We start from the raw sequence: 144,179 nt of genomic DNA on the forward strand, positions 1-144,179 counted from the left end.
ATACGCTTTAAATTTAAATGCATCAATTTCCACTGGGAGACGTAAATGAAAAATATAAAAAATTTAAATCCCCAAATGCTCGACTATCACTAAACAAGTGCTCTATATGACTTAAATGGTCTTATCACTGCTATATATGGTTAAAACTTTTTTAACAAGGCAGTCTAAAAGACTGCTAAATCCCCAGTCACTGTTAACGATAGTGAAAGTGTAAACCTTTGACCTTGAGCTGTGACACTGACCTTGAACTGACATGACTGACTCATGAATTCTACACATCATCTTGATGAGGTGATCATTTGACCAAAGTTTCATGAAAATCCTTCAAGGGGTTTAAGAGATACAGAGTGGACACAAAATGGAAGGCTCAAACGTTTGTGACATTGACCTTGAGCCGGAATGCTATATCCAAAAATGCAGGAAAAGTATTAAAAAATTTAAGGATCCTCTTATATTATATTAGCATTAACAATATGTTAATTCTAATTTCTTACACTGGATATGATTGATATGCACTTTATGTTTCTAAAACTAGTAATATTTATTCCCAGCCTTAAATAAAACTATCTGTGTACTGTATTCATACATAAAAACAGCCAGACAGTGCCGATGATCTCCAACAGAAAAAGAACATAACTGCAAAAACTGAGAAATAATAATGCCATATAAAACTGATTTGGTTCTGTTGTATTACTGTTTTTTTATGACAATTTTTTTTCGGCAATTCAAACTCTTTTCCAAAGCTTGGACGACTGTACGAACACATTCTGCGGATGTCTCTAAATTGTTTTTTGTACTTGTAGCATGTGTAAATGTTGAGTTCTGCTTAACTCAGGGCTAGCGGGCATGGACGGTAGCATCCATTTCCACTACCATCCATGAACAGGCTCAATCAAACCAAGCCTGCAACATTGTCATTTTTGTCATGTTGAGCGACCTGGAGAGTTTCCAATTTTTCGGTTTGGTCAACAGCATTACTCAACAGTCATATCTCATTTGTAAGTAGAATAGATGAAAAAGATTGTTTGTGGGTTAATTAATTGTAACTCTTTACATATAAATCATGTGTTTCTATGATGGTTGCAACAAAACCTTATTTTCTTTTCGGAAATGATCAATTATGTTTTTTTATGTCAATGGCCTACAGGTGTTCTACCTTGGTAATGTAATCAAATGGAATTTTTTTAATTAAAAGAAATTCGACCATGATGAAAAACTGATCATAGTCTTGTTAGTTAATACTTGTTCTGACAGCTGACCTCCTAATAACGTGTGTGCTTTTCAAATGCCACAAAATGCCTTATACCCACAGATAGAAACATTGTAATCCGTATCAATCCGTACCTCAAAGTAGCCATCCGTATCAATCTGTACCAACACTTGGTCAAAACGTATTCAAGACTTATCCCAAACTTGCAAGTTTCTCCAACTTTTGAACATGCACAAAAGTTTGAGCGATCCGTAGCCATTTGAGCGTGGCTTTAGTCCAACTTTGTTGAAACTTATTCATCTGTAGTTAAACGTACTTAAACATAGTTATCTGTACAGAAACGCACCTTGCCGTATTGATCCGTAGCTGAATGTAGTTATCCCAGGCTGCACTTACTTAATTCTAGTTCAATGTAGTTCACCGCAGACCTGTCCACGCGCAGGGCAAGTTGCTAGGCGCAGTAAAACATAGTACAACGTAGTAGTTATTTGCGTCCTGTATTTTTTGTTCCCAGTTTCTCACCATTTTTCCGGTACTAAGAATTACTGGTCCGTATTTATCCATGTCAGCCCCCACCGCAGACCAATCCCATCTGCACCATACCTCAACGCACGGACATATCTGTATGTGTGACTGTAGCTTTATGCAGACTATGTAATGTTCAGAAAAAAATCAATACGTAAGAACATTGAGCATTTCCAATGTTAGTTCAGTTCAATTCCCCAGCAAACATGGTAGTCTGAAAGACAGCTAAATCCCCTGCTACTATTATGGTTAGTGACCTTGAGCTGTGACCTTGACCTTAAACTGACATGGCTGACTTATGGATTCTGCATATCATCTTGATGAGGTGAACATTTGACCGAAGTTTCAAGAAAATCCTTTTAAGGGGTTTAGGAGATACAGAGCTCAAAAATGTGACCTCGGGTTGTGGCCATGACCTTGAGTTCACATGGCTTAATCACGAATTCTTCATGAGGTGATCATTCGACCAAAGTTTGATGAAAATCCTTCAAGGGGTTTAGGTGATAGAGTGGACATAAAATAGAATGCTCAAACCTTTGATCCTAAGTTGTGACCTTGACCTTGAGCCGGCATGGCTGATTCATAAGTTCATAAGCAAATTGTCTTGATGAGGTGATCATTTGACCCCAGTTTTATAAAATTCCATCAAGGAGTTTAGGAGATACAGCATGGATACGAAATGGAAGGCTAAAACCTTTGACCTTGACCTTGATCCGTCATGGCTGACTCATGAGTTCTGCATATCATCTTGATGAGGTGATCATTTGACCCAAGTTTCATGAAAATCCTTCAAGGGGTTTAGGAGATATGGAGCAGACACAAGTGTTTGAACAGACAGACGGGGACCATTCTTATAACCTCCTATCATTCATGGCGGGGGATTAAAATGCAATTGTCACTGTAGCTTACAAATGTAAATATAATTTACGTCAAACAACATTTTAAACCATACTTTTTCTAGTCCTTAAAGTTTGTATTCACATTCTAATAAGCTTGCCTCTGTCAAAACACTCTTATGCTGGAATGACGTCAATATTAACGCGAGATGACGTCAACATTTCTGTTGCGACCAAGAAAGAGCGCTTCTATATTTTATCTACTGTTTTATATTCAGCGCCCTCATGAAATTATTACCCCGACGTATAACCACCCATCGTGCTTCAAAAGCGCACTGTTCTTCTATAAGTTATTTCTTAATTATGACTATCTACTTTGCAGAATGCAATTAAGACAATTTTGTGGCATTTTTCAATATGAAAAGATGTGATATTTTGATACACGAGTTATTTGGTACACAGTATAGCTGGATAGACTGAATTCACACAAAGAATCTTGATATAGCCCATACATATAAAGCCAACATGCCCAAGATGACAGGACTTAATGCTCCTACTTTGAACTTAATACATTACAAGTACAAGTATAATTTGAGTACTCAACTCCTGCATGTATGTAAAAATATGTTTTTAGAGATGCTTTACAGTTTACTTTTTATTCTTACGTGATCCGATTCATTTTCCTATTAAACAAAGAAGGCAGAAAACAGTGAATTATTATACAACAAATCATTGTTATGACGTCACAATTATTACGTAGACATCACCAACAAGTGGAAAATTTCAGACTGTCAGAAAGTTTCCTATGCTTTTTATCTTTGCTGTTAGTCCTTTTTTTTTTACTTTATTATTTTATCAAACATTTTCAGCATGCAGGTGTCATACAGTGCTGACACATTCATTCTTGTTTATAAACATACTGAACGGAATCAAACATTTTTCCTATCATTCATGTTCAAAATTGAATCAATGAATAAAAAAATGTGAATTAAAAGCATGCAAGTACTTTCTTAAACAAACAATTTAAATTAAATGTAAGTTTAAGAACTTTAAAACAGATTGGAAAAAAAATTGCTATACCGTGTACCAAAATGCAAGATCAGATGGAAAAGAGCATTGGGTGCAAGTCACTCCTCAGTATTGCAGTCACAGTCATCAGATTCCTGATCATCGGAAAGAGGAATCTCCGCAGCATCTAAAAGAGCATCCGAGGCAACCTGAGGCCCAAGGTCCGGAGTGCTACTGTGCCTGTCAATACCAAGGAACCATAAGACACTGGCTACATGGGCACAGCATCCTACAGTGCGGGCACCCACCTTGCATCCACAATACCAGCCACTAATAGGTGGCTGGTCCGAACCAGTGTTGTATTCTATCCATAGCGTGTGTTGATGTGACGATATGTGTCGTGACTGCATCTGAATTTTAATCAAATATGGATTCTCTTTATGGAAGAAGAGTTCATAATCACCTTCACTGGTTCGGTGCTCTTGAGTGTAGCTCGGTGCTTGCTCTATCTGGTAGACGCCCATAGTGATATCTCGCAAGTTGTCTGGAGTTAACTTGGGAAACTCACTTAGAAAGGAAAGAGAAGAGGCGTCTACTTTTGCAAAGCAACTACGCTTGTTAAGCAGATTGTTACTTTGCAAGTACTGCAATACACGATTGCTTTGCTGTGATCTTTCGAGCATCTGGCGAGCAAGCTCTTCTGTGTTTCTCGAGAACGATGCTAGGGGACAATAATACTTATTCATTATTGCACACACTATTCGAGTAAAGTCACCAATGCGCAAAAGAAGCACATTGGGAACAACTTTATCGAAAAAGCGCCATTGTTTAATACGGCCATTTGCGCTTTCAACGACCCATCGGACCTTGGTAACGAGTCTACTGAGGTTGGCCTCCTCAGTTGTGTGCTGTTTTGCCCCCTTAGCGAGATAGAACGGCATCTTTACAGAGTAGCCATTGTCCTCGAGAAATGAAACACAATCTCGGAAGCCCCTATCAACGATAAAGACATCCCCGGTTTTCAGCCATTGGTTAATGGACTCGAGGTTTGTCCGCATAAGATGCTCAGTTATGCTTGCATCGTTGTTTCGGCCGTTGGCATAGTAGGGACCGAGTACACTTAAAAAATATCCATCTGTTCCTACAACAACCATAGGTTTCACAAGACAACGTGACTTGTGCATGCTGTAGGACTTGCGTTGAAATTCATACGACTGGCTTTTCTGAATGTAGATATAAGTCCCATCAAGCACCAGGACAGCTTGACTGGGATCAGAGGTAAAGATTTCCTTAGCCAAAGGAGTTGTGTGGCGTTCAACAAAGTCAGAATGGGAAATATGGTTGAAGCCAAGATTAACAGGAACAAAGTACCTCAAAAGGGAATCAGCAGCAGCATTGATGATTCCCTGAACCTGAGCCCTTGACAGATTAAAAAGCGAGGCCAAAACCCGATTAGAAACGCCAGTCCGAAGTTTCATAAGAAAAACAGCCAAACATGTTCTTGCAGAACGTACCTCTGTGTTATAAAGATTAATTGAAAGAAGGAGATCCTGAAAGTCATTCTTATTGAGTCCTGTGAGTGCAAAGTATGAATCATCAGTCATAGAGCTAGGAATATCAAAGTTTACCTTAGAAGAACTTATAAACAGATTACGTGAATTTTGAAGGAGGTCAGCTATGTCTGTCCTTGAAAACATACTGAATGACTTTGTTGCAACCAGCATAGTGAGTGCTTCTGCAGTGAAAAAATTGTGTGTGTCAAGGTGTAATGGACAACACCTGGACGTGTCAGGTATATGTAAATCCCTCTGCACAAATGCCTGAGTGATTGCCTTACTCTTTAAAACAACCAACCGATTTCTCTCATCGCCCTTCTTCTTACAAACAACACAAACCTTGTGCGAGTACGAGGTTGACGGAATATCTAACCTAACTAACTTTGGAGATTTAACAGATATACTTTCGGCAGGATTGTAATTGGTGGTAGTTAAACTGCGTCTGCATCTGTCACATAAAAAGGACTTTTCTGTTACATTTTCATTCTTTGTCAATGCTTTAATTGTTTTCAGAGAGTTTCCTGCACCAATGACTCTCCTTGGCTGCTTAGACTTTTTACTGGGATATTTGTTGCAATAGCAACACTTTTGTAGTGGCATGTCTAAAAATACAAATGATCTGGTTGCTAATATGTAAGAACTGTTTTAAGTTTGAATAAAACCAATTTACTAGCAACAGAGGTTGGGCGAAATTGCACCAAAAATTTAAACTGTAATTCTAAGTAAGAAAGGGGTATAACTCATGAAATACTGCGGAGAGTTATTGACCTTGTGTCACATGACATGGATTGTTGATGAGAAATGACTGTTTCAAGTCTGAAACAAAGGCATCAAGCAGTAACAGAGATAAGGTGATAGGGGATCAAAACTTTAACCAAGGTTATACCAAATCCACTGATGGATTAAAAGAGAATTGTTGCAATACTAAATGTTATTCACGGAAAAAGGATGATCACAATTGCTCAACCGTGAGCTCTTTGCCTTCAGGTTAAGCTGAACAAAAATCACTATAACATCTTTGCTTTCACATTAAGCTAAACAAAAATTGCTATAACAACAGATAGCAGCATGCATTTTGCCAACAGATCTGTTTTTTCTGTATTTAACATGTATCTCGCCAACAGACCTGGTTTTTTTTCTGTATTATATGTCTGTCTTTAAATACAAAACTAACCCAAATGAAATATTGTTATAACATTGTTGTAAAATCTCTCTCTCTCTCTCTCTCTCTCTCTCTATATATATATATATCTTATACATTATACAACGGAACTGTCCAAATTCTCCTGTGTTAACACTTGACAAACAAATCATCCTTTACATCATCTGGAAACTTCACTGTCCCATGTTCTTCCTCGACATTTTAGCAGAAGCCATGTTATGGTGAGCTAAAATAGGACAAGAAATGTAACATATAATGACAAACAAATTCAGTGTGTGAAAATATATGTCCAAACTTATGTCTCACAACACAACCTCCCCCCCACCCCCCAAGTACTATATTCAGCTCTGCCAGCAATTTTGTGCAGCGAAGTGGAACGTGCCGGCGATATCCTCCACTAGACCCGCCCTCCAATCCCCACCCTATGTACTATCTTTAACTTTGCCAGCAATTTTGTGCAGTGAAGTGGAACGTGCCGGCGATATCCACAACTACACTTGGTACTGAGAACTCCAGTGAAGTTTCGTCTAAATCAGGCCTGCAGTTTGATCTGTCAAAGCCAGACAAGCTTAATGAGGAGAGATTAACGGACAGAGAAGGCAAAATCAATGTGTCTCCATAACGTATGGGGGAGACCAGGGATCATTCTACAAGGCGATTTCAGCAATCGTCGCTTTAAAGTCGGCCACTTCGCCTAATTATCGCCTCTTGGCGAAATCCGAATCGCCGAGTTTTTCAACGAGTTATCAGTTGTAAAACTTGATGCATATTCTAGATTAAATTATCGATAAATCCATAATCAACCCCGCCTACTCGTCTGTCAAACTTCAGCCAATCGTAGCGTTAATATCCCACAGTGTCAATCAATAATATTGTAAGCTGCCGCCATTTACAAAATTTTCAATTGGCGTGTATAAAGCCGATAAACTTAACGAGACCATGATCTTATGCAACAATTGTATACTATTATTTCATTTTATTAAAGATTATTTCAATTACCATGATTATGGCCAATTTCTGTAAATGAATTGATCGGGTACTGTGGATAAAACATGATTTTCGCGGACGTCAGAACTGCTGTACAAAATATTGTTTAAGATCGCCATTATCTACGAGTTTGGTATTATTTTCGAAAAAATTAACAAATAAATAAATTAAATGTATAAATCTGAACAAGCTGATGCAAAAATCAGGCATTATAAAAGCACGAGAATCGAAACATGAATGAACATTTTCACGGCGTTTTGATTGTGCACCTGATAAATTTACGTGTTTCGGATAAAAATTTAAAGGCGACTTTTCAATAGCTAAGTTTATACTTTATTTAGAAATTCATAACAATGATAATGCAAGAATCAATTTCCTTAAATAATTACTGTTTATAAGTTACAGCTAGACCCATAGAAAGTGGATATATATATAGGCAGCAAACTGAATGCTATGCCGATTCTTCTCCTTAATTTCCTCAACTTCTCCCTAAATTCTGTGGGGTCACTTCTCCTTAAAATTTTGACCTAGGATGATCCCTGGGAGACATAATTATTTTAACATTTAATGGGATATAATATCAATCACAAACTAGAGTTGTCACAGGAGTGAAGAATTATACCCCCACAATATGGACTTGTCACAGAATTAAGCCAATGTCAAAGCCGAACTTGCTTGACCTTTGACCTACTGACCACAAAATCAATAGAGGTCATCTGCTAGTCATGATCAACCTCCCTATGAAGTTTCATGATCCTCCGCCCAAGCGTTCTCAAGTTTTGTTCGTAAAAGGTTTAAATGACCTTTGACCTTTGGAACTCAAAATCAATACAGTCACCTGCTTGACATGCCCAACCTCTTGATTAAATTTCCTGATCCTAGTCCCAAGCATTCTCAAGTTATTGTCCAAAAACTGTTTAAATGTTCCGGGTGACTGTGACCTTGACCTGTGACCTAAAAATCATTAGGGGTCATCTGCTAGTCATAACCAACCTCCCTATCAATTTTCATGATCCTAGGCCTAAGTGTTCTAACTATTCCAAGTCACTGTGACCTTGACCTTTGAGCTACTGAGCTACTGACCTCAAAGTAGAGCTTGACCTGTATTTGATGATGTTACACCTGTGTACCAAAATTTATGATCCTAGGTCCAAGCATTCTCAAGTTATCATCAAGAAACCGTACAACTGTTCCAAGTCACTGTGACCTTGACCTTTGACCTACAGACCTCAAAGTCAAACTTGACCTGCATTTCATGATGTTACACCTGTGTATCAAACTTTATGATCCTAAGCCCAAGGGTTATCCATTTAACTGTTCAGGGTCACTGTGACCTTGACCTTTGACCTACTGACTCCAAATTCGAACTTGACCTGTATTTTCTGATGTTACACCTGTGTACCAAAAATTATTCAAATCGGTTAAGCCTTTCATGAGTTATCATCCGGAAACCATGCAAAACCAACGGACCAACCAACCGACCGACCAACCACCAAGCTCACTCCTATATACACCCCCCCCCCCCCAACCAACTTAAACACTAGCCAATCCAGGGTTGGAGGTTAAGCATTTGTGTGTTTATATGGTGCTTGTTTCATTACAGGTCTTAATGAGTATCTGCTGAAAATAATTTAATACTTACAGATATGCAATATCTTTACTGGCAACCACTGTCTATGCGAACATTCCTATCACTTATTGGTAGGTCAAAAAATGAAACAGCACTACAGCATATGATCTTTGTTCCTTCTAAAATCACACCATTTCATGGTAGATATGAAAGTGTATCAAAACTTTAACCTGAAATTGTAAGTAAAAAGGGGGGATAATTCATGATATATTGGTTGCAAAAGTTATTTCCCTTGTCTTATATGATATGGGTGACGATGTTGTACAACTATTTTAAGTGAAAATGCATCAAAATTAACCTTAAATTCTAAATAAAAGTGGGCATAATTCATGAAAAATTGGTGCCAGAGTTGTGCACCTTGTGTCACATAATGTGGGTGTAAGGTGGAACAACTAAGTTTGAAACAAATCCATTTTAGTAATAACCGAGATAGAGTTAAAGTGTTTAAACAAGAGGGTCATGATGACCCTGGTCCGCTCACCTGAGTAATATGAGCTACATGTTTTAAATATCAAACTGATGCTAAAATATAAAGAAAGTAGGTCAGTAGGTCACATTCATGGTCACTGGAAGTCAGTTTTAGGATTAGTGTGCAAAACTGTATTTGCCTCTTTTCTCCCTAGGGGCATAATTTGAAGATTCTTGTTAGAGAACCACTAGGCAAAGCTACATACCAAGTATCAATGGCCTAGGCCTTGAACTTTCAGACAAGAAGATTTTTTTTTCAAATCCTATAAGTCTATAGATCATAAGTCTATGTAAAATCTGAGCCCCAGGGGTGGGGCCACTTTTCAACCGAGGGTTTTAATTTGAACAATCTTGGCAGAGGACCATAAGGCAATACTACATGTACATACCAAATATCAAAGGCCTAGGTCTTGTGGTTTCAGACAATAAGATTTTTAAAGTTTTTTCCTATACGAGTCTATGTTTACTTGGGACCCCTGGGGCTGGTCCCCTTTTCACCCAAAGGGCATAATTTGAATAATCTTGCTAGAGGGCCACTAAATGCTGTCACAGACCAAATATCAAAGCCCTAGGCCCTGTGGTTTTTGACAAGAAGATTTTCAAAGTTTTTCCCTATAGAAGTCTATGTAAACCATGTGACCCCCAGGGCAGGACCATATTTCACCCTAGGGGGATAATTTGAACACTCTTGCTAGAGGACCACTAGATGATGCTACACATCAAATATCAAAGCCCTAGGACCTGTGGTTTTTGACAAGAAGATTTTCAATGTTTTTCCCTACAGAAGTCTATGTAAACCATGTGACCCCCAGGGCGGGGCCATATTTGACCCCAGGGGGATAATTTGAACAATCACTAGATGACGCTACATACCAAATATAAAAGCCCTATAAACTGTGGTTTTGGACAAGAAGATTTTTTTAAGTTTTTCCTTCATGTTGCCATTGCAACCAGAGTTCTGCTTGGAATTCAATTCTTTGAACAATTTTGAAAGGGGGCGACTCAAGGTTCATTCCTGTTAAGTTTAGTGTAATTCTACCCAGTGGTTTTTAAGAAGAAGATTTTTTTAGAAAATGTTGACGGACACACGACAGGCATTGAGTGGTCACAAAAGCTCACCATGCGCCTTTGGCTCAGGTGAGCTAAACTAGATGCAAATATATCTGGTGAATATCACTGATAAGAGTTATTCTAATCTCTTATAATAACCTGAGTTATCAGCTTTTATTAACAAATGTAATATATAAGTTTATTCAACAGAGGAAATACTGTAATTCAATCTAAACAATAATCTGTTTATGTTAAATGTAGGTTCTTTGTATTTTATTATGTTTACTGAATGAGAAGTTACAATTCTGGTAAGAAGTTAAGAACAGTTAGTCGAACGACAGTATATTGGTATATTATCTGCTAAGACAGAGTGGCCCTGTAGCAAAAGATGGTAAAACAGTGCATTCTGTTCTTGGCGCTTCTCTTCACATAGCCCTATATCCTGTTAGACAAAGGTATTTACAGAAACTGCGTTCTATCCATCAGCTTATCAAACAACCTATCCATTTTCACAATGATAAAGAGTTTTCCATCTGTGGCAAGAGAAGGCATACATTCCACAAAAGAGTATGCAGTAGATGAATAAGTTATTATTTCTGGATATTTATCAACGCCTGAATTTGGCTATAATTATTGTATGTAATATAGCGTTGATTAATGGTCGGACAATTTAACCACAATTGATGGTAAACATCGCTAAAATAACAACTTTTACGGTACTTGACGAAGAAGTTGCATTTTTACCATATGACGTTATAATACAAGGGTGTGAGGGTTTTTTCTCTGGTTGTAGGTAATAATGGGAATATCCAGCCTCTAAGGTAACTGTCTAAGGCGGTAACGAGGCTATGCCGAGTTACCGCCTAAACAGTTACCCGAGAGCCGGGTATTCCCATCTGCACCTACAGTCAGTGATAGGATCTTTTTCTTGCATACCTTAACCAAATCAAGAAATAGTAAAAATAAAATCCAACAAACGTCTTTCTTTCTTAAACAAAGCGCTTGGAATAAACGCCCGTAAACAGGAAAGACATCATGACGTTTCAAAGACAAATTTAGTTCCGGTTTTGCTTTCAAGTTGTCACTTGCAGCGTATTTTTGATAAACTAACATTATTTTGAATCAATAAAATAGTATAAGGAACAAGGAGGAACTATCAAGGTATTGGATTTTTATTCGGTTTTATGAAATAAACTATAAATTACTAAATAAATCTGCTACATATATGTAGTTCGTAATACGTCATTAACGGCACGGGAGTCATCTTACACCTAAGGATTTTCCAGTCCCGGTGAAAATACCGGAAATCCCCGTCTGGTATGTAAGAATTCAATACCGCTCATGAACGGATTGAAGTCAAACAGATTCTGCTATCATGATTGTACTTGGTTCCATTCTATGTTTCCAAAGATTCCTCTTAAAGTTTGTTATTATGATTTTTTGTGTTTGCAAGTTAAATAAGCAATTTAATAGTGTTGGTCATTTACGAGACACAAATGTAAATGTTTCTTTCATGAAAATGATCACGATTGAAAGGACAACTTAGATCATAAGGAAATTGTCAGAAACATTGTCCTTAACTTTCTGCTCTCTCATCAAAACATATAAAATATACTTTACTGTAGCAGTGATTGATGCTTCCCTTGAATACATATTTACATATCTGTTGCTAAAAATCATGATCGTTTTTATCAAAAACATGGCAATATTGACGTCACATCATATATGATGCAGCGCAATACAGACATCGAAAAATATTGCTACCATAAATCTTCTTTTATCTAATCAAAATTATAGAAGAGATCGGTTGAGAACGGCGTCACGTGCGTTACACTTGAACCGCACACACTGGATCGTTTATTATTCGTGCAAAACAATTTATTTGACATGTTTAATATGTCAAAATGCGGTAACGTTAGCTTCACGTTGTTCTACATTTGGTGCCATACCTATGAGAATCTATAGTGCTTTCCTATTTCATACAGTCATTTACATAAAGACCTATAAGGATCGAAATAACACATAACAGTACCATGTTTTCGTATATCTCAACGCTTTCGTACAATTATTTCACAGTCTTATAGCATCATCGTAGAATTTAAATATAACAAAACATGGTTCTGCAATATATTATTTCTTGAATATTGTTCGTAAACTCATTTGCAAATAGAAGCAATGTTGAAGCTATTTTCAAAAAAGAATAGAGAGCGAATTATTACAAATGTTATAATAAGCTTAAATCTCCGAAAATGCAGAATATTCAAACTTAAGTGGACTTGTCACATGAATACATTTTGTTCAGAAACAAAGAAGTTATTGCCATTTTTCCTATCAAATATTAAAATCGCGGTGTTAAATTTAGCTGATTGCGCTTATTATAAACGCTTGTTAAATTCATCATTTCTGTTTAAATGCGATATTAATTTCCAATGAGATTTGTTCATTGTGAACACAAAATGCATTATCAGAAGATATGAAAATTGGTCACATGTTTACCAGACAATTTGAACACGAGGACGAACGTTTTGAATACTCTCTTCTTACTATCAATGAATAGCTGCTTTAAACATTCTCTGGCGACAAGGGTTTCGGAACTATGGGGAATATGAGTAAATGAGCAGCGGAATTTCTCGTTGGAACTATATTTGATCATTATCATGATCAATCAAACACGTATCTAAAAATTCATTGCAAAATACTAAGTTCATAACATTTTTTTTTCTACTGAGATCATTACTCACCCTTTGCTTTAAAGCGAGCTTGTTTAAGCATTTTCATTCTCTGAACGTATCTTTTTATTTTAATTTTCAGTTATTCACAGTATTTTCGTGTTGTTTATATGTTTCTTCTGTTTATCAGTTACATAATTTACATGCCGAGAAGCTGTTTAGCACCGTTTTCATCGTTCTTTGTAAATCTTATAGATACAGGTGTAAATATGTAGTAACTTTGATTTGAAACCCGGCGGGGTTTACCATCTATATCAGAGCCCTTAGTTAAAGAAAAACGTTTTGAATACTAAACTTTGTCAATAAAGTAATATATAGAATCGTTAATTCATAAGTATAATATATAGGAAGGTTTGTGCCTTTAGTTCTGAAAAAAAAAAACGTCTTTCATTCCTCCAGTTTCTTTTTTAGATTGCCTTGTAGTAGCGCAGATAAATCATTTATATCTTTAGATTAGTATCACAGTGGTAATATGAACTAACATCTATCGTATCAAGCCCATCTGCTGTTAAACTGTTGCAATAAAGTGCACGTGTTAGCTTTGATGCACTAGTAATCTCTGCGAAAAAGAGTTTGTGATCTGATATTATTTGTACAATTCATCTGTAAAAGAGATGAAAAAGCAATTTCTGAAAAAAGTGGATAATCATATTGACGTAGATCGAAAAATATTGTGATATAGTCATAGGTTTTGCAAATTAAGTCGGATATAATATACTTAACTTTCTAAAAACTTGCAAACTTACACAACGTTACTGTAAAAGTTTTTTACCGGATACGTAATATTTCATATCGAATGGTAATTCCACACGAATTTAGGTAGCGATATAACAGTTTGCAGAGTTAAGAATCGGCATGAGTTTCTACTTACGTGAACGCAATTTCACAACAAAAAACAACAACAAAGATTCAAAGGGTTATGTAAGGGTAATGGTATATTTTTCAGTACGACATGTTTCCGCCTAACTGTAAGCCATATATATAGCACCATTCATGTAACATATACTCTAATAAAATCTTGCTAAATCATTTTAGTCAGTTCAATATTTCACACACACACACACACACACACACACACACACACACACACAAACACACACACACACACACACGCAGCCTCTTTATTGATAACAAAAGTTTTCGATATTTAGGTATCTTGTGCATTTCGACATTGTGATTTCAACGCCGAAATATAACGGCATATTGTTTAATGCGAAGACGCAAACGATGAACTCAACGTGTTTACATTATAAAGAGACTTAAGTTTTCGTGCGTGGTTTATTCAAATTTTCAGGAAACGTTGTCTGTAAGTATAAATATATACAGTCAAACTTGCCACTTGTGACTTTCCAAGGGACCATCCATAAAAGGTCACATATGACAGGGAGTCTTTTTATTCAGGTTCACTAAAAAGCAGGGTCAATTGTTTAATATAACTGCATGTATGCAAGTTTGTGGATTCTGTTATCTTTATAATTATATGTTTAAGGCTTAAGATACTATGATTTTAATTAAATATTATGTTTAAAAAATACTATGACAAAAATATGTTGTGTTTGTACTAAATGACTATGTACAAGTAATGTATTGAAATCATGATTAAAACTCTAAATACGTTGTACAGTCGAAGAGCCTGACTCAATTCAACAGACTGGGTACAAACACCCAACAAGAATCCTGGCAATGTCCACATCATCAGTTAAAAATAAACTGTCAAATGAAGTCCTACAGTATTTACTTTCATTAACTTCATTGCCTACAGAAGAAGTAAAATACTTTGTTGTTTTGGCACTGCAATATCAGGTATTTTTTGATGATCAATCGTCAGCACATCACGGGTGACTTCCGCTGCAATTAACTCTTGGGGTGTCATAAAATATTTGAAAGCCGTGGTCCTTCTGTTTTGGTTAACACTTCCCATTATATAAGGCCATAAGTTACAAGCCATCGTATACACAAATTGCTGTTTAGGGGAAATCCGCATAATCACATGTGACCTTCATCACCGTACACATTTAAAAATGTTTAGGTGTGTATGTCTATATACTAGGGTACGCTGGCCTCAATTAAGACAAGCATTGCCTTAACATGCCCTTTACTATCGAAATAATTATTAACAGCAAATTGTTTCGACATTCAGACACATGAAATTAAGGATAGTAAATGAATACAGACAAAAATCAATCATTTTAATCGGCCAGCTGAACAAATTCAGCTGTTTCGGAAAGGACGATAATGAGAGTTGTCAGAACGAAACCTTAAATATCTAAATCATAAACACCAGAAATAATGTGTTTTATCTGGAATATATTAAAAGCGAATGTCAAGTAGAAAGTAGACCATGTCTTAGTTGCTGTATGTCTTAAATATTGTTAAATTTTAAGAACATGAAAATAACAAATGCAACAACAGCAACTATTGCGTGTCAAGAGTCTGGAAACTATATGGCACGAGTAAGTCATATATCTTCCCAAATAAGATGATAAAAATAAGAAGCGCTGTTTTCGTTGTGTTAACAACCCTGCTTTCTACGGATATAATATAGAATTTTAAATGTTTGAAATAAATTAAGTAACTGCTAATGACATTAATGGACAATCCTTGGGGTGAATGCAGAAGAAATGTCATTATCGTCTTATATACAAATTATAGACGGCTGTGTAAATCTCCTTTTATTCGCGCTGAGTTGCATATGCTAAGACAGGTGGATTCCCCGAAGTGCTTTACAGACTGTGTGATAATTTGGTGTATTCAGACAATACATGCTATTTATCGTTTAGATCTTAGCATATATCTTTGTTTGCGCTGTGTCGTTTCACAAAATAAATAAATAGTTGTGGTGGTGCCATACCCAGTTACTACATGCCGATCAAAGACTTATCGAATATATTTTTCTATACACATTTTGTATTGTTTTTTCATGTAGTATTCTAATTTTCTATTGATGTAAAAAATGTACCTGTACCTGTACTTTGATTATTACATCTATAATAGTACCATTTACTACCTTGTCAATTCTACAGTGAACTGATGTGTTATATGTGGAGCTGGTAAAGTATCTCAAATAATGGACAGATGTTAAATGGACATATATCGTTTTTCTCATTATGGTCTACTATCTAAACATTTCTGTGAGAATGAAATATTACAAAGAATACATTTTCTTCAGTTTCCTATCAATAATAACGATTCTCTTAAAAAGCCAACAGGGACAACATTTGAGAATTCGCATCAGCCAATTGCCAAACAAAACAAACTATTTCAGACAAAGAGTTGATCCACAGTTGTAATTTTGTATTGAAGCCAACATGTCAGAAAAGTATGGATGGTTAGGCATCATCAAGAAAGACAGTAATGTGCAACTAATATAAAGTCAAATCTCGATCCTGTCTAATATGTGGTAATTTCGGTTTTAATTCGACGCAATATCTTCTCCATAAACTCCCTTTGTAGTTCGAGCTTGTAACTGTACACAAAGATGAGAAGTTTTGACGCTCTGATGAGCAAAAGGTAGCACAGAAACGATGGAAATGAGAATGAATATATAATGAAAATAAATACTCAAACAAAAAATAAATTTAACCATAAATGTACAAGATAAAAATGTTTAGACACTACTATGAATAAAATCGATTTCATAGCTTGTATTGTTTTGGGCAAATGTTTACTTGACTTTCTGACATGTAGTTATACACAATGCATTGACGAACAAGAAGCATATCAATAATACGTCAAACTTAAAATTTCGATTTCCAAAAGGTTTGACGACAGGATTTGTTCAAAAGTTGTTTCTTATCCTGATATTTCTGAAACATTCTTATAACATCTCTTACCAAGGTACTTCAGACATGTATGAATATTTGAGTTCAAAACTTTATATTTACACGAAAAAATTGTTACTCGTTATAGGACTGTACTTACAAGTTAAATGTGTTGAAAGTGAAAGTACATTTACAACAATTTTTCATAAACCATGTTAATTACCCTGAAATAGTATGGCTATACATTGGTTATTCTGACATTATATTACCGTCGAATAATAGTATTACAATATCTTAATTGCAGGTTGCTCCTTTAGGCATAGCAAAGTACTTATCAGAGTTTATTGTGTGTGTACGATCCGTCAGTCCGGAGCAAGGATTTTGCATTCTCATCCATCAAAGGTACGAACCTCTGATGGTATACAGACACAAAAAAAAAGGAAATGGCCTTAGCTGTTCTTGCCCTGTAGAGCTATTTTCATTATTTTCTTTGAAATCACATGGCAAATCTATGCTTGACATGTAGGTAGCATTTTCGAAATGAAATAATAACATGTCAAAATGTGTCATTGAAGCTTGTATCATACACGACCACTACAATTTGGGGTGTCATGTGTTATCTGATTTTGCAGTTTGTGTGTTTGACTGAAAATATTTTCCTTGCATCAAAGATGACCTCCATTTTTCTTTTTTATTTTATTCATCACTGACAATATTCTTCAAGAAAATGTAAATTACAGATATATAAAATGGGTCCTGATGTGTGCTGCAACCATTGGAAATATGTCAATTTTATATAGGATAGAGAAAAACAGATATTTAGTGAATTGTAACCTGATTTATTTCTATCATTTATTTTTTGAGCATGCGCACTTGTAATTACTACCGGGAGTGGTTTCAGTCAATAAATGTTTCCCATTATTTGGCACGCCGAATTGAAACTTCAAACAACATGTAAGCAAGACACTTGCTAACGATGGATAAAGGCAATAGTCCTTGATTGTGATTAATAAAGAATTATTCGAAGTTAAGAAATTTACCTCAAGAAATGATATTATTGCTCGTAATTCGGCATCGATATTGGAACCGACGCGGTAACCCTTGTCACGGACGATTTTGATTGGTTCGCTACGATCTGTCGCGAAACGTTATTGATTGGCTGAAACGTTTTAACTGTAATGTAACCGAACCACAAATATCGGTGAAATATGCCAGAACCATGGTAGACCTCTGGTATGCGAGAATGGGTTTTGGATGAATTGCGGTTATATTTTGCAATACCCGGTATAAACTATGCAGTATTCTAACTGGAGGTATTTATTTCTTTTGTTTTTCATTTTCAAAATGCCTTTAACAATATCAGTTCCGTAGCCAAATGTGTATATTCCCCATTTTAATACCGGTAGAAATCACAACATTGAATTTTTTTAGATAATTAAAATAATGTGCATGAATATATCCATTCAAAATGAAAGAGTCAAGTTAGAGTTTGAAAAAATGCTGTAAAAATGGCTAAATTTTACAACGGAAAATACACCACCAATATCGCTTTTGACGGTAAATTTAATCAAGAAAGTTTGAAAATATAAAAAGGTCCTCTTGTGCACACGAGTATAAACAACACTGGGACTTGCGCTAAATTCTTATGTCGCGCTAACGATAGTCGGTTGATTAATTCATTGCTCCTTTGAAATAATTATTTAAGTTTAATAAAGACCAAATCAAGTATAAAACAAGCAAAATGTACATAATATCAGGAATGTAACGTTAAGAAACAAATAAATAAATATTTACGTATAATAAGTAAAAGTTTTAACTTATTTAGTGTTTCTGTTTGTCGAGATTTTTCATACTGTATGCGATATTATTGATAACACGAGCATCCTCTTAAAAACAATAAACATCAAGCATGTCAACAAGCCTTTTATACCGGATTTGATTCTCCTACTTCAATGATGTTGCTCACGTAAGCAAAATGTATCTTGAAGGAAAAAGGATGTGTTTCAAAACAGCTTTTGTTTTCTGACTTAATCACTTTAAAAGAAGCGAGAAAATTCTCAGCTTTCTTGCAATAATTTTATTTTGATTGAAAATATAGCATGCAAGATGTCATAAAACAAGATCTTGAAGGAATTTCTAGCTGTAAGTAGGTTTAATGAAGAAATTGTTTCTAAAATCTTACAACTATTAAAGAAGATACGACAGTTTGAAAGCACGAAAAACACTGGCCGAATGACACTTTAGAGGTCATATGGTATTTCTGTAACAATCAATCAAGCAGTTTTGGGAAGGTTTTAAAGATGTTTTTGAAGAAATAAATCAACAACGGAAAAAACAACAGTCAACAACATTTAGTATTTGCGCCAGGAAAGGAATTAGTTTGGAGAAGCATTCAGTAATTGATTCAGAAATTATTTTAACGAAGTTTTGAGTTTGGTTTAATATGCATCTATAACTTTTTTCAAAACGTTTTCATGACTTTCCACTCTGAACTAAATAAAACACCAACGAGTGACGAAAACTTTAATTTAGAAAATGATGCAATTTGTATCTATTGTATATTAGCGTAACTTTTCTTCTTCTTAAAGGTTATATATCGTAATATCATACTATCTTAACTAGATAAAAGCTACAAGTTATTGAATATTAATATAAAATTATATCAGTTTTATCAGTTAGTCGCACAACAGAAGCTATTTCTGTAACGTTTATTACAACGATCGATTACAGAACATTTTTTGCTTTGGTGGTTTCTCCCCAGTGGTGTTTTTGCCACTGACCGTTCCAAGGCGGTGCTCCACTGTGTTCCTTTGTTTGTTCGTTTTGTCCTTGTGTGTTGACTTCGTGTTCGCGCGTGTGTGTATGCTTATTATTCGTCTTGTCCTTATGTGTTGGCTTTGAGTGTGTGTGTGTGTGTGTGTGTGTTGTTCGTTTTGTCCTGATGTGTAAGCTTTGAGTGTTTGTGTGTGGTGTACGCGTTTGCGTGCTGGGGGGTTCGTTTTGAGGAGGCTGCGCTTTTGGTGCGTGGCATTCCCTGTTTGATATTTTTCTTTGTTTTTTTTTTTTTACATGTTGAGCTTCTGTCATTAAATACGGCAACACAAAATACTACTGTAACGGCATAAAGACGTGCTTGCCTTACTGTAGTACTACATAAATATAAATTACGACAATGACTGTTTCGTTTTTTGTTTTGTTTTTTCTTTGTGATAAACGCATTAAAACTATACCTCACCTTTCTACAGAGATGATGTAGACTCGTGAATACTATATAAAGTTTAGAAAGATGTTCAGTTCAAGTGTCCAATTACGACATTGATAGATAGTCCATAGGGTGAATGCAGGAGAATTTTCATTAATTTGATATATCAAAACTATCAGCAACTACACTCAGGGATATTAAATACGCTTGTTCCATATAGTGCAATTATTTCAGTTCAAATATTTTGATATTAACTTGTTATTATTCATTAAATTTTACTCAATATGGTGGTTTTGTTTATGAAACACCACCCTTGTCGCATGTGCACGTGTAGCTTGTGCTTTAATTTAAGTCATACAAAATCCACCATGCACATTGTAACCACTTGTAGAAGTCGAAAACAAATTCATCTACAACCACGATTTTAGATAATTTCCCGATTTTTATTTAATTGAAGGTATATTCATTTTTTTCGTTATTGACAAACATTTATACATCTCAAGGTAACGTTTCTCACAATCTTGTATTAAATCATTATAACTTTGCTATATTAAAATCATCCGATTATTTCGATATGGGAAAGTCACCGAAATTATACTTTACGGAGTGAGACTGTAAAGTTTTACCTTTGACAAAGCCATGCGAACGTTATAACTTTCGTCAATGTCTACTGTGTTGTCATTTTGTTATAAAAAAATTAAACTGGTCAGTTTATCTTTAAACGGTATAAAAATTAAACGGATATCCGAGTAAAATTAATCCAAATGTGAGCTTTACGAGTGATTGTCAAGCCTTTTTAGTACAGAAAAATGTACGAACATCTTTTTGGATTAAATTATCCAAATGCATAGATGGTACGTTTTTAAAGTCATTGAGTGTATGTTTATCCACCACTATACTCCTTGAGTTTCACATACTAAAAGGCTTGTGAAAAATTGATATATGTAAAAACAAATCTCACGGGATGTCTTACAGACATTCTTTAATTTAATATCTTTCACAGTCGTGGCAATGCATAAAAGATATTTAATCCGAACCGAAGTTATAAGAGTTCTGTGAGTAATTGACCTGAATGCAAAAGTGGTCAAATAAAAACAAATGACTACCGTTAGTTGGAAATTACATATCCTATTCAACAGCCACTTTCTGCGTCGAAAGAAAGAAATATTCGAGCTTTCAAGAGGACATTGAACAATGTATTTAGGGATCACTGATAATCCTTTCGACGTTCAGAAAGCGCAGACTTTTCACAGTCAAACAGTTACAATGTCAGATAGGAACAAAACAAGTTTATTTAAGCCATTCAAAAGGTCATAATATAGGAAGAGATTGTTTGTCTCGTAAAACGCATGTCTCCTACCAATTTACACGCAGACATCGTGGAATGCCACAAATTAATGGACATAGCTCCAACGGAAATCACTGAACCATTACATTCTTACGATATACACAAAAAGGCTTGGCACTGATCACTTCTGCGGAGTGGTGTGGAGTTTCAAACCAGTTGTACAGTAGAAATAACACAGACACAACTGAATTTGACAAATGCACTGAGAAGCATTAAACCGCAACATGCCATTATAAGTACATTTACTTTTCATACTGACCGGTTGAGAGGTTCGGTGAAATTCAGCCAAATTGTATAGTATACGGAAATATAGTGTAAACGCTGTAAAATACAACAAGTTAAGGGCCATAACTCCTCTAAAAATCATTGAATTGAAACATGCCGATAATATGCATAACACGCCTTGGCACTGATAACTCTTGAATGTGTTGTGGCTATCTTCCTAACAGTGCAAGAGAAGTCGCAAAAACAGCATACAATTTGACCGTTAAAGGGCCATAAATCTATTGAAAACCTTTGAACCGGAATATATCTAAGAAATGCATAAATTAATATAGCAGTGATCACTTTGATGAAGTTTGGTGTTATTCCTCCTGATTGTATCGGAGTAGTGGCGGACAAGGAAAACTACGATAAATTAAGAAATAATTAAATTAAATTAAAATGATTTCATAAAAACACCAATGGGGAGCTTAAACCGGTTTTTTGTGCACAACTTACCTTACTCTTACAAGACTTAAATTACTTGTTCTATTATCTGAGCTTGCTTACAAAAGTCAGTAGTCAAATATTTCTCACTCCTTTTAACAAATTATATCTGACGCGAAAGGGTGTAATTTCTAGTTATAAACACATACATGGCTGCACAGATAGTAACTCAAGACAACATTAAATAATACAGACTCACAATCAACGTCATTAATTTTCAATATATGTGTTTAGTCGTGAAATATATGACAAATGTAAATAGCTGTAACTCAATACATAATTCATTTCTTACTTATTATTCGGTGATTTAGTAAATTTGTCAAGACTGCTGATATTGTAATATGTTTATGGTAGATTTTAGAGATTCTTTGTAAATAAACGTTCAACTTGAATAATTGGAAAGTAACTCAGCCACTGTTAAACGATACTTAGTGCAAGCATCGCAGCAAAAAGATAGTATTGAATATAATCAGGGAGTTCTGAAAACGTCCAGATATCAGACAAGAAACCGTCCTTAATCATTGATAAGAATTTTTGACTTAGGTAGTATGAATATGGTAATTTTTCCTGAATATAGATTTGACAAAATATTCCTTTCGGAGATAAAATGTTAACATTTTATGGCTGACGTTTTTATGTACCACCTAAATATTAAGGAAATAGAAATGGTACAAAGAATATATATTCTGCTACATTTAAATTGCATAAATGGATAGCTACACTATGACTGTTCAAATTGTATTTTTTTTTATTTTATTACATAAATGGTATGTAAAATAAACCTCCAAGATCAGTCGGAAATATAAATTGCAAACAAACCAATTTCAGTCTCGGTAAATAAGTAAAGATGTAATGAAACATTTAGTACAATCTGTGCAATCTTAATACTGGTTTGAGCGCAATATTATTATAAAAGAGTATTGAATGGACTCCAAAGTACCAGAAATAACGTCAATATTGAGCCGAAGCACGATGAGACGTTATTCGGCCGTCACATAGTGACATACTGATTACAGATTTTCTATCTAGTTTTTATAGTGAATGCTATAAAAATCTTTATTGAATTATATCATTATCTCGCCATTTAAAGGCTATATTACAGATGGAATAGACTGATTGATGACGCAAACGCATGTGGTGGAATATAATATGCAAATTCTAGCAGACTCTAGTAAATATATTCTGTAATTCCACTTCTTATAGTATTACAAGCACTATATGCATTTTGTATACTTTCATGAAGATTGAACTATATATGGTATATTGTAGGAAACTTTCTTAAAAGTAATTAAACCAATTACAACAAATAAATCCTTATCGTTAATGTAACATTGCGTACTAAATTTAATAGGGAGAAAAACTAACAACTGTAAAAGTATACAATATTTCAACATTAAAAGGAGATACTGAAGTGAGTAGACATATCTAATTAGATGACAAAAAATGTTAAATAAAAAGGTCGCTGAACACGACATAAAAGTAAACATTGCAGGCTCGGTTTGATTGAGCTTGTTCGTGGACGATAGTGAACAAGCAACCTACCGTTCACGCCTAGATATAATTTAGAGACACCCGCAGATAAATTCGTAGGGTTGTGCATATGGAGCCTTCAATGAAACACACATGACAACTGAATAAATAGCGGTGTATGGTCACCAGTTTAAGTAACAATGGGAAACTAAACAGGTTGTGAAGAGAGTCGTAAGACACGTTACAATGCACATGCTATAGCTTTATATAAATAAAACCACACAAAGTACAAACACGACAAGTTTCGACATCAATCAAATGTATGAATGTATCATGTACATGCACTATATGGCTATTTTAGCCTATTTAATTCTAGGCCGGAACGAGGATGCAAACTGATTATGTAATAACTAAAAATGGAGTAAGCGCATTTTCTACACCTTCCAAAATATGTTTTTGTATTATGGGACAGGTCCAGTAAAATTAAAAAGTCTTCCTGATACAGCTAACTTACTTCTTTACGGTCGTGTCCATCACTTTGCTGCATTTATGCCTTTGCTGCATTTATGCAGCAATTTCGTACTTGTAGTAATATATCTGGTGAATATCACCGAGAAGAGTAATAATTATAATCACACTTATACTATCATACAGGCATTGGAATTAAAATCAAACGTCAAGTAGGCACTATCTATTTTAGATATATGTGTAACTAACTGTATTAAAGTACCGAGTCTGAAAAAATATCTAAAAAATATCATTTTCTGAAAAGGAGTTATGATCCTGGGTAAAATAGTTGGAAAAATGGAGACAACTCCGCTAAAATTTTATTGTAGGCTTAGGTGATTATGTACATAATATCGCATGCAAACCATGCACATTTTACCTATATGCATGAAAATGCATAATTACGGCAATAGTCAGCAATTTGAAAAGACAAATGTGTAAATATTAAATATTTTAATGCCCTGGGGGAAAGAGTGACATTTTTGTGTTGAAATTTGCCACAAACAGAAGACGACTTTTCAAAAAGAATTAAAACCAACAGAATTTAACAAAGCAAAATATGTTGAAAAGCTGTTGCTCTGCTACCCATATATATATGCGTCAAAGTTTTGGAAAAATATCTAGAAATATGAGAAAGCAATTTCAGGACTGTTAGTTGCATGACTGTGTTATCTTGTATAGCAGGTAATATAGATACTTTTCCATTGCATTGATGTAACATGAACAGGATTATGATTGACAAGTTTCAGCAAATTCTACTTATGTCCATATTGTCAATTTATCCACAATTTTCATCAATACTTATTTGCACTGCTTCTGCCTTGTTCTTTACATGCTTTTTGAAATAAACAACAAAATAGGTCAATGTTTAGATGTTTTACATTGCTTTGTTAACTACTCCATGAAGCGATGGGATCTACATCAGAATTGAAATACATTGTATTATTATATAACATGCAAGAATCATGCAAAATAAAAACCATTCTACAAAGTGCAAACTCTTTCGGCTTAAAACATACACTAACAAAACCGACCACCAGCCTCACGTTGACCTACTATTTGGTGCCACCTATGAAAATCTATAGTGCTTTCCTATTCCAGTCAGTTGTTTAACATAAAAGACATATTAGGACCGAAATAAAACACAGTTGTATTAACCATGTTTCAATGCATTTAAATGCTTCCGTGAAATTATTCCACAGCTTATAACATCTTATCGTATTTAAATATAACACAATACGGTTATGCAATATCTTATTTCTTAAATATCATTCGTAAAATCACTTGCAAATAGAGACAAGTTAATTTAAAAGCTATTTTGAAATAAAATAGAGAGCGAATACTAGTAATTACAAAATTAATGTTATAACATGCATAAAACTCATAAAATGCTCAAACTGAAAAAAAATGGACCTGTCGCATGAATACGTTTAGGAAGTTATTGCCATTTTTCCATTTAAAATAAGAATCGCGGTGTCAAATTTAGCTGATAGTGCTTATCATAAACGCTTGTTAAATCCATCATTTCTGTTGAAATGTGATAAAACTTTCTAATGAGAGTTATTGACTGAAGTCTTAATGCGTTGTCAAAAGATTTTAAAATGGGTCACACGTTTACCACGGTGACCACTTAAACGGAACACGAGGAAAAACGTTTTGAATAATTGAATGGTTCTGCCCGCTTCTTACTGTCAACGAACAGCTACCTTGAACGATCCTCTTGCAACAACCGTTTCGGAACATGGTGGAATACGAGCAAAAGAGCTTCGGACTACCTCGCTCCAGTAATCATAATATTCTCATGAAAACAGTAACATAAATATCTTCAACGAAATACTGTATTTCATAATATGATTTTGTTCCATGGTCTTCAATAAACCTTGGATATAAAGCGGACTTCTTTATGCCTTTTCGTTTTCTGATTGGAAGATGAATGTCTTCTGCTCATCTTTATCTTTAGTTATTGACAGTACCTTCGCGTTATTTTGTCTAATGTTTCTTCTGTTTTACATAACTTTACACAGTTTTCAAAGAAGTTGTAAGCAGTGTTTTCATCGGTCTGTGTAAATATAGATGCAGGTGGAAATAAGTAGTAATGTCAATTTAAAACTCAGCCGGGTTAACGTTTATATTAGAGCCCTTAGAATATTTAAAGAAGAATGTTTTGAATACTAAAATTTGTTCAGCTTTGATTGTGTTGTAATCTTACTGAAAAATAGACTCTAACTATTTTGTTAAAAAAAAATGAAAAAGCAATTTCAGAAAAAATGGATAATCAGATAGAAGTTTGTATCGGTATTTTTATCTTTTTCCACAAGAAAAAACAAAGATTAAAAAGATTATTTACGTTTGAGAGTTTAATTTTCAACACGACATGTTTGTGCCTAAATGTAAAACCATACATATAGTATTCATAAAAAGTACCTCATGTAACGTAACGTCTAATAAAAATTTGATAAATCATTTTTGGTCAGTTCAATACTTGACCATTCGCACACATTGCATCTCTGTTGATAATAAAGTTCTCGATATTTAAGTATGATGTGTTCTTGTAAATACTGTTGAAAAACGGCGTTAAACCCAAAACAAACAAACAAACATTGTAATTTCAACGCAGAAAAATAACGGCATACAGTTTAAATGTGAAGACGCAAAAGATGAACTCAATGTGTTTATATTATAAAGAGACATATTATGTGCAGTTTAATCAAATGTTCAGAAAACGTTGTACATACCCATATACCAAAGCACATTGGTAAATCAGCATTTTCAGTCGGACACATACAATCACGGACAAGGATCGTCAGAACTAAAGCATAAATATTTAATTCGTAAACACTAGAAAAAATGTGTTGATGCGGAAATTACGAGAAACGAATGTCAAGTAGAAAGTAGATTATGTCTTAACCGCTGTAAGGCAGCTTATGTATATGTCATTTTATATTGTTAAAATTGCAAGAAATTTACATAAAACAAGAATTTGTAACAGAGTTACCAACGTTCCCCGCCTTAGGACATTTTTCACAAAACATACTACATGCCAATACAGCATCTTGACATGAACAACAAATAACAAGAGTGCCAGGATGTCACAATATATGCCCGTAATGTAGATGTTGCAGTAAAACATATTCTATATAGGTGTGGTAGACAGTGGGCCAAAACAATGACATATCCAATTCTAACAACTTCAAGAATAAGCTATTTATAGTAGCAACAAAGGGAAGTAAGTTTTTTTTTCTAAGTCCACAAAAAACTCCTTACCAGGAAGAGATACCTAAAATGCACCTAAAATTTGAATGTAACATTTATGTTGACCACAGAAAAGTATCTTGATTTTTCCCTACAGTCAATTATAAAAAATGTTACAATATATATAGATATATTATTCATAACAACAACAAAGGGAAAATAATCTTAAAAAAGAAATTCTAAGTCCATACAAAAAGCCTTACTAGGTAGCGATAGGTCAAAATACATCTAAAAATTGGATGTAACAAGCATGTTGTACTACAGAAAAGTGGTCTCGATTTGACAATATAAGCTATTTATAGTAACAACAAAGGAAAGAGGAACCTGGTTCTTGCGCATGACACTCCGTTTCATGATGGTGAACAATTGCGCCATGTAACATCAAAATACCTCTATGCATGAAGAAGAAATGCTCCGGCAAAGTCATTCCTGTATCCGAAATGTGGCCTCTAAGTGTGACCTTGACCTTAGAGCTAGGGGTCTAGGTCTTGTGCATAACACGTCATCTCATAATTGTGAACATTTATGCCAAGTTATTTTAAAATCCCTTCGTGTATGGCAGAGTTATGGACCGGACACGAAACAGACCATGTTAACATTTGACCTCTAAGTGTGACCTTGACCTTGGAGCTGAGGGTCTGGGTCTTGCGCATGACACGTCGTCTTATTATGGTGAACGTTTATGCCATGCTATTTGAAAATCCCTTCACGGATGGCAGAGTTATGGACCGAACACGAAGTGTGACGGACGGAAGGACGGACGGACGGAAGAACGGAAGGACGCAGCCGATTTCTATGTCCCCCTTTTTTCTTCGAAAAAGTCGGGGGACAATTAAGAAGTACGGCAACTACAACTTTTACGTGATAAGGGTCTAGATACTATTTGACATAAGTAAGTCATTTTTCTTCTAAAGTAAGATAATAAATACAAAAAGGCTGTTTTCGTTGTGTTAACAACCCTGCCTTCGACGGAGATAGTAAAGAACTGTAAATGATAAAATGAGTTTAAACAAAATATCCGGTGAAAATGATAGACAGTTCTTTGGATGAACACAATAGAAATTTCATTAACGTCTTATGTAACTCCATAGGCGGCTTTGTAAATCCCCTTTATACGCTGCTAAAACATATGAAAATATCTTATATTATATAAATGCAAATTCCCCAGGGTGCCTTAGATACAGTCTGATCATTTGATTATTTAGAAAATTCCAGCCTTTTATTGCTTAGATCTTAGCATACATTTTCTGTTTGCACTGCGTCATTTAACATAATAACTTCATAAATGTGTGTGTCCCATTACTACATATCGATCACAGAATGTTTTTTTCCATTCCCTTTAGTTACATTTTTCTTGCACCGTTTTAATGTTATACACTTTTACTTTTTTAATGTAATATCTTACTTTTCTATTGATGTCAGTGTTATAAAGTGTACGTGTACATTGTTTCTTGGAACTTAAATGGTATCATTTACTTTGTCGATTCTACGTTTAACAGATTTGTCGTATGTGGATCTGGTTAAATATCCCAAATGGACAGATGTTAATAGGTTTCTCAGATAATAGATAATACACATTAGTTTTTCTCATAATGGATTGCTATCCATTTCTCTGAGAACTAAATATTACAAAAAAATACATTTTCTTTTGTTTCCCATATATAATGACGATACTCTTAAAAAGTCAAAATCTACACAACATTGATCAGCCGATCAATAATTCGGGCACTGCAAAACAAACTATTTCAGACAAAGAGTTGATTCACATTTATAGTTTTGTCGAAATGCCAACATATCAGAAAAAAATATAGAAGGTGAAGCATCATCAAGACACACAGCACAGTGCTCACAACGGTATTTTCGCACTGTTTTAAACTAAATAAAAAGTCAAATATCTCGATCATGTATCATTTATGGTAAGGACCTCGGACATTTTCCTATTCAGATTGCCTATCCGATTAAGGAAAAAGTGACATAGGGATAGACTTCTGAAATTGCATAGTTATGATAGTTGAAGATCATTTCTTGATAAAAGCGACTTCATTTTACAAGTTTATGAACAAAAAAGAAGACTTTGTAGACATTTCTCATTCTCTTTTCTATTAAAATATGAACATAAATCATTTTTACGTTTTAAACATCTTTCCCACAAGTGACGCAACAAAATAGTTCACATGCCTTTGTAAATAATTACTATATACGTATGCTGCAAAAATGGCACTTGGTCACAGGTGGGAAAGTGTTTAAAATTGAAAAAAACTATGTACAGGGTGTTAGCAAATAAATTTTTACATAACTATTTGACACTTATTGCATGTGTTTCTTAAACCTTACATATATACAGCTTTATTCATTTTTGTAAATATTTTAAGCACAGAAAACACTAAACTAAATAAATAGGGGACATAGAAAGTCGTAAGTCAAGAACCAAGCAAGTGGCTTCGACATATTACATATGTGTCTTCAACTTAAACATAACAAAGAAATACAAACGAACTTCTATGGGAATAGTGCCACTTAGGTGCAATTTTTGTACCTTTTGCAGGACACAGTTGAAGCGAGCCTAGAATGCATTTTAAGAGCAACATTTGCTTTTATTCGATCCAGCATACTATACCCTAACAGAACTACACCAGACACTATCTCATTAACTAACCTAGTTGCTTCTAGAACTTACACTGACACCCATAGAACTAATACTGACTCGCCCATAACTAACACTGACACTCCCAGAATTAACATCAATTCGCTCACACGTCTGAAACTTATTTCGAAGCCAACCGAAATACTAGTAAGGACCTCAAAGAACTAACACAGACACCCCAAGAATATCTGTATAAATGCTGATACTAGCTAGTGAAGTTCTGTTCCACTGATATAAAATGCTAAAAGTAAGGCATCCCTGAACCCGCAGTGAAATAGGCAGTCTCCTGCACCCCTCCGTCTCAACTTAAAAAGGCCAACTACGCCAATGTATGGCCAGCTACACCACTGCATGTATTCAATAATAATCCTCCACATAATGCCCGGTCAGTATTGTACATGTGTATAAATACAGTATAGCAATAGATGTATAGAAAACAAACAATAGAATATGATCAATGCATCAGTGTTATCATGGGCATTCGGGTGGAAATAACTGAAGTACAGTTAGGGATCAGATGTTTTGTTCTACTTTTATTTTTTCCGTTTCGTTTATTTTCAAAAATGTCAATAAAACTGATAATCTGCATGGTATCAGTTTCTTTATTGTGTTTAAATATTTCATAGTAGACATACCTTAAATACCAATGCTTATTTTAACTAAAAATACACATTTTAAATAATTCAAAAATATGACCCTTAGTTACAAACTGTTCGAATTTCAAGAAAACGAATATGAAATAAAACTAATTTTTGTGACAATTTGATAGGAATATAACTTATTTATCAGTATTTGAAGCTGTTATATAAAACTATCAGCTACTGAAGTCAAAACATAGCATTGAACTTAGGGCAAAATCCCTCGCATAATGTCCGATGTCCTTTCAGTAGCTTCTAGTTGGAGCATGTAACAACAAAGACGAGAAGTTTTGGCGCTGCAACCAACTTGGTGCAAAAGGTTGCACAGAAAGGATGAAAATGCGACAGAAATATATAATGGAAAAATCAAACATGATATGAGTTTAATTTTAATTCTACAATCTTGAAATGTTAAGACATTTAACAAAAGTATGAAAGAACTCGAATTTTTAACTTGTAAAGTTTTTGAAAATATTTACTTGACTTTTTTACATGTATACACTACTCACTGGCAAACAAGAAGCATATCAGCAATCCGTATAATTTAATAATGTAATTTTCCGAAGGTTTGAAGGTAATATTTGTTTAAATGAACCCTGTTGAGTCTTATTATGATATTTTGAACCCTTTCTTAAAATATCTCGTACCAAGGTACTTCAGATATGTATAACTATGTGAGCCCAGAACTTTACATTTACATGTATTTTTCAAATGTTCAGTAATATTATTGCTGAATATTGTTATCCATTTAATAAATATTTATAGCTAATAGTTTACATGTTGACTTGCAACACGTGACTTAGCAATGATACTAGAAAGAATAAGATTGTTCTATATTAGGCACGAATCCCCCTGTTTGATATAGTAAAACTCCCTTGACGGATTGATGTATATGCATAGAAACTCCTATAGCCCTGCTGTATACGTTTAGAATATTATTTATTACAAAGTGCGGAACAAAGATAGATCCAAAATAAATAGCCGCGATACAACAGCACAGCTTTTTTACACCAAAATACGAAAGCCCTGTGGTGACTTCACATTTCTCATTATATGTATGATAACAGGTAGGAAATATGATACATGAATTTTATATTGTTACTATATACATATTGTATAACAGAAAAGGAAAAACAAGAAATATAAAATGTAAAATTCACATTTCTCACTTCCCACGTCTCGATCGTCTCGATTTTTGTATCAAAAGCGTAAAGTGAGAACTGTGAAATGTGAAATTCATATTTCTCACTTCCCATTTCGTAGTTTCTATATGTGTCATAGCATATAATGAGAAATGAGAAATAGGAAATGGGAATAGTGAAACGTGAAGCCACCACCGGGCTTTCGTGCCAAAACTTTACAGTAGTGCATATATGGTTGTGTTGTGTACTTCACGCATATAGAAATCATTGAAATGTTTATGTTTATGCATGAATCATTTTGAATAGAACGTTAGTCAATTATTAGGTTGCACATTGTTTTATTAAGTGAAGTAAACACATTTGGTAAGAACTGGATGTTATTGTTTAAAGAAAATATAATTGCTAAAACGTAAAAAAGGCATAGTTTGCTTGACACAAAAAACTCAGACAACAAAAAGCATTACACAATAACGTTTGCTAAAGCCAGTAAATGTCAAAAGTTGCTGGCATATATGAAATGAACACCAAAACTGTAACTGCAAACAGAATTTATCTCTGTTGTTACATTGTCAGTAATGCTTATTAACAAAAACTAAAACACTATCTCAATTGTATGTTTACATGGGAAATTATAACATAAAAGTCTGAGAAAAATTGAGTTTATTGTGAACAGTTACCGTGTATCTGCTAGATTTATGTGGTTTAATCAGATTACTGGTTTTTACTGGCAGTATAACGGCAAGAAAAGACATCTAATGGTTCGTCAGCAATCTTAATCAGACTTGCATGTTGTTGACATTTAGGACACTATACACTATTCAATTTAACAGGACGCCCGACATGACAGCATTATTTGATATAAATGTCCTGATGTGTGTTTTTTTTGCTACATTGGATGGCTAAATCAGAATACTTTTCATGCAATTGTACATTTCTGCATTTTTCGAATTTAGACATAACATTCTGTTTAGCGTGTTCATTCACTACTTTATTCATTTAACACGTCATGTCTGGGACATTATTTAGAGCGTCGAAGTCATTTAAATAACAGCTTAATATAAATAAATATATATTGATACAAGACGACAAAATATTAGGTTTGAAAACCTTTCTAAGCGATGTGCTCATGCACAAGCTTAACCACCGAGTGGAAAATTGCGCCCGCGCAAAGGCAAGCTTTCGTCGGACCCCGTTCAAAGGTTGCAAAGGGTAAGATTTGCGCCCTGCATGATCGTATAAAAATCACGTTTGCTCCTAATACATCGACATAAATTATATAAAAAAATACCCTTAGGCTACGTAAATTGATTTAACAATAATTTTCTAGTGCATTTAATTTTAAACTGAACATTGTGTGACAGAAAAAAGTTAGATTTGAAATTGTAACATAATTTGTTGCATAAGTGTTCATTGTTGAAAATACTGTTGTTTTATTTTTGATGGTAATGCTTTGCATACTAAAGTTCTAGTACTTTTCAAAGCGCATTTGTCCGAAGAAGATTCATTAATTAAACCCGTACTTAGTCCAAGAAATCGTATTCTTCTGTTAAATGTGAAACCAAAAACAAAGTTTAAAAGTAGGATGTCATAAAAATAAATAATACAATAAATTAAACAGGATAATTAAATCTCCAGACAAGACAAGATAGTTTCTTTTCAAATGTTTCTTTAGCATCACATTAATTATTGTTACTTGCTTCATTTTTGTATAAGCGCGAAAAGGTAATTATTAAAATAGTCTGCTAAACATGTTAAAATTAATGCAAACATCCCGCGGAATGATGTGACCAGTCCATAGCCTTATTAATTCGTCGGATGCGGCATCTTTCATAAACATCTTAAGTGTTGTGTTTATTTTAAGAAAAAAAAACGTCCCTGCTATCTATTATATCAGATCCAGTTAAACTAATATGTAAAATATAGGCATTACTTCTTGTCGCTACAAGTAGGATGTCAAGATGTCACTATTTACGAAACAATGACTTGATTTCTTGTTTCAGAATATTTCTTAAACAAGTGCTTGTAGAACACGAAATCCCACCCCACCCCCTTGATGCATTCAGTAATTGCACAAGGAACAAAAATTATTTGGTCACTATACACAAACGTTCTACTGTTCTGGGACAATGTGACCTTAGCCTTATACCTTTTGACATCAAAATCAAAAGGGGTCGTCTGCTGGTCATGATCAACCTCACTATTAAGTTTCGTGGTCATAGGCCTAAGCGTTCTCAAATTATCGTCCGAAAACCTATTAACTATTCCGGATCACTGTGACCTTCACCTTTTGCCTACTTAGCTCAAAATAAATAGAGGTCTTCTACTGATTATGATCAACTTCCCTATCAACTTTCATGATCCTAGGCCTAAGCGTTCTTAAGTTATCATTCAGAAACTGATTGGTCTACATACTGACCGACAGACCAACAGACCGACCGACATCTGCGAAACAATATACCCCGGGAGCATAATAAGTAAGACTAACTTTACGTACTAACTTTGTTAGGCTTAGAGTCATATCAACACATGGTGAGTTATTGAAATGTCGCATAAATTTATGATAATATATCTGGTGAATATAACTGATTAGTTATTCTAATCACACTTTTACTCTTATAGTGACCTGAGTTATCAGCTTTTATTAACAAATGTAATATATAAGTTTATTCATCAGAGGAAATACTGTAATTCAATCTAAGCAATAACCTGTTTATGTTAAATGGAGGTTCTCTGTACTTTATTATGTTTACTGCATACAGAACATATTAATAGATATTAAAATTTAAGAGAAGTTACAATTCCATTAAGAACAGTTAGTTGAACGACCGTATATTGATATATTATCTGCTAAGACGGAGTCACCTGCAGCAAAAGATGATAAAACAGTGCATTCTGATATTTGCTCTTCTCTTGACACAGCCCTATATCCTGTTAGACAAGGTATTTACCGAAACTGCGTTCAACCCATCAGTTTATTAAATAACCTACCCGTTTTCACCAGGGAATCCATCTTTGGCAAGAGAAGGCATAAATTCCGCAAAAGAGTGTGCAGTAGATGAATAAGTTATTATTTCTGGATATTTATCATGGCCTGACTTTGGCTACAATTATTGTATGTAAAATAGCGTTGATTAGTGGTCGGAAAATTTAACCATAATAGGTGGTAAACATCGTTATAATAACAACTTTTACGGTACTTGACAAAGTAGTTGCATTTTTACAATATGACGTTATAATACAAGGGTGTGATGGGTGTGGCACATTATAAGATTCTTTCACTGGTTTAAGGTGCAGATCGGAATATCCGGCCTCGAAGGTAACTGTTTAAGGCGGTAACGAGGCTATGCCGATTTACCACGTTAACAGTTACCCGAGAGCCGGGTATTCCCATCTGCACCTACAGTCAATGATAGGATCTTTATCGTGCATAACTTAATCAAGAAATAATAGTAAAAATAAAATCAAACAAACGACTTATTTTCTTGACATATTTTTTTTTTACTTCAGCGTACTTAAACAAAGCTAGAAATAAACGTCCGTAAACAGGAAAGACGTCATGACGTTTCAAAGACAAATTTAGTTCAGGTTTTGCTTTGTCACTTGCAGCGTCAAGTTATGTATTTTTGATAAACTAACGTTTTTTGAATCGAGAAAAATAGTATACGGAACAAGGAGAAACTATCAAGGTATTGGATTTTTATTCCGTTTTATGAAATAAACTATAAATTAAAGACATTCATCTGCTACGTATGTAGTTCGTAATACGGCATTTACTTCACGGAAGTCGTCTTGCACCTAAGGGTTTTCCAGCCTCGGTGAAAATACCGGAATGCAAGAAATGAACGGACTGAAGTCAAACAGATTCTGCTATCATTATTGTACTTGGTTCCGTTCTATGTTTCCAAAGATTCCTGTAAAAGTTTGTTATTATTTTTTTTTGTGTTTGCGAGTTAAATAAGCAATTCAGTAGTGTTAGTCATTTACGAGACGCGAATATAAATGTTTCTTTCATGAAAATGAACACGATTGAAAGGACAACGTAGAACATAAGGGAATAAACAAGAAACATTGTCCTTAACTTTCTGCACTCTCATTAAAACACATAAAATGTATTTTCTGTAGCAGTGGTTGATGCTTCCTAAGGTTTTACCTGGTTTGCTAAAAATCATGTTTGTTTTTATCAAAACATGGCATTACTGACGTCACATCATATATTATGTAGCGCAATACAGGCATCGAGAAGTTACCATAAATCTTCTTTTATCTAATCAAAACTATATAAGAGAACGGCGTTATGTGCGTTACACTTGAACCGCACACTATATGTGCAAAACAATTTATTTGACATGTTTAATATGTCAAAATACGGTCGCATTAGCTTCATGTTGCACTACTATTTGGTGGCATACCTATGACAATCTATAGTGTTTTCCTATTTCATACAGTCATTTACATAAAAGACCTATGTGGATCGATATAATACATAGCAGTACCATGTTTTCGTATATTTCAGCGCTATCGTACAATTATTTCACAGTCTTATAGCATCATTGACGTATTTAAATATAACAAAACGTTCTTCTACAACAGATAATTTCTTGAATATCGTTCGTAAAATCACTTGCAAACAGAAGCAAAGTTGAAGCTATTTAAAAAAAAGAAAAAAAAAAAGAATAGAGAGCGAATGATAACAATTGTTATAACATGCTTAAAACTGGGAAAATGCAGAAAATATTCAAACAAAAACATGAACTTGTCACGTGAATAGTTTTTGCTCAGAAACAAATATAAAAATCTCAGTGTCAAATTTAGCTGATTGCGCTTATTATAAACGATTGTTAAATCCATCACTTCTGTTAAAATGTGATACAAATCTAAAGAGAGTTGTTGACACTAAACGCGTTGTCAGAAGAATTGAAAATGGGTCAAATGTTTACTACCACTTAGACTGAACACGAGGACGAACGTTTTAAATAATTGAATGCTGCTGCTCTCTTCTCGCTGTCAACGAATAGCTGCTTAAACGATCATCTGGCTACAACCGTTACGGAACTTTGGGGAATGTGACTTCCTCGCTGGGACTGTATTTACTCATTAATCACTATATTCACATCAAAGCAATCAAATACATATCTTAAAATCAATTCATTGCGAAATACTGAAGTTCATAACAATTGTTATTGTCCTGTGATCATTATCATCTTTTGCTAAAACATGGGCTTGTTTAAGCCTTTTAAATCTCTGAATGCTATCTTTGCATCTTAATTGTCAGTTATTGACAGTACTGTCGTGTTGATGTTTCTTCTCTTTATCAGTTACATAATTTACATGCAGAGATATAAATTCCATAGATACAGTTGGAAACAAATAGTAACATTGATTTGAAACTAAGCTGAGTTTACCTTTTATGTTAGAGTCCTTAGTAAAAGAAGAACGCTTTGAATACTAAATGTTGTCAGTAAATATATAGAATTGTTAATTCATAAACATAACGTATAAAAAGATTTTGGCCTTTAGTTTTAGAAAAAAAATAATAATCTTTAATTCCCCCAGTTTCTATTTTAACTGCTTTGTATTAGAACAGACAAATTCATTTCTATCTGTAGATTAATGTCACAGTAATAATATGAACTGAATAAACCAACATCTATCGTATCAAGCCCATCTGCTGTTAAGCTGTTTCAATAAAGTATCCGCTTTGATGTCCTTGCTATCTCTCTGGAAAGAATTTGTGATTTGATTTGATTTGTACAATTCATCTGTAAAACGATAAAAAAGCAATTTCTGAAAAGGTGGATAATTAGCTAGATGCAGATCGAAAAATATTGTGATGGTCTAACAAGTTTTCGTGGTACTTACGAAACTGATAGAAAATTGGTCATCAAATATCATAAAATATTAAAACTTAAAATATAAAACATGTGAAATTAATTATAATCTACTTACCTATACCATTTTAACTGCCTCTTTGCTTCTATTTATTACAAAATAAGCGTTGTTTTAATCTGGGTCACCGGTACAATAGTAGATTGATAACAAACAAGTTTTCGGGGGTCGACTCAAAACATACATTGTGTTAAAATTCTGGCATTTATGTCATTTTCATAATAAAGTTTTTTTTTCAACAGTAAATTAAATTGTCCAACAAGATTTTTCAACAGTGAATTAAACTGTCCAACATGGCAACAATAAACAAATATTTACATTTTTATCATAGTTTATTAATTATTGTTTATACTACTGTGGCATGGGCAGAAGAACTTGTCATTTCTTCTAAGCACTCTGTTTGGTGTGCAATATTTTAGGTGATCACAGTGACCACATTCATTCACATCACACTGGGCCCAATTTACAAGACTAATAAAATAGAGAAAAGTATAAACTTCACAGGTCGCTCAACACGACTAAAACGAAAATGTTGCAGGCTCGGTTTGATTGAGCCTGTTCATGGACGGTAGTGGAAAAACATGCTACCGTCCACGCCCTCTAGCCCCGGGTTGAGCAGAACTCAACATTCACACATGCTAAAAGTACAAAAAGCAATTTAGAGACATCCGCAGATGTATTCAAACGGCGGTGAACATGGAACCTTCAATGATACACGTGTTGAGGCGTGTAATTCCATGAAGAGCGTCGTTTGGTCCCCAGATAAAGTAAAGGGTTTGCCCCAAACGAGAAAACAATGGGCAGAACTGAACAAACTGGAATTTAGGAAGGGAATCTGAGGTTATGAAGCCTGCGTATCACAGGAACTGTCAAAAAAAAACAAAGAAAAATATCAAACAGGGAATGCCACGCACCAAAAACGTAGCCTCCTCAAAGCGAAACCCCCAGCACGCAGACGCGTGCACCACACACACACACACACACACACACACCCAAAGCCAACACATAAGGACAAAACGAACAACACACGCACACAAAGCCAACACATAAGACGAAACGAACAAACAAAGGAACACAGTGGGGCACCGCCTTGGAACGGTCAGTGGCAAAAACACCACTGGGGAGCTTAAACCGGTTTATGGTGCACCTAACCTCACTCTTACCCCCACCATGTTCCAAAGACATGGGACAGTGTAAATAAAAGTAATCCCTAATCCCCTCCAGGTGAATCTCTTACACACGTAATGGAAACAAATAGGCATGACATGTAAAACACAAAAATGCTCGTGTATAAATATATAAAAAACAAACCTTAAGAACCAAAAACGTATGTACTCAATGCCTTTTCAGAAGACAGAGCAACAAGAGAAACACCCTTAAGGGCCCGACGAAACAGGCCAGAAGACAAATATCAAAACAGTTCAGTCCTGGTAGGATTTAAAAACTGCTTTTCATAGAGTCCTCCCCCTCTTCCGTCAGACGCAATCAAAGAGGGAAGCGTAGTGTCCAACTGTAAACGGGTTGAACACTAAACATGCGGTATGTCTCAAAAGACAACATTAAAAAGCAGGCACCATATCCAAGGGGCGATTAAACAATACCCAAGGCTATGAAAGCGGGAGTATTGGAACCACCCTGGCCAAAATGGTCATGTTGAGAAATTAAACAGTACCATTAACACGACATAAAACTCGTGCTGAACGATCTGAGAAGATCGAAATATAACAGCCCTGATTGAATGTACGGGGTGGGGGGTGGATATTTACGGTCGCCAAACAGCACAAACAACGCTGCTGTGATAATAAAATAGAAAAAGTGAAAACTTCACAGGTCGCTCAACACGACAAAAATGAAAATGTTGCAGGCTCGGTTTGATTGAAAAAAAAAAACAAAGAAAAATATCAAACAGGGAATGCCACGCACCAAAAACGCAGCCTGTTCATGGACGGTAGTGGAAATGCATGGTATCTTTGCATGCATGGAAATGCATGGAATCAACTTTGGTATCTTTTTCTTCAGAAAGTTTGATACAGAATCGGGTGCTTCAGGTGTGTCCTTTTCAGACATATTTGCTTGAAAGGTACAGCCAGGTTGTGTATCACATGTGATTTCATTGGGTAAAAATTTCTCAGCAGACAGGACTTGACTGTTAAATGGTACAATACCCGTTTTCATGAAAGCATTCATAACGGTGGCAGGGGTTAGAGCCTTTGTATAATCCTTACAAGCTAAGTCACAAATATCATATCTGTTTATTTGTCGACCAACATTAACCTTGAAGAATTCTTGGCAGGCTCTGTTATATGCAGATTTGAAAGGCTTTTCAGACTTTTATGTCGTGTTACTGGTACTGTTTAGTTTCTCACCTTGAACATATCGGCCTGGGTGGTTCCAATACTCCCGCTTTCATAGCTTTGGGTATTGTATAATCACCCCTTGGATATGGTGCCTGCTTTTTAATTTTGTCTTTTGGCAGCTCCTGTGGTATGCAGGCTCCATAACCTCAGATTCCCTTTCTAAATTCCAGTTTGTTTAGTTCTATCCATTGTTTTCTCTTTTAGGGCAAACCCATTATTTTAACTGGGGACCATACGCCGCTTTTCATGGAATTACACACTAGTGTAGCATTGAAGGTTCCATGTGCACCGCCGAATGAACACATCTGTGGATGTCTTTAAATTGTTTTTTTTTGTACTTTTAGCATGTGTGAATGTTGAGTTCTGCTCAACCCGGGGCTAGAGGGCGTGGACGGTAGCATGCATTTCCACTACCGTCCATGAACAGGCTCAATCAAACGAGCCTGCAACATTTTTGTTTTTGTTGTGTTGAGCGACCTGTGGAGTTTCCATTTTTTCTGTTTGAATACACCCACATCAAGTGGTTGTAAAAAATGGGAACAGTGAGCAGGCAAGACCATCCGAACTACTTTATTTTCTAAGGCCCAGTTTATCAATAATGGGGAGGAAGCACCATCATATAAAATTAGGGTAAAGTCACTCCCCAGACCCCAAGGTATGAAGCTTGAAAGATGTTCCATTATGTACTGATTGAAAATGAAACTGTTACACCAACCCTTATCAGACATACATGCACCAGTGCCAGGTAAAGCTCCCTTTATTAATTCTTCACTGAAGCGTTTACCTTTGAACACAAAATAGGGTGGCACAGGCTGACCTGTTGCACTACAACAAGCATTTACTGTGGTTGTTCCAGAGTGATCAGAGAAGATAGCTGGTATTGTCATACCCTTGGGACCAACAACATTTGGTGGTGTATGTTCAGGTGTAATACCAGTTTCGTCAATGTTGAATATTCTGTGAGGTTTTGTCAGAAGGTAATATTTTTCCAGAACCTGCTTAAGGAGGTAGGATACCTTGTTACCAGGGTAAATTCAGATTAGTTGAACCGCAGCAATTTTTTTCTATTTCGCGTAATTTAATGTTTTAACTGCTACAATCTCAATTTCGTTTTTCTCTGTCCCTTCTAGTACAATTTTTATTGAGGTTTGAAGTACATGACCCTCCAAAGGTATTTTATATTGAAAGAAGAAGGAAAAATACGGATATTTAACACTTTTCAGTGTATTTCAGTTTCATTGTTATCCGTAGAAGTCTGCATAATTGATGATTTTACTAGTATGCGCGTTAGCTTTCAAATATAAGCCAAAAATGTATATGTCGCGGGGCTCGTGTTTCCATGGTTACATATTTTCCCCCATTTTTTAAACAATTTTGCATGAAAACGGGTTTTTCGACGGATTCAGTGCCATTCTGTTAATGACCAACATGGAATACTTGGGTAATATTATTAGCAAAATACCAATCACTTTACATGGTACCCTATTTTTCTTAAATATTAAAGTAACCATGGCAAAAGAGATGTTTAAAATAGCTTATATCTTGCTTTTTATCCTAATTTCTTATAAAAATATTAAACAAAGTTATTTTTCTTGTTAATGTAGCTTTAAAACATCTTATTTCTAACGTAAGTAATATTTTCGTGTTATTTGCATTGATTTAAACACATTTCACTGCTTAAAATGCTTACAGCAGTACCCCTCACGTCACATTTTTTTTTGGAAAAATCGTTCTGCATGCTGCTATTAGCCTCATGGATATTGTTGAAATGTAAATAAAAAGCTGAAGCTTTGTTCCTTAAACAGACCAGTGTCAACGCTTTTGAATTTTACATTTAGATATATAGGTCACGTGCTTCGTTTCCATGGTAACATCAATTTAATTCAAGAAACCACAGTTTTCTACTGAAATTTGAACAATTTCAGAGCTGAGTTTTAGTATATAAGAAGCAAATTATCAACGGAAACTGAAAATAGGTATTACAAATCAAACAGCCCGATTCTTATTTGAAAATGGCCATAATAAGTAACCTTTCATCCAACTATATTCCCAATAACATCAGTTACCATCATCCATTTTCTTACATTCCGCATAACATTTCAATATAACTACATAAAAGAAGCAAAATATCGATCATTATTCAAAGCGAAAGATTCATAAATAATATTTCAGCAAATAATGGCTGTTTCAAAATAGTTCAAATAAAGAAAATGCACAGAATTGCGTACTTTCAAAATAAAAGCTATTAATTTTGCGCGGTAACTGACACGTAGCGCCATGACGTCAATGACGTCATTTCAAGTCAACAATGTTTTGAACGTTTCTGCGGCAATTTATTAATTATTTCTGCATTATTAAGTATAGCATAATTAAGTATAAGCATCAGATCGGAGACAGGTTCATGATTATTTTTCAGAAGAATGGATATACAAACACATTTAGTTTGTCGTAAACGTCGTCGTAAATCGTCACGTTAGCTTCCGATTGGGCATGCGCACATACAAATACCAAGGTAACCTACCTCCTTAAGTTAAGTATAGTATGCTGCCACAGTTTCAGCACTGACAGCCTTGGCACATACAAGAGAAAGTGAACGCTGTTTTCGACCCTTCAAATCTGGATGTCTCTTCAAAAATCTGACCAACAACATCTCACTCATAAGCTTGCTGTTTTAAGGAAGCTTTCCAGAAAACACTGCTGTATCAGTAGCCAGAACTCTGAGCTCCATGTAGGAATAGCCATACCCAAAAAGTACAATTTTCTTTACATGGTCACAGATAGTCTGCTCTTCTTCAGCTGACAACAAAGTTGCAGGGCCTGATTTGGTAACTTCTGGTTTAATTAATCCATTTGCCCTATCTCTCAATGTTTGTTCTGGAATTCCATATAATTTAGCTGCCTTATAAACACTGAGTTTACCATCTTGTCATTCCTTAAATGCCTTCTGCAATGCTTCAGAATTATAATTCCCGTACTTCGACCTTTTACTTGGATGTGACTGAAAAGTTAATATGATAAAAACAATCCGTATTTTATTTTGGCTGTGACTAAATACAGAGTGTGTGCGCCCGTGATATATTACAGACTCCGGTATTTACCGGATTAACTAAATTTGAACAAAAATACCATAAATGTATATATTTTGTAACCATGGTGATTCTAACCCTAACCTTTAGTCAGTATATTATGCACATTATGTTTACACTTAATGCGTGCGGACATGCAAAAAAATGAGTATTTTTGCCGTGCGTTCCATTTGATAATAATTCCGCGCATGCGCAGAACGGCTGCACCAACTCTGCAATGAGAATCATTCTTTTATTTTATGCTAAAAAAGAAAAGAAAACCAGTCCATGTTTTATGCTATCAATAAATACCAGTTCGTGTTTTATTTTATGCTATCTAAAATGACCCCTGTATGTTGATAGTTACCTCCCCAAGAATAATGATTCATGAGATATCGACGATTTCCTTAAGGATAAAATGAAGAAAAACAGTTAATATACCATGTATATTTAAGTTTTATGCAAACTTCTTGGTAAGATGTCATGTTTTTTACACAAATATATCCTTTTCTGTTAAGTATACCTATTTAGTACGCATTTTTTTCTCCATAAAGTGACTAGGTCAAAATTCACGTGTCGTCTGTTTACAAACAAGAGGCAATCTCACGCATGCTCAGTCGCAAACGGTGTAAATGTAAACTACCAAGAAAATTTGTTATACCACGAAAACCTGTTAGACATAGTCATAGGTTTCGTAAATTAATTTCGGTTATAATATACTTAACTTTCTAAAAACGGGTCAAATTACACATTACCGTACAAGGTATTTTGCTCATACGTAATACTTCATATCGAATGATGAATCTACACGAATTCACGAATTAAGGTAGCGATAAAACAGTTCAAAGAGTTAAAAATCCGCACGAAAACACGTACGTTAGTAAACGTTTGTATAAATGATAACACAGATCTACAAGTTGCCTGTTTGTGTCGTCATTTATATTTTTCACACAAAAACAAAACAACAACAAAAAAAACAACAAAAACAACAGCTTCAAAAGGTTATTTAAGGTGAAGGGTTTATGTTTCAGTACGATATATTCGTACCTAACTGTAAAACCATACATATAGCACCATTCGTGTAACATGTCGTCTAATAAAATCTTGCTAAATTATTTTTGGTCAGTTCAATATTTCACCATTCACACACAAAGCCTCTTTATTGATAATACCGTTTTCGATATTTCAGTATCATGCGCTATTTCAACGCAGACAAATAACGGCATATAGTTTAAATGTGAAGACGCAAACGACGAACTCTGCGTGTTTAGTTATAAAGAGACATTATTTTACGTGCGTAGTTTATTCGAATTTTCAGAAAACGTTGTCTGTAAGTGTAAATATAATATGCCTATGCACTGAGGCACGTTGGCCTCAATTTAGATAAGCATTGCCTTAACGTGTCGTTTACTATTTTCGAAATTCAGACATATGCAATTATGGACAGTAATTGGATACAGACAAAATTCAATCAGCTGAACAAAGTCAGCTGTTTCGGAAAGGCTGATTTTAAGAATCGTCAATACGAAACCTTAAATATCTAATTCGTAAATACCAAAAATAATGTGTTTTATCTTGAATGTTTTAGAAGTGAATGTCAAGTAGAAAGTAGACCATGTAATAGCTGCTGTAAGGCAACTCATGTATATGTCTTAAATATTGTTAGATTTTAAGAAACGAACATGAAAATAAGAAATGCGGCAACAACAACAATTACGTGATAAGAGTCTGGAAACTACATGACACGAGTAAGTCATATAGCTTCAAACTAAGATGATAAAAACAAGAAGGGCTGTTTTCGTTGTGTTGTCAACCCTGCTTTCTACAGAGATGATATAGAATGATACAAGAGTTGAAATAAATTAAGTAATTGCTAATGACAACAATAGACAATCCTTGGTGGGTGCATTCAGAAGAAATGTCATTACCGTCTTATCTACAAACTGTAGACGACTACTGTACTGCTGCTTAAATTTCTCATTATGCTCTCTGAGATGCATATGCTGAGACAGGTGAAAGAAACTGATAATGTAAATACAAATTCCCCGAAGTACCTTTCAGACAGAGAGGGTAATTTGATATATTCAGGCAATTCCTGCCTTTTATTGTTTAGATCTTAACATATATCTTTTTGTTTGCACTGTATCGTTTCACATAATAAATAAATTCAAATATAGTTGTGCTGGTGGTATACCCCATTACTACATGTCGATCAAAGATTTATCGAATAGATTTTTTTCGTACCGTTCTAATGTAAACAGTTATACACTTTTCGTATTGTTTTGTCATGTAATATCCTAATTTTCTATTGATGTACATGTTATGAAAATGCATCTGTACTTTGATTATTGCAGCTATAATGGTTTCATTTACTACATCGTCAATTCTACAGTGAACTGATTTGTTCTATGTGGAACTGATAAAGTATCTCAAATGGAGAGATGTTAATAGGTTTCTCAGATAATGGACATATATACAAATGTTTTTTTCTCATAATGGACTGCTCTCTAAACATTTCTCTGAGAATGAAATATTACAAAGAATACATTTTCTTCAGTTTCCCATTAACGATTCTCTTAAAAAGTCAACAGGGACAATATTTGAGAAGATGTTTGCATCAGCCGACCAATAATTCGGGGATTGCCAGACAAAACAAACTATTTCAGACAAAGAGCTGATTCACAGTTATAATTTTGTATTAAAGCCAACATGAGAGAAAAGTATAGATGGTTAGGCATCATCAAGACAGACAGTAAAGTGCTCACAACAGTACTGAACTAACAAAAAGTCAAATATCGATCATGCCTCATTTGTGGTATTTGATGCAAATCTGCTCTGTAGTTATGTACTATAAAATCCCAAGTTCGTAGTTCGAGCTTGTAACAACAAAGATGAGAAGTTTTGACGCTGCTGCCTCTAAGGAGCAAAAGGTAGCAAAGAAACGATGGAAATGAAAAATAAATATATAATGAAAATAAACACTCAAACATAAAATGAATGTAATTATAAATGTACAGAATTGAAATGTTTGAACAAAAGTATGAATTAAATCGATTTCATAGCTTGTATTATGTTTTGCAAATATTTACTTGACTTCCTTACATGCAGTTAAACACAATGCATTGACGAACAATAAGCATATCAATAATACGTCGAACTTAACAATTTGATTTCCAGAAGGTTTGACGACAGAATTGATTTGTTCAAACGCTGATTCTTATCCTGATATTTTAAACTCTTTCTTAAAATATCTCTCACCAAGTATTTCAGACATGCATGAATATGTGAGTCCAAAACTTTACATTTACACGCAAATATTGTTACTCGTTATAGGACAGTATCTACAAGTTAAATGTGACCAACAATCAGTCTCTCATAAACCATGTTAATTACTCTGAACTTGTATCGCTATACGTTAGTGATATTGATATTACATTACAGTTGAATAATATTATTACAATATCTAAATTGCAGATTGCTCCTATAGGCATAGTACTAAATTATAAGACTAAAATGTGTATGATCCGCTTAGTCCATAGCAAGTTTTTGCATTCTCACCATCAAGTTTGATCAGTCACGAACAACTCTCTGATGGACAGATACTAAAAGGATAAATTGCGCGAAAAGTGGTAGTTGCAAATGGCGACTCAAATGGCCAATTTTACTTGCTTTGTAACTATTTCCTTCGTTATTCTTTGAATCACATGTCAGATTATGCTTAATTTAGTAATTTCAAATGAAATAATTACTGACAGATTTGTAATGAAACTTTCATCAACACATACAATATGGAGTGTCATCTGATTTTACAGCTGTGTGACTGAAAATATTTTTCTTGCATCAAATGTGACCTCCAATTTCTTTTCGATATTTATTCAGCACTGACATTATTCTTCTCAACAATATAACTTACAGGCATTTAAATGGATCCTGATGTGTGCTGCAGCCATTGGAAATATGTCAGTTTTATACAGAATGAAGAACAACAGATATTTAGTGTGTTGTAACCTGATTTATTACTATCGTTTATTCCTTGATTGCTATTGATAAAGAATTATTCCTCTAATTCGATGTTAAAAAATTTGCCTCGAGAAATGATATTATTCCTCGTAAGTCGGCATCGATATTGGTAATGACGCAGTAACACTTGTAACGGACGATTTTGATTGGTTCACTACGATTTGTCGCGAAACGTCGCTGATTGCCTGAAACTTTTTAACTATAATGTAACCAAACCACAAATATCGGCGAAATGTGCCAGAACCATGGGTACGAGAATGGGTTTTGGATGAATTGCGGTTATATTTTGCAATATTCCGGTATAAACTATACAGTATTTTAAAGAGTGGTATTAATTTCTTTTTCCATTTTCAAACGCCTTTAACAATATCAATTCCTTGGCCAAAAGTGTTTATTCCACATTTTAAAGCCGGTAGAAATCACAAGTTGAATCTTTTTAGACACTTTAAAAATTTTGATGGATGTACTGATCCATTCAAAATTAAAGTCAAGTTAGAGTTTAAAAATGCTGTAAAAATGGCTAAATTTACAATGGAAAATACACCACCAGTATCGCTTTTGACGATAAATTAAAATTTATTCAAGATATTTTGAATATGTAAAGGGTTCCTTCTTGTGCATACGAATGTAATCAACATTGGGACTTCCGGCAAATTCTTAAGTCGCGCTAACAATACTTGGTTGATTATTTCATCGCTCCTTTGAAATCTTTTTTCATGTTTAATAAAGAGCAAATAAAGTACTAAACAAGCAATTAACATAGGATGAGATTACCCACAGGAATACAACGTTAACAAATAGATAAATAAATATTTACGTATAAAATGTGAAAGTTTTCACTGATTTAGCCTTTCTGTTTGCCAATATTTTTCATACTGTAGGCGATATTATTGAAAACACAACCATCCTTTCAAAACAATAAACATCAAGCATGTCACCAAACCTTTTATACAGGATTCTCCTACTTCAATAATGTTGCTCATGTAAGCAAAATATATCTTGAAGGAAAAAGGGTGTGTTTCAAAACAGGTTTTGTTTTCTGACTTTATTATTCACTTCAGTAAAAGCGAGAAATTCTCAGCTTCCTTGCAATAATTTTATAGTGTATGAAAATATTGCAGATTCATGCAAGTTGTCATTAAACAGCCAATATGTTTGTACGATCGTGATGGAATATCTTCACGTAAGTAGGTTCACTGATACAACTGACAAACACGATCCAGAAGTTGAAACGCTGAAATTGTGTCTAAAATCTTACAACTATTGAAAAAGATACGGCAGTTTGAAAGCACACGTTTGGTATTACGAAAAACACTGACACTTTAGAGGTTGTATGATATTTCAGTAGCAATTAATCAAGCAGTTTTTGGAAGGTTTTAAAGATGTTTTGGAAGAAATAGATCAACAACACCCAAAAACAAATAGTCAACAACATTAAGATTTTGCTACAGGAATTATTTGGAGAAGCATTCAGTAACTGATTCAAAAAATATTTTGAAGAAGTCTTGAGTTTGGTTTAATATGCATTCATAACTTATTTCAAAACGTTTTCATAAAATTCCACTCTGGAAAATATAAAACATCACCGAGTGACGAAAACTTTAGTGATATGATGCAATTTGTATCTATTGTATATTATCGTACCTTTTTTCTTCTTAAAGGTATTATATCATAATATCATCATACTAAATATTAGTTTCTCCTTTAGATAAAAGCTGCAAGTTATTGAATATTGATATAAAATTATGTCAGTTTTATCAGTAGGTCGCATATAAATTGCGACAATGGCTGTTTTGTTGCTTTTTTTTTGTATTTTTGATAAACGCATTAAAATCATATGACTGTCTCATTTCTACGGAGATGATGTAGATTAGTGAATAATATAAAGTTTATAAAAAACCTATGTTCAGTTCAAGTGTCCTATTATGACATTGATAGATAGTCTGTAGCGTGAATGCAGGAGAATTTTCATTAATTTGATATGTCAAAACTATCAACAGTTACACTCAGTAATATTAAATACGCTACTTCCATAGAGTGCAACTATTTCAGTTCAAATATTTTGATATTAACTTGTTATTGTTCATTGAATTTGACCCAATATCTTGGTTTTGTTTATAACAGTTGAAACACCATCCTTGTCACCTGTGCACGTGTGGCGTGTGCTTCGATTTAAATCATACAAAATCTTCCTTCCGCATTTTCATTTATGTTACTACATGTCGAAGTCGAAAACAAACTCATTTACAACCGTGATGTTAGATAATTTTCCGATTTTGATTTTGATTTAATTGAAGGTACATTCATTATTTTTATTCGTTATTGACATTGATATATCTCAACGTAGACGTTTCTCACAATCTTGTATTAAATCATTATAACTTTGCTATATTAAAAACCATCCAGTTATTTCGATATGGAAGAGTCACCGAAATTATATTTTACGGAATGAGACTGACTGTAGGGTTTTACATTTGATAAAGCCATGCGTACGTTATAACTTACGTCAACGTCTACTTTGTTTGCGTTTTGTTATCAAAATTGAAAGTAGTCAGATTATCTTTAAACGGTATAAAACATTAAACGGATATCCAAATAAAATTAATACGAATGTGAGCTTTACGAGTGGTTGTCTAGCTTCTTTAGTCGGAACAATGTATTACTGATAAATATATGTATTACGAACATCTTTTTGGATTTCACATAAAGATTGATATATGTAAAAACAAATCTCTCGGCATGTCTTACAGACATTCTTTGATTTGATATCTTTCACGGTCGTGGCAATGCATCAAAGGCATATAATCTGAACCGAAGTTATAATTTTTCTATAAGTAATTGACCTGATTGCAAAAGTCGTCAGATAAAAGCATATGGCTCCCGTTAGTAGGAAATTATATATCCTATTCAACAGCCACGTTCTGTGTCAAAAGAAAACAATATTTGAGCTTTCGCGAGGATATTAAGGACGCTCGCTACAGTTTAGTATTTTTTTTTCTCAATAATAGATTTTGATGAAATGTTTTGTATTAAAAGATCATGTTATGAGGTATTGAAAAATGAAATAAAAATACTAGGTCACCAGCTTTGTTTCAATTTAATTTGCCCCTAGATATGGTGCTATTTTAAACATTTTTCAAAATTTCTGTAAACCTAAAATATCTTTCAGTAAAGTACAATAATCAGCATAGATTTGATTATCTAAGTATTTTTATAACGGAAAACAATATATCTATTTGAAACATGCTCAGAGAAATCAAAACAACATGATTTTGTAAAGAAAGAAATACTTTTTCAGCAGACCCAAGGGCTATTTTTGCATATTTTTGTCAGTTTAAAGTTGGTACCTCTGCTATTTTATCGAGTTTCACATAATAGAATTTAATCAAACTCTGCACATAACTTTGGTTATGTCTACCTAATCGAAAACAAAAAGAAAATTGATAGGTCACCATATTAGATTTCGCTTAAATCATATTACAACGAAGTGGGGTGTGGCGGGCATTTATACAAAGCAGGTTGGTACGAAATTCTATTTCAGTGTTTGAGCAAATGACTTAGAAATATATATATAAAATTATCAAACGGCAGTTTTCTTAATAAGCTGATTTTAAGGTGTTTCTGAAGCATTTTGATGGCATAGAACGATGAGAGTTTCTGCCTTTTTTTTAACAAAACCTATAGTTTACGAATGTACGGTACGGGTACGGTGCGGGATTAGAAATAGCTATGACTCAATGCAGAGTTTGATCGCTGGTATAAATAACAGACTACAGTATATGTCGGATTGAAGCAATTTGAACTAAGAGAACTTTAAATGTATATATTTTGTAACCATGGTGATACTTACCCAAACCTTTAGTCAGTATATTATACATTGTGTACATTAAATGCATGCGAACATACAACAATTTGCGAATTTTTGCCGTACGCGACATTAGATAATCACTTCCGGGCATGCGCAGAAGTCCAACCACCAGGTCTGCAGTGAGATACATCGATCCAAATTGGCACAGTGTTGGGGTAAATATCGACCCGTACGGAAAAACTGTACCGAGTGCCTTTAAACAAAAGTATTTTAGGGACCACTGATAATCTTTTCGAAGTTCGGAAAGACACTGATATTATGTCTATCGGTCGTAAGCACAGACTTTTCACAAACATTTACAATGTCAGATAGGAACAAAACAAGTTTATTAAACCCTTCAAAAGTCTACTCCACTTATACGTAAAATTACAGACCGATTTAACTTTGCAAAAAGATCAATCCAAAGCTAAATGTAGATGCTTGAATATAAAATAGATATAGATGGTTGCGTATCGTAGAAGGTTGTAATAAACAGTGATTTTTTTTTCTCGAAAAACGTATGTCTCCTATCAGTTTACACACAGACATCGTGCAATGCCACAAATTAATGGCAATAGCTCCAACGGAAATCACTGAACCGTTACATTCTTACGATATACACAAGAAGGCTTGGCACTGATCACTTTTGTGGAGTAGCGTGGAGTTTCAAACCAGTTGTATAGTAGAAGTAACACAGACACAACTGAATTTGACAAATACACTGAGAAGCATTAAACCGCAACATGCCAATTACAAGCACATTTACCCTTCATACTGACCGGTTGAGAGGTTTGTGAAATTCCGCCAAATGGTATAGTATACGGAAAGTAGTGTGAACACTGTAAAATACGACAAATTAAGGTCCATAACTCCTCTGAAAATAATTGAACTGAAACATGGTGATAATATGCATACCACGGCTTGGCACTGATAACTCCTGAAATTGTTGGTGGATATCTTCCAAACAGTGTAAGAGAAGTCACAAAAACAGCATAAAATTTGACGGTTAAAGGGCCATAAATCTACTGAAAACCACTGAACCGGAATATGTCCAAGAAATCCATAAATTAATATAGCAGTGATAACTTTAATGGAATTTGGTGTTATTCCCCCTGGATGTATCGGAGTTGATGCGGACAAGGCAAAATACGACAAATCAAGTGTCATAACTCAACTGACAAGAGCGCCGCCAAGCGGGGCAATATACGCCCGAAGGGTTACATCAGAGGATGGGAGCAAAATTTAAAGAACTTGACTGTTGAAGCCCAAAGGACAGGAACAACAAAAAAGAAGAAATTCCAAAAAAAAAATTCTAAGTCCACAAAAAGATTCTTACCAGGTAAAGTTATGTCAAAATACATCTACAAATTGGATATACCATCCATGTTGTACCATAGAAAAGTGGTCTCGGTTTTTCCCTATGGCCAATAATAGTAACAAACAAGGGAAGTAATTAAAAAAATTATTGTAAGAGAACAAAAAGGGATCTGCCAAATAAAAACAAGAGCACTGCAATGCAGAGCAATATACACAAAACAAAGTCATATATGACATTTGACCCCTAAGTGTGACCTTGACCTTGAAGCAAGTCATCCAAAACATGCGCTCTGCCCGTCGCCTCTGTGTGGTGAACATTTGTGCCAAGTTTCTTTGAAATCATTCGAGCAGTTCAAGAGTTACAGCGCGGACACGAAACACACTCATATGACCTTTCACTCCAGTGTGACCTTGACCTTGAAGCTAGTCATCCGAAACAAGCGCTCTGCACGTCGTCTCAGTGGGATGAACACTTGTGCAAAGTTTCTTTGAAATCCTTCAAGCAATTCAAGAGTTACAGAGCGGACACGAAACACACTCATATGACCTTTGACCCCTAAGTGTGACCTTGACCTTGAAATGACACATAGAAAAAAGCCGCTCTGCACGTCGTATTGGTGTAGTGAACATTTGTGTCAAGTTTCATTGAAATCCTTCAAGGGGTTCAAGAGTTACAGAGCGGACAAGAAATTGCTAACGGACGGACGGACACCGGGACCAAAACATAATACGTCCCTTCGGGCGTATAATAATGACTGAAGCAAAACATGCCGACAATATGCACAATAAGACGTATCACTGATCAATCATGTATGGTGTGGTGGAAATTTTCAGAATAATATCAGGGAAGTGGCCAAAGCATCATAGCATGCCCTCAATATGCACTACTAGGCTTAGCAATTATGACTATTGTGAAGTCTGGTATAATCCCGTTTTGTGGAACGACAAAGTCTGTAGCATACAGAAAGACAGCCTGACGGACAAACGCCCAGTTCTAAATCAAATTTGGGAGAAATAATATTATTTGTTTGATTGATTAGGTCATAACTGATCTTCCGCCTATCACCTGACAAATTTTATCATTAGTTTTCACGTTTCGTCATTTTTTTCTCCGTTCTTGATATAGATTGTTTAGTAAGTATCTTGGCAGGACATCGAAGTGTGAACCATTAATATAAGTTCAATCTTGAAATTGTTTTGTTGAGATCACTGAAGTCACGTAATAATTTCTATTCTTTTAGTTACCTGTTAGTGATAAGGGTTTCAACATAAGAATGGTTCCTATCTGATAGTTAAAGAAAACAAATAAATTGAATCAGTTTCTTCTCTTTTTTTGTTATTCTTTGGAAATTCAAAAGGTGGAACCACTTCAACTGTTCATTAGATAAGTGTCATTGATTTATTTGCGAAATGTAAGGTATTAGTAAATTGTGGTGTTTGAAAAAACCAACAAAGAAAATTTATTCTACTGCGTTTCCGTGATGATATTAATTTCAGAATTGCGTCGAAAACAAATTAAGAAATACAAATATTTTCTCTGCTTGACAGTGATGGTAAGGAGTCCAAGACAAGGTGTTTTCTATCTAAAAGTTTTATTGAATACGTTATGCATTCGCTTAATTAAAGATCACAACTTTTTCCTACAGTGCAATATACTGCTGTGGCTATACTGAGTCTAAGCAAAAAAAGCTGAAAGGATTTAGCAGATAAAAGTTTTCAAATCACAGTGACTCAAACATGACCTTAAATTACCCGCCTTCCGTATTTTCGTATAGCTATATTATAACGTTATCATTTGTCGAATGATTGATTTCCAAGTTAAAGTGGGAAGAAAGTAGGTCCTTAGTTTGTTGTAGGTACTCCTTTACTTAAAGTCTGCACAGTGGTATAAAACTGGCGGACGGACGAAGATCAGTTATTGGTATCCGATAATTATTATCTCATAATAATTAATAATAATAACTTCTATAGACAACAACGTTAAGTTTTAATTAGTTTTACCACGCTCTACTTGGTAAATTAATGTAAATAACTATTTTTATGCAATTTCTAATTTCTTTAATGTTTGCTTCTAGTAACCTAAGAAAATATTTTTCTATCTCCTATTTCAACAAAAGGCGGTTTTGACAGATCCGTTTGTGCATCAGCATTTGTTAACTGTTCAATTTGACCAAAAAAACAACAACAAAAAACACACACACTCAAAGAAACCTCAAACAATTAAATAAATAATAAATACAGAATACAGTCAGTCGGTAGTTAAAAGCTTTGAAGCTGTTTGAAGCTTTTGATACCTTGTTTTATATTGGATAAACACGACAGATGTAATTGCACTAAACTATTTTCTAGATAATGTTGTTAATGCTTGTCAATGACATTAATGTGGAAACTCCACAAGTCGCCAAATACGATAAAATAGAAATGTTCCAGGCCCGGAGTCTGTTCGTGGACGGCAGTGAAAATACATGCTACATTCCACGTCATCTTATGTACTCAACAATTTCACATGTTATCATTACTTAAATACAATTTAGAGACGTCCACAAAAATGTTCAAGACTTTAAGTAATAGTTATATTATCTGGGCTTGCTTACATAACTCAATAGTCATATAATTCTCACTCCTTTAAACAAATGATGTTTGGCACAAAAGGATGTAATTTCTAAATATAAACATATAAATGGCTGCTAAGATCGTAACTCAAGACATCATGAAATCATTCAGACTCACCATCATCGCCATTAATTTTCAATATATGTGTTCAATCGTGAATTATGACAATTGTAAATAACAGTAACTCAATACATAATTTATTTCTTAATTATTATTTGGTCGCGGAATCCATTGATTTAGTAAATTTATCAAAACTGCTGATCTCTTTATACGTGTATGGTAGAATTTTAGAAATGATTTATAAATGCTTTACAGTCAAAACATTGAATAATTGGAAAGGAACTCAGCCACTGTTCAACGACACTTCATGTAAGCATTTCAGCATAACAACAATATTGACAATAATCAGGGAGTCCGACTACATCCAGATATCACATAACAAACGGTCCCTAAACATTGATAAGAATTTGTGACTTTGGTAGTATGAATATGGTAATTTTTCCTGATTATAGATTTTTGACAAAATATTCCTTTCGGGAATAAAATGTTAACATTTTATAGCAAACGTGCTTTCATGTATCACCTGGCACAAACAGTATATATTTTGCTAAAGTTAAACTGCATTAATGGATATTTACAGTATGTTCAAAATGTGCCTTTTCTTGATTTTATTGCATTAATAATATGTAAAATAAACTTCCATGATCAGCCGGAAGAATAAATTGCAAACAAACCAATTTCAGGCTCGGTACATAAGTAAAGATGTAATGAAAAATTTAGTTCCCTCTGTGCAATCTTAACACTGGTTTGAGCGCAATATTATTATGAAAGAGTATTGAATGGACTCCAAAGTACCAGAAATAACGCCAATACTGAGCCAAAGCACGGGGAGACATTATTCGGCCTTCACGTAGTGATATACTGATTACAGATTTTCTGTCTAGGCCTTAAAAATTTATCATTGAATTACAACATTATATCTCACCATTAAACAGCTATGTTACAAATGGAATAGACTGATTGATGATGCAAACGCATGTGGTGGAATATAATATACAAATTCTAGCAGACTCTAGCAAATATAGTCTGTAATGCCACTTCTTTATAGAATTCCACGCAATATATGTATTTTGTATCAATATATAGTTTATCGTGAAGACTGAACTATATATGGTAGAAATCCTTCTTAAAAGTAGCAACAAATAAATATTTACCGTTGATGTGACATTGCATACTGAATTTAATAGATATTAACTACATTATTACAGAGGGAAAAAACTTAACATCCTTAAAACTATAAAATATTTCAATATTAAAAGAAGATACTGCTGTAAGTATGCGTATGTAATAAGATGATAAAATAAAAGGTTTGAAAACCACAAGTCGCCGAACATGACTTAGAAGAGTGAGGTTGGGTGCGCACCATAAACCGGTTTAAGCTCCACAGTGGTGTTTTTGCCACTGACCGTTCCAAGGCGGTGCCCCACTGTGTTCCTTTGTTTGTTCGTTTTGTCCTCTTGTGTATGCTTTGTGTGTGTGCGTGTGTATGTGTGTGTGTTCCTTTGTTTGTTCGTTTTGTCCTCGTGTGTTGGCTTTGTGTGTGTTTGTGGTGTGCACGTCTGCGTGCTGTAGGTTTCGTTTTGGGGAGGCTGCGATTTTGGTACGTGGCATTCCCTGTTTGATATTTGTCTTTGTTTTTTTTTTTAAGAAGAAAATATTGCAGGCTTGGTCGACTGAGCTTTATCATGGACGGTAGTGACAAACGCATTCTAGCCGCGGGATGAGCAGATCTCGACATTCACACACGTTACAAACACCACAAGATAATTTAGAGACCCCCACCCCCACCCACACCCAAAGAGGAATTCATGGAACCTTCAATGAAACACAGAGGACAATTTAATTAACAGCGGCGTATGGCCACCAGCTTAAATGGGTTTGCTCTAATAGAGGGCAGGCTGCTTATTGAAGGTCGATGGTTTATCAAGGTTCAACCCGGTGCCTGATAAAATGCACGTAGGGGCAACTGGATTTTTCTTCAAAAGCTTTTCCGTAATAAATTTCTTTATTTTTTATAATTTATATGTATAACTTTAAATATCAAAATGTCATCAGTATTGTGGCGCATTTCATACTGTAAAAGACATAGTTTCTACTAAATCATTAATTCATATGCAATAACTTTAGTTGCTGAGTTAGGACATTTCGTAATGACGCGTTGGTTTATGTTTGTGTTGTTCTGACATTCTTTGAAAGTTTTGAGTGTCGTTTTGGCGCACGCGCTCACGCGGCAAAACGAAACTTACACCGCGACATTACGAAACATTTTAATTCGTGTTGGCTCGCGCACCATGAACAAAAATGTTTTGTGTGTTAGCACACATGCCAGAACAAAATGAAATGTTTCGTTGTTTTACGTTGATGTGCACGCCAACACGACATAACGAAACATTTTATTTCGATTTGGGGCTTTTGCCAACAAGCGATATGTAGGGTGCGCACGCAAACGCGAAATAAAATAAATACCCAGAAATCTAAAAATATATAGGGGGAATCTTTAACTCCTCAAAAATCTGACAATATCTATTAAGTTATTGAAGTAATCTGCAATATTTGCACTTTCTTTCAATACAATATTTAATGAAATAAGATATGATATTCCTGCTTCCCTAAGCGTTTGAAATAAGTAACTAGTTTTGATACCGAGTTCCAATGATTTCTGTAGAAAATAACAGATTTAAAGCTTTACGTGGTCCTTTTAAATGATATATTATCATATTTATACTCATCTCACAACATTTATTAAGTTATTGAGTTAATGGTCTGTTTCTAGGTTATTTTTATGTCTTCTTGCTTCCCTGAGCGTTTGAATATCATTAATTTTATTGATTCCGAAATTTTGGCCCGTCTAGGTACTCGTGTACTGGTGACACCGGGTAAATATAATATGTTATATAGTGGACACAACTTGACCCCGATGGTTGACCTTTGTATTATAATACATAATGAGGCACAATCTATTTTTGAAAAGTGAGTGTACGTAACACTAGAGATGCACGAGAAAAAGAAAATGTAAACTTGTGTAAATATAAATTAGTGTATTGGAAAGTTTTCACTGATCAAATGTAAGTATATATACTTTGAAACTGCATTATACACAAACTAATTCCATATAAATATATACGGCTACCCTAAGCACCCTTGATTTCTATAATGAAATATTCGATATGAATAATCAGCCTAAGGTCAACCATCGCGGTCAAGTTGCAACTACTTTAACATTATATTATAATAACAGGTACCGTTATAGGTCAGGTGCCGTTGTAGGTTTTTGAATTAGATAGACATGTGTGTCGATCTAATTCCGTGTTTAATGTCATTTCTTTGTCATATTAAATAAAATGTTATTTTAAATTACATGTTTGAATAAAAGTAGTTCTTCTTTTTTAAATTCATTTACTAATTCTCATTTCTAAAATTATTTATTGCATTAGAACATAACATAACACAATATAAAGTTGATTAACATATCGAAACATAATTAAAATTGAGCATGAACCTTCGTGAGTGGGCATCTAATAATAGAGAACTGGAAGAAACTTTTTCAGATGAAGACAGAGCTAAAGAAAATGTGATGAAAGTGTAAGGTCTCGAATGGAACAGAGAAACAGATACATTGGCGATACAAAAAGTGCATTTATCAAGTGCTCAAAGTGTTACAAAACGTTTTATTCTGAGCAAAATTGCATCTGTGTTTGACCCTCTAGGTATATTTGCACCTGTTACGCTTAGAGGAAAACCAATCATTCAAACTCTGTGGGAGAAAAAGATTGGATGGGACCAAAAAGTTGACGGTCAAGATCTCATTATGTGGCACGAAATACAAAGAGATCTCTAAATCAGTGGACATAAAATACCACGATGTATTGTAAGTGGAGGTGATAACAGGAATATTCTTTTGTGTTTCTGTGATGCTTCTACCAAAGCATATGCCACAATTGTGTATATGATGCAAAAAGGTGACTTGGAGCAACACATAGAATTGATGTTTTCAAAGGCTCGACTTGCTCCAACTACTAACATTAGTATTCCACGACTTGAACTAATGGCTGTACTGATAGGAGTACGATGTTTAACCTTTGTACAAGATCAAATGAAAATGCAAATTGATGAAGTTCATCTGTTCACAGATTCTCAGTGTGCATTAAAATGGATTATGTCAACAAAACAGCTTCCAGGGTTTGTTAAAAATAGGGTCAAAGAAATAAAGGAACACAAGAATATCATCTTCCATTTTGTGAAATCTAATGACAATCCTGCTGATATAGCCAGTCGAGGTTGTTCAACAGAAGATCTTGTGAAAAGTTATTCATGGTGGCATGGTCCCGAGTGGCTTTTGCATGACATTTCCAAATGGCCAGTATTAGACCAGTTGTCTAATACTGAAGATGATGAGACTAACAAACCAAAGACCATCGAAAACGATGAGAAAGAAAACAACATCAGTGAAAATTTGAGTTTTTCAGCGTTTGGAGCAATTAACGACTATTTTCCAACATCTGTCCCATTTGGGATAAATCCAATGAAATATTCTTCAGTGACGAAATTGTTAAGTGTCACAGCATATGTGAGAAGATTCATAGGTAAAATGAAAAAAGAAAAATACAGTTCACGAAGTCTCACTTCAAAAGAAATTCAAGAAGCTGAAGATATGTGGATTAAACATGTGCAACATACGAATTTTTCTGAAGTGTATGAATCCCTCATCGGAAAGAAAAAATGCAATCTGCAATTGCAACTTGGTGTGTTCATCGATAAGAATGGTCTTTTAAGATGTAAAGGCCGTTTAGAGAATGCCAGTTTAACGGAGTCTGCAAGAAATCCGTTACTACTACCACGCGATGACTCTTTCACAGTGTTAATCGTAGAAAGAGAACATAAACGTTTGTTTCATTCAGGTGTCTCTCAAACTCTAAGTCAACTTAGACATCGTTATTGGATCCCTAGTTGAAGGGCTACAGTGCGGAAAGTTCTTCGTCAGTGTTTAGTGCGTCGTCGAGTTGAAGGAGGGGCGTACAAAATGCCTCCTATGGCTCCTTTACCTCGTTCAAGAGTTACCGAATCCACACCATTCAGTCATATTGGATTGGACTATCTTGGACCATTATATATAAAGGACAATCAAACCACGTGCAGTTCACCTTGAAATGGTAAAAAAATATGTCAACAGAGGCATTCTTAAACAGTTTTCGGAGATTCATAGCTTGCAGAGGAAAACCACGCGAAGTCATCAGTGATAATGCTTTACATTTCAAATTGGCTAAACATACAATTGAGTTTGTATGGAGCTCAGTTTTGAAAAGTGAGGATGTGCAGAGCTATTGTTCAAGTGAGTGTATTAGTTGGAGGTTTATTGTGGAAATCGCACCCTGGATGGGTGGTTTCTATGAGAGACTAGTTGGAATAACAAAACGATCTCTTCGCAAATCTATCGGAAGAAAGCTTCTAAGCAGCGATCAACTTATTACTGTAATAAAAGAAGTTGAAGCAATTGTAAACTGTCGTCCATTAGTGTATGTTGGCGAAGATATAAATTCTAATATCACACTGACACCTCACTTCACGTGTTTGAACCCAAATATTGGGATTCCCGAGTGTGAAATATCTTCTGAGGACCCCGATTTTAAAGTAATAGAGAGCTCAGCTGATAAGTTGTTAGCAATATGGAAAAGCGGACAAAAACTTTTGGATACCTTCTGGAAAATTTGGAAAGAAGAATATTTGTGTAGTCTAAGGGAAGAACACAAACAAATCTGAAGCAGGGAAAGCCCAAAGTAACGTTCAATCCAAGAGTAGGTGATGTAGTACTAATCAAAGATAACACAACTAGAGGTAGTTGGAGACTAGGAAAAGTCATCAAACTATCAGTAAGCTCTGATGGATTTGTTCGTTCGGCAGAAGTAAAAACTGCATCAAAAAAGTTGCTTAAAAGACCTTTAAGTTTATTATACCCGATTGAAACTTCAAAACTCCTTATCCCAGACACTAAGTCTATAAAACCAATAGAAAAAGAAGAAACTAGAATACGCACTGAGAGAAAAGCCGCAAAACACGCGAAACAACGTTTGAAAAACTGCTTCAATGATAAACTGTCAATAGATGTTTAAAACAATCGATTTGTGTTGTGGTTGGAAATCCGCATACGCGTGCATAAACCATTAAATTATAAATGAAAATACAGTACGAATAATTTGTGAACGAATCAACACTGAATTATCACGTGGTTTTTAGGCGCGAATAATTTGGAGCAAAGATTTAATAAAGGTGTAATTTGGAGCAATACAGCGGTAGTAAATACATGCCGCAAAAATCCCGTGCTTTCCGTGCGACTTACCATGTTCGACATAATTGAATATATATTCATTCATGTAGGTTCTCGATTGCCGGTAGTGAAGACAAAACTATTAGAATTAAATTTAATTGTGAAATAATATAACTATAATAACAGGATAATAATGAATAGGGATTTTAAGAGACACGCTTGTGACTTTTGCAACAAAGATTATAAGCAGAAGAGAAACTTGGTACGACATGTTATGGAAAAACACCATAATTCTTTAGGGAGCTTCCAATGCCCTATAGAAGGTTGTAGCGGAAAAAGTATAAGGAGGGATTACTTGAAACAACACCTAATAAGAATTCATGGAATGGACAAAGAAAGTGCACGAAATAACTTTTATCTGTCAAAACGAACTGGAGATATTGGACTCTTCGCAAAGAAAAACATTGACAAAGATGGTACCGATGAAGGGGATTTGTTTCAAAGACATATTAAAATCAATGTTGCAAAGCCTTACAGTGATGTGGAGGATATAAGCAGTGATGATCTCGTTGTTGATGAAAGTGATAACGATTTAACTGCATTAAAAGACATAACAGAAGAGGAATTACAAGATACTTTAAATTCTGATGATGAAAATAATAATTCAGAGAGAAAAGTGATTATTTCTGATGATGAAAATAATAATTCAGAGAGAAAAATGATGATTGTGGATTTTGAAACTAGTATGCAAAGCATAATTGATGACGATGAGATACCCTTTGATCAAGAAGAAATTGTTTGTAGTTCAAATGAAGATGAAACTGAGAAAGAAAATTCTCACAGTGAAGAAAATGGCGATATATCCTCCAGTGAACAATTTTCTGATATATCTGATGACGTGGAAGATTGCGTGCGTAGTGGAGAAAAGGTGAATAGTGAAAGTGCTCTGAGTGAAGATTGTATGTGTATTGCAGAAAAGATGAGTAGTGAAAACAGTGACGAGTTCTGTGAAATCAATGAAGAAAATTTGTCATGTGAAAATTATGTTTTAATTGCTGATGATGTCTCTAGTGCAGATAGTGATGAAAGTAAAAATAAAAGTGAAGAAAATGGCGATATATCCTCCAGTGAACAATTTTCTGATATATCTGATGACGTGGAAAGTTTAGGTGATAGGATAAGAGGAGTTGATGATTTAAGTATGGAAAGTGACGATGTAGATATTGAGATAGTTGAGATTTCTGATGACGATCATGGACAAGAATTAGAAACACGCACGCTGCGCACGGAAGTTGAGATATGGTCCAGGACAGGATATCGCTACACCTCATTTAGAGGAGATGAACCTGTGTTCTCTAGTGTTGTATATGAGGACGATTACCATTGTTATACAATGAGAAATTAAGATATAATGTGTTGACAAACTGATTTTGATTTTCCTCAAATTTGCAAAAACAAAATATGTTACTTTTTTGTTATTCTTTGTCAAAGACATGTTTTACTAAAAACCTGGAGTTAGTAGATCTATCTTTTGTATATTATATGTAACACATACTCTTTCTTGCTTTGAAGAGATTTTGTTCGTAGAGTGTACGATCATTTATTGAAGAATACTGATTTACTTTTTTGTCGGCCGGAGTGTCGTGAATTACACGATGTTTGCTTTTTATACAAAAATAAAACCGGTCTAAATATGTTATGCTCCTTACATTATGTAATTAGCTGATTATGTAAATATGTAATTTGCTCCATATAATTTGGCGGGAATTGATTCACTTTTATATTACTCCGAATCATGTGATTTATGATTTTTCCATGATATTCAAGACTTTTAGATTTGGCGGGAAAAATTGATATATAAAGAGAATGTAATGTCTCAGTGCTGACATGAAATTCGATATAACAATTAGTTGATAGATGTTAAAATTACAGTGAAAAATAAATTGAATTTAAAAGTGTCTTTCTTGTTTTCAATGTAGAAAAAGTTTAAAAAGGAAAAAAGGGAAAGTTAAAAAATCTATTACATTGAAATTGGCGCTCTCTATTATTAGATGCCCACTCACGAAGGTTCATGCTTGCATCTTCGAAAATTCCTTTGGACATAGTATACAAATCTTTCGCAGCGTCAATGGTGTCTGTTCCCGTTACAACATTGTCCATATAAATATCCTGTTTCAGTTGTTTAGCGACATCATTGTTGTAACTGTCCAAGTGATAATCAATTGTTGCTCCTAATAAGAATGGGCTTGACACAACTCCAAAGGGCACGCGACAGAAGCGGTAAACTTGTCTTTGATTTTGTGTTACTTCTGGGTTTTCTAAATCCTTTAGCCATAAGAATCGCGTGACATCTCTTTGATCTTTCTGTAAGCTGATTTGGAGGAAAGCTTTTTCTATGTCTGACACAATACCGATCGTATGTACTCGAAATCTAAAAAGAATTCCACACAGATCGTTTAGCAGCACGGGTCCTCTGTAGAGAAAGTCGTTCAAACTGCTATTCTCAATCTTTGTTTTTGCTGATGCGTCATACACTATTCTCAACTTTGTTGTTGACTTGCCAGGTTTGATCACTGCATGATGAGGTAAATAATGGGTCAGGCCATTCTTTTTAGAGGTCGGAACTTTTTCTATGATTCCCTTTTCAAGTTGATCTTGTATAACAGAATCATACTTCTGCAACACATCTGGTTTATCTTTGAACCTCGATACTAATGACTTTAATCGTCCAAAGGCAAGAGGACGATTTTCCGGAACTTCTTGATGGTCGATTTTCCAAGGCCATGTAACATGATATCTATTATCCTTGAACACAAGGTTTTCCTTGAAGTCTTCCATCGCTTGATCATCTTCAGATCTTACGTTGGTGGTATCTTTTAATCCTATTGTTTCTATATTCCAAAAGTCCTCGATGTCAGGTGTTTTTGGAACACATTTGTCAACGTTCGTAAACACTTGCGTCTTTGTAATGTTATTGCCATATGATAATATTAACAAGTTTGTATCACTCACATTATCATCTATCTCATTTGTTCTTCCAGAAAGAATCCAACCTAGTTTTGACGACAAGAGATAAAGTCCTGGCTGAATCTCTATTTTATGTCCTAATACTATATCCAGGTAATAATCATTTCCCAACAATAATTCAATTGAGTCTGTGTATTCTTCAGTAGGTATATCGTCCGCTAGACTAAGGTTCTTTATCAACGACCTGAAGTTGTCTCTATCCGATATACGTACTGGTTTCCTTTGAATGCTTCCTGTAATTGCTGGAACTATATTTGCTGTTATTGTGTAATCGTGTCCATCCTTCAACCGAACATTTAACTTTGTAGACATTGTCTTTATCACCTTCGATTTGTCGCTACCAAACGTAACCAGACGAATCTCTTGTTCTTTTGTCCTCTTTAGATTCAGGGATGTTGCCAGTCGCTCAGTAATGTACGTTCTTTGCGATCCGGAATCTAAAAGTATTCTTACATTTTCTTTATTAAGACCTTCTGTGTCCCAAATTTCAGTGCGCGATGTTTGCATCATCACTATTTCATTGGATGATAATAATGCACTTTCATTACAAACACCACCATCTGTTGAATTAATGGGAATTTCTCTTGTTTCTACACTTTCTTCAGACGCGCATGCTCCTTCTTCTAATAAATTAACACTTTCATGAATAGGTGCCTTTCTAAATTTCACTGGGCACAAACTTCTGTGATGTACATCTGATTTATTGCAATGGACACACATTCGTTTGCTTTTACAGTCAGGAGACATGTGTCCTTCTTTTAAGCATTTGTAGCAACATCCCTTGATTTTTGCTTTTCTTTCGTCGATTGTCTTGTACCGTTGACATTCGTCACTCCAATGATTCTTACTACAGAATCTACAGGTTTTCTTCTGATGTTGTTGGGGAGAAGTAGATTCTTTCTTTTCATATGCAGTCAAAGCTCCAGCAGTGGTATTTGCTGTTTGGGGTCCCCTGATGCCTTTAAAGGTATTTGTTGATTTCTGAAATTGTGGTCTCACTCTTCGACTAGGTATAAAATTAGCGTTGACTGGTTTGGGTTTGTCCGACTTTTCTTTTGACACAATATACTGTCGGAGCAATTCACAAAGCTTAGTTAATGTCCACTTGTTGTCTGAGCCTTTCTGTATTTCAAGATGCATAAAAACTTCACTTGGCAGTTTGCTCCGAATGATTGACACGAAAACTTGTTGCTCCAAATTATCATGCATAACCACCAAACTTCTCAAGTGTTTTTGTATTTTGTCGTAGAAAAGTCGCAAACTTTCAGTCGTATCCCTTGGGGACGCAACATTCACCAGTCCCTTATAATGCAAATCTATAATGTCTTGCTGATCTCCAAATCTTTCCTTGAGAATTTGGATAGCAATGTCGTAGTTTTCATTCGACATAACCAATCCAGCGATAGCACTTCGGGCTTCACCATAGAGCTTTTCCTTTAGATAGTTGAACTTGTCAACTGATGACAGCTTGTCGTTTTCATGTACAGCACTGGAGAATGAGTCCCAGAATTCAGTCCATTTGAGTTTATCTCCGTTAAAGGAAATCATGTCTAACTTAGGTAACTTGACTGTATTCTCACTTTTAACTTTCAGGCTATGCTGTTTGTCAAAGAAGCTCTGTTGCATTTTCATTTGCGCTTCTGCTCGTTCTTGTTGTTGTTCGAAGAACGCTGTTTGTAATTTCATCTGAACTTCACACATTTTTTTCACAGCTGAACCCTCTTCGTCTGACACATCCTTAACGATATCCTCTTTTATCTTCCGTTTTAGATCGGTCTGTTTATGTTCCAGTTTATAGACCATACTCCAAGCCCTGTCAAGCAATATCGAATCATTTTCTAGCAATGTTTGAATGAATTCACTATCGGAATCACCAATAACGCTAGCAACTTTTTCTGACTGAACATTAAGCTTATCGATATAATTATTAATCTTAAGTCTAGTTTCATTCACAGTATGTTCAAATTCTTTGCACTCCTCTGGATTCATGCTCTCTATTTCCGTGTCTAACAACATATTTCCAGTTTGTAACTCTTTCTCAATATAATTGAAATAACGTGTGCGCACGCCTTTCAAATATGATAATTCACCCATTTTGACTTTGCAATTATAATTTCAATGTTAACACAATTTCACCCTTTTTTCAATATATTTGGTTTCACTATATATATAAATTTACCTTGAATTTATTCCACATTTTGACTTTATTACTTTTATCACTTGTTATGAGAGACACTATACACTAAATGCCTCGTCACTTTAATTTCTGCTTTTATTTTCACACAAATTTCAGGACACCGAACACATAACTCCTTCTTGTATGAATCGAGAATCTGTTTAAGTCAACTGCAAGATTTTATTTTTTTTTTCTTACAGAAAACTTTCTTTTAAAGAATTTTTATCGAACAGCAATTTTTGACTCTCGATTCCCGGGTTCCGGCGCCAATTTCAATGTAATAGATTTTTTAACTTTCCCTTTTTTCCTTTTTAAACTTTTTCTACATTGAAAACAAGAAAGACACTTTTAAATCCAATTTATTTTTCACTGTAATTTTAACATCTATCAGCTAATTGTTATATCGAATTTCATGTCAGCACTGAGACATTACATTCTCTTTATATATCAATTTTTCCCGCCAAATCTAAAAGTCTTGAATATCATGGAAAAATCATAAATCACATGATTCGGAGTAATATAAAAGTGAATCAATTCCCGCCAAATTATATGGAGCAAATTACATATTTACATAATCAGCTAATTACATAATGTAAGGAGCATAACATATTTAGACCGGTTTTATTTTTGTATAAAAAGCAAACATCGTGTAATTCACGACAAATTCCGTGTTTAATGTCATTTCTTTGTCATATTAAATAAAATGTTATTTTAAATTACATGTTTGAATAAAAGTAGTTCTTCTTTTTTAAATTCATTTACTAATTCTCATTTCTAAAATTATTTATTGCATTAGAACATAACATAACACAATATAAAGTTGATTAACATATCGAAATACATGTTCACAGTTAAGGCCTATGCCATTTTGACAATGTAAAATTCCTATGTAAAACTGATATCGACGAAATAATACGAAAAATGCACGGGGATCAAAAAGAAACTAATAATGTTTAAAAGATGTCTCTCTAAGTAAATTATAAAGTATCATTGACACTCAAATGCGTGTCCCAGCAGTGTACTAGAAGAAAATGCATAGACATTTTGGTACAAATATATGGTACCGTACGTCGCTCATATTTGTACGAAAAACATATTCATCAATCAATGATATGTCAGTGCAAATGAGCTGAGCGTTTGTTTTCTAAGAAAACGTCGTTAAACCGTGTAACACGCGCACCAATTCGTTTTTTTTTTACAAAAATATGTCCGCAATGTTTTCTTCAGTCAACGAAATAAAAGGAGTATCCTTATTGTATAATACGATTAACTTTCTAATCTAAATAAAGCTTCACTTTTTTATATTTTGTATCGATTCGCCGTAAAACCCAACTCACTCACTCACTCACTCACTGTTTTATAACTTCCCAATGTCCGATCTTTCTGATCAATTAACGATCTCTCACAATTACAATTACCGTTTCCGGTAAAGTTGCATGGTTTTGGATGTTCGGACAATCGCCTCGTTTATTTATAACGCTAGATCAAAACTAGTCCAAATTATAGGACGCATGTTTCGGGACAGCGTGATAACTTTTGACTGTCACAGTCCCGTCACGTCCAAGCTTATTCTGCGTATTTCTGTAAGGAAACCCCCAATGAGGTCTGTTTGGAACGTTTCATTGTAATGTACATATGAATGTATTTCTAAAGGTTACTGATCTGATAATGAATTCTTGTTGACATTAAAGAATAAAATTGTCTCGCTGACATTTTTAACGTATGTTTTGTGTTTTGTTTCAAACATTTTAGTGTCATCGGCAGTTCGAAGCGTACTGAAACCGGTGTATCTCGTCGCATATGTTCACATCATATTTCCGAAGATTTATGTCTCTTATTTAAAATTATGAGTTATATTTAACTCATTTGACGTTTCTTTATGGATATTTATGTTTACTTTATTAGAGTCTTACCAGACTTCTATGACTTTTTTTTATATTTAACGGTTCTATTTTGGCATGAATATCACAAACCAGCATCATAAAACGGCAATATTTCAAAATAAAATTGTGAAAAATCTAATTCGGTGACCACCCATTTTCTGTCTACATTTTTAAAGTAAACTTTGTATTCTGCTATTCTTTCCTTTATGTAGATTTGGAAATATGAACTGCTGAAGAAAATATACATTATTTTATAATTGTGATGCTTTTTTTACTTCAAAAACAACAACAAACAAGTGGCATGCAACTATTTCTTGAACCACATTAAAATTTCTTTTTGTTTAGAAGGGAAATAATCATGTCTTATGAGATTTGACGATCAATTATACTTTATGAATCATTTATTTGATTCCTTGATGTTATATGCTATGGCAGACACGCTCTAGATTTCAGGAAACACTTTTTCCCTTGTCATGCATTATAACCTGAAATAAAATGGAAACGAAGTAGGTGACCCCCATATTTCTTTTTATTTAAAGGTTATTTATAGAATGAACTTACAATATATGAAATATGAACAAATCTGTTATTGGGAAAAATGGTGAAATTCTACTAAGTATACGCCTTTAATAACATCAAATTACGCTAAGAAAAAGTAAGTGTCTAGGGTTCGTTCTTATACTATTTTCACTGTTTTATCACCAAAAGAGACTTTGATGGATTTTTATCTGTATATGGGTGGCTTTGCATATATATAAACATATAAACACGGAAACATTTTTTTATAACCAAAATAGCAAAAAACCTGATAAAGACGAAAACATTTAACCCAAATTGCAAAAATAAAATGCTGACCAGACCTGGGATCAATTATTTTCAAAAGTAATCAATTAATTCCAATTAAAATAGAAATAGAAATTAGAATTGTAATTACTTGCTTTTTACAGAAGTAATTAATTAATTACAATTATTTTAAGGAAAATAATTAATTATTTTTTAATTATTTGGCTATATATTCACAAAAAGAAACATGATGTTACTATCAAAGACATATTAATAATGCAGCTTTATAAGTCCTCATTGAATTTCGAAAACATGAACACTTTAAAGTTTACTACTCTGTCAGTGAACACCATTCACAGATTTATAATGCAGTAGCTTGTTTATAAGTCCTTATTGCATTTCAAAAATATTAATGCTTCAAAGTTACTGTCTGTAGTTAATGCAATTCAGTGGCTTAATATTCATCAATGGTCTAGCAACAGTTTCAGGTTCATATCCAGATTACAGACAGACAGACATTCTTTATTTTCCATATCAGGTTATACATATGGCATTACAATTACATGGTGTAACAACATGATCAAAATAAAAGTACAAGAATACATCATATATTATATATACATTAATATCTCTTTTAGATGACCAGCATTAGTGTGAAATTTATACCCCCAGGTGACAACAATCTGTATTTTTGCCAATATTTAATTGCCAATGGTTGTGACAGTTTGTTACATGTAACTGAAGAGTAATTGAACTTAACTGACAATTATTTTGCATTTGTTTGGATTTTAATTAATTAATTACAATTAAAATAATTGATTTTTGTCTCAATTATTAATTACTTTCAATTAATTGAAAAACTGTAATTAATCATAATTAATTAAATTAAACTTGTAATTGGACCCAGGTCTGATGCTGATGACAGTGTAAGTTATCTTTATCTGTTGGTGTGCAGTGATTAAACGTTTTATTTGTGTACTTTGTTTAGAATATTTCCTCTCTAAATGATGCTGTCAACATTCATTGTACACATAAATAAATTGGCTAAAACTCAGGACTTCCCAATTAAGTACGTACATGATTTTTTTTACAGGAAACTAACACACGAAATCATTTTCTTTTCTGCTTATGAATAGAATTGCTCTTACCGATATGATGTTGTTGTTTTTTGTCAACGGACATTTCTTTCTTCCTTCAGAAAAGTCCTGTTTGTTCAATATCGGTTTTTCTTGTAACAAAGATTGACATATAAAAGGACTTGCACGGCTCCTGCCCACTGTCAGATAAAATCCGCTCCGTTTTAATGTGTCAGTGTGCGTATATATTTTTCGACTTTATCAATTTAGTCTTGGAAATAAGTAAATTTTGGAAAATTGTTTCTTGGTAAGATTAAATGTTTTATTTATAAATCTTATTGCATGGTTTTTAAACAAATATTTTATCAAGGTTAGATAGTATACGTGAAACAAAGCCGGGACATGAAGCTCAAATGTAACATGACAAAGACAAATGAAATAAACATATTAATTAAATTTATCAAAGGAACAGAAGCGTTTTGACATACAATAATAAAGACAAAATGCTTTGATTTAAAGATTTGTGTGAAGCTTACCTACAGGACTGAAGTAGTTTAATAAAACAGTTTTGTACAAATATTTAAACAACGAATTTTCAAAAATAGATAAAACATTATATGAAAAGTCGCATTTCCGGACACTTCTAATTTTTTCAAGAAATTTTTGCTCGTGTTTTATTTATTTCGTCCATGAATGGACAGGAAATCAACCAGACACTGAAATAGACAAATATCGTTACGGTAATGCGTATAAACCAACGTTTGTCTACCTTAAATAATATATGTGAAAAATAATGACTCCTTTTTTAGTAATTAATTTAAATTAATTTCTCGCGTTTTAGTCACTATTCATCCTAGATTGGTAATATATTTATTCCAACGTCTCAAAAGCATTCATCATATATAGAATGGAAAGAATTTTATCGCTGTATTTCATATCATAAACTTTACAATACCAGCAGCTTATTTTATATTCGTTTATCATCTGCGATATTAAATGTCCTTTGTCTTTAATGTCGGATTAAAATAAAGTCATCTGGATCTAGACTAGTATACCTTTTCAATAGGTACTAATGTGACCTTATACCGCCATAGTTTTATTTAAAATACACAGAACATATTCAACGCTCCGCCTTCTTTCAGAAATATGGTTTAAATTAAATAAAACATCCCGCATAATAATTTCAAAAGAACAACTGATTTATAGCTTTAGGTGTAAACCGATTTAAAATGATTTAGTAATTATTTGCTTAAGATTATGTCGATTCTAATAAATCTTCGTATACAATAATAAAAAAACTGATGATACAGTACATTCAGCAATACTATTCGTAGTCGCTGCAAAATGCACAAGCGTCGCCACCAATGGCATGTTACCAAACAGTTATAACCAGTCTGTTACATCGTAATGAAAAAGCGTTGGCTGAAATACAAACTTTATTACGTAGTCTTTATTTATCTGAAAAAAATGTTAATTTTGCAGTCATAGGGTTTGTCTTGATTTGAAATTTCAGGAAATATTGTTTCTCACGAAATGTAAGTATCTGTAAGCAGGCTCCAGATCACTGGCACCAGATCAGAAAGAAAATTCCTCCGTACGTGTTATACCCTACCCCTAGGTATTCTATAAGAGCCATGGTCGTGAACGGGAAAATATACTAACCCGTTTCAATCGCGCATTTCATACCTAAAACACGCAGTGCGGTAAATGTGTACTATGGATATCAAACAAGTGGTAATTTATCTTCCATTGTGTACCGGTCACATTTTTTCAATACATCTTATCTTAGAAAAACAACGCGTAGTTTATAGTAATTTCAACATTACACAAAAAACTTGCTTGAACTTCCCTGGTGAAGTTCCGTTCTAGATTACAAAACCAATCTGATTGGCTGTTGTGAAAATGTATGTCAATCGTCATTTTACTACACGTGTTCGCTAAAATGTGAAAATGCAGCAAAATGTGCAAAATGAATAAAATATACAGAACAGATGCAGACCAAAGTACGATTTCAAATTAAAGATCATATACAAGATGAATTTCATTCATCATTTCGAGTTTTAGTGTAAAATTGTGATTTTTTAAAAATCTGTTTTTGTTTGTTTACGTTTCGCCAAACATGTGCGCACTGCCGTGACCTCTAGACCGGATGTTCATTAGGGAAGTTCAAGCAAGTTTTTTCTGTAACGTTGACGAAAGCAAAAAATATGTTGATAATCTCAGAAATATGGAATATTGAGACAATGTGACTGGTGCACGATGGAAGATAAATTATCGCTTGTTCAATATACTAGGTACCTATGCACCGAACTGCGCGTTTAAGTTGAGAAATGTACGATTGAAACGGGTTAGTGCACTTTCCCGTTCATGACCATGGTTCTTATAGAATACCTAGGGGTAGGGTATAACACGTACGGAGGCATTTTCTTTATGATCTGGTGCCAGTGCTCCAGATAAGACGCGTATTAGCGTAAATTACGCTCTGAAATAATGCATATACGCATGTCTGATGATTTTTAGCGAAATTACTAAATTTTACTAGCATATACAAAATCTGAATCGTCTGGATGCTTTACGTAACTGAGCACGGTCCACATTGAATGCACACCAGCATTGAATGGTACTTATCAGGGATGTGGAATTCTTATGACCGACTTGTCCGACATGGTTTTTTTTTGCCGACGAACAAGTAGTTTATTTGTTTTCATTCCCTTTGTCCGTGGACAAGTGAAAATTTGTGGCAAAAATAAAAATATTTTCAAGTATCTCAATATTATTCTAGAAAAAGCTTTTCTGTCAATTATTCCAGTAAGCATGGTCGAAGATTAACAATGGAATGTCTGGCTGTACTTGAGGCATACAACTCGCAGTTCGCGATAGTTTTCACAAAGTTTGCTTTTTTTCTTGCGTCTGAATCAAAATTTAAATAGTGTTGAGTTGTGTCCCTTCGAGTCTTAAAATGCTGACGTATACTGGACTACTTATTGGATAAAATACATCATGGAGAAGTTGGGGTCATTGTGTTTTTTAACTTCTACAAGACATACACGATAAAACAGCTAATTTGCAATTCAGTTAATTTACCATATATAGCTGTTTTGCTCAATACAGGTTTACTACTCATTTGTATATGTTATCTTCTAAAGTTACAAGGATACTAAAATAGTTAGTACGTTTCAAATTACAAAGGATTTCCTTTGGTATTTATTTCACAATAAGCAAGTCCTTGAAGATTACCTTAATTTACCACCTATATATATTATTAAGAATGCACATGAATTATAAAATTGGTATATTTTTATAAAATTCTGAGATATTTTCCAAATAAAAAGAACTGCACTCCATGTATCATTGAAGGTTCCATAAATACATCTGCGGGTGTCCCTAAATTATATTCCAATTCTTGTAATATGTGCAGATGTTTAGTTCTGCTCAGCCCGGAGCTAGAGGGCCTGCAATATTTTTGTTTATGTAGTGCTGTGCGACCTGTGGATGCCACTTTCTCTATTTCTTGTCTAGATTTTCTGCCTTGCTAATTTTCTAAGAACCACATCTTTTCAACTGAATATGTTGAAAAGAACTTAATTTTTATACATTGCAAAAACGTGCCAAAATGTTTTGTAGCACTTTTTTTCTAATTTATCCTGTGCAAAATGACTACTTTATCTAGCTGATATTTCATGCTTTTTTTACCAATGAAGAAACAATCTAAATGGGACTGGCAAGAATTAAAACATTACCTTAAGGTACAATAATGCATGTGTTTGAAAGTCAACATACACTGTTAGGACGGCTTTAAATCAGATATACAGATGCCCATTGCCTTAGTATGTCGTACATTATCAGGGGTGAGCTCTTCGGCAAATGAAAATTCAGTTGTCAAGAATTGTAAGGGAAGAAAGTTAGAAAGACTATTATTGTAACCATTCAGTCGCATCAAATCATTTCGTTCGGAAAGATTAATCATAGACCTTGTCAGAACTTCTGTATCTCCCATATTTTATTCACGATTGACAGATCTGGATTTAAATTCTGAACCGATGAGAGATAAACGTCAAGTAGAAAGTTGAAATCATAACTCAGGCAACATCGGTAAAAGCCTTTGATAAAAAAATATCGTTTTCGAATTTTTCCTCAAACCGAAATGAGTCTATCATTTCGAAATTAGGGTGAAATATCCTGTTTAATGATGAAGGCAAAATTACCAAAAGACAACATATGTACTCATTATTTTGCCAACAAAAGAAATCATGTGTAACAGCCTGTTGGCCGCCGACTTGTAATAATAGACAATGCACTGGCTGAATAACGTATTTGAGACTTATCAATGGCTAATAAGAAGATCTGAAAGATGTTACGCAAGAAATATATCTAAAGGTAGACAGTCTGTCCTCACTTAAAAATCACCTAGAAAAGAAAACTTAATTTAATACAAAATGCCATTACAAAACGTATCTATCATAAATGATCGTGTTGTTTCTTCTTCCTTCCAAAACGGCTAATATCAATGAATCAAATTCAAAAATGTACACTTTTTGAAATTAAGCAAAAGCTATCACGATAAATTGATATCAGATTTACTAGTAGGTCGAACAAAACATTTTTTTTTTCTGTCATAGATTGATAACAATGTGTGTTAGAACTACTACTTCTTGAATATACTTGTCATTGGCTGTAGAATTTTCGAGCTTCTGCTTAATAGCTATAAATAACTTAGACGTTGCAGTTAAGCTGTTGTGCAACAACGCTTGTTAAGTGCTTGTTGATTGTTTTCGTGACCATTCATTACTGTTATTTTGCAAGAGATGTTATTTCGACTTTGATGATAAAAACTTTAATGCTAGACGTCTGTTTCCTGTGGAAATGATGCGGACTGGAAAATGATATACTGTGTTGACATATATCCACGTTCAGTTCAAGTGTCTTAAAATAACAATGATAGATAGTGGCATAATGTCGATAACGTAGAATAAAGCCGAAAATATAAATCGTTTTATGAGTTAATGACAACCAATGCATCAATTTATTAAAACGGAAATGTAACTGTATTTCCAAAGATAGAATACAATATTAAAATTTTTGAAATATTAATTTAAAACAATAACAAATATTATCTATAAATCAGAGTGTAAACGGGGATCTGCGTAAATATGAGCAAATATATCAGAAGCATGCATATGGACCTATACAGATTTCGAGAAGTTTCATTAAAACTGTTCGTGAAAATGTTATCAATATTTTGATTTTCCCACAGTGGGAACAATGTTATTAATAGGTAAAAATTATGATCTTTTGACGATCAAGGGACTTTTTGTTAATATCCCAAACTTCATTTCTGCATAACGTCACATATCTCTAATCTTGTTTTCGGCGAACGCCGTCTAAATTCGTTTTCGTTTCCTATGCCACGTGACTTCAGTTTGCAAATCAAACTACTTGATAACGCATTATAGATAATTTATCAAAATGGAAGATTTATGTAACACTCTGCCTGATTGGACGAGAGTGTCAATTTCTTTCACTCTGTTGATTGTGCTACGCTGAGTGAAATGTAGACAAAGCGTTTATCCTAAACGACGCTGTTCACAGTTTTAAAGCTAACTTTGGCTCAGTATATTTAGCAAGAATATTGATATATCTCAAAATGATAAGTAAGTTTAATAAATATGATAAAAACCTGTTCAAATACCAACATATGTCAAATTAAAGAAAGAGCTGAATACGGTCTGCGTATCACATGAATAAGGGTGTGATAAGAGTCTTTTATGTAGAGAAGTGCTTTTTAAAAGATTTTCCTTGTTACAATTGTCGTCTGTATATGAAAAGGTTTCTTGCTTTTGTGACTTATTCAGATTGCATATTAAAATGAGTACTTGTTTGCTTTGATATATTTGTTATAAATTATTTAACTGATTTATTATATATGAATATTTTTCTTTAGTATTGTATGCAAATATTGAACTCAGTTGAAATCTGTTTTATTATATATATGCTATATAATGACTGAATCTCATTACACTGAAATGAAGGTACGCTGCATACAGTTTATCTATGTGATATGACTATGGTCAAACTTTCCTTATGAAACAAAAATATTGAAATAATTACAATTGTATGTTTTGCTTGACCTTCACTTTTTTTATAGGTGTGACGTCATTGTCCAAAGATTCGTGAATAGCGAATATGCTTTTGTTAAAGCGGGATCAGTTGGCTTATGTTAGAAATAAATATAAATAACAAATAAAAAAATCCTTTATTTGATTTTTTTCTAATGTATTCTAATCAAACTTGATTTGTAGCCAAATTTGTTCAGCTGGGACATTTGACCCCTTTTAGGGGCTGCTAGAGCTAAAACTAGAAATGCCTTTATACAGCGTCTCATGAACAGCTTGGTGGATCTTTGTCATACTTGGTCTGGAGCATCATTATAAGGTCTTCTTCCAAATTTATTTATATAGGAACTTGGGCCCTATTAGGGACCACTATAGCTAAAAGTAGATATGCCTTTCTTCGCATTTACCACTAAAATGTAATGGATTTTTATCAAACTCGATGTGTAACAATATCGTAAGGTCTCCTGCTATTTTGTTACAAATGGGGATAGGGACCAATTTAGCTAAAAATATAAACACGTTTAATGACCTCGCTTCATGAATCTTCATCAAACTACTGCTGTAATTATTCGCCTAAGGATAAACGAAACAAAATTGCAACCCTACGAAACCTTTGCGAAAAATTAAAATAGAACCATTTAAATTGTTAAAGTGCGGTGTTTAGATTTGCAATTTGAAAAATGTTAGATGAAAGATGAATGTTAGATGAAAAATTCATAAACTTCTATCCTTATTACAATTCGCCGACCATCATTTTTAAAGATATTTCTTGCTATTATTATTTTATGAATATATGCGGTAGAGACAGTGATTTCATTGCAAATCACGTTTGATAAATTAGAACTTTTTCATATCATTTTTTTTCATGATGTATCTCTATGGCAACATTTAGTGCCTATGAATAATCTATTGTCTGGTCAGGAAGTCCATTTATATATAAATTGTTTGTATTTCAATAATCACACCGCATTAAATCACATTATGCAATGAATGATTTATTCAAAGTGTTCAACGTTAATGTTTAGAGTTTTATGTTTTCACATTTTGCTGCATGAATTAACATAATATAGAAAACTTGGTGAAGAACTAAATAAAGTAAATATGTTTGTGTGCATAGGACAAAACCAACAAATAACTTAAGCTTTTCACTCGGCTACTAAATACATTTTTAACAATGACATGCCGCTGGGACATTGGTCAAAAGCTGCACATGTATTCAAGCAGCTATTATTTCCACGAAGTGTACTGATAAGACGTTTTGTGGAAGCAATATATTGTGCTTGTATTAAACAGATTTCTGCTATGAACTGACATTTTGGAAATTGCTTCGAGAAATGGATATGTGAATGATATATATGATTAATATCAAACTCCACAGATTGCCCAAAACGACAAAAATGAATATGTGACAGGCTCGAATTGAAAGAGCATGTTATGAACGGTAGTGAAAATTGGTACCGTCTACGCCCTCTAGCCCTGGGTTGAGTATAACTGAACATTTGCATATGTTACAAGTGCTAAAATAAAAAATAGAGATATCCACGCAAATGTTCAAACGGCAGTGTACATGGAACCCTCAATGATACATTACAATAAAATGCCGTGAAAGGTGGCATATGTTCCCCAGTTAATAGAATCATTGTAAGAACCATTCTGCCATTTATCCAAATATTACTTAAGAGAGATACCTTAAGTGGTCTAATTTTCTAATGTTTTATTCCGAAGTAATAGAAATACAATCCTGCTTTTCTGTACTTACCAACTTGAAGATAAAAGCTGTGCAACTTTAAGAGAGATGTTAGCGCGTTTTGATAATAGTTATCTGTTTACTTGTACGTGTGTGTTGAATGATGACGAGTGTTTTGCATGTCTTTTATTTTTGCAAGATGATTTACAACATAGAATCCCACTTAAGTACTTCGAAATATCCTATAGCAACAGCTCTCTTTATACTTGTGCAGTTGTCATTAGTGATGACCTTTCTAGTTTTATTGGATTATTCTTTTATTAATGTACCGCAAAGTCATCAGTACTTATTCTCCCTACTATAGTAGCAAAGATAAATATTTTTAATCTGCCATATGCCGTGTAAAATATAAAACATAACATATAGATTATATGTAATATTTGTTTCGTGTTTCGCAGACACATAGCAGCCATATTGATTATTGTTTTTCGTAGTAATATGTTTCAGTGATATGTTAAAATGCGTTTGTTGTCTTGTTCCAGACGAATCCGCCAGGCCCCGAATGCTGGAATGACGCCAGGCCCCGAATGCTGGGATGACGCCAGGCCCCGAATGCTGGAATGACAGTGCTTTTTGATACGTAAACTACAAAATTATATATTGCTTCTTTTTTCTAGAGTGTCGGCCTGGAACATCCGAAAATATCTTACTGAACTTTTGTGATTACATTCATCATGGAGTAAACAGGTATGCCCCTGTTTGTATATGTACATAAACCAGTGTCAAAGTAGTAGGTCTTTCCAAATGATAGAGAAAACATTCATTTTACTTTAAGACAAAACAAGTAAATGATTCTGGCATTTCATAATGTAACACGCAAATGTTCTGTAATTACAAACACAAAGGAATGCATGATAAAATGTTAAAGTTCAATGTCACAGTAAAAGGATAAATGGGCGACTTAATCAAGTATGTTTCTTAAGAGTTGTATGACATTATATTTCAAACAGTTTGCTCTTTGTGTAGAATATTGAATTTGGCAAAAATACTTATATTCAATTAATAAGCAGTCTTGATTTTGAAAATGTTAATGCATTTGATTATTGTAACTGGTCAATGACGTATTTTTTTCAGGACATTTTTACAGCTGCACACGTTTCATACGCCGGATATGCGTATTAATGCAACAGTCAGAAAGCTAATTATACGCACTGTATCGACCTCGAGTTTATCTTAACAGTAATTAGACAGTGAAGAGGAAATTGCTTCTGATTATATATTATTTTAGGAAGCAATAATGGAAAGACGTAATATCACCTTCAATTACCTTGAGCTGTTGGAACAAATTGAACGCCAAATTAAAAACTATTCTATAAACGACACTAGCTCTGATGACACGGCAATTTTCCATGTTCCGATTGCAATTGTTGTAGTCCTAGCTATTCTATATGGATCAATTTCAATAATCGCAATAATTGGAAATGGCTTGGTTATTCTCGTCATAGCAAAAGATAAACGAATGCAAACGGTTACGAACATTTTCATCGGGAATTTAGCAGTTGCAGATGTTATCATTGGATTATTCACAACGCCGTTTCAATTTCAACCGGCACTGCTCCAGCGATGGGATTTTCCAGATTTCCTTTGCAGTATAGCCCCATCGTTTAAAATTTTGTCAGTTAGTGTGAGCGTGTTTACTTTAACAATAATATCATTGGACAGATATGTGGCAGTCATATATCCTTTGAAAGCAGGGTTTTCAAAGTCACTGGCATTTATATGTCTTGCTTTGATATGGATCTTGAGTATTGGCAGCAGTTTCCCTGAAGGTTATTTTCATTCAGTTCGGCCAGTGTATGATATGGACACGTATGAGAGTAAGCCCTTTTGCCTACCGCAATGGCCTACAGAAGATTTCGGAAAATATTACCACCTCTATTTGGTATCGGTTCAGTACTTCTTTCCCTTATTAGTGATTAATTTCTCGTACACAAGGATTGCTTGTCGCATCTGGGGAACAAAAGTACCAGGCAACGCCATAGACAGAGATAACGTACGGCAAAGAACCAGGCAAAAGGTATAATAGCGTAGAGATAGACCTTTTAAAGATAAAGATGATATAAAGCGTGTGAATTGATTTTTAATTCTTTCAAGTAAATGAATTAATACTATTTTACAAGGATTTTTACTTGTATTTTTTATCTCAATAATTAACGTTTGAGATATTTACTATACATGTGTTCACAATAAATGTCAACTCTTGCTTAAGATAGATATTTAGATAGACAGATATATATATATATATATATATATAAGCTTAGTTTCCTTGCACATGGTCATTACTGTGCGGAAAACGAAAACGGCATAAGACATTAAAATAATATTTGTTTTCACATCAAAGACAAATACCATAAACTTATACTTGTATGTTATTATTTGCTGCACTTTAGTATGAGTTTTATAAGCTTAATTACTTATTAAGAAATAAACAGTAAACAATCGAATAATAAAATTCATTCGATATTTTTGTAGTGAAGATGTTACAGTGTTTCTTGTAGCAAAATGTTACATTGATGAACAGGTGTTGTAGTACATTAAAGGTAGGGACTAATTAAGGCGGTATTAAATCATTGCCTTTCTACTGGACATATATTGCTACTTGGAAAAAATTAAAGGAATTCGTAGAAACTGAATTTAATTAGATGTTCATTACTTGCTTATCTATGTAAAATAAGTATAAAATTGATACCCTTGCCTTTGTTTGAAGCTTGGAACAACAACGCTTATATTTTTAATGTTAACATTTTAAGCTTGTGCAAGGTACAAGCTTCAAATAGGATGATAAGACATAAAATATAAATATGTATTTCCAAACATCTGTTGCCTTTAAATACTAGGCAAATCATCGTTTGCTTACTTTTTCTAACACGTTCAGCAAAATTTAATGCGAAACTTCAGTTATATTGAAAGAATGCACAGTTTTATATATTTATTTAGTCAAAATGCACTGTGAAGTTCATGAATACTATTTCGTTTTATTGCAAATAGTCTGTCATTTGTTTGACTTTAATATTAAATCGTTTTGCAAATCATAATGATGAAATTGCATGTTCTTCAATAATACCTGCGATTTATTCAGTTCTTTGCAAAGCAGAATGTATGTGTTATATTGAATAAAGAAGTTGTAAATGGAATGCAATAAACAATCCACAGAAGTATGATAATAAAGCAATAAAGTAACGTACACCCATAGGATTGGTAAAAACACTGTAATGCCTTTCAGTATTGAGTATTACCTTTGAGTCGTGATTATTTCATATCGCATTCCCTTAACTGATATAATTTTCTTTAATGTCATTTTAAAAACGGTTATTCATCACAATTTGGCTGTTGCTATTCGTAGACATGCAACACTATTGGAAGAAGGAGAAGACACGGTTTTAAGGAGTGTTCTTCAGAGATAATAAAATGCGTAATCACTCACGCGCTCTAATGCCGACTTAAGGTTATAACAGAATAACATTGAATGGGCCCAGTTTCTTACATTTAAATACAATACACTTACACAAGCTTAAACAGTTATAAAGTTCAAACACTTGATAAAAGCGCTGCAAGGAACTCTCAATTGCTTAATATTGAAATGCAGGAAGTATGAGTGAGTGATTGAGTTGGGTTTTACTACGAAGCGACACAAAATGATCGCCGAGAAGAAGTCATTTTGCAAACGCCAACTGTAAAGCATAAATATTTATGTAAAAATGTAAAACATACCTAAAAACATCCATGATGTAAAAATGTAAAGCACACCATGCATAATGTAAAGCATATCTAAAATCCTCCATGTAAAAATGTAAAGCATATTTAAAATCAGTTAGGTAAAAATGTATATACTTATGTGTTAAAATATCAGCTGCAAACATAATAATATTGCAAAAGATGTAAATAAAAATATGAAATGATAGTTTTTTTGATAAATTCCTATCTGCTTTAAAAACGATATAATATTTCCGATTGAAACGCAGGAAGTATGAAATGATGCTCAATTTAACGAACCAAAATTATGGAACTAGTAATTTCATTGAGCTAAAATGGCGTGTTACAATATCTGGTGGTTACTTGACATGCAAAGCAGGCTTCTTGACAAAGAGCACCATTGCAAACAGTCATTCATAGAATGTTCCCTTTTTTAAAAAAATACGCCTTGAATAATTACCATAATGATATTTTGGTAAGTATGGCACGTTACCTTTGGAAATCAGGCACGATACGTTATTATAGACTTAAGTAAACATATGTCACATTTTTAAAAAGTTATCTTGTTAATAATAAGATGGTTAAAGTACAGAAACAAAATTCTTTGGGCGAGAGTAGGTTGACGACCGGGCTTGGCATTAAGGAATATTCTTTTCGTATAATAAAAGGAAATGTGCTTTAGATAATTGCCTGTCCAGTAAAGAGTTTGCGCTGACAAAATAACAAGGGATATTCGATCAATATTCTGCGCCACTGCAGGAGTGGTATTGTTGTTATTGAAATCAAGCAGCGATAAATGGAATAGATAAAAATAATTGCACAAAAAGCAGCTCCTGGAAAAAGCATTTAACTTCGAGTTATACACTTACTGAATGATTTGTCGTCAATAGTCAAACTGTTTTGTGAAAATTTGCCTTCTTCATACAACTTTGTTTGACAGGGGGTAATACAAATATGTTGCAAAGTATATGGTAACACAGGAAGAGATGATATGCAAAGAGAGTTATAAGAACAATCCATATGGATATTTGTCATAAATATGCGGAGGTTGTTTGTTTGGTAACCCAGGTTGCATCGCACAAACAATAACTGAAGATCTGATTTAAAATGTTTCACGTAAAATTAGTTTGAGAGGTAATGATTGTTCATTTTCAACAATTGAACTTATCTGAATTTAATGTATTTCCACCAAAAAGAAATTCTGAAATTTACAAATGTCTGTAGCAACAACTTGTTGTATGAAATATGACTGAAAAAAAAAACTATGCAAATCCTAGTTTTCATGGTTTACTATGTTCATGTACTTTCTAACTAGAAAGAAAATTTGCACACTCTTTAATTCTCTTTTAACCATCACGTAATAAAACTTTAGACACATTTCACGAGGAGAGTTCTATCTGCCTATTCAAAAATAAATATATCAGTTGAATTTTCATTGGCCAGTAAGCTTCAATTAAATGCACTGCACTAAAGCACAAAATATTAATGAAAAAATATGGTTACGAAATAAACGCATAGCAATGTGTAAATATATGTGCGCTGTTCATAATCTGTTTCGAAACTATTTTTACTACGTATTTTCACCAGCATACGCGATAGCTTATTTGCAATATGCGCTAAAGTTATCAAACTGATAATGAAACCAGTTCAAGTACTCGCTGAGGTACACGCTATTTGCTCCGGTTACGGAATTATATGGTGTGTTGATGTTGTAAAAAATACATTAGGCAGTTCTTAAAGTCCACCTGTTTGACATCTGTTTTCTGACCTATTTCGTCAGGCTATAGTGCCTGGTCTTCTGCAAAGACATTGAGAACATACATGTATGGTTCTTCAAGCTTGCTTTTTATATAAATTCACAAATTTTGGCATTAACTATCATGTGTTTTACAAATCGTGTCTTCTGTTACTAATGCGTGCGTTAGGGACTCATCTGGAGAAGAAATTCATTATTTACAATGTTCTAAGACTTTGGAACATTGTGTGGGGTTAGGTGCACACCATAAACAGGTTCAAATCCTCTAAAAGTGTTTTTGCAACTGATCATTCCGAGGCACTTCATTGTGTTCCATTTTTGTTCGTTTTGACCTCGTTGTCTGTATATGTTTTATTTCATGTCATTTTATATATCTCGCCGGTCCATATTTAGTGTTATATGATGACACATGTTTTTATGGGCTAATAAGTCAGAAAAAATAAAGATAAGACTGCCAAAATAAATTTCTGATAACATGTAATAAAACACTAATTAACAGCTTGCAAGTCAATAGTTAAAACTATTTGCACTCGGTCCCTCGTACCTCGAACAATAGTTTTACCTATTAACCTGCAAGTCATACAATAAGCGTACACTACTGTTTATGCACTCATCCATACGTACACTTATGAAGAGTGCTGCGTTCTTGGAGTATGAACTTTCCTGCTTGAGATATTTCGTTTTTCTTCATTTTTCTTGCTTATCATTTTTAATGACCGTTCAATATGCAATCCATATTTACTTGGTTAAAAAGTGAAGAAAAACAAATAAAGTTTGAATGTTAAGTCTTACGTCATGTATTAAGGAACATAAATGAATGGTTCAATAGTCAGAACTGTTGGCCCTTGGTCAGACCTCGGGCAATAATTTTGGCTATTGACCGACAAATCATACAGTAAGTGTGCACTATTATCTAATATATATATATACCGGTCATCGCGGCCCAGTGGTTAAGGCGTCCGCCTCGGGATCGGAAGGTCGAAGGTTCGAGCCCCATGGGGAGCGTTCGTCCGTGGGATGTTTGTCATGGGACTCGTTCCGAAAAGGCCGCTTCGTGAACCTCGAGCTAGTTAAATGAATGGTTAACGACTTCTATCCGCCTGGCGCCTGGCATAGCGGTAGGAGTTGGGAGGTAATTGGTACGCATAACAAGGGGGTCTCATAAACCAAATCGGCTGGCCCTTTCAATAGGGGTGACACTTTAATAACAAGACCTTTACCTTTACCTAGATTGTTTTAATTTTATTTGGTTTTGTTAATCATACATTTGTTTTGGTTTGACGAGACTGCCGATCCAATTAGGAAATATAATGTTGCCTTTTATTTATCTTATTAAGATATAAGATAATGGAACATAAACCTTTCACTTTGAGCCGTTAGAAACTACCTCATTAGTATTAGTTTAGAATCAAAAATCGTAGTATGTGCACATTTACATCGTAATGATGATCACAAAAGATAAAGAAGGAAGAGGTAAAGTTAAGGTAGCCTTATTTCTACCTAAATGAACAGGAAGTTCTATTATGATTTTGGTATAGAACTTTGTTTAAGGATGATATTTAAAGAAGAAAACAAGAAGAGTCACGTGTTTTTAGCAAGTTCCAATGTGTTTTTTTTTTAAGTTTAAAACATCCTTTAACAGAGTTTTGGTGATATGGGTTGAATCAGTTTTTATTGTATCAGCAATAACTGACAATTTTGTGTTGGTATGATTGTATACACGTATGTATGATATAGGCGGAAACATAAGTCATTTCAGCTATTTTATTCAATAATTCTTCAGACTAAATTATGCATTATCTGGAAATTCATATGTTTTTTAACAAGTAACTGTGTATATAGTTTACATACTTACCTTGCCTTATTAAACAAACATGTCATTTTAAAATTCAAATCGATAATGATGGCATTCTTCGTCTGTCCTTTTTTGGCTTTGTTGTGTTGTACGCTCACGAAGGTTTGTCTTATATATTTTATTAATGATATCTCCGACGTATGGATTTTAAGTTGTTTATGTCAGAATCAAATCTCTATGAAATTTCTATGGAAACCGAATATTTATTACGGTAATGTCCTCATTAGGTTTTACTTTCCAGTAGATGTCAATTTTCGTCAAATAAATTTGATTTTTCTTTTAAAATTATGCGATCTGATTGAAGGTGGAGTACAAGTATTGCGGTAAAATATCTCAGACCTGCATTTAAATTAAATTTCGTGTTGTGTGTATTCTAAGAGGTTCCTTAATTTCCACAGAGAGTGGAATATAGAAAGATTTTCAATATGATATATCTGCATACAGTTAATTGGTCTTTACTGATATGATCTCGGGTACCATAGAAATACCTATCGCATATATTCGCAACTGTCATGTGTAACTGTTATATCATACCAACAGCAAGTATGATATTTTATACATGTGAAGTTTTTTCTTCTTTAACATAGTTTTAAGTTTTCGTCACAGTTACTCCTCGAACATATTGCAACTTGGCATTTTATAAAAAAGAAACTATGAAATGCGCATATCTGTGGAAGGTTATATAAACGTGGTTATAAGAGGCGCGGTAAATGCTTTGAATAGATTTGCCTTTCTTAGTCATGTATTGTAAAAATCAAAACTTAAAGTGATATTTGCTTTTATTTACAATGAAAATATCATACACATCAGACAGTGTTATACTACATGTAGTTATAAAACGTTTACAACATTCTTCATATTTGAATAATAATTTCATTAAAAAGTATTTACATATTTTAGAACTTGACCAGATTCTTGTGTGAAGGGTGAATTTAAATAAAAATGTCTTGTATGAACTAATTTCACTCACATGTGAATTGTACATATATTAAGTTTTGTTTCATTTATTTATTTATTTGCTCACATCTTTGTGCTTTGTTATCTCACCTGAACCAAAGGCTCAGGGTGAGCTATAGTGATCGCGCCCCGTCCCGCGTCCGTCCATCCGTCCTCACTTTCCTTAAACAACATCTCCTCCTAAACCACCAGGACAGTTTTGATGAAACTTCACAGGGATGTTTCTTGGATGGTCTTCTTTAAAAATTGTTCAAAGAATTGAATTCCATACAGAACTCTGGTTGCCATAGCAACCGAAATGAAAATCTTTAAAAATCTTCTTTTCGATAACCACAGGTCATAGGGCTTTAATATTTGGCTTGTACAACTACAAATATTTCAAAACTATTTAACATCATGTCTAACTGCTGTGAAAGCCCACGTGGAAAGATACTGCCTTTAAGTATACGAAAACTCTGGTAAACACTTATTTTGGTCGATTAAAAATTCTGGCGAAATCCTGGATAAGTTGAAAATTAATAATTTCAAGGTATCTACAGTCAGTACATACGATTTTTCTGCTTTGTATACCACTTTACCACATAACTTAATAAATGACAAATTAACTGCCCTAATTCAAAAGACGTTTGCCAGAGAGAATGCTACATTTATCGCTTGCAATTTTGATAAAGCTTTTTTTACTAGCAATATTATTAAACATTATACTATGTGGACCTGTGACGAAGTTTGTAAAGCCCTTTCCTTTTTATTGAACAACATTTACATCAGGTTTGGGAATGCAGTTTTTAGACAAGTTGTTGGTATTCCCATGGGAACAAATTGTGCACCCCTTGTCGCAGATTTGTTTTTATATTGTTATGAAAGAGACTTTATGTTGAGCCTTTCTCCAGATACGCAAGCAGATATTATAACTGCATTTAATAATACATCACGCTATCTGGATGATATTCTTAATATGGATAATCCGTTTTTTGGTCATTTGGTGGGTACTATTTATCCTAGGGAGCTTCAGTTAATTAAAACTACAATTCGGATACTGATGCTTCATTTTTAGATTTACATCTCTCTATTTATGACAATATTATACATACCAAAATTTATGACAAGAGGGATGATTTTAATTTTAGTATTGTAAATTTTCCCCATTTGGATTGGGATGTACCTCAGGCTACATCTTATGGGGTATATATTTCTCAATTAATTCGGTTTACCAGAGCGTGTAGTCATGTGAAGCATTTCAATGAACGTAATCAATATATTACAAGTAAACTTCTTCAGCACGGCTATCGTTATTACAAATTGCGTAAATATTTTACTAAATTTAATTATCATAATTCTGATTTAGTTTTAAAATTCAATAGTATTTTAAAGACACTTCTGCGAGAAGGAATTTCTAAACCCGTTTCTTATGGGGATGTGGTTTACAAACTTCGTAAGATCTTGGGTCATGGTAATTTTCCAAATGTATTTGAAAAGATTATCAAACGTTTTATTAAAAGAGGTTACGACCCAACTGTTTTGAGACATACCGCATGTTTAGTGTTCAACACGTTTACAGTTGGACACAACGCTTCCCTCTGTGATTGCGTCTGACGGAAGAGGGGGAGGACTCTATGATGAGCAGTTTTTAAATCCTACCAGGACTGAACTGTTTTGATATTTGTCTTCTGGCCTGTTTCGTCGGGCCCTTAAGGGTGTTTCTCTTGTTGCTCTGTCTTCTGAAAAGGCATTGAGTACATACGTTTTTGGTTCTTAAGGTTTGCTTTTTATATATTTATACACGAGCATTTTTGTGTTTTACATGCCATGCCTTTTTGTTTCCATTACGTGTGTTAGAGATTCACCTGGAGGGGATTACTTTTATTTACATTGTCCCATGTCTTTGGAACATGGTGGGGGTAAGAGTGAGGTTGGGTGCGCACCATAAACCGGTTTAAGCTCCCCAGTGGTGTTTTTGCCACTGACCGTTCCAAGGCGGTGCCCCACTGTGTTCCTTTGTTTGTTCGTTTTATCCTTGTGTGTTGACTTTGTGTGCGCGCGTGTGTGTATGCTTATTGTTCGTCTTGTCCTTATGTGTTGGCTTTGTGTGTGTGTGTGTGTGTGTGTGTGTGTTGTTCGTTTTGTCCTGATGTGTAAGCTTTGAGTGTGTGTGTGGTGCACGCGTTTGCGTGCTGGGGGGTTCGTTTTGAGGAGACTGCGCTTTTGGTGCGTGGCACTCCCTGTTTGATATTTTTCTTTGTTTTTATAACATCACCTAGTGGTCCTCGACCAAGCTTGCTCAAATTATTCTCCTAGGATCAAATATGGCCCCGCCCTCGGGGTCACATGGTTTACATTGACTTATATAAGGAAAACTTTGAAAATTTTCTTGTCCAGAACCACAAGGCATAGAGCCTCATTATTTGGCATGTAACATCATCCAATGGTCTTCTATAAAGATTGCTCAAATTATGCTCCTGGGATGAAAAGAGGCCCCGTCCCGGGGGTCCCAAGTTTTACATAGAGTTCTATAGGAAAAAAATTAAAAAATCTTCTTGTCTGAAACCAAAGACCTAGACCTTTGATATTTGGTATGTAGTATTGCCTTTTGATTCGCTACCAAAATTCTTCAAATTATGCCTCTGGGGTGAAAAGAGGCCCCGCCCCGGGGGTCCCAAGTATTACATAGACTTAAATAGGAATAAAATAAAACTCTTCTTGTCTGAAACCACAAGACCTATGTCTTTGATGTCTGGTATGTAGTATTGCCTTGTAGTTCTCTACCAAGATTGTTCAAATTATGCCCCTGGGGTGAAAAGAGGCCCCGCCGCGGGGGTCCCAAGTTTTACATAGACTTATATAGGAAGAAAAATCTTCTTGTCTGAAACTGCAAGGCCTAGGCTTTTGATTTTTGGTATGTTGCATTGCATAGTGGTCCTTTACCAAGACTGTTCGAAGTATGCCTCTGGGGTAAAAAGAGGCCCTGCCCTGAGGTCCCTAGTTTTACATAGACTTACATAGGAAACAACTTTTAAAAATCTTCTTGACTGAAAGTTCAAGGCCTAGGCTTTTGATATTCAGTATGTAGCATTGCGTAGTTGCCCTCTAACAAGATTGTTCAAATTATGCCCCTGGGGTGAAAAGAGGCCCAGCCCCGAGGGTCATATAGTTTACATTGACTTATATAAGGAAAACTTTAAAAAACTTCTTGTCCTAAACCACAAGGCATAGAGCCTCAATATTTGGCATGTAACATCATCCAATGGTCTTCTATAAAGATTGTTCAAATTATTCCCCTGGGTTGAAAAGAGGCCCCGTGCCGGGGGTCCCAAGTTTTACATAGACTTAAATAGGAAAAAAAGTCTTCTTGTCTGAAACCACAAGACCTAGGTCTTTGATGTCTGATATGTAGCATTGCCTTGTAGTTCTCCACCAAGATTGTTCAAATTATGCCCCTGGGGTGAAAAGAGGCCCCGCCGCGGGAGTCCCAAGTTTTACATAGACTTATATAGGAAAAAAAATCTTCTTGTCTGAAACTGTAAGGCCTAGGCTTTTGATTTTTGGTATGTTGCATTGCCTAATGGTCCTTTACCAAGACTGTTCGAATTATACCTCTGGGGTAAAAAGATGCCCTGCCCTGGGGGTCCCTAGTTTTACATAGACTTACATAGGAAACAACTTTTATAAATCTTCTTGACTGAAAGTTCGAGGCCTAGGCTTTTGATATTCAGTATGTAGCATTGCCTAGTTGCTCTCTAACAAGACTGTTCAAATTATGCCCCTGGGGTGAAAAGAGGCCCCGCCCCGAGGGTCACATAATTTTTATATGAGTTATATAGGAAAAATACTTCAGAAATTATCTGATCATATTTCCTAGATTGTTTAATTACAATTACCTTATGACCCCAATTAATTAGGAGTCACTTGACTGTTACCTTGACCTACTGACCTACTTCCTTGTTTTTCAAGAAGCAGGCTTGAAATTTGGATGACTTGTACAGTTTTGCACACCGATCTTAAAACTGACTTTCAATGACCATGAATGTGACCTACTGACTTACTTTCTTGTGTTTTAAGATACAGTTTTGAAATTTTATGGCATGTATAGTTTTGCATGCCGATCTTTAAACAGACTTTCAGTGACCATCAATTCGACCTACTGACCTACTTTCTTGTTTGTTTTCTAAGCTACAGCAAAATGATTTCGACCGCCTGTTATATTTTTTTACAGATTTGAAAGTAATGTTGCATAATCTTTACCCTCACCCACTCCTAATTTTCTTGGTTTTAAAGCTTTAGCTAAGAAATTTGTTTACGCAAGCAACTCTACTCAGGTGAGCGATATAGGGCCATCATGGCCCTCTTGTTACTTCGTTCAAATAGTTAATGTTTGATAATGACCAGCTTTATAGGTGTGTGTCAATGCTGGCTGTGCAAGCATTTCGATAACATCCATATCACGTGATCTTGTTCAATAGGTACACAATATCTAAATCGTTACGTTGAATTGCTATAACATTTTACACACAAGCGCTCTCAAATTACTATTTATTCAAGTCAGAACATCAGAATGGAGCCAGTGGCACATTGGTTATTACTACACTACAACGTTAACACTCTTTGTTAGATTCCCGGACGTGGCAACTTTTCCCACTATATAGTGTTCAGTATACGTACTGTTAAGTATACGTACAGTTTCCAGCAAAATCGACCTAAACAAGGTGAAGATTAAATACTAGTACACTTTTTTATCGGTATGTAAGTTCTTTGATCTTGTAAATTATTTCTTTCGCTTTCACACGGTGCCTTACATGCAGTTGGTGATATCTGGATGCATTTTTCTAGTTATCTAAAAGCAGACATTAATTCATGAGCTTGTCACTTGATTTTCTGCTATCTTGGGTATAATGCTTCTAGCAGTGAAAACATAATTGGAGAAAAATGGCGCAAATATATTTTCATTAGAGATGCTTGTCAAAATCAGCTCATTATTTCGTGTTTCTGTGTAGATAGTATCATACATCACATAAATAGCTATTATTAATTAGGTAACAGTGCGAAGATGCGAAGATAAGGAAAAGATCATTAGTGTTGTTAAGGTGGTTTTTCTACTGATTTTATATCATTTATAAATAAATGCAGTCTGAAATAATATAATGCTTTGGCATTAAAAGATTGAGAACAACTACCTCACTGTCCTAAGTTCATTGGAAATCGGTTAAGTAATGTTATTACATGAAAGTCTCCTATACGTATAATTTTGATTATGTTAATTATCACAGCAGCAGTCTAAGTGTCGCTGGAGCGGAATTAAAATATCGCTTTGAAATTAAAGTCAGTATTGCTGTTATTTCTAATTCTTTAAACCCATTCAAAATTTTCCACTCAAGCCGATAGTGAGGTGAGAGTTGCTGGCGTGGAAGGTATTGCTTATTGCATTGTTTCATAAACGGACTCAAACAAACCGACTTTACTATTATTTATTTAGCTGCGTTATATCATTCAAAAGACTTTCTTTTATATATATATTTCATCTTTTAGTTAAATAATATGGAGGACCGCTGCACGAGGCAATGAACTAACTTTATTACCATTTCTGTCTATCTGAATTGTTTCAGAAAAGCCACCAATACAGATGTCTCACGATGAGACCACATCAGTGTGACTAATTGCCATACTGTATGTAGATAAGAATATTGGAGGGTGATATCTGACAAAATGATTCCGTGTTTGATATCATTCATTGTTACATTTTACTTAAGACCATGTCATTAGGAACGCTTCAGGAATTATGTTGCAATTTAAAGGGCAATGACGTATTTTTTCTCATTGTACATATTGATTGAAGAATTAATACAAATACAAGCTCATCAGTAGTTGTCTATTACTGACGTGTGATGGTTGACTTAATAGCAGTTATCGATAGATTGTAAGAAAATACAACTCCTCTACTGATCGGAATCATATTCTTTATCCCATTTTATTAACATGTCTTTATCTTTATGAATGAGATAAACGGAAATCAATAGAAAACAAGAGAAGGCAGCTGTTTGTATATTTAGTGTCTGTGGAACACGTTTTATCAGTATGTAGAAATAATTCAATACAGGTTACTGAATATATTTTGGATTTCTACAACATGCCCCATGTGGTTCTGGGACGATCTGTGTATGAAAAGAATTGGAACCACTGCCTTACCCTTGCATGATCCTAAGAGGCGACCTATAGGGTCTTAACACTTGGTTTTGCAGTAACTCTGTGATTCCAGCTGGTATGCAAATTTTGATTCCATACCTCATGTTTTTATTTCGATGTAAATGTGGAACCAAAATTTGTAGTCCTGTTTGGCGCCATATAACCTATGCTGTGTTGGTGCGCCGTAATCCCAAATAAATAAATAATTTCTTCCAAGTGATGTGTAGGGTATACCTGATTAAATAGATTTGGAACCTTTGGCATTTAATGTGCACGGAATTCAGTGTACTTTTTGTCGTAACCCCATCTGAGTGACTTAGACCAAGTTGAGATAACCAAATTTTACGATAGTCGGAGATGATTCTTCGGCAGTAATATAAATTAAACCAAGAACTGATTCTATTTTATGCACCATGTTTGAGATCTTTTATAGCAGTATATAAAACTGTTTTTGCTTTGCTGGCTTTATACTTGAAAAAAAAACTACCTTAATAAGGATGGCGGACTTTAGGTACATATATATTTCATATATATTCGAAAAGCAGCACAAAAGTAAAACAGATTAAATTAAGCGAGACACTAAAAAATCAAGCATTGATGAATATCACCGTCAGCTGATTTAAGTCAACGCTTGTCCCACTTTACCTAGCAACACCACTAACCCTCTTTTCATGCAAACCGATGCCATGTATATTGTGAAGGATTATTTTAAGGAGAACCCCAGGGTGGACTGAGTAGCTTAGGAAAGGAAGCAGCCTGTCACCTTTCTAACCCCATTACAGCACATACAACACTTAGCCATAACTGTTCAGCAGTCAACTGACAACCATTATAATGGAAGGAGAAGAAGACTCACATGACCTACTGCTGCTCTGACTACTCTTGACATTAATTTTTCAAAACAGATAACAAAAACAAATAAAAACACGTTTAAGATACTTGTGCATAGTGTTATATTGTGTGGTATTGACCAATCGTATTTCTGTCATATTCTTTTATGTAATGTTAAAGATATGAAAAAAATAATCACGAGGTAATGCTTCGCAGTACATTCACACAAATAATGCAGTTTTTTAAGTATGTTGTTCTTATACTTTTAATGAACAATGTTTCTAAATATATTAGACCTTAAAGTCAGCCTAAATGTCTCTTATTTCGTTTTTAAGTACTACTACCAAAACGATTCATTACAAAATTAAGCTTATTATACACAAGTGTCCATCCGTTCATCGTAGCAGTTATTTCTTAGTGGCATCTTTTTGAGGAAAATACAAATGGGGAAACAAATACCATTAGATTTTGGGATTATGGAGTCTGTTAAATATTTGTGTGGTAGAATTCCGCAAAAGTAAAGCAAAGGGACGTAAGTGATGTTAAGGGTGTTGTACTTTCCATTACTTCTCATAAACAGAATATGTCGAACCGAGTATGTTGTTATTTTGTTTGGTTCCAGTTTATGATTGCGAAGGATCGTCTTACAGATGTTGTTAGCAATTCTTTCAGGAAGCAACCACCATGCCAGTAAATTAGATTTGTCTATAACTGTCTTTATCAGAGATAAATTAAATGCTTACAAAACATGTTTAATTGAGCACACAATTGAAAGCTATTTTCTAGAATTTAAATAGTTGAATTTACTTTGTGGCAACAATCTTGCTGCACATTGAAGCCCCATTGTCATTGTATCAAAGATTATTTGTAAAGAAAACAACCAGTACTTATTCTGTGTCATACAGATAGCTTTATACCTGTTATTATTACTATCCAGCAATTAACTGTTCAGTTTTGCTGAAGCCACTCATTGTTTTCAGTTTGTATGTTTACGACCATTCAGAAACCTGTTTCGAGGGTATAGCTTGTCAGTCTTTGTTAAATACTGACGAGCCTGTAAGAGTTCCTAATGACAATTTGAAGAGTATTGTAAACAAACTCTCTAGCAAGGCATTCTGTTATTTAAGTTACCATTTCTATTGGACTCAGATGTCTAACATACCTGTCTCATCATTATCTTAAAATCCATAAAAACTTCCCTGAGATTGTCCATTAGGTAAAAATTGATTTTTTTTTTAAAGTTTTTAGTACTTCCATTTTACAAATTAGTATCTGTCGGTAACAGGCTCTTTAGCCGATGTGATAGTTTTTATACGGTGCTACTTTAAAGTTTGTCGAATATAAAAATAACGTGGTTTTGAAGAGCGTTTCAAAGTGCCTTATTATTTAGGGAGGCAAAATAAATTATATCAAAACTTAGTTAAATTATCTGACTTTACATGTTTAAACCACTAATGATACGTAATATTCTAAAGATATCTACTATATTAAGTGAGGAGTCATAATAAAGCCGAAACAACGTTTTTATAATTACATAGTATGTTCTTTCTTTAAAAGATAAGTATGACTATTAAATAATTTCTCCCGGGAACATAAATGAACTATATTTGCTAAATATATCATGTGAATAATATTTTAAAGAATATGAAAGTTTATTTGCAAAGATCTAATTTCACAAAATAATAGTCTTGTACGAGAAATACGATCGAAGTTTTAAAGATATAGAGTTCAATATAGACTATCGCTTAATAGCAAACAAAATTGATACCGCAGCTTTATGTAGCCTTATAAAAAGACTTCGAAATGATAAAACGCCATGACTAGTTCATAAATACATTTTATTACAGCGAATATTTTGGCCAGTCCCGTAAAACTAATAAAGTCTTGTGGTTATCTATCTCAGTTTGATAGCGGACAGTTCGTTCATTATACTGCAAATTGCTTTCTCAGTTGAACCAAAAATGCATGCTCAAAGGACATTGATATTCAAACCAGGACTCGAAAACACTAACAAACGACACGACCTACTTCTTGTTACTTCGTGATTTTTTAGCAAAGTAATAAACACGAATAGCTGTGACTGGTTTTGTGACTGACTTTTTTTTCTCCTTTTTTGGCAGAAAGTCACGTTTTACCTTTGTGGCACTGTACGTGCGTTTAGTTTGTTTTTATGCCCCCGAAGGGAGGCATATAGTTTTTGAACCGTCTGTCTGTCGGTCTGTCAGTCTGTCGGTCTGTCCGCATTTTTCGTGTCCGGTCCATATCTTTGCCATCGATGGATGGATTTTCAAATAACTTGGCATGAATGTGTACCACAGTAAGACGACGTGTCGCGCGCAAGACCCAGGTCCGTAGCTCAAAGGTCAAGGTCACACTTAGACAATAAAGGTTATTGCATTGATTGGCGTGTCCGGTCCATATCTTTGTCATCGATGGATGGATTTTCAAATAACTTGGCATGAATGTGTACCACAGTAAGACGACGTGTCGCGCGCAAGACCCAGGTCCGTATCTCAAAGGTCAAGGTCACACTTAGACATTAAGGGATAGTGCATTGATGGGCGTGTCCGGTCCATATCTTTGTCATCGATGGATGGATTTTCAATTAACTTGGCATGAATGTGTACCACAGTAAGACGACGTGTCATGCGCAAGACCCAGGTCCGTAGCTCAAAGGTCAAGGTCACACTTAGATGTTAAAGGTCTTTTTTCATGATAGTGCATTGATGGGCGTGTCCGGTCCATATCTTTGTCATTCATGCATGGATTTTAAAATAACTACGCATAAATGTGTGACACAGTAAGACGACGTGTCGCGCGCAAGACCCAGCTCCGTAGGTCAAAGGTCCTAAACTCGAACATCGGCCATAACTATTGATTTAAAGTGCCATCGGGGGCATGTGTCATCCTATGGAGACAGCTCTTGTTTATTATTGATTCTTTCGTTCTGTAAAATGATTAGAATCAATCTGCACATGTTTTGTCTGTTTACAGGTTGTCAAGATGCTCATTATCGTCGTGCTCTTGTTTGCTTTCTGCTGGATGCCGTTCCAGTTGTACGGAATTATTTCAGAATTTCAGCCGGATATAAACGGGTAAGAACTGTTATGGTCAAATGGTCCAAAAACTGTCATAGTTTACGAAGTACTACGTAAATTATCCTTTCCAAAGCCTTTTAGAAGCTCTTTGTTGGAGGAAAATAAGATATTACAAAATAATCCAGGCCAGAAATTAGTGGTTTTGTTTACGTGAAAACTGACAAAAATGATTGAAATTTAAGAAGTTACAGGTTTTAATTTGCTAGAGTGTAATTTCGTTAGAGCACATTCAGGAGAGGCGTTTTGTTTCGCTAGAGCACATTTAGATGTTTTATGTACTACCATATTTACGTGTTTTTTTTTCGAAAGAGCACATTCAGGTGTTTTTATTTAGCTAGAGCACATGCAAGTGCTGTTTGTTCGCTATACTTCTTCAAATTATATTGTAACACAGCTATTGTAATAGCTGAAATGTAAATGGAATTTAAATGCAGTTCGTCAACCAACAAAATTTACATTTAAACTTTATATAAATATATCCCTATTAATCAATGCTTACATGGAATTGAATGGATTTAACTGCACCCATGTGAACAGTTACATAACACAAATTTTTTCATCATGTATTGAGACTGGATTCACATAGAGACAAGTCGACTAGAACAAAATATGCAACTTTTATCAATAAAGAATGTCGTCTTCTCGTCCATGGTTGCTATCTGTTTTAGTTTTTTATCGTATGGTAATGTTTTCTTGATCTCAAGTCTGCCAGTAAGCGAATAATCAAAATCAAGTATATTAGAACGGATGTCCTATAAAAGCAATAGTAGTGGTTTGACATCATGTAAAAGTAAACTATACATTATGACTTTTAATGACGATATGTATCCTAGAATCCTACTGGGTTCAAAAGCATATTGTTGTTGGTTTTGCATACGGTTGAACATTGGTGTCTTGTCTTATTTCTTACCAACCATTTATTAATATTTGATGATATTTGTACATATATTTTAAATAGACATAAACACCATTTATAATAGAAGACAAATGTAAGAATCGTCTTTTTACAGGCATGCTATTACGACAATAAAACGAACTCGTGTTTTTCATTTTCGAAGAGTTGTTGGTTTACACAAAATTACACAAGTAGTTTTACTAGTCTGGTATGGTTAAACTTGGCATGTTATTCATGCAAACATTTAATTTAAATGAATTGTACACTTTTATAATTGCAGATACAAATATATCAATGTTATCTGGTTTTGTTTCAACTGGCTGGCCATGAGTAATTCCTGCTACAACCCATTTATATACGGACTACTTAATGTAAGTTCAATGTTCACGTGTTCTTATCAAATGCTTACATGTAACACTTCCATAGCTATTTCTTCTAGGTCGATACTTGTACAGTTATTGCACGAAAGGCACTTAATATCACTTCATTGTTAGTCCTCTTTTGTTGGACCTGGTGGTTTATCCGCTGTAATATTTAGTCCACGCGGGATTGTGCGATTGCTTTAAAAGTACAAAATCTATCTGTCCTTCTGTCAGTCATAATTGTGAATTCTGTCTTAAATTGAAAGGTACAAGAGATTTTCCATGAAACCTGGGACATGGATAGAAAGCAATATGTCGAACATGCAGATCATTTTATTGTGTCCCTTTACCTGCTCATTCGTTCACCTGTCTGTCCATCCGTCAGTCACAGATAGATCCTATAATAAAAAATCTTTCTTCACGCTTTTATTATCCTCTCACTTTGCTAATTTTATTATCAGTAAAATATTTTAGACAATTTTTGCAATCTTTATAATGGAATGTTATTGATATCGATTGACTTATTCAAAATAACCACGAGTGGTGTCGATTATTAATAGCAAGCTCAGTAACAATTAGATTCAGAAATTTACGTAGGAGTTTCCCGTTAGAGCAACTTTTCGTTAAAAAACATTTGAGCCGCGCCATGAGAAAACCAACATAGTGCTTTGTGACCAGCATGGATCCAGACCAGCCTGCGCATCGGCGCAGTCTAGTCAGGATCCATGCTTTCGCTAATGGTTTTTCTAATTGCAATAGTCTTTGAAAGCGAACAACATGGATCTTGACCAGACTGCGCGGATGCGCAAGCTGGTATGGATCCATGCTGGTCGCAAACTCACTATGTTGGTTTTCTCATGGCGCGGCTCATTTATAGAAATTAAATAATTATGTAATTGCTTAGAACTTAAATTTGAAACGATTTATGATAAAAAGGCAATTTTAACTGTGAATATATTAAACAAAACATATAAAATTATTTGATTTCAGGAAAAATTCAAAAGAGAATATCGTCTCTTGTTGTCAAAATTGTACTGCGTGAGAAAATGTACAACTTCTGATACTTGGCTAGCAGGAAATGAGAACTCGGATGAACCTAATGAAACAAAAAGGATAACCCTCACATTTAGGTAGTATTCATGGTATAGTCATATAAATACGTTGGTTAAGTTAATTAGCTAATGTAACTTTAATTAACTATGAGGGAATTTTGAGTGAAACAGTTACCTTATTTCTACAGAAACCAGCCAAATTATACAAAAATGGTGAGTAATGTTGTGTGTACAATTTAAACTTAAATCAATACGTACATGTATATGTACATGGAAACAAAATGTATTTTGTATCCCTTTAAAATGTAGATGGGAATCACTTGTAGACGGTTTGTTTTATAACATTAAATACGTATTTAGCCTCAGTCTTTCCGGCATTATTCCTGATATACAAAAGCGAATGGGATGAAAAAAATCCTTTGTGCAGTTGCTTTTGTTGTGTTCAGGGTCTCATGTATATATAATTCAGGCCATATGGCGACCTTTCCAAGGTTTTGATGGTAGAGGAAGACTATTTCAGGGATGGGTGGGTAGCTTTCTAGAACCACGATAAGCAAGCTGGGTAGTTTCTTCAAATGATAAATAATGCTGCATCCAAACGAGATTTTTGAACCACATTGGTCGGGAAAAAGTATTTGCAAGCCAGTGATTTGAACCATTCTGCTCGGACCCCGCTATTATAGTAGTTGAAGAGACACAGAATCGTTTTATTTTATTTTAGTTTAAACGCCTTACTCTTTACTTCAAAAATAAAGTTTACCGGACTGATTTATTTTGCTAATTTATTATTTACAGAGCAGGACAAAGTTTTCGACAGGTTTCAGCAGGCAGTAAGATACGGAATGGAAATGGTAAAGGAAAATTAAAGTATACAGCTATACCTGCGAATTGTCATGGTCGCTGCGAAGATACTGATCAGACTTCGTGCTAAAATGTCGCCTGCTACTGCGTTGTGAATTAAATCACGTAATGTGTATTAAGAAAGATGTGTATAAGTCTGTGACGGATATATTTAAAAACGTAAGGGAGACATCCCCATTGACTCGACTCAGTCTGTTAATTGCGGGAAGAAGACGTGAGCATTTGAGATCGCGGAAATCACAGTTCGAACTGAAAACAAGGACTCGCGGAATCAGTGTATAATTTTTTTTTGTTATGCGTACTTTCTATTGACGGATGAACATAATCCTAGGAAAGGTAGATTGTAATGGAATACATGCATGCATTGCCATAAAGGTTATAATGGTTACAGAGTATATTTTATGATTTTATTGTCTCTCTGTGTTTACTTGACGGTGCAATTACAAGAGAATAAGAAAGACAGTGTGAATTCACCTTTGGCTGATGAAGCCAAATACTTAGTCTGAAATTATATAGACCGTATAGAGATATGCTATAGGTTATGTTTATGTTTCTCTGCCTTTAGATATTTATTCACGTGTATTATTCTTGGATTTTAATCATAAACTTACATGGTATTGGACTCAGTGTTGTGATTATCTCTGAACCGTTTAGGTTCATGGAGTCCTTATATAATGTTAAGTTTCAATAGAAATTACGTTATAGTCACATCTAATTGGCAAAATGGTTATTTGCGCGCTTAATTACACTTCATGTATGGACAGACTCAGTCAAGCCGTGTCAGATTGTTTGCCTTGTATGCTCCCACATGATATCCTAATTGGTTTTGACTAAATTGTAAATGGAGCATAAATTCCAAATATTTGCTTTGGCTTAAATTGTTACAACCCATAACAAATAGGAAAAAATAGAAACTCCACAGGTTGCAGGCTCAGTTTAATTGAGCCTATTCATGCTTTTTAATGATACCATGTCTTTGCCTTGTTGTGTAGTGATTTTTAATTATCATAATATCATAAAGTAAACTTGTATTTTGAGAGTATATCCATTGAGCACCTATAAACTTAATAACCATTGGAGCACTTTCATACCTCCGTGGAAATAACAATTAAAGTCCCTCATCCTTTGAAAAAGATTTATCCGAGCTTGAAATAAGGAATTTTATGAGTTCAGGATTAACTAAATATGTAGTGAAATTCCATGTAAACCTTGGACTCGCAAGGACAGTTGCATATTTCGTCAAGACGCGCTCAGACGGCGTATGTTGTTATTTTTTTTTGGCTGCGTTATTTGCTTCAAGGAATCTTGTTACATATTTTATTAACTAGCTGGCTTTTACAGCCCTTGACTAGAAATGTATATATGAGACTTGCAACGACTGTTTCTCAATATTTTAATGCGCAAAACTAAGATAAATTTGACGTAGAAATTGTTTTATCACGCATTTTCCGAGTCCACCGCACGTACGCGAAGATGCAAAAGCTCTGTTTTAGCAAGGGAAATAAATTATATGATAAATACTGTCTTCATACACCTTACATTTGATAGGATATATATAGTTCCAATATTCACCTTACTCTTACGTTATATAGGACCTCTATAGATCATATTCTACTATTTACATTATTCTCTGTCTTGCATTGCTAAATGTTAAGAACTTCGTGCATTAAAGTAAATTAGCACTTTGAATACATGTACCATTTCAAAATTTCTAGACGTTGACAGTATATATAATCCTGAAAAAATGGTTATTACAAGTAAAATTCTAGATTATTGAAATGATATTTATTTATTCCATGCTACAGTATTGCCAAAATATCATATTTTTTGCATTGCATCTGTTAATATAATCATTACGATTTAAAGCTAAATATTTATTTGTCTGTTTGCATAACATGCCTGTTTCAAACAAAGTTTTATGCTAAGAATTTTTTAACTTATAAGAGCTGAAATAAGACTTTTCTCGGAACACATTACAATTAGTCTGAACAGTCACAAATATGTTGTATATGTTATAAAATGGTGCTTCCGATGCAAAATAATCATGAAATTTGAAAAAAATTGAAAAATTTTGACTATATTTTACATAGATGCGCCTATTTCTGCAGCGATTTTTGGGATAAAAAGGCAATTTTTTTTTGTCTCCAGAACGTCAGAAAATGCACAAACTACATCCATCTGGGCCTTTTTTTATGACGGAATGAATGATATTTCAGAATCCAAGTAAAAAATAATGCAAACATGTGAAACCTTTACCAAAATTGTGAAGAGACAATATGGCCTAAATTTAGCCCAGTAAATTGGTAGGAGGTGGCTTCAATTAAATGCCTATATTTCTCTAAAAACATGAATTTTCACAATGAAACTTGGTCATATGTTTGGTATTACATTATTCTTGAAAATAGAGATGAAAATGTTATGAAATTTGCTAAAAAATATTTCATATAGACGTTTATTTCATATATTATCATTTGTATGTTTTCATTATATTTCATAAAAGCAATTATATGACAGATCTACCTTAATTTAGTTTGGTTCAGATTTCTCGAAAAGCCGAAGAGCAACACGAAACGACACAGAATGATGTTCGTGAAATACCTTACCCCTAAGTTCAAACATCGTCCTAAAAACGTTTAGTGATACGGAACCTAGGGCTCAGATGTTTTGACTTATTACATAATATAAATAAAATATTCAGCTTAAATCATACTGTCAGATAACATATGCACTGTTTAAGCTTACAATGGCAGCAAACACATCATGGCCAATACACATATCTAAATGTTTATGTTTTGACACATCAATGACAGGGTCAATTTTTTTTGGTGACGATTTGATATATAAAAGACAGTGTGTCTGATGGTATTCCGTTCCCCACCTCTGATTCGTTACGTGTGGAGAAACAGGTTTGTATTGGTACAGAAACACTTGTTTGGTAAACTGCCTGCCGTTAAATACCTAAAATACTGTTAAATAAAAAGCGTGCTTTACCTTAAACAAACAGCTTATTACCAATCACAATATGATTCCGGCTTGGTATATCTACAAGATTTTTGTTCAAAGACGAGGAAACAGATCAAAGCCTTCGAAAACAATGGAGGTTTTTTTACCTTGCTTTTTGTACGAGTAACTGAAAATGAAATGTAAAGCTGAGAACAAGCTATTGCTATCTATAAACCAAAAATACTGTCTAAATGAAAGCTGGTATACCAGTATATGTATTTTACCGGTTATGCTAAACGTTAGCATAATGAAAAGCTAACCTTGTACTAATATCAAATATTATAGATTATCTTTTGTAAAGCGATATCATTGATTTGTTTAATTATTTTTCACTTCTGGTTATTGTATCTAGTTAAAACAAAACTAATTGTTTCCCTTATCTCCTTTTTACTTCAATATTTTACAGTGCTTTATCATTCAAAAAAGAATTCCGTGCCAAAATATTAATAGTTTATTTCAAGTTGTGTAAAAAGTACATGCTTCTTTCATCATTATATAAAGACTATGTTATATTCATTTATATATGTGTATATATTATTGTCTCGTTATAAAACCCAAAATGCACCAGTACACTGAATTGTTCTTGTTATATTATTATTGATGTTGTTGCGACGGGTACTGTTTTTTTCTATAAAGGCAAACTATTAATATTTTATAGTATTAAAAAGTAAGCGCTACTGTCTTTCTTAAGGTTTCCTTTGACAATAAATACGTTTTGATATAAAGTAATTCAAAATAATGACATTAAATAAGAAGTAATTGATATTCGGCGAATTGTAAAAAAAGCAGTATAAGGACCTACACATTTTATTTAACCATATGACTGACATGAGGTAAGTCTACAAATATGAAAAGTTTCACAAAAATCTTCCAAGTGGAACTTTTTTATACGCGAAAATGTCACCAAAAGTGCGATTTTTCCAATAGAAGCACATTAGGGCCAATATTTTTGTGTCGGTCTAACAAAAACTCGAGCACACTACCGTATCTTTTCATTGGCAGAATTTCCTTCGGATACAATGATGATCTGAAAGTATGGTTTCATAAAGTTCTACTTTGTTGAATAGTATTTTTAAACATTAAGAATTACCTTAACTATTGTAATAGAGGTCGAAAAATTAATTCAATGGTCATAACTCATTGCAACTGTACATTGTCAAAAAATAAAGAGACCATTGCATAATTTTATGACATTGGCAAAGGAAACTTGGATTTTGGAAGTTAACCCGAGCTCGAGCAAAAGAAATCAAAAGTAACAAAAATAACTGAACCCAACGATATTTGTCAGATCGAACATGCACATACATAAACGTAAATCAAGTAATGCAGAAAATATAACTTGTTTTACAGGTTGAACACATGTGGGTAACAATGATATAATAACAAAATGCTTATTTAATGTATGTCACTTTGATAAACCAACAGTGATTTATTTTATGTCCCAATTGTTTTGGGGGAAACAATTTAGCATTGTTCTTGTCGTAAGTCCAAATTTGTGTCGTAAATATATCAAGTTGTGTGTGGCCAAGAATCATCACCTTGTTTTAGTCAAAAGTATTCATACAGCAGTAGGAGTTGGGAGCACCAGTGTCCTATGGACACATATCTTGTTTCAACCTATTAGCTAACTTGTTTGCCTAGGTACCCACTTATCGGTTTCGCGTTATTCTTAATTGGGAGACAAGGAAAATACGGGAACAGATGTATTGTATACATGTAGAGTCAGACAGAAAACTAAGATAAATTGACACACCATGACATCTGTTATACATTATTAAGCACAGACCGGAGACCAGTTTCAAAACTGCCGCTCTATTTTTAGATTCTATTCACAGTTTTGAAATAGACCAACACAAAGATGCATCCTGAGGCTGATCTTAAACCTCGAAATTCCAATACTCATTTTACCAACTTCATAGTAGAGATAATAATCAAGACAACTGATCAACGGAAAACAACCTATTATGATCGCGTATTGATTTATCTCATTTAATGAGCAAAATACACATTTGTAACACATGAAAATTAGCTAAAGTACTACTTTTATGAATTTTGCAGCTGCTGATTACAATATAACAGCTTTATGCTATTACGAAACAATAGCAAGTCAAGCTTAATTTTGTTATTGCGATTTTACCCAAAAGTTAATAACACAATAGTAGGTATTTCGTATGTGATAAAAAAAACTTCACGTGTGTAAATTCTTTCCGTTCTTTATTATTTTAAACAAGTTATGAAAAAGTGCTTAAATATTAGCTAAAGGACGCGATAGAAGTTGTTTTGGAAACCCATAGTTGTCTAATTACCTTCGGCAATTATTTTCCTTATATACTTATATATCTGTTAAAAAAGTGTACTTTGAAATAATTAAGATTGTGAACAGGTCTGCATACTTATCATCTATCTAAGTAATAAATCATCACAAGAATAACGTGTTCTAATATTACAAAGATACATTGTATGCATATTTTTGAAACATCTCAGTCATTATTTGTCTTGGTTGCGTTCTGCGCTCCCAAAGCCTTTTTGGCTAGATTGTATTTAATATATCAAATCTAAACGTTTGCCTTAAATGTCATAAATGTTATGTTCAAAAAACGAAAACATTTTATACTGTATTAACACCGTCTCGTTTAGAAATTTAGTTAATAAGTGAACAATTTTATAATGTTTTATCTTATTTTATAAGATATTACCAACATTTGAATAAAACATCATTCCAATTTTCAATAATAAAACATTACTAGTATTTACTAAAACCATTTAAACTTAACATGGTTTTGATATACGGCAATTTACCGTGTAAACTTTACGAGCAGCACCGCTTCTTTAACTGTCAAGGTTAAAAAGTATATTATGGTAGTTACACTGCTTGTTGGTGACAGGACGCACTGTCGAGGAAATCCGTATCAGGCGAGAGCTTGATATGGATTTTCGAGACAGTGTTTATCTCATAGCCTGTCACCAAAAAGCCGTGTAACGATTTTATCTTGCCGACTACCCTTTACTTCCATATTTTCTGAATTTTGACATTACCCGTAAACAAAATCCTTACCTAACATACTACTCTGAACTTCAATATTTGCAGAATAAATGGTAATCTACAATCGAAAGTGGTCATAACATAGCACAGGCTAAATACTATCAAACCGATGGTAAATGCTGTAATATATACATTTATAAATCAACAAAGCTACTTCAAAAGTGCAGACTGGAATCCTGCAATCATTCTTTGGTTTATGACATCATGTTTTGTTTATAGTTGATTAACACCAGCCATAAAATGCACAATGAACTGTGTTTTGATTGAATCACAAAACACAAAAGCTCATTTATACATGCTTCGAACCGATTTTGATCAGAAACACAAAAACCTTTTCTTTTCCATCATTTCAGCTCGAAAATCATCAAATTTCGCGATGTCAAAACTGTCTATAAACTTCGGCTTTTATTCAGTTTCCTGCTTAATCCATTATTTTACACGTAGACTTAATGATCCTACAATAAACTGCTGAGTAACAAATATGTTAATTACTTTGCTTCTCTTGATTTAAGTTAAAACGCGATTTTATGGCCGTGTCTCTCCATACAGAGTTATTGTTTCTTATGGCTAACATCACGAACCTAGTAAGAGAATGAAAACGTCAAGAAAACACTAAATGTGCTAGAATGTTTCAGACTTCTATCCTTTCTAGCAATTGATTTCTAGTGCAAAAGGATTGCCTGTTGCATCTGGGGACGGAAAGTAGGCCATAGATAGAGATATAAAAAATTTAATAGCAAATGAACAGGCATGTCAGAAAGGTATGTAAGAAAATATATAACGTCTTCCTTTTATTTGCTTAGTGCTGAAATACAAACAATCAGTTGATATCTCAATCCTGGCTTTTCTTCGAAGCTAAGGAGAAGAGTGTGAAACTTGGTCACTGGGACAAAAACATATATCTGCAAGCCAACTATCTAGTCTACAACTATCTAGTCTAGATAATAATGTCTTTTTATGTTTCTGTCAACAGAATATATGTTTATAATTACAGTTCTAGTAAACCATAAATTGAATCCAAAGTTGTAAAATTGTATCATTTGTTTCAATTTTATATTGAATCCCTTTTTGAATAAAACTGTATTTTCATCAATAAAGGTTGATATTTATTCTCTGTAATATTGTATGTGTTATATTGTAGAGGTTGTAATTTGAATGAAATACAACCCACACAAATGCAATACAGATATTACAGGATTTAAATCAACAGAAATGTTTATTAACAAAAGCAATATCTTACAGTTGGAACATACAGCCTGTTGATAATATGTTGATAATATTCACCAATCAAAGCAAAAAAAAAAAATATATGTACCTGAGGAGATGGAGAAATGTTATACAGTTCAAAACCAAGTGCGCAATATTTTGTCTTAGATACGTTCTATGCTTCTAAACGTTTCATTAACAATCACAACAGAAGTCTAATAGCGCCGTATGGAGGCAGTAAAACATCTACTGTTTTAGGTACTGATATTATATTTCCTGGTCATTTGAGTCAATGTCCAATAGTTCCGCTTAAAGGTGATAAATCAGATTTTGGTCAACTATTGGATTTGTTCAAACTTAACCAATTGATTATTAAAGCTTACTTGGGTTCACCAAGCTTTTAATTCCCATCAGTTTCTCTGCAATTTTTTGTTTGTTCTAAATTGATTTCCTATTCTGGTTGCCCAACCAAAATAGTGTTATCTTAGCATAAATATATTAAATAAAGATGTTTTGATTAAGGAACAATATTGATATAAGCACTTTTTTCTATTGTATTAAAGCGACATTCCAACATATCGTTCGACAAAAAAAATATTTTTTTTTAGATATCTTGAAATAAATGCTATATATTTCTTAAGAAGCTTTTAAACTTAATTACTGACAAACTTTATGTTACGGAAACACATGAGAATTTGCTGTTTTTCCTACTTTTTACGATGAAAATCGAAAAGCGCTTGTCACGTTTTTACTGCAGGTAAACTGTCTCGATTATAAATATCTATATTTAGAAGTCATTATTCACTACTTCAGCTATAGCACTATTGTTTACGACGACGGGAAAATGTCTGTCCGGGGTGCGATTCCCGACGCGGTCATCTTTTTTTCTTGATTTGGAATTTTTGAAATATTTTAGAAACAAAAGTTCATATTCTAATGTTCATATTATGACCAATTTTCAATTTGAAAGAAATATTATTTTTTATCCAGATCTGGAGGTCAGTGCCTTTAATGTTGTCAAATTGTATACAGATGTTCCGAAAGACACATTAATTAAACCAAATGATTAAAGTTTTCACAGATTGTTCATAAACAAAGACATTTGCGAAAAACTTTAGATTTTTGTCCAAAGTTTTAGACTGAAGAAATTGTTGGGGAATTTCTAACAATATAACAATCGTTTTCAGACCAGAAGTTGTAAATGTAAGCCATGTCCATTCCTAGTTGAAACAGTAAAAATAAGAGGGTCATGATGACCGTGGATCGCTCACCTGAGTAATTTAAGCTGTATGTTTCAAAGGTTAAACTGATGCTAAAATATTAAGAAAGTATGTCAGTAGGTCACACTTATGGTTACTGAAAGTCAGTTTTAAGATCGGTAGGCAAAACTATACATGTCATCCAAATTTCAAGACTGTATCTTAAACAAGAGGGTCATGATGACCCTGGATCGCTCACCTGAGTAATATGAGCTACATGTTTCAAATGTCAAACTGATGATAAAATATTAAGAAAGTCCGTAGGTCACATTCACGGTCAATGAAATTCAGTTTTACGATTTGTGTGCAAAACCGTGTATGTCATCAAAAATTCAAGGCTGTATCTTAAAAAACAAGAAAGTAGGTCAGCAGGTCGAGGTCACAGTCAAGTGACATCATATTACTTGGGGTCATCAGGTAATTATAATTGAACAGTCTTGGAAATGGGATCAGATGACTTTTAATTGTTTTTCCTAAATAACTCACATAATAACTAAGTGACCCCAGAGTGGGGCCTCTTTTAATCCCAGGGCCATAATTTGAACAATTTTGGTAGAGGACTACTAGACAATGCACCATACCAAATATCAAAAGCCTAGGTCGTATGGTTTCAGACAAGAAGATTTTAAACCTTTTTCCTATATAAGTCTATATAAAACTTGGGACCCCCAAGGCAGGGACTCTTTTCACCCAAGGGGTATAATTTGAATAATTTTAGTTGAGGACCATAAGACAATGCTACAAACCAAATATCAAAGGTTTAAGTGTTGTTTCAGACAAGAAGATTTTTAATCCTTTTTTCCTATATAAGTCTATGTAAAACTTGGGCCCCCCGGGGCGGGGCCATATTTGACCCTAGGGGGATAATTTGAATAATCTTGGTTGAGGACCACTAGATGATGCTACATACCACATATCAAAGCCCTAGGCCATGTGGTTTTGTACAAGAAGATTTTCAAAGTTTTCCGTATATAAGTCTATATAAACCATGTGACCCCCGGGGTGGAGCCTTATTAGACCCTAGGGGGATAATTTGAACAATTATGGTAGAGGACCACTAGATGATGCTACATACCAGATATCAAAGCCCTAGGCCCTGTGGTTTTGGACAAGAAGATTTTTAAAGTTTTTCCTTTCGGTTGCCATGGCAACCAGAGTTCTGCAAGAAAAAAAAAACAATTTTGAAAGGGGGCCACCCAAGGATCATTCCTGTGAAGTTTGGTGTAATTCTGCCCAGTGGTTTTCAAGAAGAAGATTATTTTTAGAAATTGTTGACGGACGACGGACTACGCACGATGGACATCAAGCGGTCACAATAGCTCACCTTGTCATTTCGTGACAGGTGAGCTAAAAACAAGGAAGTAGGTCTGTAGGTCACATTCATTGTCACTGAAATTCAGTTTTAAGATCAGTCTGCAAAACTGTACATGTCATCCAAATTTCAAGACTGAAAGGAGGTCAGTAGGTCACATTCATGGGCACTGAAAGTCAGTTTTAAGATCGGTGTGCTAAACTGTACATGTCATCCAAATTTCAAGGCTGTATCTTAAAAAATAAGAAAGTAGGTCAGTAGGTCACATTCAAGGTCACTGAAAGTTAGTTTTAAGATCGGTGTGCAAAACTGTCTTTGTCATCCAAATTTCAAAGCTGTATCTTAAAAAAACAAGAAAGTAGGTCAGTAGGTCAAGTGACCCTTAATTACTTGGGGTCATCGGGTAATTATAATTAAACAATCTAGGAAATATAATCAGATAATTTTTTAAGTATTTTTTTCCTATATAACTCATATACAAGTGACCCCCGGGGCGGGGCCTCTTCACCCAAGGGGCATAATTTCAACAATCTTGTTAGAGAACCATTAGGCATTGCAACAAACCAAATATCAAAAGTCTAGGCCTTGCCGTTTCAGGCAAAAAGATTTTTAAAGTTTTATCCTACTATATAATTCTATGTAAAACTTGGGAACCCCTTGGTGGGGCCTCTTTTCACCTCAGGGGCATAATTTGAATAATCTTGGTAAAGGACCACTAGGCAATGCAACATACCAAATATCAACAGCCTAGACCTTGGAGTTTCAGAACAAAAAAGTTTTTTTCCTATATAAGTTTATGTAAAACTTGGTACCCCCAGGGCGAGACCTCTTTTCACCCCAGGGACATAATTTGAACAAACTTAGTAGAGGACCACAAGGCAATGCAACATACCAAATATCAAAGGCCTAGCTGTTGTGGTTTCAGAAGAGATTTTTAAAGTTTTTTCCTATATAAGTCTATGTAAACTTTGGGACACCGGGTTGTGGCCTCTTTGCACCCCAGGGTTTTGATCTGAACAATTTTGCTAGAGGACCATAAGGCAATGCTACATACCAAATATCAAAGGCCTAGGTCATGTGGTTTCACACAAGAAGATTTTAAAGTTTTTTTTTTCTATATATCTATATAAAATTGGGACCCCCGCCCCGTGGGGTGCGGAACCTCTTTACACCCCAGGGTAATAATTTGAACGATCTTGGTAGAGAACCACCAGGCAATGCTACATTCCAAATAACAAAGGCCTATGTCTTGTGGTTTAAGTCAAGAAGATTTTTAAAACATTTTCCTATATATGTCTATGTAAAACTTGAGACCCCCGGGGCGGGGCCTCTTTTCACCCCAGAGGCATAATTCGAACAATCTTGGTAGAGGACCACTAGATGATGTGACTTACCTAATATCAAAGCCCTATGCCCTGTGGTTTTTGACAAGAAGATTTTCAAAGTTTTTTTCCTATTTATGTCAATATAAACTATGTGACCCCCAGAGCGGGGCTATATTTGACCCTAGGGGTACAATTTGAACAATCTTGGTAGAGGACCACTAGATGATGTTACATACCAAATATCAAAGCCCTAGGCCCAGTAGACCACATTCCATGTATACCAATTGAAAAATACAGCCTCTCTTGCATACACAAGCTAAATGTTGACAGACAGACAAGACGACAGACGACGAACATCGAGTGATCACAATAACTCACCTGAACGCAGGTGAGCTAAAAAGTTAACAGAATGTACAACTATTCAAAATTTACAATTATAGCCTTATAAGCAAGAGCTGTCGGAGGACAGCAACGCTCGACTATTGAACAGCCTTGTCAATTGAATGAATACAAAAGTTGAAAAAGGGGCATAATTTTGTAAAATGCAAAGTAGAGGTATTGAACCTCTGTACTGCATGTCATATCATGACAGTGAACAAGTGTGTAAAGTTTCAATCCTTTCCAATTTGTGGATACTGAGATACCAGCTTACATACAAAAACTTAACAAAAAACTGCTAAGTCAAAGGGGCATAATTTTGTAAAAATGCCAAGTAGAGTTATGGGACCTTCACAGTGCATGTTAGATCATGACAGTGAACAAGTGTGTGAAGTTTCAATCCATTCCAATTAGTGGATACTGAGATATCCGATTACATACAAAAATTTAACCAAAAACTGCTAAGTCGAAAAAGGGGCATAATTTTGAAAAAAAAGAGAGTAGAGTTATGGGACTTGCTTAGTGCATGTCAGATCATGATAGTGAAAAAGTATGTGAAGTTTCAATCCATTCCCATTAGTAAGTACTGAGATACCAGCTTACATACAAAACCTTAACCAAAAATTTATAAGTCGAAAAAGGGGCATAATTTTGTAAAAAAGCAAAATAGAGTTATGGAACCTGTGCAATGTAGATCAGTTCATCACAGTGAAAAAGTGTGTGAAGTTTCAATCCATTCCCACAAGTGGTTACTGAGTTACCAGCTTACATACAAAACCTTAACCAAAAATTTCTAAGTCGAAAAAGGGGCATAATTTTGTAAAAAAGCAAAATAGAGTTATGGAACCTGTGCAATGTAAGTCAGTTTGTCACAGTGAATAAGTGTGTGAAGTTTCAATCCATTCCCGCAAGTGGTTCCTGAGATACCAGCTTACATACAAAACCTTAACCAAAATCGGGACGCGGACGCCGACGCATGGGCACTATTCTATGAATAGTCGAGCTAAAAATCAAAACAATACTTGGCAAATTCATACATATGTTTATCCAATGGAACACTGGTAACTTTATATTATTTTAGAAGAGGACAACCCAACGTAAATATTGTAAACTTTTCAATATAACATAAAAATTATTAACACAGAGCTCTGTTAATGCAACACAGAACTGTCTCCTTGGCGACAGGACTATCTCCTTCACGACAATGCAAATATATGTTAATGAAGGTGATTTCTTGACGAAACGGCCAAATTCACCTAAATCAGCTTGCTGGTAAACATCACCATGACCACAAATTATGAATAAATTAGCAAACTTTAAGGTCTCTGTAAAGTTAAATCATATCTACATCGCCTACCATTCCCTGATTTTTGATATTCGATACAATGCTTGTAAAAATGCGAAATATATGACACTCACCTTTGTTGATGTTCTTTTATCGCGACGTGCACCAGCTCGGAAGTTGAAGTTACGACAGAGCGATTTACCGTATACCTCTGAAAGAGGTAGTGTGTGTGTGTTTCGGATTTAACGTCTTTTTCAGTCATATCTCTGTTGTGTACCAGGCGCGGTGTTGACGGACGACGGCCGACGATGGACGTCGGAGAATCACTGACCACAAAAGCTCACCCTTGAGCACTTCGTGCTCAGGTGAGCTAATGAAATAAACTACCTTTTTTGTCTCTCGGGCGTCAGAATAGCCGGTTATTCAATGTGGTTATATTATAGCAATTTCATGACAATATTTTATATGGCTTTTTACCATATATGAAAGTTTGATGAAGATTCATCAAGCAGTTTATGAGAGGCATTTACATGTTTGTTCTAGTGGCCCCTAAAAGGGGGACCGACTGTCCCTATTTGTACAAATTTGGAAGAGGACCTTATACGAAGATCCGCCAAACGGTTCAAGAGTAGAAGTCTTAAAATAATTTCCTTTTTCAGTTCTAGTGAAAAATACAAGGGGCCAAGTGCCCCCAGTAGAATAAATTAAGGGAGGACCTTACAATGATGCTACAGATCAAATTTTACGAAGATCCATTAAGTGGTTCATGAGAAACATTTATACCTTTAGTTCTAGTGGCCCCTAAAAAGGGCCGCACATTTGAACAAACTCGGGACAGGACCTTATAATGATGCTACTGACCAAGTTTGATGAAGATCCATCAAGCGCTTCATGAGAAGATGTTTTTAAAAATTATTTCTATTTTTAGCTCTGGTGGCCCCTAAAAAGGGCCAAGGTAAATCATTTGAATAAACTTGATAGAGAGCCATGCCAGGATGCTACTGACCAAGTTTTGTGTAATTCTGACCAGTAGTTTCAGAGATGTTTAAGTGAAACAGTGAACGACGGACGCCGGACCAACCACCTATATTAATAGCTCACGTGAGCTAAAATAAGTGTGTGTCCTTAATATACCATTGTAGAAGCTAGAAATTTTCACCTAAGCATTTTTTATGATTAAAAAATATGAAAAAGGGTTGTTGTGTTTTGATATTACTTCAAATGCTTACGTCAACTAACTGAGCATTTCGTCACATTAAATTGTTATAACTTTTTAGCATAACAATTCTAAACAAAATTATTATGACAGTTTTAAAATGTCTATTCCATTTTTTCACTTTATCCGATAGAAGCAGCGACTGTTGATAGAATACTTAAGATATAACATAGATCTACTATGAAATATTCACAGAATTATTACATTTTAAAATATTATTTCTAGTATTTGTTTGTCAAATATTATGATCTTTAACGTAAATAACTGTTGTTGATAACCCTATTAGAAACAAATACGCTTGCATTTAAAATATGTTCAAGATTTGTTGCATGAATGGATGGATAACTTTCTAGAACGATTTCTAATGCAGCTACCACAAGCGTTTGACAGAAGTTTTCGTTGTGTGCTGTCAGTCTCTCACTTTGTCCTCTTTATCCCCTGTTCGACATTGACTGCCACCACAATTAGCCATCTTGATGCAACGATGATAAAAGAGACCCAATACGCCCGCTTTCATAGCTTTGAGTATTGTAGAATCACTCCTTGGATATGCTGCTTGCTTTTTAATTTTGTCTTTCGGCAGTTCCTGTGATATGCAGGCTCTATAACTTGAGATCACCGTTCTGTTTTGTTTTGTGTTTAACGCCGTTTTTCAACAGTATTTCAGTCATGTAACGGCGGGCAGTTAACCTAACCAGTGTTCCTGGATTCTGTACCAGTACAGACCCGTTCTCCGCAAGTAACTGCCAACTTCTCCACATGAATTATCAGAGGTGGAGGACGAATGATTTCAGACACAATGTCTTCTGTCAAATCGTCACGGAGAACATACGCCCCGCCCGGGGATCGAACCCGCGATCTGTAGACCAACGCTCTCCCTACTGAGCTAAGCGGGCGGGCTAGATCACCTTTCTAAATTCCAGTTTGTTTAGTTCTGCCCATAGTTTTTTCGTTTAGGGCAAACCCATTTTAACCGGGTACCATACGCCGCCTTTCATGGAATTATATTATGGTTTATCATTGAAGGTTCCATGTGCACCGCCGTATGAATACATCTGCGGATGTCTAAGTTTTGTACTTGTAGTATGTGTAAATGTCACTCAACACGACGAAAACAAAATTTTGTAGGCTCGGTTTAACTGAGCCTATTTTGTGCTTCAAGTACAAAAAAACAAGAGCTGTCACTAATGGTGACAAATGCCCCCGCTGCACCTTGACCTTTGACCTGGTGACCCCAAAGTCAGTAGTGGTGGTGTACTCAATTAGTACTATCAGCATGTGAAGTTTGAAGGCCCTGAATGAAGTGGTTTTCATGTAAACTGCCTTCATACAAAAAGTTAACGTTGGCCCCTGTGACCTTGACCTTTGACCTGGTGACCCCAGTCAGTAGTGAGTGAGTTGGGTTTTACGGCGAATCGACACAAAATGGTCATATATCGCCGAGAAGAAGTCATATTGCAAACGCCAACTGTAAAGCCTAAACATTGATGTAAAAATGTAAAGCATACCTAAAAACATCCATGTAAAAATGTAAAGAACACTATGAATAATGTAAAACATATCTAAAAGCATCCATGTAAAAATGTAAAGCATATCTAAAAACAGTAATGTAAAAATGTATGTACGTGTGTGTTAAAATATCAGCTGCAAACATAATAATATTGCAAGATGTAAATAAAAATAAGAAGTGTTAGATCTTTTGATATATTCCTATCTGTTTTAAAAACGATAAAATATTTCCAACTGAAACGTTGTCAAAATTCTCTCAAGATTGAACGTCATAATATGTACTGCGTTGTGTAGCAAAGTCCACACAGTCGATTAAAATGTGTTTAATAGTCAGCGGTGTTTGACATGGTACACATTCGGGTTGATCTTCTTTATTCAAAAGGTAAGAGTGAGTCAAAACGGGTATGACCTATTCGACAGCGAGAAAGAACAACTTCCTCCCTGCGAACAGATCTGTTCCCTTGGTGCCATTCCCTAGAGTAGGTTTGATATCATGAAGTTTATTGAATGAAGCACGGTTCCATGACGACTGCCATTTAGATAAAATGTATTTGTTTATATTGGGCTTAAAATCGGTATGTGGTAATTTCAAATTAGATTGTGATAATAAAAGGGATTTCTTTGCTGCAATATCAGCATCCTCGTTTCCATGAATACCAACATGACTAGGAATCCAACAAAATATGATAAACTTTTTTAAAGATAGTTCATGAAGCCTGAGAAGAATATTTTGAATGAAAGGATTTTCCATATTTCGGTTATGAATTGACTGTAAAACAGATAGCGAGTCGAAAAAGATAATAAATTTTTCTGCACTATTTTTTGATATAAAATTTAGAGCTAAATCAATAGCTTTGGCCTCGGCTGAAAATATTGTTGCATTATTTGGCAAACGTAATTTTGATTGATGAAGGACCCAGTCAGTAGGGTTGGTGTACTCATAAAGTACTATCAGCATGTAAAGTTTGAAGGTCCTGGGTGAAGTGGTTCGCAAGAAAAGTGCCTTCATGCAAAAAATTAACGTTGGCCCCTGTGACCTTGACTTTTGACCTGGTGACCCCAAAGTCTATAGGGGTGGTGAACTCAATAAGTACTATCAGCATGTGAAGTTTGAAGGTCCTGGGTGAGGTGGTTCGCGAGTAAAAGGCCTTCATGCAAAAAGTTAACGTTGTGACTAACGAACTAACTAAAGGATGGACAGTTGAAAACTAATATGCCTCCCTTCAGGGGCATAAAAAAATTAGACATCCGCAGATGTGTTCATACGGCGTTGCACATGGAACCTTCAATGATACACTAACATGTAAAGAAAAACAAAGACAAGTAAAAGAACAAGGGAATGCCAAGCACCAAAAACGCAGCCTCCACAAAACGAAACCCACAGCACGTAGACGTGCACATACCACACACACACAAAGCCAACACACGAGGACAAAACGACGCGCTCAGCATTATGAGGATAGTGCTAGGACTGGTCAGCCCGGTGTCAGTATAATCTGACTGGGTGGGGTATCATGTCACGTGTCTACGGCGTGATATTCCAGTGAGGCAGCACTATAAAGTTGGGCATTGTGCTCACACACACACACACACACACACACACACACACACACACACAAACAAAGGAACACAGTGGGGCACCGCCTTGGAACGGTCAGTGGCACCCCCACCATGTTCCAAAGACACGGGACTGTGTAAATAAAAGTAATCCCCTCCAGGTGAATCTCTAACGCACGTAATGGAAACAAAAAGACAGGGCATGTAAAACACAAAAATGCTCGTGTATAAATACCGGTATATAAAATGCAAACCTTAAGAACCAAAAACGTATGTACTCAATGCCTTTTCAGAAGACAGAGCAACAAGAGAAACACCCTTAAGGGCCCGACGAAACAGGCCAGAAGACAGATATCAAAACAGTTCAGTCCTGGTAGGATTTAAAAACTGCTCATCATAGAGTCCTCCCACTCTTCCGTCATACACAAAGAGGGAAACGTAGTGTCCAACTATAAACGGGTTGAACACTAAACATGCAGTATGTCTCAAAACAGTTGGGTCGTAACCTCTTTTAATAACCAGAAGACAGATATCAAAACAGTTCAGTCCTGGTAGGATTTAAAAACTGCTTATCATAGGTCTCCCCCTCTTCCGTCAGACACAAAGAGGGAAGCGTAGTGTCCAACTGTAAACGGGTTGAACTCTAAACATGCAGTATGTCTCAAAACAGTTGGGTCGTAACCTCTTTTAATAACCATTTATGATGGCCAGAGTTTAAACGCGGTAATTGGCGTTCAGTTGTACGCATATGTTTCAACGATAAATTATCGATATATAAGGGAAAATCTGTCCCTGGTTACAAACATTTCGTAATACTGATTTTTATGCTAAAAGGTTTAACAGATAAAATAGAACCTTGTGGAACGCCCTGGTTTTGCTTAAAAGAGTCAGAAAAGGTAGTATTTTAAAGTTGCGATCAGATAAAAATTGTGATATAAATGTTGGAAGACAGCCTTTTAAACCTAAGCCGTCAAGGTCATTCATAATATATTTCCATGAAGTTTGATAAGCATTTTCTAAATTGAAAAAAGCGGCCTCCGTGGCCAAGTGGTTACGGTCGCTGACTTCAAATCACTTGCCCCTCATCGATGTGGGTTCGAGCCTCACTCGGGGCGTTGAATTCTTCATGTGAGGGAGCCAATCAGCTGGCTTACGGAAGGTCGGTGGAAAGTCGCCATATGACCTATCATGTGTCGGTGCGACGTTAAATAATAAAAAAAAAATCGAAAAAGACACACTAGATGCTCTTTTTTAGCTCACCAGAGCCAAACGCTGAGGGTGAGCTATTCTGATCAGTCACTGTCCGGCGTCCGTCGTCCGTAAATATTTACTTCGAACGACATCACCTCATAAACCGCTAGGCCAATTTCATCCAAACTTCACAGGAATGTTCCTTGGGTGAAGCTCTACAAAAGTTGTTCAAAGAATTGAATTCAATGCAGAACTCTGGTTGCCATGGCAACAGAAAGGAAAAACTTTAAAGATCTTCTTCTCAAAATAAACAAGAAGGCCTACAGCTTAGATATTTCACATGTAGCATTGCCTAGTGGACCTCTATAAAATTCATTCAAATCATGACCCCGGGGTCAAATTAAACCCGCCCCATGGGGTTACTTGATTGTACATAGAAAAATCTTCAAAATTTTCTAAAAATAAACGAGAAGGCCTAGAGCTTAGATATTTGACATGTAACATTGCCTAGTGGACCTCTACAGAATGTGTTCAAATCATGACCCCCGGGCGGGGTCATTTGATTTTACGAAGGAAAATCTTCAAACATTTTCTAAAAATAAACCAGAAGGCCTAAAGCTTAGATATTTGACATGTAGCATTGCCTAGTGGACCTCTACAAAATTTGTTCAAATCATGACCCCGTCCCAGGGGTCACTTGATTTTACATAGGAAAATCTTCAATTTTTTTTAAAAATAAACCAGAAGGCCTAGATCTTAGATATTTGACATGTAGCATTGCCTAGTAGACTTCTACAAAATTTTTTCAAATCATGACCCCCGGGGTCAAATTGACCCCGCCCCATGGGGTTACTTGATTGTACATAGAAAAATCTTCAAAATTTTCTAAAAATAAACCAGAAGGCCTAGAGCTTAGATATTTGACATGTAGCATTGCCAATGGACATCTACAATTTTTTTTTTCAAATCTTGACCCCCAGGGTCAAATTGACCCAGGCCCTGGGGTTACTTGATTGTACATAGGGAAATCTTCATAAATTTGCTAAAAAATAAACCAGAACAAGTTACATTGCCTAGTAGACTTCTACAAACTTTGTTCAAATCTTGACCCCTGGGGTAAAATTGGCCCCGCCCCAGGGGTTACTTGATTGTACATTGGAAAATCTTCAAAAAAAATCTGAAAATCATCAGTTTGACATTTGAAACATGTAGCTCATATTACTCAGGTGAGCGATCCAAGGTCATCATGACCCTCTTGTTTAACAAATGCATCACGAACAAAAATTTCCAGCCGAACAAGATGATCGGTTGAGCTGCTCTGCTTGCGAAAACCACTTTGAAAGGCCGTGACATTCAAGAAACCAAACTAGTCTAGAATTAATCGATTGACTCATTCGTTTCTTCTGAACAATGAAGATCAACCTGAATGTGTACCTTGTCAAACACCACTTTCTATTAAACATATTTTAATCAACTGTGTTGACTTCGATCCACAGCGTCATTCATACTATAATGTTGAATCGTTAAAAGACCTGTTTGAACAAATTCCTGCCGACAAAATTTTGCAATTTTTTAAACAAATAGGCATATATCATAAAATCTGAACCTTATTTGATTTTTATTCACATTTTTATGTTTGCAACTGTCTTTTTACACTATATATGTATATACCTTTTTACTTTAATAGTTTTATATATGCTTTATAATTAACGTAATTCATTTAACTTTTTTTCTCGGCGATATATGACCTTTTTGTGTCTGTTCGCCGTAAAACCCAACTCATTCATTCATTTTAGAATTAATCATACGTTCTACATAAACAACTGGTAAGGGCAATCGTTCTATAATTACTGGGGTTCGTGTTATCTTTCCCGGGTTTTGGTATGGGAATATCTATAGCTTCTCTCCAGGAATCTGGAAAAAAAGTTTTCCATGCTATATTGTAAATTTCAAGGAGCTCTAATGATTCTTGTGGTAAGTGTTTTAGAAGTTGATAATGAATTTGTTCTGGACCAGCTGCAGTATCATGACATTTGTTTAGAGAATCAAGTAACTCTGTGAGCGAAAAATGTTTATTATTATCTTTATCATTATTTTAATCAATATTTTAAGGCTTGCCTTCTTTAAATGATATATTGTTCCGAACACGTTTATCACAGTTGTTTGCTTGTGTCTGCGCTGCTGTGATTTACGTTGTAGGATAACTGTGATTAAGGAACGTGACATTCCCTTTTGAATATTCATGCTTTCCCCTTCAACCGCCCCACCATCCGTTTCTATTCCCTACCCCTTCCTTCCCTCCCTTTTCTATATTTTGCTTCAAATTAAAATGTACTCATTGGATTTTTAAAGCAACCCGTCCATAATATTTTCCGCTACAGCTTCTTTTTGTTGTGAACCTACTTTCCAAATGCGTGGCTCTGAGGCTGTGTTTGTGGTGCTATGTGCTTCCGAGAAAGCTACCCTTACCTATTATCTTTTATAGTTCTGCGAGCTTTTCTCTTAGAATCTAACTAATTGTAGGTTGTCTTTTGTCGGCAGTATATTGAATTAGTAATGGCCGTCCTACGTTTTCGAACAGCGGTCTTACAATCATCACTGTACTATGGTTTATTGTATCCCCCGCACGACGAAGTTGAAGGGGGTATATGGTTTCAGGTTGTCTGTCCGTTCGTCCGTAGACACAATCTTATGCGCACCAACTCTCCTCATACCCTTGACACAATTTAATGAAACTTCACGCAAGTGATCAGTACCAAAAAACAAAGACAAATATCAAACAGGGAATGCCACGCACCAAAAACGCAGCCTCCCAAAAACGAAACATACAGCACGCAGACGTGCACACCTCCCGCACACACACACAAAGCCAATAAACCACAAATACACATACACACGCACACACAAAGCCAACACATTAGGACAAAACGAACAAACAAAGGAACACAGTGGGGCACCGCCTTGGAACGGTCAGTGGCAAAAACACCTCTGGGGAGCTTAAACCGGTTTATGGTGCGCACCCAATCTCACTCTTACCCCCACCATGTTCCAAAGACACGGGACAGTGTAGATTAAAGAAATCCCTTCCAGGTGAATCTCTAACACACGTAATGGAAACAAAAAGGCATGGCATGTAAAACACAAAAATGCTTGTATATAAATATTCAAAAAGCAAACCTTTAGAACCAAAAACGTATGTACTCAATGCCTTTTCAGAAGACAGATCAACAAGAGAAACACCCTTAAGGGCCCGACGAAACAGGCCAGAAGACAGATATCAAAACGGTTCAGCCCTGGTAGGATTTGAAAACTGCTTATCATAGAAAAACAAAGACAAATATCAAACAGGGAATGCCACGTACCAAAAACGCAGCCTCCCCAAAACGAAACCCACAGCACGCAGACGAGCACACCACAAACACACACACAGCGCACACACACAAAGCCCACACATGAGGACAAAACGAACAAACAAAGTTGTGCATGGAGCATGTTGGGTTCTTTCAGAAAAAAATATTTGTAGAGTTATGGGACTTTGTTTTTTGTTAATGTACAATATACATACAGTTTACATATGCAATCTTGTGCGCACCAACTCTCCTCATCCCCTTGACACAATTTAATGAAACAAGCGATCGGTACCAACCCTAGTTGTGCATGGGGCATGTTAGGTTCTTTCAGAAGAAAAATATAGGTATGGGACTTTGTGTTTTGTTCCAATTTTATATACATAGTCTGCATTTGCAATCTTGTGCGTGCCTAATCAACCTTACCTGTGCATGGTGCATGTTAGGTTCTTTTAGAAAAATATTCTGCAGAGTTATGGGACTTTTTTGTTATAATACTATATACATAAAGTCTATATATCTACAGAAAGTCTATATACATACAGTCTACATAATAATGCAATATTGTATGCGTCAACTTGCATTGTACCGTGTCAGTACATGTGGGCGGGGGCGGGGGTACATTCACCACCTTTAGTGATAGCTCGTTTGTTTTTTGTTAACCATTTCTTGAAGAGTTCGGCATAGACTTGTCTGCAATATCGGGTTAAATAACAGAAAACCGATCAACAGGATCATACAAAAAACTGTGAAATTCTCCAAAGTAAAATATTTTTACATAACGTTTGAGATTGCTTCCAATCAGCTTTATTGAAGTTAAAAGATGAATGGTGGTCTGAATGCAGACGAGGGATGTTTGAAATAATAATTGGACAATGGTCGCTGCCATGCAAGTAATCTATCACTCCCGCTTAGCTGAATAGGGAGAGCGCAGGTCCACGTATCTCGTGGTCGTGAGTTCGATCCCACGACGGGGCGTATATTCTCCGTGACGATTTGATAGAAGACATTTAGTCTGAAGTCATTCGTTCTCCACCTCTGTTTCATGCGTGGAAGTTTGCAGTTACTCGCGGAGAACAGGTTAGTACTAGTACAGAATCCATGAACACTGGTTAGGTTAACTGCCCACCGCTACATAACTCAAATACTGTTGAGAAACGGCGTAAAACCCAAAACAAAAAATGTTCTCTGCACATGGTCACATCACAGAACCTACATACAACCTAAGTTTAATACTTGTTATGTACGCGAAATATTACGGACAGATCCATTGAACTCAGTTTGTTTTGTGACCTTACATACTGGGTTCATGTGCTCTGCACATCGTCATCTCATCTACCTATATGTCAAGTTTGAAATCAGTACATTGTATGGTTACTTATTTATGCTCCAGACACAAACTATGACAGTTTTGACCCTTTAGCTCAAATTTTGACCTACAGAGCCGGTTCAAGCGATAGAAATTATGATGGACAGAAAGACAGACGCACGCGCTATCACATAATACTTGTATTTTTAAATTTAAACATATTTATTGCATGAATTCCACAAATAACAATGATACAATAACCATTTTGCATGCAATGAATATTGACGGAAGCACATTGTACTTATAAAGTCAATCTTCAATTGTAAAATATACATCAAAAACATGGCTTGATTTTACAAAAAAAAAATATTTCTTGTGCAATACATCCAATTTTAGAAGAAAATATATAATAAGAGATGTTTCTGAAAATCGTAGACACTTAACATATGGGACTCTTTATTCCGATAATTTCCAAGAACAAAACAAAATATTAGCAGCCTGTTCGTACATATTTCAGAAGTCACAAATAGGTGCTAGTAAGAGAAGTGAAGAATTTCAATTAGTGATATCAGAAAATAGTATTTTATGTAGAGAAGGAAAGGATTAAATTAATAAATGAAAGTAATCCACCTGCAGATGAACTAGTTAAAACGTATAGGGGTGTCAGATGAGATCAAGATATAACAGCACTTGTCAAAATGGAAGTCAATGTTAGTTATTAGTGAACCTTCCACTGTCAAGAGTGTACTTTTGGACAGCTGCAAGTATGTCTATTTTATCATCATTAGATAATGAGTCGTCACCAAAAAGCAAGGTAGTTTCACAAATATTTCTAGTGAAAGGGACACGACTGGCCAGAAGTGAGGTACGACAGTTGTCATAAGCTCTACATACAAACAAGAAGTGGTGATTGTTTTCTACTTCAACGCACTGACAGAGAGGGGATTCAACAATATTACGTAGAAACAGGTGATAGTTCAAGCTACTGCACTTCATCCGAAGTCTTGCGTGAAGGACCTGGGCTCTTCTATTGCCAGTGTAATAGAATTTTGGAGTTTTATTAACGTCAGTCTTCATGATGTTTTTGAAGCTAGTCAATGTTGGCGCATTTCGGGTTTCAGTGGACAAACTATTCCAATCACGTATGGTAGCAGGTAAGAATGAGCTGAAGTACTGTGAAGTGCACGAGTATACCGGTCGTATAAAATCGGGATTACGAAGATTGTATTGAGTTGAAGCTCCTGCTGAATTAGCTGTTGTAGATACTTCGGGGTCAGTCCGTTTTTCATTTTATAAAATAAGATCAATCTGTGGTCTCTTCTCCTGTTTTCAAGTGATTTCCAATGGGTTTCGCGTTTGAGATTTTCTAAGGATACCAGTCTAGTTGCTCCTGTCACATTTCGCGCACATTCATTCTGAATCTTGTCCAACTGATCCTTTTCAAGGATCAGTCGCTTTTCTAATTGGAAGATTTCTAAGAACGTGTTCAACTTCTTTTGGTTGAATAACAATAGATGATAGTTGATCATCTTCAGGCAGAACATTAGGCGCTGGGACAGTTTTACCATAATCGTTCAGATGACTGACCCGCAAAGAAATTGTTCAAAATGACAGTAATGTTATCAGATACATTTGCGTCATAATCTAAGTAAAGGAGAAGAGCTCAGCTTTCTCGAGGGAACCAAACGTTAAAGTGTTTGTATCGGTATTTATAAGAGGAGGCAGTGCCTTATGGGAGTCTTTTGAAATGAAAGCTTTCAGTGTAGTCCACCAGTCTTTTGGAAATAGCAATCTTGAGTAAGTTTCTCTGACATGTGTTCATAGTATTCCCTTTTCGCTCGTCTGATGAGTGTTACTGTATCATTTCGAATTCTTCGAAAGGCCATCCAATGTACGTCGGTGTTGTGAATTTTAGCGTTTCTGTATGCCCGCTTGCGCCTCCGAATACTTCTGCGAACTGTATTTGTCATCCATGGAACAGCATCAGGACGTAGCCTTACGGTTTTGTTTGGGATAGACGTTTAACTTATCTGCAGAATTTTCTCAATGACATTGGATGCATGGGTATTTATGTCATCTTGATAGCACGAGTCCCAATCCGCATTTAGAAACTTTTCTCTGAGGACATCAAAATTTGTATAAGAAGGCATCTTTGGTTTTTAGCTCACCTGAGCACAAAGTGTTCAAAGGTGAGCCTATGTGATCGCCCTGTGTCCGTCGTCCGTCCGTCCGTCCGTCGTCGGCGTCGTCAACAATTTGACTGTTAACACTCTAGAGGTCACAATTTTGGCCCAATCTTAATGAAACCTGTTCAGAATGTTACTCTCAATCAAATCTTGGACGAGTTCGATATTGGGTCATCTGGGGTCAAAAACTAAGTCACCAGTACAAAACAAAGGAAAAGCTTGTAACTCTCTAGAGGTGACAATTCTGGCCCAATCTTAATGAAACTTGGTCAGAATGTCAGAATGTTACCCTCAATAAAATCTTGGATAAATTCGATATTGGGTCATCTGGGATCAAAAACTAGCTCACCAGGTCAAATCAAAGGAAAAGCTTGTTAACACCTTAGAGGTCACAATTTTGGCCAAATCTTAATGAACCTTTGTCAGAATGTTATCCTAAATAAAATCTTAGACGAGTTCGATATTGGGGTATCTGGGCTCAAAAACTAAGTCCCCAGGTCAAATCAAAGGAAAAGCTTCTTAACACTGTAGAGGCCACATTTATGATTGCATCTTCATGAAACTTGGTCTGAATGTTAATCTTGATGATCTCAATGTTCAGTTTGATTCTGGTTTATGTAGGATCAAAACCTAGGTCACCAGGTCAAATTAAAGGAAAAGCTATTTAACATTGTAAAGGCCACATTTATGAATATATCTTAATGAAACTTGGTCATAATGTTAATCTTTATGATCTATAGGTCACAATCAAATCTGGGTCAGGTGGAGTCAAAAACTAGGTCACTAGGTCAAATCAAAGGAAAAGCTTGTTAACACTTTAGAGGCCTCATTTATGACTATAGCTTCATGAATCTTAGTCAAAATGTTAATCTTGTTGATCTTTAGGTTAAGTACAAATCTTGATCATGTGGGGTCAAAAACTAGGTTACCGGGTCAAATCAAAGGAAAAGCTAGTTAACACTTTAGAGGCCACATTTATGTCCATATCATAATGAAACTTGGTCAGAATGTTAATCGTGTTGATCTTTAGGTCAATAGGGCAAGTGAGCGATACAGGGCCTTCATGGTCCTCTTGTTTGAACGTAAGAATACAGTAGACAGGACGATGGTATGTAATGTTCTGTTTAAGGAAATGGTCACCAACTCGGAAGTACTGCTTTTTAGCTCAAAGGTGAGCTTTTGTGATTGCCATGTGTCCGTCGTCCGTCAGTCGTCAACAATTTGACTGTTTTGGTCCAGTCTTACTGAAACTTGGTCAGAATGTTACCCTCAATAAAATCTTGGACGAGTTTGATATTGGGTCATCTGGGGTCAAAAAATAGGTCACCAGGACAAATCAAAGAAAAGCTTGTTAACACTCTAGAGGTCACAATTTTAGCTCAATCTTAATGAAACTCAGTCAGAATGGTACCCTCAATAAAATCTTGGATAAGTTCGATATTGGGTTATCTGGGTTCAAAAACAAGATCACCAGGTCAAATCAAAGGAAAAGCTTGTTAAAAATTCTAGAGGTCACAATTTTTGCCAAATCTTAAAGAAACTTGGTCAGAATGTTACTCTCAATAAAATCTTGGATGAGTTTGATATTGGGTCATCATGCGTGAAAAACTAGGTCACCAGGTCAGATCAAAGAAACAGCTTTTTAACACTAGAGATCACAATTTTAGCCCAATCTTAATGAAACTTGGTCAGAATGTTAACCTCTATAAAATCTTGGATAAGTTCGATATTGGGTTATCTGGGTTCAAAAACAAGGTCACCAGGTCAAATCAAAGGAAAAGCTTCTTAACATTCTAGAGGTCACAACTTTTGCCGAATCTTAATGAAACTTGGTCAGAATGTTACACTCAATAAAATTTTGGAAGAGTTTGATATTGGGTCATCATGGGTCAAAAACTAGGTCACCAGGTCAAATCAAAGCAAAAGCTTGTTAACACTATAGAGGCCACATTAATGATGACTGTATCTTAATGAATTTTGGTCAGAATGTTAAACTAGATGGTCTTAAGATCCAGTTTGAATCTGGGTCATGTAGGATCAAATCCTAGGTCACCAGGTCAAATCAAAAGAAAACCTAGTTAACACTGTAGAGGCCACCTTTATGAACATATCTTCATGAAACTTTGTCAGATTGTTAATCTTGCTGATCTATGGATCAAGTTTAAATCTTGGTCAGGTGGGGTAAAAAACTAGGTCACTAAGTCAAATCAAAGAAAAAGCTTGTTAACACTCTATAGGCCACATTTATGACTCTATCTTCATGAAACTTAGTCAGAATGTTAATCTTGATGATCTCAAGGTCAATAGGTCAGGTGAGCGATACAGGGCCATCATGGCCCTCTTGTTACCTCTCCTGAGCACAAAGTGCTCCAGATGAACTTTTGTGATCGCCCTGTTTCCGTCGTCGTCCGTCCATCGTCAACAATTTGACTGTTAACACTCTTGAGGTCACAATTTTGGCATAATCTTAATGAAACTTAGTGAGAATGTTACCCTCAATAAAGTCTTGGATGAGTTTGATATTGAGTCATCTAGGGTCAAAAACTAGGTCACCAGGTCAAATCAAAGGAAAAGTTTTTTAACACTCTAGAGGTCAAAATGTTGGTCCAATCTTAATGAAACTGTCAGAATGTTACCCTCAGATAAGTCTTGGAAGAGTTCGATATTGGTTCATCTGGGGTCAAAAACTAGGTCACCAGGTCAAATCAAAGGAAAAACTTTTTAGCATTCTAGAGGTCACAGTTTTGGCCCAATCTTAATGAAACTTGGTCAGAATGTTACCCTCAATAAAGTCTTAGAGCCGTTCGATGCTGGGTCATCTATGGTCAAAAACTAGATCACCAGGTCAAATCGAAGGAAAAGCTTCTTAACATTCTAGAGGTCACAATTTTGGCCTAATCTTAATGAAACTTGGTCAGGATGTTACCCTTAATAAAATCTTTGGAAGGGTTTGATATTGGGCCATCTGGGGTCAAAAAATAGGTCACCAGGTCAAATCAAAGGAAAAGCTTGTTAACATTCTAGAGGTCACAATTTTTGCCCAATCTTAATGAAACTTAAGTCAGAATTATGCCCTTAATAAAATCTTGGACGGTTTCGATAATGGGTTATCTCGGGTCAAAAACTAGGTCACCAGGTTAAATCAAAGCAAAAGCTTGTTAACATTCTAGAGGTCACAATTTTGGCCCAGTCTTAATGAATCTTTGCCAGAATATTACCCTTAATAAAATCTTGGATGTGTTTGATGCTGGATCATTTTGGGTCAAAAACTAGGTCACCAGGTCAAATCAAAGGAAAAGCTTGTTAACACTCTAGAGGTCACATTTATGACTTTATCTTCTTGAATCTTAGTCAGAATGTAAATCGTAATGATCTCAAGGTCCAGTTTGAATTTGGGTAAAAAAGAATCAAAAACTAGGTCACCAGGTCAAATCAAAGGAAAAGCTAGTTAACACTGTAGAGGCCACATTTATGACCATATCTTCATGAAACATGGTCAGAATGTTAATCGTGATGATCTATAGGTCCAGTTAAAACGTGGGTCAGGTGGGGTCAAAAACTAGGTCACTAGGCCAAATCAAAGGAAGAGCTTGTTAACTCTCTAGATCTAGAGGCCACATTTATGATTATATCTTCATGAAACTTAGTCAGAATGTTGATCTTGATGATCTTTAGGGCAAGTTTGAATGTGGGTCATGTTGGGTCAAAAACTAGGTCACAGGGTCAAATCAAAGAAAAAGCTAGTTAACACTGTAGAGGCCACATTTACACGGGTATGAAACGTTGCCTGCGGCACAAAATGTGCCGCGCTGAAATGAAGGCATCGCGCTTCCGACGGCGCAGGCATTGCGCAGGATGTTTACAAAAATAACGAGCACGGTGAGTAAAATTGAATGTTTTTGGTTATTATCTTGTTACAGTAAACACATTTTAGAAATCGGGAAATGCAGCGGGATGTAGTTATGTCTTGCCGACAAATCCATGCCCAGTTTGTGAAGAAATGTGTAATATTGTTATTTTGCGCGTGTTTTTTATCGGATATAGTAACGTGAAAATTACAAAAGCAGTGAATATTCCGAGTCATTTCACATCCTGCAGAAAAAGGAATGATGCATTTCTGTAGTATATCATAAAAAGACATGATATCTGATCGATTGAGATAAAATACATGTCAAGGAAAAGGCATATCCCCTCGTTCTGCCGACTTTTCAGTCCAGTGCCGCAGGCATCTCGATGGTGCCGCAGGCATCGCGAGGGGCGCAGTCATCTTGAATACTATTGTAGTCAGTAGTACGTGTAATTTCGACCACCTAACATGTATTAAAGTACAAAAAAATCAATAACAATGTTGTTCCTCCAGTTATTGTGTAAGACAAATCTTCTGAATCCGAACTTTATAATATTAATAGCTATTTTAAGAAGTTTGCAGTATTCTTTCTCGCTGTTTTGGGGAATGGGGCCAGGTCGATTCCAGTTGGGAAAATCACGTCATTTTATATCGAACTGGGATTATTTTCTCCTAAAATAACAATATTCAATTTACCAAACATTGCCATTAGTAACAATCATTGATGCTTACTTCGAACCAAGGTACGAAAACCAGCATTAGAGCACAAAAACTGTCATAACTTTGTCATTTTTCAGCTAGTTTTGATGTTTTGTTTCAGCATCAAGTATTGTTGTTTTTATTTTCTTTACAGTTTTGGCGTACTATTTTGATTAGCGATGAGCTGAGTTCCCCCACCCCAACCCTAACAAAAAAGAAAGAAAGAAGAAAAAAAAAGAAATGGCGAAAAAATCAGTTTTGGTTTTCCGAAGAAAAGGAACTAAACAAGACAAAATAAAAACAACGTAAAACACGAAACTTCCCTTACAACGATACTATTCAGAAATTTTATGTGGAAAAGAAGCAAATTATGAAGTTAACGATTGTTAAGTATCTTGTTAATTTTATATTTTCAGATGAATGTGCATTCAGTGTATATTAAAAGGGAAAAGAAAATCATTCAGAACTCCTTATCGTCAGACGTAAACTTTATGTGTACAGTCAGTGCACAGACCTAAATCATATTTGAACGACAAAGAGTGAGTAAAGTACGTTAATATTTTTGTAGAATTTCAGAATAAGTTAAGCCCCATTTTGGACACATTTTTCGAAAGATCTCAACTTCATTGGTTCTTTTCCACACAAAACTTGGGAACAGTAATTTTAAATATTCTTCGTTCGTATTTAAATATCTTGACCTAACAGTGAATTTGGTGCTGATGTACTGTTACAGAAAAAATGGCTCGAGGTGAGCCAAAGAAGTTTCATGTTTTTACGATTTTTTGTTTGTTTTTGCGTTCCTTTTTTTTTTTTTTTTTTTTTTTTGGAACGCTGGAACGCAATAACAGCGATTCTCACTTTTTTTTTTTAGGGGGGGGGGGGGGGGGGGCAGAGAGAGAGGGATTCAGCTCACCGCTTATAAAAAGTACGCCCAAAAACAACAAAGAATTGGTTGAAAAATGACAAATGTTATGACATTTTTTGTGTTCCAATGCTGGTTTTCATACCTTGCTTTGAACTAAGTGTCAATAATTGTTACAGATGGAAATGTTTGGTAACTGAATATTGTTATTTTAGGAGAAATAATCCCAGTTCGATATAAAATGACGTGATTTTCTCAACTGGAAGGGATCTGGCCCCATCCCCCAAAACAGCGAGGAAAAATATTGCAAACTTCTAAAAATAGCTATTAATATTACAAAGTTCGAGTTCAGAAAATTTTGTCTTACACAATAACTGGAGGAACAACATTGTTATTGATTTTAATACATGTTAGGTGGTCGAAATTACACGTACTACTGACTACAGTAGTATTCAAGATGACTGCGCCCCTCGCGATGCCTGCGGCATCATCGAGATGCCTGCGGCACTGGACTGAAAAGTCGACAGAACGAGGGGATATGCCTTTTCCTTGACATGTATTTTATCTCAATCGATCAGATATCATGTCTTTTTATGATATACTACAGAAATGCATCATTCCTTTTTCTGCAGGATGTGAAATGACTCGGAATATTCACTGCTTTGGTAATTTTCATGTTACTGTATCTGATGAAAAACACGCGCAAAATAACAATATTACATATTTCTTCACAAACTGGGCATGGATTTGTCGGCAAGACATAACTAAATCCCGCTGCATTCCCCGATTTCTAAAAAGTGTTTACTGTAACAAGACAATAACCAAAAACATTCAATTTTATTCACCGTGCTCGTTATTTTTGTGAACATCCTGCGCAATGCCTGCGCCGTCGGAAGCGCGATGCCTTCATTTCAGTGCGGCACATTTTGTGCCGCAGGCAACGTTTCATACCCGTGATTTATGACCATATCTTAATGAAACTTTGTCAGAATGTTAATCTTGATGATATATAGGTCAAGCTCAAATCTGGATCAGGTTGGGTCAAAAACTTGGTCAGAATGTTAATCTTGATGATCTTTAGGTCAGTAGGTCAGGTGAGCGATACAGGGCCTTCATGGCCCTCTTGTTTTTTTTAAACAAGCGAATAAGAAGTTGAAAACTACAGGTCGCCCAACACGACATAAATGAAAATGTTTCAGGCTGATAGTCTGTTATAGGCGGGAGTGGAAATGCAAGCTACTGTCCACGCCCTCTAGGCCCGGGTTGAGCAGAACTCAACATTTACACGTTACAAGTACCAAATAAAATTTAGAATGTCCCGCAAGCGTATTCATAAGGCATGTATATGGTACATTCAATGATACACAGAGTGAAATTCCATGAAAAGCGGCGTATGGTCCCCAGTTAAAAAAATGCCCTAAACGAGAAATCAATTTGCATAACGTAACACAGGAATTTAGAGAGGGGATCCGAGATAATAAAGCCTGCATATCACAATAACTGCCAGAAAATTAAGTAGAAGGTCCAATATATAATTTAAAAGCAGGCAACATAGCCTTGGGGCAATTAAACAATACCCGAAGCTATTAAAGACTGAGTATAGAAACCGCCCAAGCAGAAATGTTCAAGCTGAAAAATTAAACAGTACACTAAAAAACAAAGACAAATATCAAACAGGGAATGCCACGTACCAAAAACGCAGCCTCCTCAAAACGAAACCCACAGCACTCAGACGTGCACACCACAAACACAAAGCCCACGCACATACAAAGCCAACATATGAGGACAAAACGAACAAACAAAGGAACACAGTGGGGCACCGCCTTGGAACGGTCAGTGGCAAAAACACAACTGGGGAGCTTAAACCGGTTTATGGTGCGCACCCAACCTCACTCTTACCCCCCACCATGTTCCAAAGACACGGGACAGTGTAAATAAAAGTAATCCCTTCCAGGTGAATCTCTTAACACACATAATGGAAACAAAAATGCATGGCATGTAAAACACAAAAATGCTCGTGTATAAATATATAAAAAGCAAACCTTAAGAACCAAAAACGTTTGTACCCAATGCCTTTTCAGAAGACAGAGCAACAAGAGAAACACCCTTAAGGGCCCGACGAAACAGGCCAGAAGACAGATATCAAAACAGTTCAGTCCTGGTAGGATTTAAAAATTGCTTATCATAGAGTCATCCCCCTCTTTCGTCAGACACTATCAAAGAGGGAAGCGTAGTGTCCAACTGTAAACGGGTTGAACACTAAACATGCGGTATGTCTCAAAACAGTTTCAACCTCTTTCAATTAACGTTTTATAACGCAGCTGAAATGCGCTGAACGCTCTGAAAAGATCGAACTATAATTACTGCGCTAATAAGTGAAAATCTAAAATGGAAACTGTAAATTAATTCCTGATGTTATATAACACTTAAAGAATTGCTTGCCAACCAAAAGGCAAAACTACTGTCACCCAATCCTTTGGACCTCAGGAAATGGTTTTGACTATTAACCGGCAAAAGTAACGATGTCAACAGTATCTGCACATGCGCAGTGTGTATCTGTCATAATGTTAAAATCACTGTGTTTATCGGCGATTTAAAAGCTTAAAACTTTTCAATTTCAGTGAAAACATTTAAGAGAGCATTCAATAAACACGTGATGTTATTTATTGCTGACATTATATTAAAACACCCGAAATACTTCGATACTAGACTTAAAAGAGGACCTGCATATTTTTATTGTTAAGGACGCTGACATTTTAGATGCTGAAGCAGATGGCACCATCGCACACTTTTTAATTACAATTAAATAAACCGTTTCATTTTTAGAATGAGGCATTATTAAATCAATGGCATATTTTCCTGAACAAAAGCTTCTCTTCGAGATTATTTCAATAAAAAACATAGGGCATTTTAAAGAATTAATATCAACATAAATATTAAAAAGCAAGATACAAGGAATAATCTGAATGATTGTTTGAAGTCTTAAGTTATTAAACATTCATTATTTAAAATTCATTCATGCACTTCTGTGCACCTATTGATATAAAGTACTACGTCTGAGCCTTACTTTCCTTGTTGGACGCCAACAACATGATGAACCTGTTTTTATTTGTGGTATAAATGGTCCTTATTGTTGAAGAAGGTATAATTTGACACGGAACAGGTGTCTAAATTGGTATTTTTAATAAGAATATGATAATTGCAATGTCTGTCTTTCCGTTTTAGTCGAAAGTAAATGCAAGCCATGTCCTAAATTCAGACACCATGACATTCGGATATGACCCGTGTAACATCTTCACTAGGCCAAAACGACTTCGACCAGTACATTCTCAGATAAGAGTACAGCAAAACATTCTAAAAAGCACTTGTTGAAAATATTCTAATGCAAAAATTAGAAACAGCATGGCCTACTCATATAGGCCAGTGAAGTATTTCAAATAAAACTTTATTTTCAGATTTTTAAACAAGAGGGTCATGATGACCCAGAATCGCTTACCTATGTAATATGAGCCACATGTTTAAAATGGCAAACTGATGCTAAAATATTACAAAGTAGGACCGTAGGTCACATTCGTGGTCAATGAAAGTTTTTAAAATCGGTGTGCAAAACTGTACATGTCGTCCAAATTTCAAAGCTGTATCTTAAAGAACAAGAAAGTAGGTCAGTAGGTCAATGTCACAGTCAAGTGACCACTAATCACTTGGGGTCATCAGGTAATTATAATTAAACAGTCTAGGAAATATGATCTGATAATTTTTGAGTATTTATTCCTATATAACTCATAGAACAAGTGACCCCAGGGCGGGGCCTCCTTTCATCACAGGGGCATAATTTGAACAATCTTGTTAAGAGATCTACTAGGTAATGCTTCATACCAAATATCGAAGGCCTAGGCCTTGAGCTTTCAGACAAGAAGATTTTTTCCCTATATAAGTCTATGTTAAATTTGGGACCCCCAGGGGAGGGACTCTTTTCACCCTAGGGGCATAATTTGAACAATTTTGGTAGAGAAACACTAGGCAATGCAACATACCAAATATCAAAAGCATATGCCTTGCAGTTTCAGACAAAAAGATTTTTAAAGTTTTTTCCTGTATATTAAGACTATGTAAAACTTGAGATCCCCGGGGCAGGGCCTATTTTCACCCCAGGATAATAATTTGAACAACTTTGGTAGAGGACCTCAAGGCAATGCAACATACTAAATATCAAAAGCTTAGGCCTTGCAGTTTCAGACAAGAAGATTTTTAAAGTGTTTAGCTATATAAGTCTATGTAAAACTAGAGAACCCCCGGGGCAGGGCCTCTTTTCACCCAGGGGTATAATTTGAACAATTTTGGTAGAGGACCACAAGGCAATGCAACATACCAAATATCAAATGCCTAGGTCTTGTGGTTTTAGACCAGAAGATTTTTAAAGTTTTTTTTCCTATATAAGTCTATGTAAAACTTCAGACCCCCCGGGGCGGGGCCTCTTTTCTCCCCAGGTGCACAATTTGAACAGTCTTCATAGAGGACCATTAGATGATGTCACAAGCCAAATATCAAGGCTCTATGCCATGCGGTTTTGGACAAGAAGTTTTTTAAGTTTTTCCTTTCGGTTGCCATGGCAACCAGAGTTCTGCATGGAATTCAATTCTTTGAACAATTTTGAAAGGAGGCCACCAAAGAATCATTCCTTTGAAGTTTGATGTAATTCTGCCCAGTGGTTTTTAAGATTTTTTTAGAAAATGTTGACCGACGCACGTCGCAAAACTGACGACGGACATTGTGCGGTCACAAAAGCTCACCATGAGCCTTTGGCTCAGGTGAGCTAAACATGTTTTAATGGAGGATATTGCAGGATATTGATTCAAACCAGGCTTTGTTTTTGTCATCACCGCACGCCAGTCTAACGCCAAGTACATGTCAATTTGATTTTTCAGTGAACATTACTCCAGAAACAGCCTGAAGTGACATATATGACAATTCTGATTCATCTTGATTATTTTTGGTTTTATTTTACACCGAACTTACATTAACTACCTTCAATTACTGCTTTCTGCTCTTCTCACCTGCACTTGTGTTATGTTAAGGGATTGTGGTGACCGCGGTCAAATTCCGCTCTAATCGAGTTTTTAACCCGCAACTTAAATGAATAAGATTACGCCTGCACAATTGTGGCTCCCTTTATCTTTCAATAGTACATGTATGGTTAAATAAAGCATTTAAATACTTCCATTTCTGTCAAAAAAAAAAAAGAAAAAAGAATTGTAAAGAAAGTAAGAATTTTGGTACATTCTTTTCGGTCCGTTGTTGGAAGGATTATTATTTAAAAACACAACTTCTGTTAAAATCATGTTCTCAAACAAGCTGTTGGACAGGATATTTATAGTCGTTTGGAAAAATGGATGCTAAAAGAGTAAATATTATACTAAAATGTGTAGTCATTGATAACTAGAGCTAAGGCTGTAACGCAAAATAACCAGCACAATGACAATGTTGTTATTCTTAGAAGAAAGGTAGAGCAAGCATTCGTAGAAAATGGGAAAAGTATAGTACACTGGTCAACTTAGATCACAGATGAGAAAAAACCATATTTTTTAAATCACATTGGATTTTATATCATTATGTACAAAATAATTAATCACAAACACCTGGAGTCTATTAAAAATTACTGCTATCATTTAATTTATTTAAAACATGTATTTCGAAATTTTTACTTTTTTGTTCAACTTTCAAATCTTTGTTTTGACAGCATTTTACTAGAAATGTTGCCATCAGAAGCATCAACATCACCATTACTGATGTTTAACCTTTAGTCCGCTTGCGGCAAGTGATTATGCCTTTGCAGCTAGTGGACTGTTCGCTGTCTAGTCAGTATATTTTCAGTGAACACTCCCTCGTATAATAAATGGTACTGCCTAAATTGAATGATAGACCAGTCCATTTTAGAAATTTAGCAGGCTAAGGGTTAAAGTGTTGTATTTTTTTTTTCATTTCATAATTTATTATCTATAAATCAATAATCTTTCTCAATATAATTAAACTCCATTAGGCAAACAGTAATATATTGTTTGTTTCAGATTGCCCGACTGGCCAGAATTTATTCCTCTGACCCATGCTGCCAAAAACCTCTCATATGGTCTTTCTCATAAAATTGCACAGCTCCAGGAAATGTCATTTCATATTATATTTACATCTAATACACATAATGTTTATCCTTATCCTGATATTCCTTTGCGTATTTTTCTTAGAAAAAAAAGGATTTGCTTACCTACCTACCTAACCTAAATCTTTTGAGCAAGTAATTTGAAACGGATTTTAGGGTTTACATGTATGATATTATTCTGTTTATCCTTTTAAAGCAGGCATTTATCACAGAATCGAAACATAAAATATTTGAGTCACATACTTTGCAATATTATTTTTTCCAGTGGCACTTTTAACCTTTTATATGTGTATACGTTTTTACGTATATATTTTTATAGATGCTTTACAATTTACGTTCCCAGTATAATTTCTTCTCGGCGATATATGACCTTTTTGTCGATTCACCGTAAAATCCAACTCACTCACTCACGGGGGCAGAGGAGTGGAGGGGGTGCTGAAACTGCTGTTGTAACCAATATAAGTGTGTGAGTTGGATTTTTACGGCGAACCGACACAAAAAGGCCATATATTGTTGAAGACAAGCGTTTTGAACACGTAAAATTATAAAGTATCTCCAAGAACGATGTAAAACTGCATAAACATATAAAGGGTTAAAAGTAAATTGTAAAGCATGTCTAAAACATTTATATAAAACTGTATATGCATATAAATGGTTGAAATATTAGTGGCCTACAGCCCACCTTCGAATCATCTTTCGAACCGTCTGTGTAAATAGAAAAATAATCCTTGTAGCGTGATATTTGGATTTGAATATTTCGGGATTTGTTTCCGACTTTTTAAAAGTGGTTTTCAAATTAAAAAGAACTGTAGGGAAAGCAAGGGTCCATGGCGGCGTATCCGGAATTGAATTCTCTTTAAAATCTTCGGTTTAAAGTCAGTTTTGTTCAAAGAAGATTTAATGCGAAATCCAAATGGTTTGATTTGTTTTGGTTTAAGCTAGAGTCACACTGTCCCGGATGGGCTTGCGGATGAGTGAGTGAGTGAGTTGGGTTTTACGGCGAACGACACAAAATGGTCATATATCGCCACATCCGTAGAACTTCTAACTCATTCGTAAGTCATCCGGTGTATCTGTTCAGAAATCGGGGGCATCCGGGGGCAAGGGTGCGAAGTTATGAACATGCTCAAAATTTTGCCACGGATAATATATTCGTAAGGAATCGTAATAAATCCGTAACACTTCTGAAAAGATCGTAACAGATCTTGAAAGATCGTAACGGAAGACACATCACGGTGTTAAAACAAGAGGACCATGATGGTCCTGAATCGCTCACCTATCCCAACATGACCCAGTGTTGAACTGAGTATGACGTCATTATTTCTATTATTTGACATAGTGACCTAGTTTTTGAGCACATGTGACCTACATATCATCAAGATAAAAAATTCTGACCAATTTTCATGAAGATCCATTGAAAAATATGGCCTCTAGAGAGGTCACAAGGTTTTTCTATTATTTGACCTAATGGCCTAGTTTTTGAAGGCACGTGACCCACTTTTAAACTTGACCTAGATATCATCAAGGTGAACATTCTCACAAATTTTCATGAAGATCTCGTGAAAAATATGGCCTCTAGAGAGGTCACAAGGTTTTTCTATTTTTCGACCTACTGACCTAGTTTTTGACCGCACATGACCCAGTTACAAACCTGACCTAGATATCATCAAGCTGAACATTCTCACCAATTTTCATGAAGATCCGTTGAGAAATATGGCCTCTAGAGAGGTCACAAGGTTTTTTCTATTTTTAGACCTACTGACCTAGTTTTTAACCCCACGTGACCCAGTTTTGAACTTGACTTAGATATCATCAAAGTGAACATTCTGACCAATAATCATGAAGATCTCATGAAAAATATGGCCTCTAGAGAGGACACAAGGTTTTTCTATTTTTAGATCTACTGACCTAGTTTTTAAACCCACGTGACCCAGTTTCGAACTCGACCTAGATATCTTCAAGGTAAACACTCTGACCAATTTTCATGAAGATCCATTGAAAAATATCACCTCTAGAGAGGTCACAAGGTTTTCCTATTTTTAGACCTACTGACCTAGTTTTTGACCGCACGTGAACCAGTTTCGAACTTGACCTAGATATCATCAAGGTGAACATTCTGACCAATTTTCATGAAGATCCGTTGAGAAATATGGCCTCTAGAGAGGTCACAAGGTTTTTCTATTTTTAGATCTACTGACCTAGTTTTTGACCCCACATGACCCTGTTTCAAACTTGACCTAGATATCATCAAGGTTAACATTCTGACCAATATTCATGAAGATCTCATGAAAAATATGGCCTCTAGAGAGGTCACAAGGTTTTTCTATTTTTAGATCTACTGACCTAGTTTTTAACCCCATGTGACCCAGTTTCAAACTTGACCTAGATATCATCAAGGTGAACATTCTGACCAATTTTCATGAAGATCCGTTGAGAAATATGGCCTCTAGAGAGGTCACAAGGTTTTTCTATTTTTAGACCTAATGACCTAGTTTTTGACCCTACGTGACCCAGTTTCGAACTTGACCTAGATATCATCAAGGTAAACATTCTGACCAATATTCATGAAGATCTCATGAAAAATATGGCCTCTAGAGAGGTCACAAGGTTTTTCTATTTTTAGACCTACTGACCTAGTTTTTGAACCAACGTGACCCAGTTTCGAACTTGACCTAGATATCATCAAGGTGAACATTCTGACCAATTTTCATGAAGATCTTATGAAATATATGGCCTCTAGAGAGGTCACAAGGTTTTTCTATTTTTAGACCTACTGACCTAGTTTTTGATGGCACGTGACCCAGTTTCGAACTTGACCTAGATATCATCAAGATGAACATTCTGACCAACTTTCATAAAGATCCCATGAAAAATGTGACCTCTAGAGTGGTCACAAGCAAAAGTTTACGGACGCACGGACGGACGACGGACGACGGACACCGCGCGATCACAAAAGCTCACCTTGTCACTTTGTGACAGGTGAGCTAAAAATACGAGCTATTGCGGTTTTGTTCCGGTTCAGACCTAATAAGTTTAATTAAGTTTCTGTTACGATTGTAAGATATTTAAAACGTAAAAAATCGCAAACCCATCTTTTTCTTACACATCCGGGGATGGGAATCCGGAACTCATCCGTAAGCCCATCCCCCATCCGGGGCAGTTTGATTTCTATCTTGTTCTCACATGAATCGAAGTACTTGGGTTTAAAAATGATTTTATGAGCAGGACTGGATTTGTTTGCAGCCACCCTCAAAGCATATTTAATGAAAGTTTTTCTCGGCGTGTGTAGAGAGGGAATTCGTTTGCCTCAACATACAAGCTTTCAACATGTGATGTTCTAAATGCACCAAGAGCAATACGATGACCTTGATTATGGATGGTATCTAACATTTATAGCTGAACCCTTCAAAGTCGGAATTTAAAAAAAAACACATTTAATTAAACTGGATATTTCGTATGTATATTTTCATTGATGTATAAAACATTTGCAACAAGCCAAAAAATTGTACTCTTTCTGAAAATGTATAGGTTTAAGATTTTTATGCCCCCACTTTTGGGGGCGGGAGGGGGCGCATATAGATTTGCCCTTGTCCGTCCTTCCGAGAATGTTATGTCGCGCCTAGCTCCAAAAGTATTTGACGTAGAGTCACAAAACTTTACACAACACAAAACACAAACAGCAAAATGCAAGAATCAAGACGCAAAAATACAAAAAAAAAAAAAAAACACAAAAAAACTAAAAGAATGAAAAATATTGTACAGGGATTTCGTAAAATACAGCCGATCTTACTGCTACAGAAATTCAAAGTACTACCAATTTTATATTTTTAAAGATGCTTTACGTTGATGTCTTGTCTTGATATACTTTCTGGTACTTTGGAATCATGGAGTCCATTCAACATATGTGTAATAGAGTTCCGCTTAAACCGGAGCTAGGGGGCGTGATAGGTGTTGCACATTTCATTACATCTCATGAACAGACTCAATCAAACCGAGTCTTCTATTATTATTCTTGGTTGCATTCTTTGCTTCCAAAGGATCTTTTTTACAAATATTATTATTTATAGCTATAGGCATATATTTTTAATAAAAGCAAACTAGCAAAAGACAAATAACTAGCAAAAGACAAATAGCAAAACATAAATACAAAAAAGCAAAACGCAGAAAGCAAACAGCAAAAAGCATGTCGCACCGGGTTTCCAAATAGGCACAAGATCACAGTTATTTGCCCTTAGTTGACTACAATAAGGAAGCCGTTATGCGGAAAATATTCCTCTATTTGATGGTGAATATTGGTGAATTTTTGTGTGAAAGACCTGCAATAAATGGCATAAATTAATAGAGGAGATATGAAATAGCAGGTACATGTACAATTTGACAGAATGAGAATGTCAGAATATGCGTAGCATGACTTTTTGATAGGGCCTGTTTTGCTTGTTTGCGGCCATCTAGAGAGTATTCTTCATACGCATGTGATTTGGTTCAAAATGGTGGGAAAAAAGAGCCGGTCAACCCCATGTTTATTGTGGTTAGAATCTTTTGTCTTGAATAGTTCTGTTGAGTTCAGATATATTTAGTGGAACTGGAATGCATGCAAAGTTGCAATAGTGTCCAGTGCCTATATAGAACATATGGTAAAAATAACTGTGGTCTTAGGGCTGATATAAAGAGGAGATGCACATATTTTATAAGTGTTCCGACCGGATGATTTCACTATTTTAGGCGAATGGCACCAATATGTCAAACCAGTTTGACTCTCTCTTATCTTCGGAACAAAGATCAACCTGAATGTGAATCTTTCTGTTAAACATGTTGTAATCAAATTTGTGGACTTCGCTCCACAGCGCAGTACATATTATGACGTTTAATCATTGAAAGAGTTGTTTAAAAAAGTTTCAATCGGCAACGTTTTATCCTTTTTAAAGCAGACAGGCATTTATCACAAAATCTGCATATACTTTAATCACATATTTTGCAGTATTATTGTTTGCTATTCATATTTTAAACCATTTATTTGTATATAAGTTTTAACACATATTTTTATAGATGCTTTTCACTTTACGTTTTCAATACAGCTTCTTCTCAGGGAAATATGACGTTTTTGTGCCGATTAGCCGTAAAACCAAACTCACTCACTCATTTTTCACAAAGTAATTTTGCTCTTTGATTATTCAACCATTGTATACCATAGTACAATTCTTGTCAGCAATTTCTGACTGCAATTTAGCCATACTTCAAAAAAAGCTTTACTATCAAGAGTAGATGCGCACACTGACTTCGTAGTTTGGTTGGATGATTTTTCACTGATCAATTGCTCTTTGATTATTCAACAGTAGTATACTGTAGTACAATTCTTGTCTGAAGTATTTTTCAGCAACCCCTGACTGAAATTTAGTGAATTTCTATAGGAAGGTTAATGCGCATATTAGCGCCGTGTTACGGTCGGGTAATTTTTATATCGAGTTATTACCCTTTCATTATTTAACAGTAGCATCTTGTCCGAGTATTTCTAAGCAACCACTGGCTGGAATTTAGCCATTCTTCATAGAAAGCTTTACTATCAAGAGGAGATGCGCACACTGTCTTCGTACTTTTCATTGATCTATTACCCTTTGATTTTTCAACATTAGCAAACTATAGCGCCATCAGTCAGGAATATTTCTCTGCAAACACTGCCTGGAATTTAGCAAAAATTCATAGGACGCTTCACTATCAAGAGGACGTGCGCATAATTTCTGTTGGAATGATTCTACAATTAGTTATTGCCGTTTGATCATTTAACATCAGTTAACTATGTGTGCCCAGTCAGTAAATTCCACTTTTGTTCTTTTAATATGCAAATTTTAGGGAGCATCCATCGGTTTTACCGATAATTTCTTGTTGTCTTGAGTTATTAGAAAAAATGTGCGGCTTAATTTAGAGCTAATCAATAAAGCCCTGATGACATGGACATTTATCTTTTCTCTGTTGCATTTGGTATTGGAGCAGTCCTAGTTATCATGCAGGATCTTTTTCAACTTTAAAGTTTAGAAACTGCCTGATAGCTCCCGTAATAGCAGGACGACGACGGATCATTTTATTGGCAATTAATCTTTTGTACCTGCTATAATAGAATTATTCACGCTCTTCTCGTTGTCTAATTCTGCCAATTGTTTTCTGGTTCTAGTTTACATTGAATAGCTCTCTAAAGTATCAATGAATGTTCCGTATGAACACGTCTGCGAATGTTTCAGTATTGTATTTTGTACTAGTAATACGTGTTAAATGTTAAAAGAGTTCTGCTCAACCCGGCGCTAGAGGGCGTTGACTGTAACGGTAACATGCATTTCCGCTACCGTGCAAGAACAGGCTCAATCAAACTGAGTCTGTAACATTTTTTCTGTCCTGTTTGACAACCTGTTCCGACATTTTTTTATTAGAAGTTAGAAATGAGTTTGTATTTAGAAATCGTGCATTTTGAAGTAAGGTGGATGGGAGTCAAAAGTGAGTGAGTGAGTGAGTTGCATTTCACGGCGAACCGATACAAAGAGGCCATATATCGCCGAAAACAAGCGTTTTAAGAACGTAAATTGTAAAGCATCTCCAAAAATCATGTAAAAATGTATAAACATATTGTAGGGTTAAAAAGTACATTGTAAAGCATTTTTAAAACATTTATGTAAAAATGTATATGTATATGCATACAAATTGTTAAAATATAAGTGGCAAACAATAAAATTGCAAAATATGTGAATAAAAACTCAAAAGTTAAACGTCCCCCAGGGCTTCCATACCATATGGATCACGTTGCATTGTTTCATTCACTGCGATTTATTCATGCTTTGATGTTTATCCTTGTTTTGTATACCATAACATGCTATTGTGGAAAAATACAGATGAAGTGGGCTGTAGTTTGAATGTTGTACATTTCATACATAAGAGAAATTGTGTGCTTAATATATAAAAAAAAATTAATTTTGAAAAACGGGGCGTATTGTTTTCACCCTTTCCAGGCCGACTGGCGGTGTGCCTGGTAGGAAAAAGTCGGTGTTCGCTAAATGTAATTCCTGATGAAAATTAATTCAAAAGAAAAACATAATCAGCTTTATTAGATAATGTAGAATAGAAAAAGTGGAAACTCCACAGGTCGCCCAACACAACAGAATCGAAATGTTGCAGGCTCGGTTTGATTCAGCCTCTTCATGGACGGTAGTAGAATTGCATGCTACCGTCCTTGCCCTCTAGCCCCGGGTTGACTAGAACTCCAACATTTACACATGCTACAAGTATAAAAATAACTTAGAGACTCCGCAGATGTGTTCATACGGCGGTGCACATGGAACCTTCAATTATACACTTTCATGTAATTCCATGAAAAGCGGCGTATGGTCCCCGGTTAAAATAATGGGTTTGCCCTAAACAGAAAACAATGAGCAGAACTAAACAAACTGGAATTTAGAAAGGGGATCCGAGGCTATGGAGCCTGCATATCACAGGAACTGTCAAAAGACAAAATTAAAAAGCAGGCACCATATTCAAGTGGTGATTATACAATACCCACAGCTATGAAAGCAGGAGATCACGACTGAACACGTTTGTTAGAGAATGAAAACAATTATACATTGTGGATACGATATCTAACCTTACCCGATTAAAAAATGACACTTCTGTTCAGGAACACAGGAGTTCACACTCTGATACACAGGTTCTATTATTGCGAAGTATAAAAGTAAAGTGAACGCGATACATCACGTATTGAGCACGATGACTCTTCATAATGTAGGTCACAGAGGTCGTCACGAGAAGTCACCAACAGGTCAGGGAGGTCGGCAGCCAATCATTGGACAGTTCTGGCATCACGTGTCGACGTTACCCAATGAATGCAGAGAACGACCTAATACCACTCACTTCTGCAT

General features: G+C 35.0%; 5 protein-coding genes across 5 annotated transcripts; 3 read left to right on the top strand and 2 right to left on the bottom strand.

Moving 5' to 3' along the window:
• Positions 1 to 3,698: 3,698 nt before the first annotated feature.
• LOC123526886 (uncharacterized) lies at positions 3,699 to 59,021 on the bottom strand. The gene is made up of 4 exons (XM_053524522.1): positions 58,856 to 59,021; positions 42,821 to 42,950; positions 40,807 to 41,033; positions 3,699 to 5,737 (listed from the first exon to the last, which is right to left on the bottom strand). The coding sequence occupies exons 1-4, from the start codon at positions 59,019 to 59,021 to the stop codon at positions 3,699 to 3,701; spliced, it is 2,562 nt and encodes an 853-aa protein (XP_053380497.1).
• A 22-nt stretch (positions 59,022 to 59,043) lies between these two features.
• On the top strand, positions 59,044 to 59,949 carry LOC128548903 (uncharacterized). Its single transcript, XM_053524525.1, has one exon. The coding sequence runs from the start codon at positions 59,044 to 59,046 to the stop codon at positions 59,947 to 59,949; it is 906 nt and encodes a 301-aa protein (XP_053380500.1).
• Positions 59,950 to 60,158: 209 nt separating this feature from the next.
• Positions 60,159 to 60,755, top strand: LOC123561980 (uncharacterized). The gene has a single exon (XM_045354641.2). It carries the CDS (start codon positions 60,159 to 60,161, stop codon positions 60,753 to 60,755), a length of 597 nt encoding a protein of 198 aa, XP_045210576.2.
• A 2,006-nt stretch (positions 60,756 to 62,761) lies between these two features.
• LOC123561982 (uncharacterized) lies at positions 62,762 to 66,381 on the bottom strand. The gene is made up of 2 exons (XM_045354643.2): positions 63,324 to 66,381; positions 62,762 to 62,769 (listed from the first exon to the last, which is right to left on the bottom strand). The coding sequence occupies exons 1-2, from the start codon at positions 66,379 to 66,381 to the stop codon at positions 62,762 to 62,764; spliced, it is 3,066 nt and encodes a 1,021-aa protein (XP_045210578.2).
• Positions 66,382 to 70,417: 4,036 nt separating this feature from the next.
• LOC123563257 (substance-P receptor-like) lies at positions 70,418 to 102,612 on the top strand. Its single transcript, XM_045355953.2, has 7 exons — positions 70,418 to 70,512; positions 78,683 to 78,752; positions 79,140 to 80,082; positions 96,326 to 96,426; positions 97,605 to 97,695; positions 98,677 to 98,816; positions 99,534 to 102,612. The coding sequence occupies exons 3-7, from the start codon at positions 79,303 to 79,305 to the stop codon at positions 99,667 to 99,669; spliced, it is 1,248 nt and encodes a 415-aa protein (XP_045211888.1). The 5' UTR covers positions 70,418 to 70,512; positions 78,683 to 78,752; positions 79,140 to 79,302; the 3' UTR covers positions 99,670 to 102,612.
• The last annotated feature ends 41,567 nt before the right edge of the window (positions 102,613 to 144,179 follow it).

The sequence above is a fragment of the Mercenaria mercenaria genome, chromosome 2, assembly GCF_021730395.1.
Source record: "Mercenaria mercenaria strain notata chromosome 2, MADL_Memer_1, whole genome shotgun sequence".
Classification (NCBI taxonomy): Eukaryota; Metazoa; Mollusca; class Bivalvia; order Venerida; family Veneridae; genus Mercenaria; species Mercenaria mercenaria.

Excerpts from the sequence above, each read along its gene's own strand:
- LOC123526886 (XM_053524522.1), bottom strand. The coding sequence starts at position 59,021 with ATGTTAGTAGTTGGAGCAAGTCGAGCCTTTGAAAACATCAATTCTATG. Across the intron at positions 41,034-42,820 it reads AAGAAAATTGTACTTTTTGG|AATATTCAACATTGACGAAA; the intron begins GTATGGCTATTC and ends AAAACCTCACAG. Across the intron at positions 5,738-40,806 it reads TTTACCTGGCACTGGTGCAT|ACATGCCACTACAAAAGTGT; the intron begins GTATGTCTGATA and ends TTGTATTTTTAG.
- LOC128548903 (XM_053524525.1), top strand. The coding sequence starts at position 59,044 with ATGGCTGTACTGATAGGAGTACGATGTTTAACCTTTGTACAAGATCAA.
- LOC123561980 (XM_045354641.2), top strand. The coding sequence starts at position 60,159 with ATGTCAACAGAGGCATTCTTAAACAGTTTTCGGAGATTCATAGCTTGC.
- LOC123561982 (XM_045354643.2), bottom strand. The coding sequence starts at position 66,381 with ATGGGTGAATTATCATATTTGAAAGGCGTGCGCACACGTTATTTCAAT.
- LOC123563257 (XM_045355953.2), top strand. The coding sequence starts at position 79,303 with ATGGAAAGACGTAATATCACCTTCAATTACCTTGAGCTGTTGGAACAA. Across the intron at positions 96,427-97,604 it reads TTTCAGCCGGATATAAACGG|ATACAAATATATCAATGTTA; the intron begins GTAAGAACTGTT and ends TTATAATTGCAG. Across the intron at positions 98,817-99,533 it reads AGGATAACCCTCACATTTAG|AGCAGGACAAAGTTTTCGAC; the intron begins GTAGTATTCATG and ends TATTATTTACAG.